Below are 121,896 nucleotides of genomic sequence, written 5' to 3'. Positions count from 1 at the left end.
TGTCTGTTACATTTCTTTTCTTTCAAATAGGAAGGCCAGCTCAAGATAGTTACTGAAAGATCTTTAAAATACATATAGTGAAGGAGCCTTTGTTTGCAAGTACACCTTTTCCCCATCTTTACAGCCTTCTGACATTTGAGATGTCATGCCGTATCATTTTACTGCCATCTGCTGGATAATCCTTGTGAAGCAACCTAAACAGCAGAAATGGCTGTAGGTGGAGAGTTCTAAACCAAACATGGACCAAATATTGACCCCCAGTTTTCAGGGAGGTGGTCATGCCTTTAAATATGAGAGGACCAATGGTATTTTTTAGTTGCTTTCATAACACAATAACAAAAATTTGAAATGACCCTGAGAAGACGAATTGGTGTTTTTCATAAATCTACAGAATGGGATTTTGTCGAATATATACTGTATGCTTTTGTAAGCAAATTCCCCTAGCAGAAAGTATATATAAACACACACACACACATTCTTTTCACTAATATATGTGCCTTTATGCCCACTTTATTTTAGTATATGCATTTTTGTATTGCATTGCAAAAATTTTGCATTGCAAAATTCAGAAACGTTTTGAACGGTGGCTGCATTTCAGTTCCTGTACTTACTGTTTTAGGAAGCATGAATTCTGTATGTTTGTCTTTAAATGCAAATTGATATAAATTTCTCCCTCATTTCTATTCTTATCCCATCCAGCACCCAACAATTCTGCTCTGTAAATGCTTCCTCAATCCCGCTTTTCCTCACTGCTGTATTTCTTGCAGTCTCAGACCCAGCTGGAGAGAGGGCAGCAAAAAATATTGGAAAAGAATCTGTGAATATAAGAGGGGCAAGTGCCCCTTGCTGACTTTCCCCAGAAAAGGTAATCCAATTGTCGCAATGTTCTACAAGGTGCATTTGGGGAGCCTGCATGTTGGCAGAAGAAGAAGAAGAAGAAGAAGAAGAAGAAGAAGAAGAAGAAGAAGAAGAAGAAGAAGAGGAGGAGGAGGAGGAGGAGGAGGAGGAGGAGGAGGAGGAGGAGGAGGAGGAGCAGCAGCAGGAGGAGGAGGAGGAGGAGGAGGAGGAGGAGGAGGAGTTTGGATTTGATATCCCGCTTTATCACTACCCTGAGGAGTTTCAAGGCGGCTAACATTCTCCTTTCCCTTCCTCCCCCACAACAAACACTCTGTGAGGTGAGTGGGGCTGAGAGACTTCAGAGAAGCGTGACTGGTCCAAGGTCACCCAGCAGCTGCATGTGGAGGAGTGGAGACGCGAACCCGGTTCACCAGATTTCAAGTCTACCGCTCTTAACCACTACACCACACTGGGTTGGACATGGGTTCAAAAGCACTCTGCCCACCTGTGATTCCCAGCAACTGGTGAGGCATAATGCATCTGACAGTGGAGGCAGAACACAGCCATCATGACTAGTAGCCATTGATAGCCTTGTCCCCCATGAATGTGTCAAATAAATAAATAAATGTCTGTTAGAGCTATCCAAACTAATGGCCTTTATTGCAGGAGCAAGCTCCATAATTTAACTATGTACTGAGTCAAGAAGTATACAGTCAAATTAGAATTACGAGACAAACATTAGACAGAGAATCCAGTATATGCTTCAGAGTGGAACTACCCTATACCTATGTACTTGGAAGTAAGCCCCGTTGAACTCAATGGGGCCTACTTCTGAGCAGTCATGTATAAGACGAAACTGTTAATGTGTCTGGGGACTGCAGTGTTTCGATAAAGGTGCTTTGTCATAAACACTTACATACCAGCCTTAGGAGCCATTGAGCTGACATAGCTTTAAAGGAAAAGATGGCCCAGAAAGGGAATGCAGCTGTTTCAGTAGAAAATAAACACACTTGAGTTCTAGAAAAGACTCTCATATAAAGCGTCCCCTGAGGTCAATAAAAGAAGAAGCTTAGAATCTGAGCTAAGCACCTTCCATCAAATAATATCTCAACAAAAGCATTAATTTAAGTGGTGCCTCTTGGGGAAAAGAAGGCCCGGAATCCATCAGTGTGGAGAAATAAAAAGCCAGCTTTCAGTAAATTCAGACACAATATTTCTGATCTTTGAAACCACAGCATGGAGGATCAGAAATGGACTTGTAGTTTGCCAGCTTCCAACCATGGTTTTCCACCCTGTGTGGAGTGCATGTTCAGACTACAATTTGCTGGTTCAGTTGTAATATAAATATATATCCCTATACAGGCATTGGTTAATTATATCTATGGAGGGGCTGCCTCTCCACCTTTGACCTTTTTGTACTGCTTGAGAAGATCTGAAGGGCAACTGTACATTCAGTTGAACATTTCTGCAGTCTCTCCATGATGGAGAACCCCACACAATTGTAGGAATGTCCAAGGTGGAGGGTCCTGTGCCATAGTCCCTTTGTGGATACAGTTAACAATGGCTGATTTGGATTTGCCTGAATTAGGAGAATACAAGTGTAGGAAGGGGAGGACACATGAGCACAAATTTTCTTCTTGATATTCGTTTAGAATACTGGTAACATAATGTGTGAGAGAATGACAAAGAATTCAGTGTTTATTATGGTAATATGCATACACACAAAGAGCTTTGTCATGGAAAAAGGCAATACTAAATTCAGACCTTAGGGAAGAATAGTTCACTGTTTTCTGTTTAGCTATATGCATGCACATACAAAGGTGTTCCTCCACCTCTCCCCCTTCTGATATCAGGCATGAAAGAAACAACAGAATAACAAAAGAATTGGTTGGGGAAAACAGTTGGGCTTTTTTGGATTCCCAAAAAATCCCCTGTAATCCCTTTCTGGGGCACAGAGGCAGATTCTGGGAGTGGGCGAGATTCTGAGCCTTAGGCTGTGGAATGCTCTCTCCAAAGAATTTGGTATGACTAATTTTTGGTGTGTTAATATTTTTGGTGTGTTAATATTTGGCTGCTCTTGACTGCTCTTTAGTCATTTTCTTTGAAAATTGTGTTTTTTTAATGGCTATATAGTTTCATGTTATATGGTTGTTGCAAATTGTTCTGAGCACTTTATGGAAAGGTGGGATATAAATATTGCCATAACAAAAGGAATAAAGGGGAGTTCCAGGGAATTACAATGACACTTCAAGGGAATTTAGATGACATTTTAAGGCACAGCCATAAATGCCATGCGCTGCAGAAGTAAACAGAATTCTGTCCACCTGCTCTAAAATGCAAGGAAAGTACTTCTTTCAGCAAAGTGACACCTGTACTGGAGAAACCAGGAATTATGTCTGCGAATGAAGTCAGTGATTGCTTTAGCTTTGTACCTGTAAATGCTGTTGGGTCACCCTGAATTTCTTTAAAATAAAATAAAATGGTATGTTGGCAAACTCTGCTTTTAAGCAAACTTTCATCAGACCACTTTGACCTGTTCCCTGTCTCCCTGTCAGAATTATTTGTTCTTTCATGGTGCCCAGAACAATTGCAGGGTAAAGGTTTGTTTACTCTTTTGCATCCTATTCAAATCATTTACTTTTATCGCTGTGCAAAGCTGTTCAAGGGGAATATGAGGTGAAGATATAACTACAGACCAGGAATAACAGCTGCACATTTAAAATAACCAGAAACAGAATTTTAACCATTTTGGTTGCACTGAAATCGAAAAATATGTCATCATATCTACTATACTTGCATTTTGGTCATGAAATTACTTCAATTTAGTAATAGAATGGTTGCCGACAGGGATAGGATATTGCATTGTCCACTTAATTTTGCATTATTATGCATTATTACAACAATAGAAGGGTTCTTATTCAGCTTATGTTTTGGATCTCTTGTATACAACTGCCCAGCTATTAAGAACCTGTTAAATTGTATTTTCTATTTATCGCTCCCCCAAATACAAGGTTGTTGTTGTTTAGTCGTCTTAGTCGTGTTCGACTCTCCGTGACCCCATGAACCAGAGCACGCCTTGGAAACTGTCAATTTCTTCTCCTTTTATATGTCTATAGAGTTTTCTTGGCAAAATACTTGGAGTGGTTTGCCAGTTCCTTCTCCAGGTGGATCACATTTAGTCTAAACTCTCGGCTATGACCTGTTGGTTTTGGGTGGTCCTGCATGGCATAGCTCGTAGCTTCTTGGAGATATTCAAGCCCATTCGCCATGACAATGCAGTGATCCATGAAGGGGGAAATACAAGGTATGTGGTGTCAAATGTTCATCCCAAATAGCACATAGCCTGAGGAATGGCTGATGTTGTTGTTCCAGCACTAAATCCACTTGAAGTAGAAACAGAGAAGGAGGAGGGTTTTGCCACGTGGTCTAAACAGTTTGCTCTAAGATCAGCCCAAAGTGCTTATAAAGGAGACCTGAGGAAGCACCATGGCCTGTTGCTGCAGTTCATCCATCTCCCTTTCAAGACTCTTGCACTGTGTGTCTTTTGGGAAGCTGCAGGCAAAAGAGGCATCTCTTTTGCTGAGGTGCAGTCATACTTCATGTTACGTTTGCTTCATGAAACTTTTTTTCAGGTTGTGTCCCGCAGTGATCCGGAAGTACCAGAAAGGGTTACTTCCGGGTTTCGCCGCTCACGCATGCGCAGAGTTGTAAAATGACGTCATGCGCATGCACAGACGCGCTGCTGTGGGTTGCGTTCTATTCATGTTGTGAACGGGCTTCTGGAACGGATCCTGTTCGCAACCAGAGGTACCACTGTACTGTATATATCAGCTCTGACAGGCTACTTAGATGATCCAGTAGAAGCTTTCCCAAATAGGAGAAAGGAAGGCAGTTCCCCTTATTTCCCCCCTTTCCCATGTAGCCCCTTGCACTCCTCCCCCCCCCCCCCGCAAAAAAGCCCCATTGCTCCAGAGGGATGGAGGATCCCTTGGAACCATTTGGGAGGTGAAGAGAGGGAGGGAAATTTGCACAAACCTCTCTTTCCTCCCCCTGATTACAGAAGCCTCCTCTAGAGCAAAGAGCCTTCCATGAATGAAGAAAACAACAACTGGGTGGAAGCCAAAGTATATAGCTTCTTCACCTCTTTTTATTATCTGTCAATCTATCCAGTAACCAGTCTCCTGGCCGGTCTTCAAAATGACAAGCATGACACATACACATTGTTCTCTCAATTTGGGACAGCTCATGGGATAAAGATCTTCTTAAAGAAGTGATGACATCTCACTGTGTGTACCGCTCTCTGTCAGGCTGGTTTCTTTTTATAGCAAAATTGTAGTTTGAAGATTTCATACAGTACAGCGCAATGGGAAATGTTATGAGGTTTGTAATTTCCATAGGCTCTCCTGCCTGAAGTCAAAAGAGCAGCAGAGAGCATAAGACAAAATTGTATGTGCACTTGTCCAGGAAAATAATTGACGGATGGAGTATGAGCAGCCCTCCAGGAGGCAAATGGAGTTATTGGTGATCATGTCAGTGATCATGTTGATGCTAAGGATTCACCATCCATGCATTATTTAAAATGATGTTAATTCTCCATCAAGCAATCACCTGCTTAAAAATTGCTCTGACTGTGGGTAATAACAGCAAGAGCAGTTTCAGTCTCAGACATGTGTGCTTGGGACACACTTTACATTGGGAAAATGATCAAGTGTATTGCTCATAACTACTGCATAAAGCACTGGATTGTATCCCATGCTGAAGTCATTTAATGGTACACTTGTTCCATTGGTGAACTGTTTTGAGCCAGTGTGACATTGTTGTGCAAGAGAATGCATAAGCAGGTTTCTGATAATTTTACTGCAATGAGTTTCCACCAGTGCAACTGCTGCATTGGATTCTTCTGTTGTACAACATTAAAATTCACCTTTCTGCTAATGCAAAAGACCTTGCAAAACAACTTCAAAACTACAGTGTAATAGGAACTGTTTGCTTCCTTTGGCAGAATCTTTTCAACAGAAATGGGAGGGAGACAGCAGCAGAGAACTACAGTCCATCATCCTAGAACATCTATGGGAGTGAATGCCAGGATGCTTCGTGATCCACCGGAATTACAACCTTCCCTACATCACATCAAGCTCTCAGCTGGTCAGATTTCATTCAGTAACAGGGCACAGCCGAGGGAGTCGGTAAAAGCTCTCCATTTGAATGCAATCTATATAGGAAAAATGCTTCGCCTAGGTTGTTTTATCCTCTTTCCAGCCACCTTCTGCCATCCCATTGCTCTGCTGTCTCTCATCGAATCACAGTCCTTTCAATGCAACTTCATTCAACTCATTTTTACCACACATCCAGAGTCCTTCTTGTATCCTGTCTGGAGTTTTTTTTCACTCTAACAATCAGCATGGGGTTCCTCCTAAACTGGTTTTTACCAGCTTTGTGGTCAGGTAGTTTTCTTGCATACGTGGTACTAGCCTCGCTGATAATGGGTTTTACAGAATTCCTACATCATCAGCCCATCCCTCTGTTTCTTTCCATGTGCTCACTGGTGAGGCTGACCTCCATACACAAAGATGAGCAGGGGAAAGTGGTACATTTAAGAAAAGGTAGCATGGTCAGTTTAACTATAGCATTTTTTAATCAACTGGCAGCCTTAACTGTTTTTACGATTATTGGCAAGCAGATGTTTTGGAACATTTGGTTTTGTATTTAGTGCACTTAAGCAGATGCAGAAAGGTGTTAACTAGGTATAGGAAAAGCTTGCAATGTGAATGCTAAAATGAAATCAGGATGCATCCCTGACTATCAGATGTATTCTCAATTATACCATTCTTTCCAAACCGTATCATTCCAGCAGTTACAACAGAAACAAGCACTACTTTCCCTCAGCAGTGCACTTTGCCCAGTGCTATGTGAAATTTAGCACTTAACACATCTCACTTTCTCCTCCACCTTTCCCTCTTGCCTTATTTCTTGTCATTTTTCAACAGTTTTACTTGCCTTAGATCAAGGGTTCATGCAAAACATTGGAGACTGTCATGTGGACTGGCAAAAGGGACATTGCTATGTATTAAGCAGGGCAGCATAAACCAGGTCAGCAAAAATGTACAGAATTTAGTTCACCTGAATTACCTACAGAAATTGACACAGTGCAGGTTTTGAATGTTATGGCAAGAACCTGTAACCACAGGACACTTTGTGGGAAATAGAAATACATTTTCTCAGTTTCTCAATAACATGCCAGCCTTTCTAGGTTTCAGCATGAATACCATGCTTTTCTAGCATAGAGTTTCTGTGTTACTATATAAAGGAAACAGCCCTTCAACCAAGGATAACAGGGCAGTTTACATTATTACAAATGTGAACACTTTTATACTGAGCTTCTTCAACAAGCAAGATCAGGGTTGTTTTTTGTTGTTTAGTCGTTTAGTCGTGTCCGACTCTTTGTGACCCCATGGACCAGAGCATGCCAGGCACTCCTGTCTTCCGCTGCCTTCCACAGTTTGGTCAACTCATGTTGGTAGCTTCGAGAACACTGTCCAACCATCTCGTCCTCTGTCGTCCCCTTCTCCTTGTGCCCTCCATCTTTCCCAACATCAGGGTCTTTTCCAGGGAGTCTTCTCTTCTCATGAGTTGGCCAAAGTATTGGAGCCTCAGCTTCAGGATTTGTCCTTCTAGTGAGCACTCAGGGCTGATCAGGGTAGGGTGCAATAAAAACACAATAAAACCCAACAATATGCAAGGCTGTATAAAAAACAGCAAAACCAAAGCAGCAATTGTTCAACAACAAAGCAACAAGAGACTCTGACCAAATGTCGAGCAAATTTCTCACTGAAAGCCCACATGCCTTCCACTGCAACTCTGCATTAAACTAAATGCTTAGCAGGGCACATTCCCATTTTCCTTCAAGCTACAAAACAATATGTGCTGCAGAAGGGTGAAGTTAAGTTTCAGATTTGTCTCTTCCCTGGAATAGACATGTGGCATCTGTACAACCAAAACTACCAAGTCTCTGTGCTGTATTCTCAGGCCAGACCTGCCTCTGACGTCTCATGCATAAGGCCTTCTCTACAGTCATACATATGCAGTGCAAAGATGTCATTGGCTGTGGAAGCCCAAGCATGCAATATCAGTAAGAGAGCCAGCAGGATGGCTCTAGTTTTACTTCAATTTGTCAGTGCCTTACACTGTGACATTCTTCTCTATCCACAGGCCTCATATGTGCTACCCACCCTTTCACAGACTATTTCTATGCCCCATTACAAAGGCCATAACACACAAATATCCTACATGCATCTAACAGACTGGAGGTGATATCTAACCAAGCTAAGACTTCCTAGTTTAGGTGTGGAAAACTTTTTCATCCCAAGGGCCACATTCCCTTCTGGGAAACTTTCTGAGGGCCACATTCTAGTGAAATACCCTCCAACATTCTTCAGATGAAAATAGGGACATTCTATTCTACATCAGTACCCACTTGCGCCCCCTATATACACGCACTTCCGATTGAATATGGGGAAAGGGTGGGGCTGGCTGAACTGCCCCAATGGTTGTTACCAAGAGGAGCATGTAACAATACTCTGCCAGCAAATGTCTTGGTTATATGGGGGAACCTTGGATGATAAATGGTAAAATCATGAAGCTTCCATCAGCCAGCCTTCGGCAGCAGAGGAAGCACCCACACCAGATGTTTACAGGGCTGCAATTCCACACCAGCAATGTAGTCTCTTTGGGGGCAGTTGGAGACTCTGCAATGGTGAGGCAGAGATGGCAAAACTGGCAAAAGTGGGTAAAGCAGTGAATGCAAATATTACCCTTGCACAGGTTCCTTGCAAGCTCACACACTTTTCTCTGCATCCAGACAGGCAAGAAGCATGATCAGAATTCCAGAGCACATTCCAGGCAGACCAAAGCGCTTGGGTGCAAATCAGGACTTGCAAGGCCTGTGGCCTGGGGAGAGAGCCATGCAGCAGATAGAGAATCCTGCACGGGCAACTTTGGTCCCTGTGTCTGAGGTTCTCCATCCATGTTCTAATTCAAGGAAGAGGCATTTGACATATGGTACATTAACCCTCTGTTAACTTGCTGCTTTGCTACAAGACTCCAAAATATTGCTATGATTTATTTTAGCATTATTGCATTTGTGATTTTAGTGTGTTTGGTTATCAAAGTTAAGGCTATTTTGCCTTTAGTTTGTAGTGAAGCTGTGTTAAGTGTCTACTCACTAGCAGCTCCAGGTGTCGCTTATTTTAAAGCACACTTCTTGTTTTACCGACACCGTCACTTTCACTCCTTGCATTAAGTACCCCCGTTTCCTAGCATTGTACTAACTCAGCCTGCTCTATTGAATTGCAATCACACACCCTTGTCCATTGTGTTAGGTTAGCACCTCCTTGGCTATAATAAGTCTGAAAGAGGGAAAAATCCTAGGCTCACCTCATCAAATGGAACTTTTCGGCGACTTATTAAAAGAACCCCTGTGGTATTACAAAATGCAGGTTTGCTGTCATCTGGCTAAAAGATCCTTTTAAAAACCCTTCATTTTTATGTGTGTAAAGGCAATTTCTCTGCTTAAACTCTTTGAATTCAGACTAAATGAAATCAAGTGTTTCGAAACTTTTTTTTTAAGGTGCCCCAAAGGCTCACTCGTGTACTGTTGAATGTAAAGAACTATGAAGCTCTCACATAGCTCCCCTTCAATGAGCTCATAGAAAATGATTCCTTCATTACTCACCGCCAGATTTTTGTGAAATTGAATAAAATCAGGTTTAGATGGAAAGTAAGAGCTCCATCCTTCTTGATCATGAACACAGCCCTCTAGAGAAACCTCTCTTCGTGATTACCTGTTCTGTAATGAGGTTAATACCTACTGTAGCGGGAGAGTTCCCAATTAATGTGGAAAGGACAGGGGAGGGAGCAGAGCTATAAAATTATTCCCGGTGTTAATCGGTTTCCTAACATGGGCCTGCTGTTGTTGTTTGTTGCTGTTGCCAAGCAAAATGTTAGAAAGATGCACATCTTTCCTGGCATTAAATCCTGAAACCTAGTAGCCCCTGCTTGCCCATTCTGGGACTTGCCAGGCTCCTTTAATGCTTCATTCACCGTCTCTGATTCCTGCAACTGTTGACATCCGATGAGCACTGTGTAGCATGATAGACAACTTCTTCTCTGCTCTCATTACTGAACCCTGTGCCAAATTCTCCTACCTTAATCACACAAGGAAAAATATAACATGCCTTGCTACCACTGAATTAGAGACCCATCTAACCTGACTTTGACTGTCTCCTGACCTCTCATTGCATGCTAGAATCACAATCTTGGGAAGCCCAGTTTACTTCAAAAGTGCCCTACATGTGATTAGGATGTGAATGGGGCTATTGTTTTGCACACTTCACCCAATAATGATTCCAGTGTATGTGATAGTTCCTGTGTGCCTGTTGAAATAATATCAAAACAGGAATATTTACATGGCCTGCATTAGTCCACCAGTGCAACTACAATAATCAGCTCCTTGTGCAGATCTACTGTGTGCACAGAGCTCCTGCAAATACACTTCCATGGAAAGGTCATCTCTATTCGCAAATGCATGGTGGAATATCTTGACTGAAAACTCTCACAGTGCAGCCGGTAGCTCCATTGCAAATCTGTATGTAAAAATATCAGCATACTCTAAACACATGGATTTGTGCCTTCTTAGCTAATATGAATATTAAGGTTGCCATATCTTGAAGAGCAAAAAAGAGAACAGCCAAGCCGCTACCAGCCTGAGCCAGGGAAAGAGGTGCATGGGTGCCGGTGCATGGGGCCACCATGCCCGTGCCCCTCTTTCCCTGGCACAGGCTGGCAGCAGCCACAGCATGCAGAGTAGCTCAAGCTGCCCAAGCCCTTTAAAATGTAAATATCCACCCAGATAGGCATGTTGGCCCCTCAAAAGTGAACATATCTAGGTTTTCCCAGACTTATGGCAACCCTAGTGGATATAACCTTAGCTCCTCTGTGTAATTTTGTCACATTGGGACCATTTTTTAAAATAAAAGAAATTAATTACTCTTCGAAATAATATGCAACTTGAAATTGGCAAATATTCTTTGGTTCTCTTGAACTGGCCCAAAAGTGAATTGGTTTGTGTCTTTAAAAAATCAGAAACAAATCAGTTTATTTTCCATGTTCCAGCCTCCTAGGAAGACTTACTACAAAGAAATGTGCATAGGATTACACTGAGTGTCTATAACCATCTGCATGCTTATTTCTGAGTCAGTCTGGTTGAACACAGCTGGGCTTACTTCCATGTAAAAGTGCACAGCATGCTGTTTCTTGATACTCTGCAATAATTCTGTCCTATTGCTTGTGACCTGCAGTCACTGTGTCCATGACCATTATTTGTACTGGCATATCCATGTGTGCTGCTGTCTTAATATTTTACGGTGATTCTCTTATCAGTTGAGTCACTGTGACCTGGTACCGTAAAATCCAAAGTATCATATTTACCATTTTACCCATCCATAAGCAAATCAAAATTGAACACATAACCAGCTATTACATAATTACTTTTGCTTTCCGAAAGAGGGGAGCTGCTAAGGGCACAGGGCTAAACTGGTTCTATACCCAAACTCTGACTTATTGTATCCATCACCAATAAGTGTTTCATCTGTGTTCAGAGAGCAAAACCTATTGAGCCACAATCTGCACCCTACCTAGGTTTTTAATAAAGGCTGGTGTGGATTATGTTGCTTGTGCATTAAGAACAACACGGGGGAGGGGAGCTTGTTGCAGCGCAGGAGGAGGGGGACATCATCTCTGCCCCTTGACCCTCCTCCCATGTGCTTGCTTCACCTTCTGCTTCTTAACTTCTCTCTGCCTCTATAAGATGCACTTTTTTTCCTCCTAAAAAGTAAGGGGAAATGTCTTTGCCTCTTATGGAGCAAATGTGTGGTTGATCGCTGGCTCCCTTTCTGGCCCCGCTCCCTTGCCCAGGCCTCCATTGTTGAATGTTCTGCAGAAGGAGGCTGTTTGTTTCCCCAGTGACATGTGACTGGCTGATTAGATTATCTGTCTGGAAACTGTAGAAATGGCTCCCTTTCCTTTCCTAAAGAAGCTGCAGAACTGTGAGTTGAACCCCATAAAAACGAGGGTTTTCCCCTTTGCAAAAGAAGCTGCACAACTTTGAGCTGATCCTCAAAAAAATGGGGGTTTTCCCCTTTGCAAGAATCTGCACAACTGTGAGTTGACCCCCCAAAAATGGGGCTTTCCCCCTTTCCTCCTCTAAAAACTAGGTGCGTCTTATGGTCTGGTGCGTCTTATGGAGCGAAAAATACGGTGGTTGTTGTCCCACCGCCATTTCCTGGGCTCCAAGACTCCTTCCCTTGGTGGTTCCCCAGCTGGTTCCTTCCACCATTCCTCTGCATCCAACCAGACCATGACAACTGTGCACCAGACTACTGTGTGTTCTGCAAGGCTTTGCCGCTGGTCTCTCTCCACCCCTAGGGGCAGGACACGCCAGCAGCAACTCTTTGCAGCTAAATGCTGTGTCCCTGCTGCCACCACAGCCTCCCTTAACTGAGTTGCTTCTCCACCAGCAGTGAAAGTGGTGAGATGGGCTGGGAACCCACGGAGGCAGCACCTCTTGCGCTTCCACCACCTGAGGCGAGTGCTTCACCCTGCCTGATGAGTGGACCAACTCTGATGGAAATGGTGAAAGTGACAGTCTGCGCTTGAGGTATTGGTCAAACAAACCATGCTCATAACAATGTTATTGGTCCTTAAAAGGCCAAACTAAGGTATAACACAATAAACATGCCTATATATAAAAGACAAACTACAGTTTTTAAAAACTGTGTATGTAAAAGGAAAACTACAATGTTTTTTGTGTGTCTAAATTGGACAACAAGCACAAAGGCCTGCTCCAGCCAGTAAACCAGAATAAAACTGGCCAGTTATATGCCTTGACCAAGAGAAATTGATGGGCTCACAGCCTGAAGCACACCTGGGGTTAGGAGGCACATTAAAATGCCAGTCAAAAGAATGCCTGGGCTTATGTACCCAAAGCTGGGCACTTTTGGTACTGGACCTACAATGCAAACCTGGTCAGTGGGATCCTAGGATTATAATAGACTGCCTGGATTTATAATTGATGCCCAGGGCAGGTTGCTAAAGAGCAGGCCACATAACTACTGTTCCTTCCCAGCAGGGGGCTGTGCATTGTAGCTCCTGTAACAAATGTGGGGGGGGGGGAGGCCAGAGATGGAGAAAAGGAAGCTGTGAAAGCCGCTTGCTATATACAGCTAAAATTCAAACCAATGCTCAAGAAACAGGCTGTGAATTGCTGTTTTCACATGGTGTGTTTCTGCTACTGCCATTCTAGTCTATATCAGCAGACCAGCCCTTCTCCTGGCTGCTGTGAACTCAGCCCTCCCTCCTCTGTGCTGCTAACAGCTGTCCTTGGCTGCCAGACAGAATATCTCCTTACATTATCTCTCTCCAATGCAAAAGAGGGAAAGGGGTGGGCACAGCTCGTGCCTATGTGCCCTCAGCTGCTCCACTCCTCATGTTGCCACATACTGCATGCTGTGCTTGAGGGTGCCCATTCACCTACAAGCAAGATGGAGGCTGGGACTGCTTCACCAGACTGCAAGCACACCCTATGGCCTGATACAAGATTTGGCATGAAGTGCAAATTAAAATGCATTGTGGAACACATTTTAATTTATTAATTGAATGTTTTTTTAAAAAAAAGAGAGAGAATCAGCAGTAAACATAACATCATGCTATTGTATAAATGTAACACATTCCTTCTTTATCTGTTAAAATATAGTATTGTGACTTATTTATACTTTCCCAAATCCCATGGATTGGCTCAGAATAGACTTCTGGTGATTCTGGGTTAACCTAACACGAGAGTTGGCCCATCTCTAACAGACACACAATGTGAACTAGGGAGTGCAACAAGAATAGGGATCCTTAGAATACAACTCTCATGCGTATATTTAATGTGTGGGAAGGACATCAGGGCCATTCCCACTGAACACAGAGGGTTCCCTTCACACTGGCATCCTCCTAGATAATTTCCCACTTAATTTCTGGACATTGAAGGGTGGGGCTAGTAGATACATGGAGGTTATGGACCAGGCAAGCAAGCAAAGTCCTGCAGTCCTAGCAGATGTTGGCTATAAGCTTGTAAGGGGTTCTTCTGAACACTAATGATAACAGCCATCATTTGAGCTCGGTCACATGGTGTCAGGGAACTGCCATCACAGCTAGCAGAGGAGGCGAGACTCAGCAGCAATGCTGGAGAGGGGCCAAGCAGGGAGAGAGGCGAGTTCCCGGCTGGGGAAGATAATCAGCGCTACACCAGGGATAGAGGGGGGCTGATGGGGGAAGTGGAGAGGAGGCTCCAGGACTCTTCGCAGGAGACCAGCGAGGAGAGCACAAGTCCTCCACTGCCTACGCCCACCCTGCGCAGAAGACTTCTGCGTAGGGAAAGTAGGCGGCGACTTGGCGTCAAAGAGCTTCTTTGCTGGAAGAGGTTCAAGAAACGCCCACTGACGGATACTGCCAGCGACTGAACAGCCACGGAGTGGAGGGCTGTCTAGAGGGAAACGGCTTAACCAGGCAAACTAGCCCAGAAAGGTGGTAACTTACGCACAAGCAACCCTTAAAGCCATTACACATGGGAAGAGAAAAGTCTACATATGGCTGCAGCAACTAACCAACTATTGATACTGTAATTGTAAAGAACGCAGAAGTGAGAAATTGTACTCTACAATTTAGTTCGTGCTTTCTATAGCTTTTGTATTATAGCTATAGAACGGCATTATCGTATTTGTATTATCTTATTATCATATTTGTATCTGTATATTATCTGTATAACACACTGCGCATTTAAAAAACTGAACTCTATCTACACTGCTTTCTAGTTCTTCCATGGTTAGATTACAAAGGCTCCAGTCTAAACCTGGGAATAAACTTCAAACACAGTGGGACATACTTCTAACAAGGCATAACATTGTGATGAACATAGCATGGTTGGAGATAGTAAGACTTACTACAAAGGAAGTGTGCATAGGATTACACTGGGAGTCTATAATCATCTGCATGCTTATTTTTGAGTGTGACTGGTGGAACACAGCAGGACTTACTTCCATATAGAGGTGCACAGTGTGCTGTTTTTGATACCCTGCAATGATTCTGCTGTCTTACTTGCAATCACTGGGTCCATGCCAATTATTTGTACTGGTAAATAAGCATGTGCAGCTGTCTTCATATTTTACACTGATTCTCTTATCAGTTGAGTCACTCTGACCTGGAAGAGTACTGAAAAATCCAAAGTCTCACATTTACCATCTTGCCCATCCACAAGCAAATTAAAATTGAGCACGTAACCTGCTATTACAAAATTATATTGGCTTTCAAAGAGAAAGAGGGGTGCTAAGTACACAAGTACACCTGCTGAGGAGTACACTGGGTCTGTGTGATCCACAACATTAAAGTCCGTGCAGAGCTTGTCTGAGGCCTGGGGCAAGAACCTTGATGAAATAAAGTTATAAACTCAAACAAAAAAGCAGCCAGTCCCTGGTGGGGCCCGCTGGTCAGCTTAGTCCTCTGAGGCCCAGGGCAATTGCACCTGGCTGTCCCCCTTCTGCATGGGCCTGACAACATCACACATGCTGCCATATTGGCCCTGTCAGAGAAACAGTTAGGCAGTGGGTTGTGTAAGTGCACTAACACAATATAGAATCCCTATCCTGTTCTAAGTCACCAACACCAGGTCCATTTGCCCAAAATGAGTAGACTGCAGGGAAGGGAGAGAAATGGGATCAAGAATGACGACAGCAAAAACTTCTCCTCAATACCCACTGTGACTCTGTCTGCTGGACTTCCTCCCTATTTTGGATTTTACCTAATATGGTGGGGGGGCAATTCAGGTGAACCTCCAACTGAGGAAAGGGTTTGCAAAAAAGGTGATCTGTACCACATTGAGAGAGGGGTTACCATGGTAGTGGGGTGACTTCTTACTTTTCCAATGCCTTTATTTTAAGATTTAGAATCTACCAGTTATGTTGATAGACCTGGCACTGTGAGTAATAGGGCAGACCTTTGGTCACTGCTAGTGTCCTTCCTTCCTACAATGCCTCTGTGAAGGGCACTAGCATGTCCATTCAATTCCATTTCTTTGTTCATTATACCATTTTATATCCTACCCTTTCAGTCAGGTTCCTAGGGTAAGTTACTACGAGATTTGAAATTAGGAGACAGTTTTTAATACTAAAAAAGAACACCTGCCAAAATTCCTCTATAGCAAATGGTTCCACTTCCAGGCACCTGGGGATGGAAAGATCTGTCTGTTCTTTCAATTTATCATATTTCTTCCTTTTCTTTTTTCAGCATTAATATTTTTATTAAAAGTTTTTCATGATTCAATAAGATATAGAGAACTAATGTAAATTAAAAAAAACACAGAAAAAACAGCAAGAAAAAAAATAGAATGCGGAGTCCTCTCTTAAATGTACCGTATTTTTCGTCCTATAGGGTGCACCGGCCCCTAGGACGCACCTCGTATTTTGGGGGGGAAATGAATAAAAAAAATTATTTTCCCCCCCAGCCGCGGCTGCAGCCCCAAGCCTTGCGCACACCTGCCCGGAGGGCGCCCTGTGCTTCAGGCTGCAGGCTGCCGCCCCAAGCCTTGCGCGCCTGGCAGGACCTCCCGCCGAGCGCGCGAGGCTTGTGGACACCCACCCGAAGCAGGGGGCGCCCTCCGGAGGGCGCCCTGTGCTTCGGGCTGCAGGCTGCTGCCCGCAAGCCTTGTGAGCCCGCGGGAACTCCCGCCGGGCTCACAAGGCTTGCGGATAGCTTCCTGAAGCCTGGAGAGCTAGAGGCATCAGTGCGCACCGATCCCTCTCACTCTCCAGGCTTCAGCGAAAGCCTGCATTCGCCCCATAGGACGCACACACATTTCCCCTTCATTTTTGGAGGGGGGAAAGTGCGTCCTATGGGGCGGAAAATACGGTAGTTCTTAATCCTTACCACCCACAGAAGGTAGTAAGGCCCTTCCTGCTCTTGGCTGGTATCTTTCCTTTCTCCTCCCACTCTCTCTCTAGGAGACCAATATTTCCCTGCCTTCTACCCAGGGCCCCTCCTTCAACAATCTACCACCCCCACACAATTTCCAATCTTAAATTCAGTTCCCCCACATTCCTGCAGCAATTTATGAATTTTTTTTAATGCTCTAGAAAATTCATCAACTTTTTTTGTGGATTTCTCCAAATAAACACATTTGTGTATGCAATTTTCACTAAGGTACACATTTCTGCAAACAATGGTTCCTGATATAATGCATTTTGTATGTTATTTTCTTGGATATATTCAGTGTCATGCACATTTTATCCCAAAACATGATTTTTTGTAAACATTGGTTTTGTTGGAGAATTGAATCACAAAATTCAGATAAGCGCAAATTTTAAGATGTCTGTGTTTTTGTTCTCATATTGTTTTGGAAAGTGCAAATTTGATAAATTTGTCTTTGATTGCAAACATAATCTAATTCCTCCCCCATTCATACTCTGCACTTTCTTTTCTAGTATGCTTTGTGTACTGTTTAATCCAACCTGAATGATGGCTACCTTTTAGGATAATGTCAAATCAGAGATGTTTGTTGAACTCTTGTCCTAACTTGTCCACTCCCTTTCTTTAGCACAGGTCTGTGCCGTCTTGGCAGTTTATATGTTGAGACACAATGTATTTTAATTTATTTATTGAAGGCTTTTTTAAAAAAGGAGAGAAACAAACAGGAGTAAACATATCATAAAACTATTGCATAAATGTAACGTATTCTTTCCTTATCTGTTAAAATATAGCATTGTAGCATATTCATGCTATCCTTATTTTACAATATATATTTAAAACTAAACTCTGCCTTCAGTTCCTTTTGATTTTCATATGTTTAGATTACTGAGCCTGCAGTCCTAAGTGCACTTACTTGTAGTATGTCTGATTGGACCCAGAAAAGACCTTCACCCTCCAGGTAAATATGCACAGAATCACACTCTGGGTCACGGGATGCCCCTGTTGTTGCTGAAATCCTGGGAAATGGGTTTTCATTGCCTTTAGATTAATGTTAATACCTATTATTTGTACTGGCACAAAAATGAGTGTCGCTGTGCACATTTTATCAGTGGAGTCTCGGTGACCTGGTACTTTGGGATACAAAGTGACATATTTCTTTTTATTTAAAACGTGGGTATACTGCCTGATAATATTTTTAAATATTAAGCTTAATTCTATTGGCCCTCACTCATGCCTTACTGCATTTAGGCACTGGTTGAGCATGTCTGCAGTGTCAACCAAGGACAACGTGACGCACATCTGGGTGTCATCAGCACACTGGTGACACTTCACCTGAATCCTCAGATACCCTTTCTCAGAATCTTTATATATGAATGAGCATGTGGAATAAGCTGCATCCTTGTGAGACCCCCTGCAAAGGCAGAAGTCCCCCAGTGCAACTCTTTAAAGTGACCCTGTCAGTAGGAGCAGAACCAGTCTAGCATCATGCTATGAACTCCTAACTCACAGAGCCAATCCCAAAGGATACAGTGGTCCCTGGTATCAAAAGCTGCTAAGAGGTCAAGGAGAATCAGAAGTGTCACACTTCCCCTGTCTCTCTCCTAGTAGAGACCATCTATCAGGATGGTTGAAGTTGCTTTGGTACCAAAACCAGGTACCTACAATAAGATTAAAATTGGTCTCAATAATCCATCTCATCCCACAGGGTCTGGAGGAAGATGGCCAGCATCCACCTGAGCACCTTAATAAAAAAGGGGATATTTGTGATTGGCAACGCTTGTTGCAATCACCTGGTTCAAAGGAGGCCTTTTTTCATGAGCAAGAATGATGGGTGAGAATTTAATTGATACACTATCCTTTCCAGAAAGATTTAGATCCATCTAAATTTCACCAGAAAATGATCTAGGAATGGGGACATTCCTACTTCCACAACTACTAACAACTCCTTGTTCAGCACCAGGGCTACCATATGGCCTGCTTTGTGTGTCAGAATGATATGCTGGCATAGCCCCATGGCTATCATGATGATTCCTCTTCCTTTATTGGCCCCCATACAATCCATCGCTGACTCCAGACACCTGTCCAACACCTTCACAGCATCTCCTGATTCAGATGGAATGGAGAGATGGGAGTGCATGCTCTCAACATACTGATGACACTGTACTCCAAACCTCTGAATGAGAGCTCCCAGTGGTTTCATATAGATGTTAAACTGCATAGGAGACAGAATGGACCCTTTGCGGACCACACAGCCCAAAAGCCATGTAGCTGAGCAACAATCTCCTAATACTATTTTCTGGTAGCAATCCTGCAGATAGGAGCAGAACCACTGGAATACAGTAGCTCCAACTCCACCTGCTTCAGAAGAACCCCATGGTCAAAACCACTGGAAGGTCGAGGAGAACCAACAGGGTAGGATTCCCCATCTGTCTCCTAATAAAGGGAGAAAGAATCTTAGAGGCTTCAGGGAAGGCTACGTAGCACACAATGGTTTGCCCACTCCTCATCTCTCAGTACCTGCTGCCTGAGGTGCTGCTTCACATTGCCTCATGATAGAGCCTATCCTACTCCACAAAAGCAGTGAGATTAGAATTTTCTAAACCCTGGGAACAGTGAATGAAAAACAGACAATATTTTAACCCTTCTTTAGAAACAGGATAAATAAACTCTCAGTGCTTAACTATCTGCATCCATGCAAGCATTTTGGCTTTTTTGTTTGGGAGTTATTTTCCTAATCCCTGCTTTGTTGTTTGGCATTATATGAACAGTATGAAAATGGTCTCACTGCACCATAATTTAACAATGTGAATATAAAACATGGAGACTTCAGGGCTCTTGTTGGCAATCCAGCAACAGATAATAAGACTCCTGTTACGAGAGAAGAATATGCTATGGAAGGACAACAATAGTAGAAGGGATCATTCTCATCAGGTTTATTCATGTTTCATTTATGGAGAAAGCACTTTGTAAATCCAAATCATCCACCTCTATTGCACCACAACCCTCATAAGCATACACAGGCATCATGTATTATTTTACTCTCACCTTCATGTATTGAAATTATGGGCAATTATGTTCACATATTGGGTGCATTGCAGGTGAGCTGTTTTTTAAACAGTAGCACCGTGAAGTTCTTCATTCTTTCTTTGATAAATTCATGAGCAACCATGCTTCACTTTTGTCCTCCAAGCGTTTTTTTAAAAAATAAATTGTGAATTACTTATGCATTATTAACTATAATAGTTCCTTGACTGAGCAGTTCTATACTTATTATTACATGATGGGATATATAGCCCTGCTGCAGGGTTGGAGAAGCCGCCATATCCAGTGGAGAAGCCACCATATCTGAGAACATTCCAAAATGGTGGGTAAATGACAAGATGCACAGTCCCTGAAAACTCTGCCAGTGCCCACCAATCAGGGACTGTGCTGACAGTGAAACCTCAGACAGAAGCAGCCAATGAGCTCGTTACAGTAAGGACATCTTCCCTTACACATAACATGCAAGACAATTCTAAACCTCCATCAGTCCCAGTGGTACATCCAGGAACAACTTCTCTACTGCAAGTCCCCAGGCATACGGATAGACATGGGTTCAAATCCTCTCGTGCTACTCACAAGGATGGTTTTCAAGGCACGTAACAGAGCCCCCAACTCCATGTGCAAGGCACACACAGCCCTCCAAGGACAAGGGTTCAAGTCCTACCCAGGGAGGAACTCTCCTCTGACAAGCAGCCAAAGGGTGCGGCAAGAACATGAGAAGAGAAGCATTGCATTAACAATGCCATAGGACATGGAGTTGGTAGGCGCTCACATTTTGCATATCTTGGTGTGGGGAGAATCATGTCGGGAGCAAAATAGAGGGAGTGCCTGGAGCTCCAAGCCACACTGTGAACACCACACAGAGCAGTACTCAATCACAGTAGCAGAGAGGAATGAGACACATCATCGGACATTTGTCTATCCCTGTCCCCATCCCCAATTGAAGAGATGCTTGTCACCATAAATCTAAATCACAGTCAGCTACTTTTAGATCAGGGGTCAGCAAACTTTTACAGCAGGGGGCCGGTCCACTATTCCTCAGACCTTGTGGGGGGCCGGACTATATTTTTTTGGAGGGAGAGGATGAACGAATTCCTATGCCCCACAAATAACCCAGAGATGCATTTTAAATAAAAGCACACGTTCTATTCATGTAAAAACACACTGATTCCCAGACCATCCGCGGGCTGGATTTGGAAGGTGATTGGGCTGGATCCGGCCCCGGGGCCTTAGTTTGCCTATGCATGTTTTATTTTAATTTATTTTAATCATTTTTATCAATTTTCCAATAAAAAAACAGCCAATTAATATATCCAATCATAATCCAATTAAAATAAAAAACTAAAATAAAAAAGACCAAATTATAATCCAAATTATAATTATTGATTTTTAGATGCTTCCCAAAGCTTTACCCCATGTTTTCGCATCTTCCCCTCGTGTTCTTTATACTTCCTTCCTTCATTCACCTGTCCACTCATTCACCTCCAGCAACGAGGCACTCTAGCAGCTCCATCTTTGAACAATCCGTGCAATTTTCATGCTTTCAGAGCATAGCAGTTGCGAAGCTGAATGGCACTCTTGATAATACACTGCAAATGTGCTTCCTTTTTATTTTGCATAGCTGACTGGTTCACACGCTCAGCAGAATTCAGGTGAACTTGCACGGCAATAACCGCCTTCATTATTCCTGTAGATAGGTGACACAACTCTGAGTAAATGTAATAATATCATTATAGAGGAGAGACAGCTGCTGATAGACCCTCCAATAAATAGAAGCTCAAGTTCAGACTCAAGGGCTTCAGAAACCCAGTGGGCTTCCATTCATATTCTAAATCAATCAGCAGCTGGAGAAACTTTCTTCTTTCTCTGCTTCTCAGCTCAATAAGCAGCTGTTAGGTATAAGGCATCTTCCTATGTAATGAATAATAACTCTCTGAATTATTTGAAGTTCTTAACTTCTGACATATACATAAAGCATACACACACACACACACACCAGTATTACACTTTATTTAAGTTACTGAAGTTTAAACCTGGCGTGTGTAGATACAGGAATAATATTTTTAATCATAATCATAAATTTCTTATGCCCTAGCTATCTTACTAGGTTGCCTAAGCTTCTCTGGGTATCTTCCAAGAAACATATTTGATGATATGCACTAACATCAGTCTAGCAAAACAGATAGCTTTGAACTCACCCCTCTCCTTTTTTAAGTTTAGTTGTGACTGTTTTTATTAAATCTGTACCATTTTATTTCCCATAACTATAATTTATTAGAATTTTGCTTTCTTAGTTTACATCAAACATATATTTGAGCAAAGTCCTGCCATGGTTTTGTAATATCTCTTTCTGACCCAAGCAATGTTTGTTTGCTTGGTCAATCAATAATGTACCCAAAATATGCTGGTTCATCAAAAAAGATGTCCAAGATAATCATGTGACCGAATATCCCTCACTATAAAAGTGGCAGCAACCCATTCAGCTGTACCTTCCTCATCCATGATGAAGGCCTTAATTCTAGCACTGGCATTGACCCTTGTGGGTAAGTATAGATGTACTATCTGTCAGAAATGTTGGGGGGAAAGTGTTATAGAAATTTCAAATGTAAAACAGTACAGTGGTACTTTGGTTTACAGACACTTCAGGTCACAGATTCCGCTAACCCATAAATAGTACCTCGAGTTAAGAACTTTGCTTCCGGGTGAGAACAGAAATCGCACAACGGCGGTGCTGCAGCAGCAGGAGGCCCCATTAGCTAAAGTGGTGCTTCAGGTTAAGAACAGTTTCAGGTTAAGAACGGACCTCCAGAACGAATTAAATTCTTAACCTGAGGTACCACTGTACGGTGCTTGTTTCATAGCTCTCTATTATAGCAGATAATGGGGTGTGGTTCATTCTGGCTCATTCCAACTCAGACCCATTGAAATCAGTGGGTGGTATTCAGTCTGTCTCAGAGCAGACCTATTAAAATCAATGGATATAATGTATTTTTCCGAGTATAAGACACCCCTGTGTATAAGACGCCCCCTATTTTGGGGGGCTCCAAATTAAGAAAATGGGAGGAAATTGCCCCATGTATAAGGTGACCCCCCCTTTTCTTAACATAATTTTAAAAGAAAAAAACCTAGTCTTATACACGGAAAAGTACAGTACCTTAGTCACATCCACTAATTTCAATGTGTCTGGTCTTCTCTGAGTATGACTGAGTGTGAACTTAAAATTATTTTCAGTAAATGGAAAATACCTAAAAGGTTTGAATGAATAAAACAACATTTAAAAAAAAACTCTTTTTGGCACAATTTGGAAGATGCTTAACTGTAAATAAAACCTCTAAGCAGTTTACAAAGATTTCATGCCTATATATTCCCCCCAAAAACATGAAGTACAAATATTCATGGAACAAATGCATTTAACTTTATTTTTTATCTTTCAGGTTGTCAGCAACAAAAACGTAAGTATCTAAAAAAGAAGTACGCAATCTTGAAAGCTGTTTGGCAGTTTTAGAAATATTTGACGTGATATTTTTCACATGTTGCCTATAATATTTCTTTGGATTTCCCTCCCTCCAGAAACTGAAGGTGATGTTGCCACATATGCAGTCGAATTTCAAAACACGATCAGACTCCCAGGAAAAGGTGCAGGAAGCTCTGGACTGAAATTAAAATGTAAAATTGCCATCGGCCAAATTGCACCAGACCGTAAAGTTCTACAGGTAAGGGAACTTTTTCAGTCTTGAAAGTTAACTTTCTCTGTGAGTTTTTAAAGTTGAGGGGGAAATAATTCAATTTTGTCATGCAACTTGCATAGACTTTACGTTATTATTATTTATGCAATGACCGAAATTCCTTTTCACACATTACCAGGCAATTCTCAGTCAGCTCAAGCCAAACTCAGGCTTGAAGGATTTATTCTGCTTAGTGGTCAAAAAGACAATAGGATGTAATTTCAGATGCACAATAATTTTATTGTGGCATCAATTCAATTGCTCTCAAACTGTGATGCCTTGAAAATTATTTAATCAGATGGTGGTTGTAACTAATAAACAAAGACTAACGCATTTTCTAACAAAGTGGGATGTCATTGAATATTGACAATTCTTAATTTCATGTGGCTACTTCAGTACCTGCAGAGCGCAAATGATATTCTATGCACCACTCTGCATATTTTGAGCAATCTGGTGACATTTAAATATCTTTTAAAAATAACAAATGCAGCATGAAAACCTTTGCTGCCTTTTCCTACTGAAATTTCAGGGGAGGAGTGAGAAAGGGTTTACCCATAGGTTTGCAGCAGAACCCATTGTTCCCTGTCATCCTGTCCTGGTGTCAGACGTAACCCTGTTTACATAATGTCTGTAGCAAAGGGTCTAAGACAACGCCATTTCCATTCCATAGACCTGAATGTCTGTACCATTGCTAACTTTCCCCAGATGGTAGAGATGCAAGAAGCTGCAATAGGAGTGGTGGCAAGTGAGAGAACTAAGGAACAGAAGGAAGCAGCAAGACTGCTTTGGTTAGCTGATCAGCCTGTCAGCCCAGGACAAAACTGGCCTCTTGGCAAAGGGGAAGGGTCCTATTATCATACTACATTTGTCTTCACTTGTAGTGTTCTTGAAAACTCTTAAAGGTCAAGTCAGTGAAACTAAAATGGCTCGTTAGCGTCACTTCAGCATTCTTTTAGGCTTCCGACTTCAAACAGCTAGCCTTAGATACAGTAAAAAGATTCTAACACATGTAATAATGAAGTCCTGTCATTAACATGAATATGTAGTTTACATGTGGTGAAATAGATGCTAGGTGGAAAACATTTAAGCTCTAATTTGTGTGGTTTTGAGAAGGTGTGGTTTTGAAGACTGCCGTTTAAATAACCTACAGTACATGGATTCCAAAGGGAGGTGGAAAATAACATGAAATTTACTCTTCGTTTGTGTGTGTGACAGCTTCATAGCGTTGAAGTGCTTGAGCTCAATGGCATCCAGCCACAGCAGGACTTCAAGCAGTCATCCAAGCTGACCAAGATGTTTGAGGAAGACTTACCTGGCATAGTTACATTTCGCCACAGGAAAGGCTTTGTTGATGACATCATGGCTTCAGGACACTTCTCAGAATATAAACTTGGTGTCTACAAAGGACTTCTGAACAACCTGCAATATTCCATGAAGCTAGACCAGAAAAGCTACAACTTAAGAGAGGTGAACTTTTAATTTCCATTGCATCTGTAGTACTGTGGCTTTTATTTTCACACCAGGCACTTACAATTATATGTTATTTTTATTGGTATTCTCTCTACTGCTGAGAATTTCAAAGAACTTCACGTACATTTTATCAGCAGTCCTTTCAATAGCTGTAAGATGGCCAGTTTATTTCAATATAATAGTTTGCAGGTGGGTGGGGAGCAGCTGTAAACTGAACGAATGTGTCTTACTTAAGGCTACTTGCTGAGTTTGTAGCTCATATTTGAACCAGCACATCGCTGTTGACGTTAACTACTTCATATTCCTCCAATACCACAACAAAGTTAATAGACCAATATGGATTATAAATATATAGAAATAAGCAGGAGTCAAACTTCCATCCCTAAAATGAGGCTCATGCACTTGAATTCAAAGAATGAATTGGAGTCAACAGATAAACTTCTTAGCTCTGGTTTAGATCATAATGATCAAATGATGTGGTCATTCCACACACACACACACACACACACACCATAATTTCTATTTGCAGTTGCAAATACCTAATCTCCTACAAAATAAATCTGTCCAAGTTAAAACTGCCTTGGGGATAAGCTTGCAATAAAGTGATGTCAGGACTACACTGTGTTAAATTGTAATTTGGCTCATATTGAAATCCTGACTACAGACTACAGTTAATTTCACTTCCACAGTCCCATATTTACATTAATCAAGCCAATTTTGATTCAGATGTTGATATTTGAAAACGTTTGAAATTATTTTTGGGGATGAAATTTAGAATAGGGTTGCTTTAATTTAGAAAACAAATACTTTAATACAGTAATATTTAATTTAGGAAATTGGTTTGGAAACTGCGACCAATATTCTGTCCCTGTATCACATTGTGCCTAGTTTTACAGCCATCCTATTTTTTCTCCACACTTCCCATTGCCCTAAGTAGGCATCAGACAATGGCATGTGACATCTGTTACCTGATCCTTTGTACTGTGGGGGGAAAGTTATTCCTTTTGTCTCTCCTGAATCTCCCATCATTCAGCTTTGCCTCAGATTTTCATATTATAAAAGTGGGATTAAAAATTCTCTCTTTCCATGTCAATGCATAATGGTATACACCACTTTCATTGCTGCCACGCCTCCCCCCAAAAAATTACTTGCCTTTTTCTTAACTAAAAAGCCCCAAATGTTGTAGCCTTTTTCTCAGAGTGGTTTGATCCAGGTCCTTTGTTATTTTGGTTGCCAATTTTGAATTCCTTCCATTTTGATCCTTTTGACTTAATGCAGGCAAACCAGGTGATACCAAGGTTAGCTGTACAGTTTTAGAGATTATTTTTTATTTTGTTGCATGATATCAGCATTAAGTAGCTTATTATCATTTATATTACCTGATAAGCAGTTTGAGGAGGAGTAGTCAATGAGATTTTAATGATCAAGCCTAATGACTTAAATGACTGTGATCACAGCTTGCCAAGGTGTTCTGTGTGGCCAATGCGATGTCCCTACTTATGGTTACTCACCCACAAGAAGCTTGGGAAATATTTCAAGGGCCAAATGTCACACATTTTGAACTGCATGAAGTGCCGGCATGTTCTTCCAGTGCAAGCTCTTCCCCCATCCTTTCATTTAATGTTGAGTTCCTAGTTTGTGAGACTGATCTGATTTGCAGGGTGCAAATTTGCTCATTAGCTAAAGGCCGAGCATAAGACATATGGAAGGCACTCCAGACTTGAAACACTTTGAAAAACAGTATTCAAACTTGGTAAAAACTCCGCGCATATACTGATATTGCACTTCTGATGAATACAAAATCATGTCGTGATGTTATAGATCTGAGTGAAACCTGCTAATGTAAGAAAAGAGAGTTAAGGTTCCTCAGTTCTTCAGTGGTGCTTAATTATTGCTGCTTTCATGGCACATCTGCTTCTAAGGTTTCTAACAGAGGATTGTGTGAGTTGTAGATTAGGTGTAATGGGATTTTTAGGGGCAAAGAGCCAGCCCCGGCTCTGAAATCTCTTGCTTTTGAGGTTTCATTCTGACTGATCAAATTATTTCACCACATTTTTTATTAAAATTTTCAAATTATCCTTCATATACAATAAGCCCTAATTGGAACTGAATAAAGAACTTCCCAGTGGGACAAGCCATGGCTTCACTGAAGTCCGTTGGGGTTTGCCAGTGATCTTTCAGTAGAAACCTGTGTTGGAATTTTTGACGAGAAATGTGTGTAAGGGGAAGGGGGGAAAGGATATAAGAAAAACTGAGAGGTTCATTAAAGGAGTTAGAGTTAGAGCAATTTCACAAGAAGACCAATATTCTCTCAATGAACCTGCCAATCTGATTTATTTATTCGTTTTACAGAATAGTATTTGGGGAAGGTGCAACACAACATACCTTGTTCAAAATGCTGTAAAAGCCGATGAGATCTTAATGACCAAGTCCATGGACTTAACCGACTGTGACAACGCTGCTTTCAAGATCTTTGGTGCGTCGCATGTTACTCCATGTGAAGCCTGTCAACAGGTTAGTATGGGGGTTGTGTGTATATAACTATATCATCTGTGGTCCTGTTCACATCTGCAAGAAGATCCACGATTGGTTGTTAATTTGCAGACAGTTGCATAGATGTTGACCTCTGTTATAAGTCATTCATTTGCGAGATTTGCCATTCTGTTCAAGCAGTTTTAACTTGTGCTCACAAGCTGCTAGGTGGATGGGGGTGGGGGCAATGATGTGGTAAAATTGCTGGTACCATATAGTTAGACACACATGGGTTTCCATGTAGGGCAGTCACAATGTTGCATTGCACTGCAACCAAACTATGCAGCTGCTTGCATGTGCCATTTATGCCTGAGTTGGAAAGCATGAACCACAGAGGGAGGCAGTCAAGTTGGTTGCAAAGGTCAAGAGGAGAAAGAAGTCTAGAGGACACTTGTCAGTGACCCCCCCCCCTTGTTGGGTTCTAGACCCAGATGGCCATGTTACATATAATTTACTTTGCACCATTTTTTCATCTCCACCTTTTTTCTTCAAAATGGCTGGTGGGGTGGAGAGCAGAGGGAGAAGGGGTGGGGGGAGCCCAGAAACAATATTATTTTCTGATAGGACAATCCATTTGTTCTTTTCTTTCTCCTTCTCTCTCTCTCCTCTCCACCCAATCACTTGACCAAGCAATCCAATAGAGATCTATTGGGCATCAGGTGCCTGGATAGATTCTGTGGTCTGCTAGCTGCCAAACGCAACGGTAGAGATTGCTAATGTAAAATAATATTGATTGGGTTGTATCTAGTGCTTTTTTCTAGAAAAAAAATGCTGGTACTCACCATGAAGTTGTAACTATAAGTGTCACACTTATTAACCAAAAAGAGAGAGGTGCCAGCAATACACATCCTTGAACGCACTGGTTGTATCCAAACAAGTTCTCCTCAGATTGAACCAATTGAAGTGAATGGGCATAAATTAGCTGTGTGCCCATTACGTTCCATGTGTCTGCTCTGCATGGACCCAGCATTGGGTGCAATCCTACGTGTGATGATTTCTGAACTTGCTATGATTATGTTAAAAATTCTAATATGTGACTTGCCGCTGCCTGTTTTCATACAGAAAGTCAAACCTTTCCAAGGCTCAGCTACATTCAAGTACAGATTTAGGGATGCACAAAAGGGAGACAATGAGAGAACGATTATGCAGGTCGAAGGTGTGGAAATCCGTGAGTTTGCACCATTCAATGAGCTTAGTGGAGCAACAGGCATCATGGAGGCCAGGTACCGTACCTTTGCATAACTGCTCTCTTTTTACAAATGCTTTTCAATTTATCAATTTGTTAGGCTTGCCATACGTCAAGAAAATTCCTGACATGTACTGGTTTTCGGGTTTTCGCTATTTTTGAGTTAGGTTCCTAAACAAAAAGCTCAACCATTTTGTTGGTTTCCTAATGAAAAATGAAAAAATGGCAACCCTAAATTCATCATCCCAAATTACCTAGTCAAACTCCTTAAGAGTAGTCTCAATATCTACCAGCATTTCATTTCATAAACCTATGGATTTCCCTGGAGTGTCATGGTTAGCTATAAATCTGAAACATATGCACACATATAAAAACCATAACAAATATAATTTGATTTTAAAAAAGGTATACAGTAATTTAAAGCATGGAAGCCCAGTGAATAGGAGAATCCTGGAAAATCACAGTGCAGTAGTGAAAAAATCTCTTCAGGCCAAAGTACCTGTGATAGCAGTTCATGTTTAAACATGTGCTTAGCTTGCCTGGTTTTATTTTGGAGAAAAAGGAGCCCTGATGCCCCAATCTGGAACAAGCTCCTAATCTGGATTGGGGACGCTGCACTGATTTTCTCCTGAATGTCTTCTTTTTGAGGGGTAGAGGTAGTTCTCTTGTACTTGATATGGCTGCTTCCCTTTTTTAGGACTGTGTTTCATATTAATAAATAAACAAGGGTTTCTTTAAAAGAACAGTACACTCATTGAAATGAATATGCAAAAGTTTGTAGAAGTCAGCAAATATGACTAAGATTGAGTATTACCCATTATGTGTTTAGATTCAGCAAATCTTCATAATCCAAATCCACCTTCATAATCAGATCCACCTTCAAGTAAAGAAGCATTTTAAATTTACATACTATATTTGCTATATAGTTTAGTCCTGTTTTTTCTGCTGCAAAAGGAAAATTATTATTATTATTATTATTATTATTATTATTATTGTTGTTGTTGTTATTATTATTATTATTATTATTATTATTATTATTATTATTATTGCAAAGCCAAGAGACAAAAAACAGCTTTCTGTATTTACTATTTGCTCACTAAATTTAATTGGGTCTTTCCACACTAGGCTTAAAATGGTATTCATCGATATGCATGGCCACTTGCCACATGTCCCTTCTGACTTGAAGAGATGGGGCTCACTTACCTACAGGTTTAATTATGAACTTCCTCCTCTTCCTATTCCATTGATAAAGAGCAACAACGTAGAGAGAGAGGTAAGTTTTAAAAATGGTAATGCAAATGGAACTTTGCAACCAGTGGTTTTTGCCTGACGCGTTAAACAATACCTGACAATGCTCTCTCTTTTTTTAAAAAAAAAAAAAAATCTATCCAACAGATTGAGGAAAGATTGCAGTATTTGGCAGGACACCCAAATGCAAAGTTTCCAAGAGATGGTGCAATTAAATACCTGCAGGCTATCGAACTTGTGCGTGACATGAACGATACAAAATATTTAGATTCGCTCTTTAGAAAACACGCCAATGAGCCAACACTCAGGTAAGATAACAGAGGAAGTGTGTTATGCTTTTCATGCTTGAAAAGCATAATTGAATAAGATCTAAATTAAAGCGATCAGAGCTCAGACTTGATTGCTGCTTCTTTTCTTGTAGACACCTCATCGTGCAACTAGCTGCTGCTGCTGGTACTCCAGATGCACTTAGATTCTTGAAACATAGGTTTGATCAGAGAGAAATCAGCAGGATTGAAGCGACAATGGCATTTGTTACCTTCTTTCATACCTGCACTCCATCTCCAGAAATCCTAGAAACAGCTATGGTAAAATACATCTTGCATTACAGGGTTTTTTGTTTGCTGATGTTGGCTTTCCCTGAATTGATCTTTTTGCGGGGCGGGGGGTTTCAAGAATAAGTGCATGCGACTTTAAGATTTGACAGTTCCTACAACCTAGGCATCCTGAAGACTCCAACGAGCATTGTTCCATCATTGTATCCTCCAGATGTTGCTGGGCTGCAACTCCCACCATCCCTGACCACCAGCCATGCTGGCTAGGACTAATAGGAGCTGGAGTCCATCAACATGTAGAGGGCACCATGTTGGCTCTTCTTGATCTAAGTTCTTGTTTTTCATGTCTTTGAGCAGCTCTGGCCAAGTCCCAAGAGGAGACAATTCCCACGGGGGCAACAGTTTTTAAAACCCTGAAACACACCAGTTTGGTAACCACCTCAGATATCCATCCTCTCCCCCAAGTGCCACAAGCCACTTAAACCCAAACAAAACTTGAATAATAAGTGATATCCAAAGCTACTGGTACACAAAGTAGACCCACTGAAGTCAGACAGAAGTAATTTTAGTCCACATGTAGTGGGTCTATTCTAAGTATGATTTCATTGGTTTTCCCTCAGTATCAGGTAACAGAGCTGTGTAACCACACACATCTGTCGGACAAAAAAGCCTATTAATATTTAACTTTAAATTCATAGCGGAGGAAATACAGGCTAGGTCAATATACAAAGGTGTGTGTCAGAGAGTATGAGGCAAAAAAAAATCTAACCTATATGCATACCGGTTATGTATGGTCCTTTTAAAATGGCAGTTCCTTTGGCAAGCAAGCCAAGATCCTATGGCTATGGCTATTATTGTTGCAGTGCAGATGATTGATAGCTCTGAAGGCCCATCTTATGGCTTCCTCTTAACTCAGGTCTCTGAAATGCTGTGGGCATCAAGGATGCTATTTGTACTTAAGTTAATTTTATTGGGTGTTATCGTCATACTCAGATAGAGCCACTGAAATCACTGGACAAGTTCATCATGATGAAATAAAGTGCACTTAATGGTTCTACTCTGAGTTTGACTTAGTTGGAGACAACCCATTTAGTCGAGTCTCTGAGAAATTGTTGGCCTCCTGAAGGCTAGTGTTCTTATGGGCTATGAAACTGAGCTGGAGTTTCCCAGTTCAATTTTTACCTCTGCTGTGATGAGCCATTACTTCTCCCTTGGCAAACCCATTATGTATCAGCCACATATTTATAATATAGGAGGAATAATGCTGTCTTACTTGGATAAACAGTTGTAAAAATTACTGAGATGATATACATTTGAAACTCTTGGAACACTATCAATCACTTTATACACTCCCAGCAATTGTTATGCTTTGGGCTATTTTCTCTTGTTTAGTCTGAAATGCATTCAGACCTGATTTAATTGATGCATATGTTAAAATGAGATGAATAATTTGTTTTCTGTATGTTTCAATGACCAACTTTTCTCTCAAAAGGCAATTGTGACAGATGCCCTCAAAGGCCCCAGAAGTTTCTACCGCAGCTTTACCTGCCTTGCCTACGGAACTGTTGTTAAAAAATACTGTTCTTCCTCAGAAACTTGCCCTGACAAATACATCAAGGTATTGTGCCATGTTTCAATGACATTTCATCATTTAAAGAATAACAATATAAGGTGGCCTATTATTATCAGCCTACAAGTTAAGATTGAGCACAGTCTTTAGAGGAAATTGCAACACATTGAAAACAATGAGATTTTTTGCTGCTGGTTTCAGTGAGTTCAGGATTACTGTCTTCAATTTGAAATAAAAATAAGGTGGGGGGAATTATTCTTAGCACTACACTACCATGGTATACTTGCCTCAGTAGTTCTCAGAATCTTTACATGTTATTTGTTTAATCAACCATTCAAATAATCATATAATACTGCTATAAAGTACCTGTAATTATTACTGTAAATTCTTTGAAAATGTTTAAACTGAGTATCATTCACTCCTCACTGAAAGCAATAGCAACACATATCTAGTCATTTGTTCCAGGTTATCTTAACATTAAGCATGGGCAGGTCAGTCTATTTCTGGTCCATGGCAATTCTGTGTGTGTTACTTTCTATGTCCTTTCCATCCTGCTTCCACATTATTATTTGATAAAAAAATAGCCACATAAATAATATTTAAATATTTAATGCATTTTTAAATATGCATTTCATTTTAATGTACATATTCCAACCTAAAATCGGCATTTTCTAAGTTTTTTCAGCCAAAATTTGTAAAGAAATATTTTGAGAAATGTAATATCCAAAGGATATTTATGTCCTGATCTTTGTATTAGTCAAGGAGGTGCAGCTTGTTCTGAATGGGCTTGTACTTCCTCTGAAAGAGCTTTTCTTTGGGGGGGGGTTGCTCCTGTATCCGTCTTTCTCACTGGTGCAATATTTCTGGCTGTTCCTGCTTTGGGATGGCTTTAATATGGTAGTCCAGGCATTCATAACATCCATATTGAATTACTGCAATGCACTCTGTGAGGTGCTTTATTTAGGTTGGTCCAGAACCTACAGCTAATGCTGAATGCCTCAGAAAGACTATTGAAGGGGATGCCCTATTGAAAGTGCATAAGACCTCCTATTCTGAAAGACCTGCACTGGCTATGCATATGGTACTTGGCCAGGTTTATTGAGACCTGCAACATAGGAGATGCTGATGGGCAAACCCTGTCAAACCTACTCATGTCTAACTTGAGATCACAGGCTGTTCGTAAACCTGTCCCCAGTATCAATTCAAGATTCAAATCATATCTTTTTTAAGCAACTATTTTGCAACTAATTTTGAAACCACTTTCCCCTCCTAAAACAGCCTTTGAATGATTTTGCAATTAAAGCAAAACGTACATCCGACATAGATGGACAAATGCTGGTACTGAAGGCCTTAGCAAATGTGGGACATGTCATCATTGAGAAGCCCATCATGAAGACCTTTGCAGCTCTCATTTCTTCTCCTGACTCCCTGCATCCTTGCGCTGCCATCTTAGCTCTAAGAGGCCTTGTCGAGAAGTATCCTGCACGGGTAAGAAGGCATGGCTTTTTTTGGAGATCTTGTGGGGGTTTTTTCAACAACATTATAGAGCTGTTGGGAATATCTTTTTTTTCCTAATGCTAATTGATCATGGTGATACATTATTTCTCAAAGACCAGTTGCATTAGGTATAGGTAGGGAATAAATGTCCAAGCGGTGGAGGACTCAGCCCCTGTCTGTGTAGATATGTATACCATTATGTACAGAATTGAAACTCATGGGGGGGGGTTACAGTGATAGAGCGGTGTGTGATATATTACTTTAAACAGCTGAGGTGGCAGATGATGTGCAAGTCACTCACGTTGCCAATGGGTGCTTTATCCAATCCAAATGTGTCTTTCTTCCGTACAAGCAAAAACACACCAAAAGAAAATATGGCTTTGCATTTTCTCAAGTGGCAGATTTTTCTAGAAGCAAGCCTTTAGAGGCTCTGTTCTCAAAATGCAGAGAAGGAGAAGGGCCTAAATCTTGCCTGGGCATGTTATTCTGAAAAGCAGGAATCAGGAAAGTTACATTGCAGATAATTGCTTGAAAAGCTCCATCTTGTTTTAACAGAAGTCCCTTACATAATATTGCAAGCCACTGCATTTGATTACTGTATGCTGTGGAAGTTGGGGCTGGCTGCCGTAGTTCAAAGAAGAAGAGCCAAAATGCCTGCTTAGCATATACAAGCTTTTTGAGCTATGAGCCAAAGTCATGGTGGGAAGGAGAAAAATAAGAGTGCAAAATTTATATTTTCAATCTATGTTGCACAGGTGGAAGCACTTACTGTTCCAATCGTCATGGACAACAAGATAGATCCCGTAACTCGTAAATGTGCTGCCATGGTTTATATGGAATCCCTACCAGCTCTCCCTTCATTGATGGCAATGACTAATTATGCATCAGAGACACCCATGTCAGAAGTGAAATATTTCCTGTTGACTCTTATACGTGAAGCGGCCACTTGCAGAACTCCTGACTGCCAAGAGATGTAAGCATAATTTTTTTTAAAATGATTTCTTTATGAAAGGAGCAGTGCACAGCAAACAGCAGTAGTAAATGTGAACATTGTTGGTTAATTTGCTTTATTCAGGGCTTCTGCCTGCAGAGTGGCACTTAAAGTACTGAGCATCAAGATTCAACGGCCTAGCTATCGCCACAGCATGGTTTACTTCTTTGGTCTTCACAGTGGTAAGAGACATGTGTTTTTTTCCCCAGATACTATTTATTCCTCCCAGAATAATAGTGATTGCTTAAAATATTAAAAAGATGAACCTGTTGTTTCAAGAGTAAAAGCTGTTTGTTTCAAGAACCAGAAAGAAATCAGCCATGTCCTGTCATGTGACTAGCTCAAAAAGCACAGGGAAAGACCTGGGGAGGAAAGTATGCATTGGGCAGGGCGGTGCGCAGTCTGCAAAACCAAAATGTTCTCTCATCCCTAAACTAGAACCTATAAGCATTTTGATTCATATTTTAAGGAAGGGGAGGAATGGTACATTGGCTTTTTATGCCACAAACCTATGTTATACAGTGGTACCTCGGTTTTCGAACGTCTCCATTGACGAACATTTCAGTTTTCGAACACCGTAAACCCGGAAGTAAATGCTTAGGTTTTTGAACACGCCTCAGAAGTCGAACATGAAACGCGACTTCTGTATTGATTTTTCTGTATTGAATTTTCGGTTTTGAGTTTCTGGTTTTCGAACGTTTCGGAACTCGGACAGTCTTCCGGAATGGATTACATTCGAAAACTGAAGTACCACTGTATTTTTTTTTTACTTCATCCTCCTATTAATAATGTAATACCAATGATACATTTACTGGTTGTTTGGAGGGAGAACAAGAAAACACACCTTGTGTATTCTAGGCCAAATGTCATGTTATTTTCAGGCAAGTCAAAGTTTTACATTATATGATTTAAGTGGCTCCATTCTTAAAGAACCATGAAAATCCTAGAGATTTTCTGCATATCCCTTGGGAAATATTTTTACAACAACCACCCTACAAACAAACTCAATACCGTACATAACTTAATAAAAATAGGCTTAATAGGCTCATTTAATAGTTGTGTAACTTATTAGTACACTTGAAAAGCTGATGACAAATATTTCATGAAAATTTCAGAAAATGCGAAGTTAGATTTTTGCACAGTGCCTTAGGTTACTGCTGTGCCTCGTGACTTTTACATGACCATGAAATCAGTTTAATAATAAAAATAAGTACCATGAACATGACTAGGATATACAGACCTACTACTTCACAGAGGTATGTAGGGAGCTCTTGAAGAGATAAAATAATTTCATGGTATATGAAATTTTCTTCCCTCCAAAGCATCTTTATTGTCATATACTATTTTAAAGGTTAAAGGAATAAGATTTATCTCCCTAGTCCTTGCTCAGTTTTTTTCATGCACTATAAATTTAAGTAGAATAACTTGCAAATACTTCCAAGATTCAATAGTGTGAGCACTTAAAGTGGCATAAACTGCTGGTAACTGTTGATGGCCATATTTAGATATTAGCTAAATTGATATCATAGCACGAAAAATCTATTAGAAATTACTAATATTCTATTATTAGTATCTCCAGAGCAGGAGTAGCCAATGTTTCATCCTCCAGATGCCACTGGACCACAACTCCCATCAGTCACATATAACATACTGAAAATGATAAGAAACCAAAAGACATTTGCCACCTTTGCTAACAGTTTCATAGAGGTGGCATGGTGTCCTGTTAAAGACAGATGTTAAGATACAGATTGCTGCGACAAATTACTTTTAGGAAGCTTAACATGTCTAGCAATACATGTTGAAACGCCAAATCAAATGGCACTCCTTTTTCAGTAACAGTTAATTATCAAGTAAGCTCCAGCGAGGGTGAAATGCTATATAAAATATATTCTTTCCCTTTCATTGTGTCCCGGCACTGTTTTGTGACAGCCTACGTATAGAACAAGTAGTTCAGCAACAGAGTGGCTTGCATTTCACTTTTGCGTTCAAGCTTGCATAGCTGAGGGGGATATATTGAAACTCCCTGCTTGATGTCATGCGGTCATATAGAGGAGGGAAATAAATCACACACACAAAAAGTCACACTAGACATTATGAGAGAAGGGTGGAGAACGCTAGGCATTTTGACAGCCCTATGTCTGTCATAACATCTTTCTTGTGTGTCTATTCACACTACAAAAGAGTCACTTTTCTGTGTTTCTTTAGGTGAGGCATAGGCAACATAGCTTCCTCCAGATATTGTTGGCCAATGAGGTGTGGACATTGCAGGGGGTGGGACTAGATGACCCTTGGGGTCTCTTCCAACTCTACGATCCACAATTCTAAGATTCCATGAAACATCTAGAATCTGCCAATTGACTTAAACCAGGGATGGGGATATTTCCCAGTCATGATAACAACATTAAAAAAAAAAAAACAACTGGAAATAACAGAATCGGTGACCTTCCATATGCATAGGAAGTGCTCTGTGATGGAGCTGTAACTCTCTCCTCCAACATATTCTATAAAGTCTTGCTCCCTCTCCCCCTTCCAGAAGAACTGGTCAAATGTAGAGAGAGTGCCAAGCCCAAATCACAGTACACAGACACAGTAGCCTCTTTTTGCAGCTGGTCTTGTACATGGAGTTTCTTCGCTTTTTCATAAGATGCTGTTTTCACATTAAACAATTAGGAAATTAAATTCGTATTATTATGCAGTTTGAAGAACTGACCGGCCTTATTGCTTGTTGTTTTATCTCCCTTTTCAGAACGACTTATGGCTGGTTTGAGAGCTGAGGTTGTCAGCATAGGCAAAGAAGGAAATATCCTCCCACTGTTTACCGTGTTCAAAACCAGGGCGAACATCCTTGGCGTCTCCTCTGATCTTGTAGAGGTAACAGATGCTGTCCATTATAAATTCCATTAGGCCTGTACTGATAGACCTTGAATTTATTTTCTTACAAAATTCATTTGAGTCTGGCTTGTTTCTATAGCATGAGCATTCCATACACTAAGCTTTGATAAGAAGGGGGCAGATCATCCTTACATGGTGTCTCCACCTCCATCGTCCATCAGCCCGGACGCTGAGGTCCAGCTCCAAGGGCCTTCTAGCAGTTCCCTCACTGCAAGAAGTGAGGTTGCAGGGAACCAGGCAGATGGCCTTCTCAGTAGTGACGCCTGCCCTGTGAAACGCCCTCCCATCAGATGTCAAGGCAATAAGCAACTATCTTACTTTTAAAAGACATCTGAGGGCAGCCCTCTTTAGGGAAGTTTTTAATGTTTAATGCTGTATTGTGTTTTTAATATTCAGCTGGGAGCCACCCAGAGTGGCTGGGGAAACTCAGTCAGATGGGTGGGGTATAAATAAAAAATTATTATTATTTATTATTTATTATTTATTATTATTATTATTATTATTATTATTATTATTATTATTATTATTATATTGCTGTTGTTGTTAATGGTTTAAGTTAACTCATGCTCAACCATACTTCATAAATGTATTAAATGCAAGTGACTGAAACATAGTTCTTAATTGTTTAAAATATTCTGAAAGTGCTCTGATTTATGTAAAGCATAGAAAGCCCTTTTAATTGTTTCATACACCCACTTTCAACACAGGTCGGCTTTAAGAGTATAGGAATATCTCGCCTTTTTGAAAGGGCATATGCAGAAGGAAGGCTCCATGACTTGGTAAGTGGCCGGCATAATAAACCTTGTAATGTGTTATTCCTACAAATGCTATGTCTGTTTAAGGCCCAAAATCATTTAGGCGCATGATACCTGCCATACCAGCATGCCCAGTCCATAAAATTTGATAGAGATGCTCTTCTCTGTGTCCCATTGGTACCCATATCCAAGCAAGGCATGGCTGGTTGGGATGTGCTAGATGCTTGGGATGTGCTTACCTTTTCTGAATCTATTTATTGATTCATTTATTGGATTTATACACCGCCCTTCGGAAAAGAGCTCAGGGCAGTTCACAATATAAAAATCAAAGAGTAAAGCACAAATAAAGAGTTAAAACAGAAACAACAAAGCAATAATTCACCCCCAAACACATTTTAAAGGCTGCAGAATGTTAATTGGCCAAAGGCCTGGTTGAATTTTCCCCAAATTGTGAGATTCCCTAACTCAGGCTGTGCCTCTCGTTCCTTTTCATAGCCTAGCTTATTTATTTGCTTCATTCAAGAAGACATTTGACCTGCCAGAATGAGGATTCTTTTGCAGCTGATTCCCCCTCCCCAATCATTTTGGTTTCACCTTCAATTTAATTCTGTTGCTGTTGGTTGTTTAATTGCCATTAGATTTCCCTGTTGTTTTGTTTGAGTGTTTTAAGCCACCCTAAACATTGAAAACGCATGTGTTGCAAAAAAAAGGGTACACCATCATTTCTTAAAATAATAAACAAACAAAACAATAAATATTTCAGTAAGTTTCTATTTCTTATCACACAGCCCTTCGATCAGAAAAAAGGAGGACATGACCCAACTTTTGGAGGACTATATCTCAAATTAGCACGCCAAGAAATCGCGTATTTGGAGCTCACTCCTGATGTGATCCAGGATGCATTGCAGGTGCCTCTTTTGACTTGCATGTTGTTTAGATATAAATTATATTTTTTTCTTCTTCTTCTTTTAGGCTCTTGAACGTGATTGCTTTCAGGATTCAATTGGGTGCAATTATAACTTTTCAGCGTTAGTTACTATTGCACTGACAACCTCTTTTTCCTATGAAAGGAACAGTGACATGAAGCATGTGATATTCTCGTTTTCTTTGTTTAATCAGCGCAAACTTTCTTTGCAGATATTCCATGGCAAAATGCCTCTCCCCTGGATAAAAGATTCTGTAGATGGCCTTAAAAATCATCCAAACATGCAGTGGGAAAACAATTTAGTATCTGCAGAAATTTACGGTGTTGTGCCTACATGCACTGGACTTCCACTTCAAATAAACTTGGTTCATTTTACTCACACATCAGTCAATGGAAACGGTAAGGCAATAGAAATTTATCAACTACCAAGAACAGTGATTAACTAGGGTGGTATCTACACACGTATAAAAAATGCCACGAAAATGTTTTTTTTAAAAAAAAAGTTTTGAAAAATACATTAAATTTGTCATAGCTCACTGTCGCCATCTAGAGTCACATTTGTATGTTACTCTTTACAACACACTTAAAACGTTTCATTTGCAGCTGTATAGCTGACTCCCTAGGACTCCCGGTCTTGGGTTTTACCATGAGAATGGTAGCACCTCATTAAAGTGGTACAGGAAAAATATATAAGGACAAAAAATGTAACGTGAGGTATCCCTAAGACTGTGTTCCCAAGCACATTGAGTTGGAAATGACTGGGTTTCAAATATATTTAGAATAAAAGATGCTGGGGGGGAGGGATTAAATAAGCATTCCAGGGTTACAGTTTTCCCCCATTATTAACTGTGAGACAAATAGACAAAATAGACAAAAAATGTAACGTGAGGTATCCCTAAGACTGTGTTCCCAAGCACATTGAGTTGGAAATGACTGGGTTTCAAATATATTTAGAATAAAAGATGCTGGGGGGGAGGGATTAAATAAGCATTCCAGGGTTACAGTTTTCCCCCATTATTAACTGTGAGACAAATAGCAGAGCTATGGGCAAATTTATCCCTTTATCAAAATAATATCAAAATAGAAACAAAATAATTGCATTTTTATATATCACATTTTGCATAATAATTATTTTATAGCATGCATTTGTTTTATTTGCTTGCTTTTAAACAGTTCAATTATCCATGAGTCCCGAGCCGACATCACATTTGAGTTTGCCTGACTTGCTTAACATTGATATGAAACTGAAAACCAGATTGTCTGTCAGGTAAATAGACTCATTGATATATAAAATGACGAGATGCAATTCAAGTGGTGCAAATGTGCCCTCAGTATTCGTAAACTCTTTAACGTATAGTTGCCATAACATCACTATAATGGGTTTGTTTGGTTTTTTTCATTTTTAGCATGAACAAAGATATGCTCGTGACGATGGGAATCGTTGTCCCTGAATTCCAGGCTATAATACAAGAGAATGTCAAAATGGTCACCAATATCCCTGTGAACGTTGATGTCTCTATGAACATTAAGGAAAAGACCTTCAAACTTGAACTTCCACCATGCAGAGAGGAAACTGAACTCATGTCTTTCAGGTAGGGGTAGCGAAAATTGGTAGAACACCCCTCCCCCCCTTCTCCCGCAATACATTTTATAATTAGTACTTGATCTCTGGAGTTAATTATTTTATATTATCTAGTGCAATGGACTTATTTCAAAGTTAAACACTCCAATCAAATTTATGGAGGTGTCAAGTTGAGATTCACAGAGTTGAAAGAGAGTGCTTTAAATTAAAAATCAGCTTTAAATGCTTGAAGATCACGAAATATGTTTAAAATGTTTGACATAAGCTTTTTCATAGATAATTAGATTGCACAGAATAATCCTATAATTTGAAACCGTATTGTAAGGTTTATATACTATGCAATTTTCCCCTCATCTCTAACGACATTATTACTTGTTACTTTAACATGTAAATATACTGGAGCTTTCTTTTACAGTCAATACAACAGTGTTGCAAGGTAGATCAATATTGGCATCTGTTGTCTGTTTATCTGGGTGACAAACTTCCCATTGGAATTCATAATGGCCTTTGGCATTAAAAAAAAAACCCCACAAAAAAACACAAAAATCTGAGTACTAGTAAATTTAAAGCGAATGGCATAAACTGTGTAAACAGAAAGTATTTCAAAACCTTACCAAGCAATGTATTTTTGCATTATTTGGTGAGCCAACAAATGAATAAACTTAAAATTACAGTTTTCTACATAACATCAAGAGGAAGAATGAGCATATAAAACGTGGAAAACCTAAATCTGAAGATTAAAACAGAAATATTGGAAATCCTCCAGAGAATGCATTGTCCAAAATATAGCCTACATTTCAGTGACAAGTTGTTGAAAAATATAAATAGTACTACCTGCATTCCAGTTTTTAAAATACTTATGAGCAAGACCAATAAAAATAGCTTCACTTCACATATGTAAAAATTTGCATGGCTGATCACAAATGTGATTGATTATGCATCCTTAGAGGATTAATTGTTTTTCATTTTTCTTTTTGGTGAAAGCTGGGAGAAGTTTTAATTTTTCTTTTTCTTTGGTGCTACATTGCATAGAATGGCACAAATAAAAATCGTTAGGAAGGACACTTCCATTTTGAAGGGCATTCTTTTTTCTTGTCCTCACAGTCCTTGTACTTATCCTCACATGCTGGTACATGTACCTTCTACCTATTTTTTCCCCCCTGTCAAACCTTCCTACTTGCTCCAGTATTATCCAACATTCCCCAATCCCTCCTAACAATTTTGCATGTTGGCCTATGGAATTTGTATGGATGCATAAGTCTGGCAGAATCGGTTAGAAGACTGGCCCCTTTAGCCTTGATTACTCAGTAGTTAATTAAGAAGCGGTGCAAGTATCCTAACACAAGGAATGAGTGGAAGATGTTTAGTATCACATAATTTGATCACTCTGATCTGATGGTGGGAGTGGCCATTGCTTGAAAAAAGTGGGCATTAAGATGTTCTCATGGCATTTGATCTCTGATTGCTCTGCTCAATCAAGAACGTCATATGCTGATGTTGCAGTCATTGAACAGTGACCAGATACTTACGAGTAAGGAGCCTTCTGCCCAGTCACATGATTTGTTGTGGCTCTCTGTACTCACCAGGGACCTGTTTGGAACCTTTAGGAAGTTCCTTGTAACTTTCCTCCACCCATTCTTATTAAAGTGCTAGGGCTGGATCAGGCAGCTGATTTCTGCAGAAAACAATATGTGACACCTGTGTTGCCACTCAATTTATTGGCTGTCTCTTATATTCAGTGGGGAAGAACTGATCATTCAGTTCAGTGGCAAATGTAGACTATTGGGTTAAAAAAAAATAACAGTACTGAGAGAAAGATTAGGGTGGGGGAGTGATGCCAACTATTTCTGCCTGGAGATACAAACCGTAGTTTGGTGACGGTTTAAATTATTAAATGTGAATCAAGTGAAAGCCACTTCCTTTTAATCTATTCTGCCCAGATGAGCCATCTTAAAATGCAAGTTGATTTGTAATTTCTTTCATCCCCTCAGCTTGTCTGTGAGAATATATTTTGTCCCTTTTCTTAATAAAAGAAATAAAAAATTCCTGAAGGTTCTAGCTAAGCTTGGTGTGGGGTGCAGCTGTCATGCCCTTTATCTGAAACAGAGAACTTGAACAGAAAACAAAGCCTGTGGGTGATAAGGTGTCATTTATTTATTTTGACTTGACTGAAGTGCTCCATGTGAAGCACAACTTGCATGTTCTCTACAGTACCCTCAGCACTGCAGGCACCGACAAGAGGAAGAGAGAGAAAGATAAAAGGAATGCAAATCCACCTTTCAAATAAAGTAGATTAGGTGTTCTTAGGCTTCCCTCACAGAGTGTGAAGCCCATTATTCTCAACATGGGAACACCGACCACCTCTCAGTTCACAGCCAGGCAGGTCACTTCTACCCATCTGTGTTCGCAAAACAACCCCCAGGCGACAATATCAGTTGCTTCCGTGAAATACTAACAATGGAACGTGTGTGTGTGTTGTTGTTTTTTTTAATGCATTTTGAAGCCATGTAGTTAAAAATGTAATGCCTACATCATAAATATGATTGGACTACCAGCAGCTTAGAGATAAGTTTGTTAAAATGCTGTTGAGTAGATATACTGCTAGTGTTTTACAGCACAGGATGCAATCTTCATGCCCACCTTCCTTGGAATCAAACTCACTGGATTTAGTAAGACTTGCTTCTGAGTTAATCTGTGGGATGTGGAAAAGCAGTAGTTTGCTTGGAAGCAAATTGCTCATGTCAGCTGACTGACTCAAAGGAATGGTAATGCAGTATCACCTGATCACATTCATAGCAATAGTTTTTATTTTATTTTATGTGACTAATAAGCCAGTGAGTTAGGCTAAGCTAATCCAGTGAACATCACACTGCAGACTGAAGGCTCAGCCTATCCACCATGGTAAAATATCCTAGCTATATTTCTATGCACCAGAAATAACAATGTAATGTTTTTGCTATTGAGATTTGTGGCTTTAACTGATTGATAGATTGATCATTTAAGATTTTCTCCCCTGAATGGTTTCCTTTGTTCTTTTTTTTGTCCACTGGGGGCAGGACGGAACATGCCCCACAACCCCTTTCACCATGCTTGCTCATTGCACACAAGTAACCCATGACAAGGGCTACATTTTTAACAGAGGTCCTATGATACAGGAAATACCTTTGTATCTAACTGCCCTATGGAAAACATATCATTGTACCAGAGCTTTTGACTTCCTTATATTTTGAAGTGTGTCCTTTCTGCAGCAGTGTCCCAGACAGAACAGAAACCCATCACTTTAGTAGCTAGGATATTGATTAAATCCCAGTCCTGGGATTGAAACTATGTCAGTGGCTTGTGCATTGTTTGTTTGTTTGTTTGTTATGTTTTTAACTTTAGTAGAAAATTAGGAGCAGTGAGCATGAAATACTGCCTTTAAGTTGAAGTCTGAAAATGGCCACCCAAAATAGATGACACTAACTTGATTTTGTTTTAAAATATGACTAGTCATGGCTCCCTCATCATTTTTGCCTAGTCAAAATTGTACCTAGGCATTTGGGTTGCCTAGGTACAATTTATAGAGCAATTTGCAAGGAACTCCATGTGTGATCAAGTCCATACTACAAGGCACAACGCAGATCTTTTTAAACATATTTGTGCTTCTAACACAGGATTTCTCCCTCTGTTTATCCAACAGTGCTATGACATCTGTTATCACTCGCAACCTTGAAGAGGCACCTGCAACCAAGTCTACTCCACTTTTCGTCCCTCAAACTGTGTCTAAAATAATAAGAGGCTCCTTTGAGTCAGCAGAACAACGGAATGAAAGAAGGGTAACCCATATTAGATTTTTGTGTGCGCTTTTTTTGCTTGAGAAATGTTTCTTTTACATAGAAAAGAAGTTGTGTGAGCTATTTTTAATCTGCCCCCCCATAAAACATTTACAGTTCAGTCCTATACACATATACTGAGAAGTAAGTCACATTGCGGTCAATGAGACCTCCTCCCAGGGAAGTGTAAAAACTGACCTACTGGTACAAATATAAATTTAGCAGTCATAAAAGCACTATAGCTACCATAAAGCATTTATTTGTTATTCATGAAAGACAAATTTTCATTACAATCAGAACTTTAATCATGTATTTTATTTCAGGATTCTGGGGGGATTTAAAACTGGGGTGTAATAGGTAGAGAATAGGTATCTTATTGTGTCAAAGAACATAATTGCAGTTCTCAATGTCAAGTAAATAAGTAGTGGCCTTGATTTAAATAAACTTAGCTATGAATAAATCCTACTATGCATGACAGCTCTGGGATGTAGTTTTAATGGTGTAGTGGATGTAACTTACACTCTTGAAGCAGGATGTAAATTGATGCAACTAAAGATGTTAAGTCCTGAAAGGCTGAGAACGAAACCCTAACGTAAATTAGAGCAGACGTATTGAAATCAGTGGACTTACATTACTTCGCACTGGAAATCATCCTGTATCCCCCCCCCCAAATTAAATATTAGGGCTTCCCTTAACCATTGGTCGAGAGGTCGCGTTTTATATATGCAGTGTTCCAACTGAATTACTGATCTTTACCAAAATAATGATGATGATGATGAGGCAGAAGTCTGAGATTGCAATCTCTCATGCTGGACTATGTTCATCATCCATCCAGGACCAAATTTCTGCAGAACAGTCAGAACATTACAGGCCTGCCCCTCGTCACACTGAGTGTGTTGAAGCATGCACATTTGGATGCAGGGCTTGCGTTGAATGGTCAAACATTTATGCTGGGTGCTCCATAGATGACTCTCTGTACAACTTGGCTGGCGAACATACTTTTAGAGTAACACTCAAGCAAGGTAACTCTTCTTTATTTTATGATGTTTGTTGGGGTGTGTTTGTTTTTTTTACAAAATGCAGAGGGGTTCAGGGGAAAGAACAGGAGCAATATTTCCCTGGACAATTGGCAGTCCTTCTGGATAGTGTGGGTTGTGTCATATGGGACTGGTGGTGGTGGAGAGCAGCTCACAAACGGCTGTGGTCATGCTGTAGTTCAGTGTCATCTGTCGGCAAATGGCACTGTGAACCACAGTGGATGAAAGCCTAGGAAAATATACAGAAGGAGATGTGCACACAGAGACATACCATAAAGACTTGTGCTTGGTTAGAACAGACTCATTGAAATCATAGTGACAAAGATATTATTATTATTATTATTATTATTATTATTATTATTTATTAATTAATTAATTAATTAATTTATACCCCATCCCATCTTGAACAGGTGACAAAACAATCTGAGGTTTAAAGTTTTACTACCATAGTTCTCAAGCTGGTCTTTCACTAGGCCTACCAGTGAAGCCACAGATTATGCATGGTGGTCACATAACACATTCATATGCCATACAAATCAATGGACCCAACTGGTGGCTGCATGTATCAAAAGCTCCCATTGACTATGTTTCAGAAACCATGATTTATTGCATAAACCATGCAGTAACACTAATACTAACTCTATAATTTCAGCTGAGAGAAGAGCACCCATTGAGAAGTTACGATTGACTGTTCAAGGAGGCGCTCATTCTAGTTTACCAATGGTGCGTTTGACGAGAGATGAAGAAAGACATTTAAGAAGAATTCAGGTATTTCTGATAGCAATACATATCACCATGTGGGATGGGCTACTATCCATATGTTTTATATTCTACAACTTGTTCTAGCTTTCGGACAGTGTGTACAGTATTACATTTAAGGTGTTAAACTCAAGGGTGGGGAACCTTTGACCTTCCAAATCTTGCCGGAGTCCCATCAATCTCAGCTAGCATGGCCAGTCGCCAAGGGTGTTAGGATTTTGAGTCCAACATAGGGCTGCCATACATCTGGAATTTCCTGGACATACCCAGGATTTGTTTGCCAAAAATAGCGTCCACGCAGAATTTCCATAAATCAGTTAAAATAAAAATTGCTCAAAAATAGCTCAATTTTTTAAAATTTCAGTTTTATTATGCAAAAGCAAAGCTCAACAACTTTTGTGTCTGGATTTTCTCTTATTGAAGTATGGCAATCCTAGTCCAACAGCATCCAATATCGTGAACTAAGGAAGCAATTAATTGAAGACTGATCTTGATTGTATATGTGACCTATGCATTTGTGTAAAACGTTTTCTTGTGCCCCACGGAGGTCCCTTTGGTGCTGCAACAATGTAGGAGGCAGCAGTTACAAGCTCTCTTTGCATCCACAGCAGGCGCAGTGATTTTTGCCCCCGGAACCACACTCCATTGTCTCTTGAGACAGATGGGTGCCAACAATTTTGTGCAAATGAGAATCTGCAAATTAGCTTTCCCCCTCTGGCCAGACAAGAAGTACCTTGTTTGCGAAATGTTCTTTTCAAGCTTAGAAAACTTAATATGACTGTGTTTGTTATTCTCTGGCTACTTCCCCCATTAGCCCATCAGCAGCTCCAGCGAAAGCGATAGCTCTAGTGATAGCTCTGACAGCTCAAGAAATGATTGGGATGACCGTGATGACGATGAAATGATAGATATGAAGCAGCAAGAACGTTATCAGAAGCACCCCAGGAAGACTTCTTTGAAGAGCAGCAGCAGCAGCAGCAGCAGTGACGACAGCAGCAGCAGCGACAGCAGCAGCAGAAGCAGCGACAGCAGCAGCAGAAGCAGCGATAGCAGCAGCAGTAGCAGCGATAGCAGCAGCAGCAGCGATAGCAGCAGCAGCGACAGCAGCAGCAGTAGTAGTAGCAGCAGTGACAGCAGCAGCAGCAGCGACAGCAGCGACAGCAGCAGCAGCAGTGACAGCAGTGACAGCAGTGACAGCAGCAGCAGCGACAGCAGCGACAGCAGCAGCAGCAGTGACAGCAGTGACAGCAGCAGCAGCAGCAGCGACAGCAGTGACAGCAGCAGCAGCAGCAGCAGTGACAGCAGGAGCAACAAGAAACAATCCAAGGGACGCCCAAGCAAACAGAAGCATGTTAAGGACAGCCACATTGGCAGTGGCAAGAGACTTTCAGTAAGTGCTTTCCATGAAACAACTGCCAAATTGTTCCTCCATTTACCAGAGTGCATTTGATTTACCTTTTCCCCCTTCTTCTTCTTCTTCTTCTTCTTCATCTTCTTCTTGGAATTTAGAAGGAGTTGCGAGGTCTGGAACTGGCTAATGCGAAATACATGGCACACAAGGCAAAGCAGCAGGTGAAGCACCAGGTAGTTTTGATATTCTTGATTCTTTAAAATGGACTTCCTCTCCGAGAAAGACGGCAGAAATCCATGTCACGCAAGTCAACCTTCTTTGGGGCAAACTCACCCAAATAAAAGGCAGTCCACCAGTGACTTTTTCTGCACCATTTAAATGGTGCCTAGGAATATAGCCTGCATGATTTTGCAACATCGGATGCTGCAAATAGAGTTGGCTTCGTAACTCTTTGGTTATGAAGCATCTGCGGCTACTGTCTGTAAAGAGGTTGTGAGCCATCCATGTGTCTGAAAAGCACTTGGGACTTTGGAGAAAGGAAAAAAAAAGTTCCACCTTATAGTGTGAGTGACAGGTCCTATATATCACAGTGTCATCTCCTTCTCATGCTCTCTGTTTATTTCTCTTTACATTTTATTATTATTATTATGGGGTGAAAATCAGCAAGCATCAAGCAGTTCATCATCATCCTCTGAATCCAGTAGCAGCTCTAGCAGCGACTCCAGAAACACCAGAAGCAGCAGCAGAGACAGAAAGCAGAAAGGCGGAAGGAGCAGCTTCATGCAGGAGGTAAGTTGATAAAAGTGAAAAAGAAGTCATTGCTTCACTCCTTAGCTTAGGTCCAGGTTTCAGTCAGGTAATTAATTTACAGGCAGTGGCTAGCAGAGTTGTCAGTTTTTCTCCCTACCTTTATTTATTTCCTGTTTCTTTAAACTGCGATCTGAAGGCAGCCCTGTAATGGGAAGTTTTAAGTGTTTGATATTTTAGTCTTCTTTATATACAGTCCTACCTTGGTTTTCGAACAGCCTAGTTCTCAAACATTTTGGCTCCCGAACGATCGAAACACGGAAGTGAATGTTCCAGTTTTCGGACGTTCCTATGGAAGCCAAACATCCGACGTGGCTTTCGCAGCTTCTGATTGGCTGCAGGAGTTTCCTGCAGCCAATCAGAAGCCGCTCTTTGGTTTTTGAACATTTTGGAAGTTGAACAGACTTCCAGAACGGATTACGTTCAACTTCCAATGACTGTATGCTGTAAGCCGCCCAGAGCGGCTGAGGAAACCCAGCCAGATGAGTGGGATATAAATAATTAAAGTTATTATTATTATTAAATACAAGAGGAAAGCATTTTCAAAACAGCTACAATTCTTGTTCATGTGTCTGTCCTAGTCACAGTGGAGGCTAGAATCTAATTGCGATTAAACAAATGAATGTGGTTTCACTTGCCTTATGCTTTGGGTGACATCTGTAATATTGTTGCTGTTTTTAACGCGGTGTGTGTGTAATCTTTATAAAATGTTTCAAGATTTCTCTTCTAATAGTAAGTGGTATAAGAATATTACTGAATAATTAAGAAAATGTTACTCTTCCCCTTCTAATCTCTGGTTCACCCTTTCAATAGCACTTTCAGAAGTACAAATCAAATCAGCCGGGAGAAAGCTGGGTGGCAGAGCGTAAGGAAATGGAAGCAGAGTTCAGCTCCCCCTCCCCATTCACCCTTTTTAGTGTCAAATGTGGACCCACCCTCCCATTTTATAGATGAATGGGGCAGGCAAATAATTACACCTCTAGATAGACATCTGATTTTGCTCTTAGACAGCATGAAGTACATAAGGTGTCAACCACAGACTTCCTGCTACAGTTCCCAAAGTTTCCTGTAAAGAGTTTTGATTGTTAAACCATGCTGGAAATTGTAGATCAGTGAAGGGATTAGGGGCCTCCCAGCATCTCTTAGTACCCTTAACAAACTGTGTATCTGAAGAAGTGTGCATGCACACGAAAGCTCATACCAAGAACTGACTTAGTTGGTCTTTAAGGTGCTACTGGAAGGAATTTTTTTTGTTTTTACCCTTAACAAAGTACAGTTCCCAATAGTCTTTGGGGAAAGCCAGAACTGTTCAAAGTGGTATCACAGAGCTTGAAATTTATGGTGTGAATGTGACTCTAGCTGAAGGCAACTGATCATCATAGGCATTAAAATGGTGCCCTTTCATTTTTCTGTCTTTCAGGACCAGGACCATGGCGATTCACTACGACCTTACGTTACCATTGTGGCTGAGGCAGTTAGGAGTGATAAGAAAGAACAGGGCTACAAATTTTCAATGTACATGAAACATGACCGCTACAAAGCCCAGATGAAAATAGTTGGAAGTGAGCTTGCCAGAACCAAGTGGAGAGCATGTCTTGATAGTGTTGTGCAACCTTACACACTCCAGGTAAAAAACAAAACATTTTTTAAAAATGTGCTTTCATTTATTTTTGTGGTTTGTAAGACAATTTTCAGCAATGCTTCTCTGAAGCTACACGCAAATTTTCACTAATAATAAACATTGAATAGATTCAGAACCAAGGCAGAGCAGTTCTTATTTTTTAAGATAATAAAAACCATTATCCCACACTAGCTAGGAGGCACAGATTATTACAGGCAGATCTGCTTAAAGTTGAAAGTTCACTAAACTTCAGAAATCAAAAAGCATCTCCTAGAATGTAGAGGAAGAAGTTGCCACATCCTGGTGCAATAACTTGAAAAGAGAAGTGTTCCACACAAGGACAAAACATACCTATGCCAATCTCAACATGCAAGTTTGTGAGGGGTGAGATAGTTTTTAAACATTCCTTACCAAGATCATTTAGGTTGTCCAATTGCTTGCTTATGAACTGCCAACTCATAAGAAAAATTTAACGGTGGTCTACAATACAGTTACTAAAGCACTCTTTGGATTTTGTGATAATAAAACACAGAGCAAATGGCCAGTCCCAAATTCTCTCATAACAAAAATATTTTCAGCATATAAAACAGGGGCATCCCCCCCCCCTCCGCAATGCAATGAAGATTCCGTTGTGATAGGATCCAAATGGGTCGTTGGCTTTTCATTCCCATGGTATTAAATAACTTTTTTTTATTATTTCCTACCTAAGAACGAACTGAGCTGGGGAGACAACTGCAAAGATTACAACATTCGAGTAAAGGCTTCCAGTGGGCTGGTTGCAGGACGGGACGCATTCGAAATTGAGATGAAATGGACAAAGGTTCCACGCTATCTAGAGAAATGTGCTGCTTGGTATAGCATCCACCTCATTTCTTATTAAACCTAATTGTTGCACATATTGGGGGGGGGGTTAATTTTAAAAAATCTGACTGAATCCTATTTTGATTTCATCAAGGGTTATGGATCTCATTCCTGGTATTGCATACATGAAATACTTCACAGCGGTTTATCAGAAGAATCCTTCACGTCAGGTTCTGTTCAGAATAGTCCAGTCCTCTCCATGGACAACGGCTACAATCTTGAGAGTTCCTGGGGCATGTATTTGTTATCTCTTTTATTAAATATGGGTTATTAAATAAGTGTAGTTTGTCTTCAGGGAAGCAACTGGGTAGTCAGCAAGTATAGAGAATATATATTTTCAGGTTTAATTCAACCACATACCATCAAATTTGGGTGGTACACACACAGCAGGCCCCCTACTCCCTAAAAGCAGACTTTTTTCCAAAAAAAGAAAATGATGTGAAAGTGCATTGGAAAGTGTGGAATAACAATTGCTTGATTCAATGTCTTATACTGTATTGGCCTGAATATAAGCCACACCTTTAAAATTCAAGGGGGGGGAGAGAGAAAAAAAAAGACAATACTCGAATATAAGCCACTCCCTTAAAATTCCACAGGCACTCACATCTGTTCCATTTTACCATATGTCTGTTTAGCAGCGATGTCACTAAAAGCCCTTTTTTGTAAGGTCGCAAATTTAAGTCACACTTTAACATTTCACAGTCGGAATTTGGAAAAAGAAGAAGTGAGGCTTATATTCAGGCCAATACGGTAACTTGCCCCAAACAAATCAAAATGTTGGTTGCTCAATCAACAGGCCCCTGGAAGCAATCTGTAGGTTGGATCCATATTCTGTTTGTGTCCTTTCCACAAACAGAAGGGATTCTTCCGTTTGAAGATTCAGTCAAGATCCAGGGAGAAAGGAGAGAGATATTTTCTCGGTGCAGCAGCCTATATTACTTTTCATGCTCCTCCCAATAGTCCCCAACATGTGGAGAAGATTTTGAGGGGACACACAGAACTTTAAGGGGAAGAAAGAATCGACGAAGATACCACCATCTCCACTTCCTCTAGTGAGAGTGGAACTGCTGAGCTTAAACTGGGATGTAGAAATTTAGAAATTTTTTAAAAAAAGAAAGAAAGATATGTTTTAGTTTATGTAGTTAAATGATAAATCAAAACACAAGCTTTGTCTACAGCCACATTGGTCCTTATACATTCATTCTTTGTTTTCTAGGAAACCTTTTACAGAGATGGCCTCTGTTTTCCATTTTCTTTACCTGCTTTTGAAACTCCATATTATCAATCTTCAGCAAAAAGGGCATATGATTTATTTGAATTAATGTCATGGGCACCCAAAGGAGGTGAAGGTAAATTAATACTTTACTTACATCAGGCAAGTCTTTAAATTTAAAGCATTGCCTGATCTTAGCTTCTAACAAGACCATTTTGCAAGCATATTGTTTCTAATTTTAAGCCTTCTGTTTAGCAATTATATATTGTAAATGGATTAAGTGATTTTACACGGCTCATTTGATATATTTTTTAAATAATTATTATAAATTATGATGTTCTTCTTCTGTTTTGTAACCCAACTTGCAACCTTAAATACATTGAAATTAATAAATAGATAAATAATTGACAGCACAGTCCTATGAACGTAAAGTCAGACATAAGTCCCAATAAGTGCAAGAAGACATACGTATGCCCAGAAAGTGTATATAAATTACAACCACATTATCATCGATCAAACTGCCAGAAGGAGTTTTCTTGCTTGCTTATAGCCACAAAAAGGTCACTTATCCATGATCAGGGTGGGCAGCAGTTATGGACTGGCGCAGTGCCCCAGGACCGGGGGGGGGGGGACCAGCCCTCTTCTCAAGTCTGGCTGCTGGTTTTGGCCTTGGGCAACTGCAAGGAGTAATGGGATTGCTTTAAATTAACTTTAAATTAAACTGGTCAATAGAGGCTGAAGGGACAGATGGGGCCTAGGCAACGGACCAGAGTGAGCAAGTCTTTACTCTGGTCCACCGCTGCCATCTTGGACTTGGCAGTGCAGTCAGCAGAAGATCAATCCTTAGTGTAGCTTCTGAAGAGTAGGTTGAGTCCGAACATCACTCCACCCTCAGGCAGATGCCAGGGTATCCCTGTAAAGATGGCTGAATGGAAGCTTCTGTCCTAATGGCAGCCTGACGGGGGCCAGCTTAGTTAACCTGCATCTTTTGTAAAAGTGGCAAAAGTCTGACAAAAACTGAGATGTAGTCGAACTGAGAGGCTTTTTTGATCAAACAGGCTTCCCTGGTTATTCATCCGAACTGCAAGGGATGGAATCTAAGTCTAACAAGAAAATGTACTTCCAGACATCTGCCTAAACATTGCATATTTCTGGCTATCTTATGTTCACTGCTGCATCTGACTTCTTTTTTTGGGGGGGTGTCATCTTGCCAGCTGTATGTGAGGTGGACAACGAACGGATCATGACCTTTGATAACAAGGTATTCAATGTAACTACAAGCAAACATGCCTGTGACCTTTTGGTAGTCCAAGACTGCAACAAAAATGAAAATTATGAACCACGGTTCCGTGTTTGGATATCAAAGTCCAGACCTGATAGTCCAGGAGAAGTTCACATCAATATCTCTTCAGAGTAAGTTTTAACAAATACACAGCTTTTTCAGATAATATAATCACAAGGAAAAAATAAAGGTTTAACCTTTACAGTGGTACCTCAGGTTAAGAACTTAATTCATTCTGGAGTTCCGTTCTTAACTTGAAACTGTTCTTAACCTGAGATACCACTTTAGCTAATGGGGCTTCACGCTGCTGCTGCGCTGCTTTCTGTTCTCATCCTGAAGCAAAGTTCTTACCCTGAGGTACTATTTCTGGGTCAGCGGAGTCTGTAACCTGAAGCATCTATAACCTGAAGCGTCTGTAACCCGAGGCACCACTGTATTTCTGTTTCCCCCCTTGAATGGGAACTGCATTAGAAATAATTGCAAACTGGGCCACAGGACCCAGACTGCAGAAATGTGCAGTTTTCTCAGATCTAAATGGAATCAGATCACAGTTATCCCATGCCATGCTGCTGATGCCTTGAGGGGTCTATAGCAACCAATATTGGGGGAAGAAATGCATTTGGTTTCAAATTTAATGTGAACCTACTTCCTTTCAAACCACAGCGAAGGCAGCATGAGGAGCCTCAGGGGGGAATTGGTGCAGTTTTGCAGTGCACTCGTAAATGACAACTATGGGAGAAAGATGGGCTGCTTCACACTGATTGTTAATATCAGTTTTTTCACCTTCTAACAAAAAGCATTCTCCCCCCCCCCCCAGGATCAGAAGTTATATCAGAATCCTACCTACCATGAATAAGCTTTCTTTGTTATACAATGAGAATCGAGTCCTGCTTGACAAAAAGGAGTTTGAGGATGAGAAAGGTACTGCATCTGATATTACGCTTTTTCTTAAATCACAACACAGTTCCATTCACCTGAGTCAGCTTAAATCCAAGTACTCTGACTATTGATTAAAGGTAAAGGTAAAGGTACCCCTGCCCGTACGGGCCAGTCTTGACAGACTCTGGGGTTGTGCGCCCATCTCACTTAAGAGGCCAGGGGCCAGCGCTGTCCGGAGACACTTCCGGGTCACGTGGCCAGCGTGACATCGCTGCTCTGGCAAGCCAGCACCAGCGCAGCACACGGAAACGCCGTTTACCTTCCCGCTGGTAAGCGGTCCCTATTTATCTACTTGCACCCGGAGGTGCTTTCGAACTGCTAGGTTGGCAGGCGCTGGGACCGAGCAGCGGGAGCGCACCCCGCCGCAGGGATTCGAACCGCCGACCTTTCGATCGGCAAGTCCTAGGCGCTGAGGCTTTAACCCACAGCGCCACCTGCGTCCCCCCGACTATTGATTACATATTGGTAATCAATTTTATATAAAAAAACCTTGAATAACTTGGGGCACACCCACCCCACATAGTAATGAAAAAAAGTAAACATTGAAAATAAGTTAGTAAGCCTTGATCAGTAAAGGTGTGATGGGTTAGCTGAGTATCCTACCCATAAATTTGATTAAAATTTCTGTACTCGGTAGTCAATACAAGCTGATGTCACAGAATCTCGTAGCAAAAATTGTGGTGTCTCTGGTCCCATTCTGTAGGCAAGACTCAAAAAGTAATGTAAAACGAATGAACAAAATCTGCACATTTCTATGTACACTGCTGAAACATGCTCTTGCTCTTGAAATAATTGGTAAACCATTTTCAATTATCCCATTTCTCCACAGCGCACGTTAAAATGTGTAAAAATGAGACCACTATTGCTGTTGAGGCACCACTGATAGGCCTAGTGAATGTGACCTATGATGGCGAAATTCTGATGGTAAGTCTGACAACCTGATGCTTTTTGTGCTAGGATTTCTTGCTCCATTCCTTTAATGCACTGCATTGTAAGGATACAAACATAAGCTTCTACAGTAAATATCCATTATCCATGCAGATTACAGTCGCTTCCAACATGAGAGGTAAAACCTGCGGACTCTGCGGAAACAATGACGGTGAAATGAGTAATGAAGCCCAGATGCCCAATCAAGAACAGGCATCAACCACTACAGAACTTTTGCGTTCCTGGTCTTTGACGGATAGGTGTGATAGAGGTGATAGAGGTCAGTTAAATTTGGAAACTACATTCTCCATACAACTTCCCTAGGGAAAAAATGGCACAGCACCACATCACATCCCTGCCAGAGGAGGCACTTGTAGCCGTGGGTGGAATTGCCAGGCACTAGTCATGGTGGCAGCAACACCTTCTAGCCACTTAAACTGGTTTTTATCTGGAATTGGGGCAGTCTTTTAAGCTTTAAAGGCAGCCTTCAGAGCAGCCTGTAAAGTTGTAAGTAGCCTTCAACAAATATTAGGGGATGAAATTTTTGGTGAGAATGGAACAGAATAGACCTTGGTTTGTCCACATGCAGAAGTGCCAAGGCTACCTGTCCATGCCTAATTCTCGACTACACAAAGTTGGGAGAGGACAATGACAATTGTGTTGTCATTGATCTGCTTTGCATCTCTCAGCTTGAAAGTTCAAGTCTCTCTACTTTCTACCATTACTAAGGCTGCAAATGTGTCTCTGTGAGCAGAATGAATGTCTGAAGCAGAGAGTCTTTTAAGACAGAGGTGGATTGCCATATACCCCCTTCAACTGGGATCACATCTGTGCCTTTCATAAGGCAAAGCTGACTGCCACTGCAATGGAAGGAGGAAGGGAGAAGCGAGGCTTGGTACCAGGGTTTGCCTCCCTTCTCGTTCTTGAAGAGGCTGGTTAGTTCAAACATATGTGTGCCTGTAGAAAAAGTAACTTGAGAAAAGAGACATTGCACATACTTTTGTAAAACAAGAAATCATCAATAAAAAATATGTAAAAACAAAAAACAAAAAATGTACGCGTGACATTCAAATCCACAACACCATTGGGTCATCTGCCCATTAGTATTTCACACTTCAGAGCTGGATGTAGTTGCTTGATTGACTCAACTGATCTTTAGCATGTTGCCTTAATAGGATAACCCAAATATCCCTGCAGAAGTTTTCTTTACCAAAAAGAAATTTGATTTGATTATTATTATAATTTGATTTATTTTATTATTATTATTATTATTTGATTTTAAAAAATTCTTTGCCTCTTTCTTTGCTTCTTTCAGTTTGGATTTGTAACTGTGTGTAAAAAACTGAAAGAATTACCAATTTTATGCTGTCTGTAGATGTAGAGACAAAAATTAGAATTGTATACAGCATTGTAAATATTCCATACCCATTCCAACAAATTATTTGACTGGGGGGTTTTGTTGTTGTTCTTAATTCAAGGTGGGAATGTCCACACTGCTAAAAAATATATCGCTTGGACTCTGTTGATTGATGGTGATTTTCCTTTTTTGACAGAAATGGAAGCAACGTCTGACTCAGAGGCTTGGGCAGCTTAGCTCTGAGAAGACTCCAGACTGGGTGAACATTACCCTGACAACGTACTTCAGATCAACCTTTCAATATCTCAAATTAACTGAGTTATCTCGAGAACCCCCTTGGGGATGCCAGTGCTACATCAAATGATAAATATATTAATTAATGTTAATTGGAACTAAACTAAAATCAAATGCATTCTGCATTGTATGAAGTTCTAAATAAAAAATACATTGTGCATTAAATAAATATGTGTGATCATTTTGTTCCTTTTCCACAAAGCAGTTGGGCTGAAAATATTTTAGAGAGAGAAAGAATCATTTATTGTTGGTTACTGTTCAGCTGTCACTAAAATAACCTCAACATCTTTCATAATAAAAACATGCTAACATAGTCTACTAGTTAACAGCTGACAAATTAACATGCCATACAAGCACAACACAGAATTTGGATTTCAGAAGGTTTATTTCTTTATTATTAATGACATTTATATACCACTTAATTATTCACATTGCTAGGTGGTGTACAGAAAAACAATCCACAAAAAATGGGACAACAAAGCCTTCAAAATTTATCCTAAAACCAAATATTACCTTCAAATGCCTGCTGGAACAAGGAAGTCCTAGCCATGCGCCCAAAGTTCAGCAAGTGGGAGGGAGTTTCACCAGCTTGGATCCAATACTCTGACTCCATGCCTTCTAGTACTTATGAGTTGTATGTCTGAGCCATGGGGGAACACCAATAGACTCCTCAGAGATTGCAGTGATCAGACAGGTCCTTAAGATATTCTAGGCCCAAGTTGTTAAGGGCCCTGTAAATTAGCAGAAGAACCTTGAACATAGCTTGGTAACATATGGGCAGCCAGTGAAAGCTTCTAAGGACTGGAGTTGTGTGCTGGTAGTAGTCTGTTCCACTCAACAGCCTAGCAATAGCATATTGCACCAGCTGAAGCTTCCAGACCAGACACAAGAGTAGCCCCACACATTGCAGTCATCAAGCGTCAAGGTTACCAATACCGGAATCACCACAACTAGCCTATTCCTGTCAGAGTTGGCCAGAGTTGGTAAAATGCATTCCTAGCTGCTGAGGCTACCTGAACGTCAACTGATAAAGATGGATCCAAGAGCAACCCCACCTGTTCTTTCAGTAGTTTAATATATTTGGCCAGGGCAGGGAGATGGCCAGCTTCGCAGACACTGGAACTACACCCCCATGGTGCCTCTGTCTTCTTGGGATTCAAGCTCAGTTTATCAGCCCTCATCCATTCCACAACTGCATCCAGACAAGATGCAGCCCTCATCCATTCCACAACTGCATTTCAGACTATGCTTAGCCTCACCTGACTCAGAGGTTATGGAGAAATGGAGCTGGTTATCATCAGCATACTGAACACCATTCGCCCTCCAACTCCTCTACATGACTCCCAATTGCTTTATGTAGACGTCAAAGAACATTCACAATGGGATTGTTCCCTGAGGCACACCATAGCACAAGGAACGGAGCCAAGAGACAATCCCCTAATGTTATTCTCTAGACACGGCCCTGCATGTAGGAATGGCAGCACTGTAAAACTATATCCCCAGTACCCAGCCTACAAGGTCAGTCCAGGAGGATACCATGGTCATTGCCACCAACAGACTAAGAAGGTGGTACCCTGTCCCACTCTTGTTACAGGTTATCCAGCTTGGTGTCCAAGGCTGATGCAGTCCCAAAACTGCCTGAACCAAGAGTGAAACAAATCCAGATAGTCCATGTCCTCCAAGGACTCCTGTGTCTATTCTGTCAGGGTTCAGCTCTGCTTAGTCTTAGAACCTGAGGTCTCCTTGGATAAGGAAATATCCACCCAAGATGTTTCAGTGATGCTTTCAGTGTCCAGCTAGTGGCACATGAGACTACTTGGGAGGAGGGTGAAGTGCATGGAAGCACCCATGAAGATCAGGATCTGACTGAGAATCAGAAAGAGGTGGAACCTCAAGTTCCCAAGCTCCAGTCTTCCTGAACTGGGCAAATGGACTGTCAGGACTGAGACAGCTCCAAGTGAAAGGTTGCAGCCTGCTGAAGAACAGAGAGAGGCAGATCACACGCAGGCTGAGCAGGGTTCACATCAGACAGGGATAACTTCACCGCCCCGTGGAATGCAGGTTGCCAAGGGAACAATCTTGAATGAGCAGGATCTCAGGCAGGACTCTCATGGGGAGTAAAAAGACATGGGAGAGAAGATTGACAGTCTTTCTTCTCAGGAAGAAGTTGGAGGGTATCCAATGAGCCCACGCAGTCATCGCTGGGGGAGGATGTATGACAGGAAAAAGAATCAGAAACGTAGGGGGTCATAGGTTCCGTTTATGTTGGTGGAAGAGGAAGGACTCCTTAGAAGGGTCATCATGATGGATGAGACTGGTGGCATGTTAGAGCCATCCAGAGAACTCTGTTTTTTGCAATAAATCTTCCTTTTTAATTAACCATGCTTGCTGTGTTATCAAGTCAGAAACTGGGACTCCTGACATGGACATAGCGTGCTCTTTTCCACATGAACAAACACAGCTCCATTACTGGGTAGTTCATAGTTTAGCATTATATGTACAAGCCTTTGGCAAATATGTTTCCCTCACCAGCACCAGCAGGAAATAAATAAATAAATAAATCCCCACCCATCTGGCTGGGTTTCCCAAGCCACTCTGGGCAGCTCCCAACTTTTAAAAGACAACTGAAGGCGGCCCTGTTTAGGGAAGTTTTTAATGTCTGACGCTGTATTGTTTTTAATATTCGGTTGGAAGCTGCCCAGAGTAGCCGGGAAAACCCAGCCAGATGTGCGGTGTATAAATAATAAATTATTATTATTATTATTATTATTATTATTATTATTATTATTATTATTACATCAGACATTAAAAACTTCCCTAAACAGCTGCCTTCAGATGTCTTCTAAAAGTCAGATAGTTGTTTATTTCCTTGGCATCTGAGGGAAGGGCATCCCACAGGGTGGGCGCCACTACTGATCAAAAGCAGTCCCTTCTGTTCTTAGCTAACCACAGCTTGTTGTGTCCAAACCTGGATAAACTGTAGTTAGTTTTAGCTTTTACAAATAGACTGACCTCAAAATGCAATGTAAGACTCTGTTTTGCTCATTCCTGCATTGCAGGGATTTTGGCCAGATGACCTTTGGAGTCCCTTTCAATTCTACAGTTCTATGATTCATATAAACCATAACCAAAACTAACCACAGTTCCGAGTTCAGATGACATGTCAAACTTTGGTTAGCTGGATCTCCTAATGGCCATAATGGAGGAGGAGAGAGGGTAAGCTAGGCTGCACACATAACATTAAATCATGGTTCAGCATTATGCCTGAACCAGACACTGTGTCACTAACTGGTCTTTTTCATTTATAAGACATTCATTCTTATTTATTACCTGCCAATAGCACATTTTATCAATTCCAGCCAGAACATTTTGCCTTGTTTGCTTCTGTTGAGAGCATTAAACTTAGAAATGTGCCGTGGGCACTTTACAGAAATCTCTGCTATATATAATTTAAAATATTTGTATGTTATATTTCTATGCCAGCCCAACATTACATTAAGTGGGTGATGAAAGCTTAACGCCATTAGATTTCCTTTTAACTCCCACTTGCATTTACAGAAATCATATTTTCCATACCATAAAGTCACAGTAAGCAGTTCTTTCCTTTTTTTCATAATTTTGGTAAACAAGGAAAATCTGTGCTTGCAGCTTTTAGAGGAACTCTGCTCTAATGTATTCATTAAAGGAAAGCTTTTGTCTACCTACAGTACTAATTTAAATTACCATTTCCATGAAAAGTTAGCCCAGCAGGCAGAGGAATCGTAAAGATGGACAAAGGTGGGCTGGAAACCCCAGGGAAGGTCTTTGTGGATGGGGACAAATAATTGCAAGGAAATAGATGCATCCTGAACAAAGAGTGTGAATTTGGGGGCAAGGATTGGGGACTGGGTTTTTTTATCCTAAAACGCAAAATCATAAAACAAACATTAATCTGAGGGGAAAATGTGAGGCTAATTTCTCCAGCTTAAAAAAGACTGAAGAACTGCTCTGCTGCCCTGTTTTGTGAGATGCACTTGTAGAACTGATATATTCAAACTTTTTCTTTCTTTCTTTTAAAAAAAACTTCTATCAAATAGTGGATAATAAATACACAACAGGGCAAACAGGACAATCCTTTCTATTTAGGGGACCAAGTTGTTTATGTATTTGCAAGATGCCATACCAAAAAATCAGTCTTTCTCCCAGGTTTACAACAATGCCTTGACCATTATCTCACTCTTCCTCTTCTTCTTCTTCTTCTTCTTCTTCTTCTTCTTCTTCTTCTTCTTCTTCTTCTTCATTCTACATGTAAACTTTTGTGCATTTAAAATTGACTCCAGAATTTATTTTCTTTAAATCAGAAGTTCAAATAATGTTGTGTGTGCATGCATAAGCATGAGCATTGGTGTATGTTAAGCGTGATCATACACTCGTACATATATGACCCAGCAGAGTCAGGTGTTGTGATGGGAAATTACAAATATTTATGGCCCTATCAGACATCATAGATATTTACCTTCCATCTCCTTGCTTTTCCCATTAATTCTCATTGCATATTTTCTATCCCTCAAACTGTGGGGGGATACAGTCTTAGAATGGATTACAATGTGGTGAGAATATAGAGCGAGCAGGAATGATATTGAGCTTCTTGTTCCTTCTCTCTCATTTGACATATATGATGAGAAGTCTGAAGTAAAATACCATTTTAATCACTGTAGCTTCAGGCATGCTCTGTATGTAGTTCTCAGGCCATATGCGGTTACTGTAATATGCAAACAAAAAACATCTAACTATAGCAAATGCTTTAAAAATAAACCGCTTTTTTCCAACTTAATAGGAAACTGTTAACTATATTGTTCAACTAGCCTACTGGAGTATATTCAGAGCAAGCCTTTGAAAGTGGCTTTGAATCTTCTCGTCTCCCCAAAATCTCTCCCACCACCCTCCTGAAGTGGAATTTTCGTTCTGTTTTACATCTGCTCTAAAATTGCCTCGAGCAGAATCCTACCAGATTGGAAGGAAGACAAGACTCAATTTATATGTCCCGTAGTCATTTAAATAGGAAGTGTGACATGCACCCCACCCTTGACATCACAATACAAATGCCGCTGAAATGCAGCAGTGAAAACAGCATCCTTGTCTCGTCTCCTTCTTGTGGCTTTGACTGCCATGAGTTTGACTCTTTGCTTCCCCTCCTGCCACCTCGAATGGGAAACGCTATCCAGTGAGATGGTTCATTCAAAGGCCGGGTTGGTACGCTAGGAATGAATGCAACCTGGAGATCTCAGCAGCCGCCAACCGGCTCCGAAAGAGAGGTGAAGCGAGCATGCTGGGAAGAAAGGGAAGTGATGCAGCAGCTGTTGGGTTTTACCTTGGGTAGCACAGAGAGTGGCAGCCATTCATTCATAGTCAAGCAAAGTTCTGTTCCAAAAGCAGCTTCAAAAACTCTGGGAGTGAAGGATGGGGGGTGCTTTTGTGAAAGGTGGAGGGACCGGCTTTTATTTCTTCTATTCCATTCAGGACAGAGGTTAGGCAAGTTTCATATTATTTCCATTTTTAAAGAGCCTCTTTCATTTTTGTGTGTGCGCGCATTGGCTATTCTGCGGACGACAATTCGCGTTCATTAGTGCCCCCATACTGAGATGGCTGAGCATCTATCAAAAGACAGAAGAGAGACCCATCGTTGCTCCTGGCTGTGAAATCCAAACATAATGAAATCTAGTAATGTGCCTTGAACTGGGTGAAGAAAAGAATAAACTCAGATGAAAATCCATCTTCCCCAAAAACTTTAAAAAAACCATATTAATGTTAGAAGTGTCAATACACAGGTCTCCTTTCCCCAAATATACCACACACAGGCATCGGTTTCCATTGAGGCACATAGCAGGTGTTCAGACTTAAAAGTCACTGGAAATTATTCTTGATCTGTTTGAAAAAGTTATGCCTAAACTGGGTGGGGGGGGGACTTCAAATGTATATTCCACAGTCTTCAGTACATACAGTACGTACATATAAAATGCTGATTTTGTGGTGTTACTGTGAGGTACATATTGTGCATATTGTATTGTTGGTTTTATTTTGATTTCATAGCAAGGGGAAGGGAAGCTGAATAACAAATGTAGACCCCACCACACAATTTCTTTCCCTTTCACAAGCTATTTTGGATGTGATGGTTAGCAGGATCAGTACTGCAGCACTCCAGCTGGGCCATATTGATAATAGTTGTTTCTGTGAAAATACATCAATGGGACTCTTGCCCTAGGCTAGAAAGTCTACTCACATTAGTCTTAGGAGCAGGCGTAGACTGGATGAAGGATGATCTTGTATAGAAATGCTTTGTGGGGGACCCCACAAACCACTTCGCCACTGCCCCAAGCTCCCATGGTTGCTTCCTCCCTTCCCACTTTCCAGAAGACGATATAGGAGAGATATAAGCACAGGAGAAGAAAATGCCCCCTTTCCCTTTCTGATATATGAAAGAAAAGGGGGGAGATATTCTTTCCCCCCTCACCTTGATCACCACCTTAGCAACATAGCAAGAAAGGGAAGATTCTTTCTTTCCCATAGCAGAAAGGGAAAGGGGACAATTCCTTCCTCTTCACTCTCCATCGCCACAAAATATTCTGGGAAGAAGCTGGAGAAAGAACAAAAAACTTTTCCCCCCGATGCCTGAAACAAAAAAAGGACACCTGTTCTCTTTTCTTCTGCCCCACGACTGCCTGACATGAAAGTAACGGGTGGCGGGGAAAGAGTCTCTTTTTCTTCCATGTTTCAAAGAAAGGGGGGGACTTGTACTTACCCCTCCCCACAGTTAATAATTGGGAGTGTGGAGGAAAGGCATGGGAATGTTTGCCACAGAAAGTGGCAAAGAAATCAGGATTATAGCAGTGCCACCATACAAAAAAAGCAGCAAAGGAAAGGTAGCATCAATGGCTGGAATTGCCATCTTTGCTATTCCAGTTGGTTCGTTCATACAATGCAGTGAACTAAACCATGGCTAAGCAAGACTGCATGAATGTGCAGCCTCCTAGAACGGCGATCACAGCCAATCCGTTTCTCCCTGGTACAATTTACTGCCATGTTATGCTGAGCGGAGCCAAAACTCTGAACTGGGACTCTCTCGAGTTTGCTCTACTTTGTTTTGCTAACCAGGCCAATGTTTACCCAGACAAAGAAGTTATTTACTCAGGTATTTTCTTCTCTCTCTTTACCTTCAGTATTCTGTGGCTCCTGCAAGTTCACTGTGTGGTTTGGATATTATTATTTTTTATTGCTTTTACTTTTAATTTACAAACTTACATACACCTGCAAATCTAGGAACTCACCTGAGCATGTAGAACTTTAGTGTTGGATCGCCCTGTTGTGCTTCCAAATTTGCCATAAGAAGGAAAGAGGGAATAATGGATGAAACACAGCACTTTCCTTCACGAGTACAAAAATAAACACATTTGTAGGCATACCTGTAGATTCTTTATATAACCCCCCCCCCCTTGTGGGTTTTTATTATTAAATCCTGAACTAGAATTTCAGCCTAATAAAATAGTGTATGAGTATATGCACAGCTCATGCACAGTTCTGTTGGAGAGTTTGCATCCCATTTCTAAAAGACGGAAGAAAAAAATATCATTTAAAACCAAGGATGTGCCTGTTAACTCCTGTTAAGGGGCTGTCTAAAGCAGAAGAGCTGCTTTAGCCCAGAGGGCATTTGGTACCATATTGGCCTGAATATAAGCCTCACTTTTTAGTGTGCATGCACACGAAAGCTCATACCAAGAACTAACTTAGTTGGTCTTTAAGGTGCTACTGGAAGGATTTTTTTGTTTTGTTTTTTTTCCAAATTCCGATTGTGAAAAGTTAAAGTGCGGCTTAAATTTACAACCTTACAAAACTTGGCTTTTACGATATCGCTGCTGAAACAGACACACGGTAAAACGGAACGGGTGTGAGTGCCTGCGGCATTTTAAGGGAGCAGCTTATATTTGGGTAGTGTCTTTTTTCTTTTCTTCCCCTTGAATTTTAAAGGTGTGGCTTATATTCAGGTGCAGTTTATAATTGGGCTAATACAGTAGATCTAGAATGCAAATGTGAAAACTAAGAAATTGACTAGGATGTCTCAGAATCTCTGACTTACAGAGCAAGCAAGCATTTTTCCATTCTTTTTCCAAACACCCTTCCATAAAATAGAAGACTGGGGCCACGGCAGAAGTTAGGCACTACAAATCAAAAGTATTTCTCCGCAGTTTTAAAAAATGCTAAATTATGACCCCTTTCTGCCATCTAGTGGTTCTGTTAGGTTATTATAGAGTGGCTCACTGTTCTGTTTTGCTGGTTGATTTCCAGGTTTGAAAGCATTTGAGGGAATGTAACACATATTCCCACCCATCTCTTTTCAATTCAGAAGCATGGCATTATAAATGCTGAAGATTTGCAAGCACCAATTTCCCATTATGTCTGTAAGTAAGCAGGCACTCTCTAGGCCCATCTTGTTTTGGTTATAGAATAACTAGAAATATATATCACCACCATTCCTAGCAGGGTTAAGGGCACAATTTTATTGAAACCTATCCGAAGCATTTGTGATTCCCACATTAAAAGCAAGCAGGTTTAGAATTTTCTATACATTTCAAAAAGCGTTTTTTGTTCAAGGATCTCATTTCCCAAAGAGGTAAGAAGTTCCAGGCAGGATTTCTGGTAAACTCCCTTGTGAAGAAATAGTACTAGGGGCTATTATGACTATCTCTTTCAAGGACAAATCAGAACCTGAGGAGCTGTTGGTGGGGGGTAGCATTTGTTGTTCAGAATCATGTTTCTATCCATTACTGCAATCATTACTCATTTTATCCACAGCAAATGTAGGGTTTATGGAGCAGAACCTGTAAGAAAAATTACATTGTCTGAACCCCCCTTTTTACTGTGCACAAGTCTATCTATAGCTGTTAAGACTTGTGGCTATATAAAGCACCCACGTTTAGAGACAGTGTAACTGCTCCTGAACAACAATTCCTGGGGAGTAGCAGTGGGGAGAAGCTTTTGCTTTCATGTCCTGTTTGTACATTAAAACAGGACTAAAGCCCTAACAAGTGGACACTCATGGTAGAGAGACATTTGTGGACAAAGAAGATCCCTGGATGGTTAAGTCTATGGGGTTGTGGCACTCATCTTGTTTTCAGGCCAAGGGAGCCGGCGTTTGTCCAGAGACAGCTTTCTGAGTCATGTGGCCAGCATGACTAAACCACTTCTAATGGAATGGGAACTCCATGACAGAAACCAGACTGCACAGAAACCCCCTTTACCTTTCTTTCACAGCAGTACCTATTTATCTACTTGCACTGGTGTGCTTTCGCAATGCTAGGTTAGCAGGAGCTGGGGCAGAGCAATGGGAGCTCACTTTGTTGCGCAGATTCGAACTGCCAATATTCCTATGAGCAAGCCCAAGAGGTTCAGTGGTTTAGACCACAGCGCCACCCAGATACCAAGTTACAAAGTCACAGGTGGAATTGTATTCTCGCTAGGATTAAAGAATAAAAACACTTCCTGCAGTAAGGCACAAGGCACAGGCTAAACTCTCAGGAGCTGAAGACTACACATAGCAAAGGGCTGTAGGAAATCCCCTCTTTTCCACAAGGCCGTCTCATTATTTCAGCATCAAGCCACTAAATTCAATATGATTCAGAAGAGCACCTTATCTTTCTTAAATTGTCTGTATTGTTCTCCACTAGAGGGCAAACTTGATCAGCATTTAAAAACAAGACCCTGATGCAAGACAAATACTAATAACAGACTTCGCCTCTAATTGTAATGAACATTTTATAACAGAAAAAAAATCACACACAAAAAATAACATTTGCAGAAATATTTTTTGTTCAGATTTCAAGTCTACGTTTTCCTCCTAAGTAAGTTAGGATCAAATTATCTTACATTTGACTAACACCAGGTTATTTCGGCAGGGTAAATCATTGTTCAGGAAATACCCCCCCTCACCCCCGTTACAGAGGAAATGCATGCCTTCTGATGCATTGACAACAATTCCTACAGTGGCCCCCTCAGCCAATCTGAGAACTTGAGATGGCTGATATGGGGAAAGATATCTAAGTCCCAAGTCACGCAGGTCTTCATAACTTTACATGTTTACTATGGTGGCATCTCTGGAACATGTACCTCAAACATGTTCCTTTAAGTAGCAGATGTAAATGCACATGAAGGCAGCAATTCAGTCCTATATATTAAGGCTCAGCGTAACAATCCTTTGCGGAACGATCAACCGAAGGTTCGTCATCAAAGTCGTCAAAGTAGTCTTCAGCTAAACGAAGCATCTGCCTCACTGCCATGAGTATCAGGATATCAACATCATTCCTCAGTTCCAGCTCTGAGGAATAATTTTTAACAGGAACTATATGAGACAGAGGGATGCCAAGTTTTGCTTCTATTAGCCGCATCTGTAAAGGAATTAAAATGTGATTTGTTACCAAGGGAACACTATTTTTATGCCCTTTGGTTCCACCAGCTGACACAAGGCCACTGCTGGCCATATTAATTAATTGCATTTTTATGCCCCGTATTTGTACACTGACCCCAAACAAAAAAAAATTCACAGCCACTTACAAGAAATAAGGTCCAGTCCATTTCCAGGTCCAACTTAAAAGTGTTGGTTTAATGCCCTGTGACCTTTAATAACCTAGACCAGGGTGAGCCTCACTGTGACCCTTAGGATTTTCCTCAGGCCACACGCTCTCCAAATTACAAACCTCAACAGCCCTGCTTTGCACATCTAGAGCGCAAAGATGTTATGACAGTTTTTCATAATACAATGCAATAAAAAGCAAACTAATCTAAACAGAAAGAGAAAGAAAAATGCAAAGGTAGCTCTTAAACCTTGTCTCACACAGAAAGGGATGGACCTTCCCAGCCTCTCAGCCTGGGACCTCTTCCCTTTCCTGCCTCTCACACAGGGAAGGAATCTACACACATATTTAAAAACGCTGTGAAAATGCTTTTCTTAAAAATGTTTTGAAAAATATACCGCACTGTCGCCAGCTAGTGTCACTTTGGTATATTGCATTTCACAAACCTTTTAAAATGTTTTATTTGCATCTGTGTAGCTGAGTCCAGGGACATTTGTCAGCCAGCCATTACCTTCAAGTGTATATTCTCATTAGCCCAGAGTAGAGGATATAAAAAAAACCCAAGAAGTATGAGCAGAAGCAAAACAAAACAAGGAAAGAAAAAGTAACAGAAAGATTAAAATATTAAAGAAAAGCCTGACTAGCTTTAAAGATAGCTTTTAATTTAACAGTTTACCTGCTTCTGAACAGCCATGCTTTTGTATACGTATGATGTATCTTCTTCAACAATAGGACAAATCTCATCCACTTTAGTTAGAATAACAAGCTGTGGGACACCTGTAAGAAGATTAGGTTATAAAAAAGGAGTACAATAAATATTTGTTTTTTTCCTTCTGAATTGGGAATAGCCACCACAATTATTATTGTGATTTTTTTTAGCAATGAGCAAAGAACTATTTGAAGCCATTTTTAAAAATATGAAATAAGATAGCAACTACATTGCGGTTGATCAAAACATAAATGTAAAATAAATTAAAAAGACTGACCAAAACTGTTCGCTTTTCGACGGATGTCTTTCAGTTTCTCTTCCAGCTTCTCAGGGAGGATCTCAACCTTGGACCCATCAATAATGAATGCAACACAATGAATCCGGTCTTTTGGAGAGGGGCATTTGATATAGTTTGGCATATTGGGGCTCATAACACAGGATGGATTAAACTGAAAAGGAAAAGGGTAATAGAAGAAAAAATATAGGAAAGCTGCAACGGAATCAAATTCCTAAAGGGTTGTGTGAGAGACATAGAGATGCATGAACTTACATACAAAAGATGACAGCCCCCACGTAGTGCTCATGGAGCAGCCATCTTTGATATGTAAAGTGACCATTTGTGCATACAGGTACACCGAAAATGACATGTAGTCAGTTGCTGCCCCATTTTGAAAAGCATTTTTAACCAGTGTGGTGAGGGTGTAGTACCTGAATTAGTACTCTGGTATTCTCAATCTAGTACTGAGAATACCATTACAACAAGCAGTTTCCCAAATTCTCCTCCAAGGGCTTTTCCACATTTCCTCTTCTTCCACTGATTCCCCAATCAATTGCATCCAATCAATTGCAGGTGGAAACTAAAAACCCAACCTTGTTCAGGCTGCTCAGCACAATAAGCTGATCTGTGAGCTATTTCCCAAATGGTTTCAATATTTTTTTTACTCTGAAGAAGATGAGTTTTGATGGCATGGGCTGAAACTACCATGGCTCCATGATGAGCCAAATCACATGATCAGCTTTCCCCAAGGACCAGTCTTCTAGCAACTGTGTTTCCAAGCCATATCATGGATTTGTAGATGTAAATCAGTCCTTAGCCTGGCAAACCACATGGGAAAATAAAACTGCGCTTGCTGGGGTTATAATGGTTGACCACAGGAAGTGTGATGTTTGCATTATAGAAGTAAATTAGAAATGAAAAGCAGAGGTTCCTAAATGATAATCTCTCCATCTAAAATGAACAATAGAGGATGCATCTTACCGAGTACCGATCAGGAATATGGCCCTCCAATATGCTGCGCACGTCCTCAATGACCAGACCAGTGTTGGGTTGAGCTTCAAGTCCCATGGTATCACAGAAGATGACTGGGAGTGGGGTTCTACCACTTCCGCTTTTAAGATGATAAGTCCTATACTATTTTTTTAAAAAAATGCAAATAACACCATATTGAAATCTATTCCTATCTGCTTTCCTTTCTATTTTACATATGTAAATGACAAATTTCACCTACTAGTATATATACTAATCAACTGTAATTTTTGTAGCTCTGTATAAAACCACAGAAGTTCCATTACACAAGAAACAGGTTAGAAAGGCAAGTTAAGTATGGGTTTCTGGCCACGTCACAAGTCAATGGTTATTTGGTTCCACTTTAATTTGGACAATTGGCATTAATCAAGAGGCGCTTCTGTGCCGACATATGCTTATGGGCTACAATCAGTCAGCTGCCAAAAGGACTGGGCTTGGCTCTTTGAAGGTATCTGAATGTTTTCTTTGCAGCTTGAAAACCCTTACAACAGCCGGGAAAGGAAGGGGGAGGACAAGGTGTTTTGTGCTTTCTATGGTTTTCAAATGGACTCCTGGCAAGGGCTAATGGGAGTTGTAGTCTAGGAACCCTAGTTGAAGTATATATTGAATCTCATGTATCATTTTGTTGCCATTAGTTATTGGCCAACATGTTTGGAAATACAGTGGTACCTCGGGTTATGAACTTAATACGTTCCTGAGGCTCATTCTTAACCCAAAACCATTCTTAACCTGAGGTGTGCTTTCACTAATGGGGCTTCCTGCTGCCGCCGCACAATTTCCATTCTCATCATGAGGTAAAGTTTGTAACCCAAGGTACTACTTCCGGGTTAGCAGAAAGTGTTTGTAACCCAAGGTACCACGTTATCCTTTTTGGAGCTCTAGACTGCCAGCTTAGGATATCACCTCTGAATAATGTATCATGTACAAATTTTACCATCTCAGCAGTTACCTCTAATGACAAATGGTTTGTTTCAAAACGCAGCCACAATTGAAAGAATGAAGTTATTTCCACTCAATAACCCTTATCTACAGGTCTGCAGATTTAAAAGGCTTGTGAGGCATGAATTCTCGTTTCAAAATGGACATTCGTTATAGCTAGGATAAACAATGTATTTTGAAACAATACATGCATTTGAAACATTGATTGAAAAATACTGAATGCATTTTAACTTTTGCTTTAGCAGTGCAGAGCTACCTGCTTTGTCAGACTTGTGGAATCTGATCCTGCTGCAGCTTGACTTGACACGTAGCCTCGGAAAGTTGAATTCACAGAGTTGAAGAAACTGGACTTCCCTGCTCCAACTGGCCCAACGAGCAGAACCCGACACTGGGGCACAGCACTCAAGCAAGGCTTGAAAGTTCTTATTTCTTTCATCAGCGCTTCCCTTTTCCTGCCAAGGTAGCAAAATACATCTGTCTATTAACCATATTAGCTTAATCATATCTACATATATCCTGGATTGTAACAGTGTTAAAGTTGATAAGCAAAGCAACACTCTATTATGTTGAAGAGGGTTTTAATTGTGAATCAAATGAAGATAATGTGTACAAACCTTCTGAAATTTAGCACAGAGTACCTGCATGTTTAGTGACCTAAACTGGCCACATTTCAGACACAGCTGTTGAGAAATTGCTTAAATACTACCTCCAAAAAAAATTCTCTTTGGAGACTAATTTCTGCTGTTTACCACCACGACCTCCCAGGCCGTTAGGTCCAAGTTACACCCACCATCCCATCATCTGACGTTATCTGAGGCCAAGGTCACGACAGGTAAAGCTGTAGCCTCAAATAGCACGGTGCATGCTTCCGTTTATTCCCCAGTGCTCCCTGATAGCCCACAGATGAATTTAGGTTAGCACGGTAGACTCCAATGCACCGCCAATGCATTTCATATTGGGTTGTGGTTTTGCAATATCAATAAATTCTATTTTGATGTTAAAATGGAGTCATTTTGAAATCAATCATTAATTTTATTTCTAGCACAGACTTTTGAAAGGGGCCTGCCGGACCCCAGCAGCATAGTGATACCGTTAAAATAAACGATGTGCAAGGGTTAATGATGCTGTTCTAGATCCGCAATGAATGGAACGGGATTTCCTTCTACACTGACTATAAGGCTGCCGTATAACTCTTCTTTTGGACTGAAGGGGGGCGTGTTCCAAAAACACAACTGGAGGTCATCCTGAGATGCTAAGGCAAAGGTAAAGGACCCCTGGACGGTTAAGTCCAGCTGAATTCGACTATGGGGAGCAGCACTCATCTCTGCTTTCAGGCCAAGGGAGCCAGCATCTGTCCACAGAGGTTTTTTCTAGGTCACATGGCCAGTTTCTGATGCACAGGATACCATGATGAGTGTCAGAGTGAACAGAAACGCCATTTATCTTCCAACTGCAACGGTATCTATTTATCTGCTCATGCTGTTATGCTTTCAAACTGCTAGGAGCTGGGACAAAGCAACAGAAGATCACCCCATTGCACAGATTCGAACTGCTGACCTTACGATCAGCAAGCTCAAGAGGCTCAGTGGTTTAGATGGTGTGCCTGAGAGGATGGCTAGCCAAGGGAGGAAAAGATAAGAAAATAACACCTGTTAGAAGCAGGGGTTGGGAAACTCAGGCACAGAGGCCAAATGTGGTCCTCCAGGCCTCCATCTTACCCCTCACAACTCTCCACAAGCCACACCCCTCACTTGGCCCTCACTGGTTAAGTGCTTTAGCCCAGCTGTAATGTGCTCTTGAACTGGGGTAACTTTGAAACCACTTGGAAATTATATGGATTAAATTGTATATAAATTCCTTAAATAAATAAATGAAACAATGCCCCTGGCTTGCCCAAATGTTGTCTGGGGTAGGGGGAAATGGAGTGGGAGTGTTTCTTGATTCAGTAACCTACTCAGCCGTCCATGTCATCTCCCGCCATGGATTTTCCAAAATGCTACTCAGCCCTAAGGAGAAAATAAAATTTGATATCAGCAAGAGGGCAAATCAACAGGTTTCAAAAAATGAAATAACTTTTAAATGATTGTTTCAGCTCACCTTCAACTCGATATACTTCACATTCCAAAAGGACTTGGTCATTTCCATGTAGGTCTTCTGCATTGAGTGTGTAACTGTGAGTGTCAGCATCTGTGGTAACACTATTCTTGCTTTGTGAGAGGAATGCAAGTGTGTTAGTTCCAAAGGTAGGACCATATCCACCATTGTCAAGGACAGCCTCAACAGCATTCTTGACTGGGAATTTTAGTATGCTGGGCTCCTGCTCTTTCCCTTTCAATCTAAACAGGAAAGCATTGTTATCAAACAGGTATCTCCCAGTTGAAGCATAACTCTGTTCAGTAAAGCCTCCAAAGATATAGCCACTTGCATTGTATCCCACAACTACAGTTGGGCCCTGATTGTCGCATTTGTTATGAAATGCCTTGACATTGTAGGTATGCAAACTTGCTTTATAGAGAAGGCTTAGATGTTGGCATCCCAAAATATGCAGCAGCGCCTTTCTCTCAGTTTTGGTCAATCGAGATTGGGCCATCTTTAATCTGAAAGAAATGAGATATAGTAGGAATATAAATATTTCTGGAATTAGGAACAGCCAAACCTAGGTAGCAGAAGGTCCCAAGTTCAATTTATAGCATCTCAAGACAGGTTTAGGCGATATCCCTGTCTGAAATTCAGAAACCCACTTCCAGCCAATGTAGGCCAGGACTGTGACGATGTGCTACAAGGTAGGCGAGAAACGAAGTGGCTGGTGCCAATTTGCCAGTTGGATAAAAATTCCTACCAGGCCCCTTGGGCAACCAAGGTGACCAACCACAGGTCCATAGCAAGTTCAAGCACGAAGCGATGAATTAAAGGGAAGGGTGGGTGTGTGATCCGTTGAAACATGGCAGCGCAATGAGGGGCAGGAGCTGCCGCGGCTGCATTTGAGCGGCTAAACTCCGCCCCCAAGACTCCCCTTGATTGGTAGGCTGCCTGGGAGTGCAGCGCGGCAGCAGTGATGGCAAGCAGGGGCCGTAATGCCCAATGCAAAGCGCAGGAACGGCTCCTGATCACAACTCCTCCCCTCTGGGAGAAGGAGAGGCTCTTTCAAACACATATGTCACATTTCTCTTTCAAACCTCCACAGGGTAAATGTTAAGAAGACTTCAATCCTACAGCCCCACCCAAAACATGCTAGAAGCTGGAGAACAAGCTTTGACAATAAGAGCCTCATTTGATTCAACCTGCACAGATTTGTGCTGCTGGTCTGTGAACTGCAGCTGCAATACTTACTTAGGGGGCTAGGCCCCATTGAACATGCCTGAGTAAGCATGGGGAGGAGGCTTGTTCTGTGCTGCCTTCAGCTTGCTGTGTTAAATAAGCATTTGGTTTTTGTGGTGATCTGCAAATATAAAGCAGCTTTCCCCCATCTAACGGTCGAAAAACAAAAAGAACCACTAGATGGCAAAGAATAATATTTTTCTTTTCACATGGGACAATGCCAGCCGAGGCTTTCTGACTCCACCCAAGAGATTAAGTTGTAGATAAAGTTAGCAAATTTTGGTGCCCTCCCGAAAGCTTCCCTTTCACTGAAGGATCATATTCAGAAAATCTCTCGCAAACATACATGCAAAGCAATGAGCTGCTGAATCACAAAAAGCAGTATGGAGCAGTCAAGTCCCCATTCTATTTTAATAGCTGCATGTGGCAGGAAAATATCATCATGACATGATCTTACCAGCTTTGGCGTATTTTTTTTTTCCTGTGTCCAGAGCTCTGTTTTACTTCAGATTGGAAGCCCGGGAGCGTCTGCAAACAAGCCTCCTCCCTCCAAGAAGCAGCTCATGTCTGCAAGGGAGAAACGAAAGTGAAAGTGCAGGGGTGCTCAGGAAGCAGAACCACGTGTTCTCAGGTTTCCTGGAGTCCGTGACTATGTAGGGGGGAAATGCTCTTAGGGAGGAAGGTAGAACTAGAATAGAAATTTCTTGCAAGATACCTGACAGTAAGACAGAATCCTACATAAAGCTGAAATGACTGTGAGCATATAGGGAGGGGTGCAGGGGGTCTCAGCTTGTGCAAGAGCAAATGGCTCACATCCCTGAATCCAGGCTGCGGAGATCCTGCAAATGGGTGGAGATGAATGGCTGCTCTTGGCTGATAGAGGGCCTGGCTAATGGAGGGAAGAGTCTGCTTTCCTTTACCTTGTGCAAGAGAGCATGTCCTCCCTCAAGGAGGGCACGTGTTGTGGTGAGACCTGGAGACTGGCCCTCTGGTTGTGGGTAGGCACATTGGTCAGCCATAACACCCAACTGGTAGGTCCCTCATTGCTGGGTTTAATCTAGCCAATAGGGTACTGTCTAAATGGATCGAGGGACCTATAAATACCTATGCATGTGACCCAGAGCTTCCTCTTTCGGCTTGTGCATCAGAGCACCCGCCCACCTCTCCCTATATTTAGGGCATTTTGCGATTGACCTTGCTATGCCATCACGTGTCGTCTGTTGTTGGGACACAGGTATGGCAGGAATTTCCCCCACTTGACTGATTGGCTGTTGCCACTTGGGTTTCGCCTGCCACGTAGGCGAACTTATAAGGTTGTGGTTAGGCACTGGTTCAGGTGATAGGGATGGGGGAACAGTCTTGCCATCCCTGTGTAAAGGATATTCTGTTAAAGTAATCCAGGGACTCAACTTGGTTTGGTCAACCCCTGAGAGGGAGTTGTGCCCGTGCCTGAGTCCAGGAGGGCATCTGGGGAGTGGACATAGTCCGTTCCCGGGCTTTCCGCCTACCTCAGGTTTTCACCCTTAATAGAGCTCCTGCTCAGCACTACCTGCAAGGGTGCAGGGAGTTATTCGAACCAGAGCCTGTGCAACCACTCACTTTCTGTAATCAATAAAGTTGTGGCCTAAATTCTGCCAAAAACCCAAACTAAAATTTGAGTCAAATATGTTTTTATTTAGGGGGGAGGTCTGAACACGCAACAAATGGATGTATACCATATATCCTCAAACCTTACTTACTGCTGAACATGGCCTAGAGGTTGCAATGCTTGAAGTACCAGTACCGGAAAATGAGGCTCGTGTGTGTGAATGCGAGTGGGAAGAGTGACATTTGTCTCTGAACCCTAATAATGTCTCTTGCTTGCCTGGATTTAGGATGGGGGTGGAATGTAGAAACTAGTCTTCTGTGCAATAGTAACAAGCTCCCTGCAGGCGTTTGATTTCTGGCCTGACTGCAACCAGTCTGGCACCTCTCAGGTGGGCTCCATTGCCATTTTAAGAGAACAAGGGAGTTGTTCATGGTGAGTTCCAGCACCTCTTTTTCTATAAAAATAGCACTGCTCATTAATGTAATCAAAAAACAAAAAAGCAAAAGGTAGAGGACCCCTGGATGGTTAAGTCTATGGGGGTGCAACTATGGAGGTGTGGCGCTCATCTTGCTTTCAGAGACAGAGCACACGGAAACCTCGTTTACCTTCCTTTTGCAGCGGTACCTATTTATCTACTTGCACTGGTGTGCTTTCGCAATGCTAGGTTGGCAGGAGGTGGGGCAGAGGAATGGGAGCTCACTTCGTTGCGCAGATTCGAACTGCCAATATTCCGATCGGCAAGCCCAAGAGGTTCAGTGGTTTAGACCACAGCACCACCCACATCCCGAGTCACAAAGTCACAGCTGGAATTGTATTCTTGCTAGGATTAAAGAATAAAAACACTTCCTGCAGTAAGGCACAGGGCACAGGCTAAACTCTCAGGAGCTGAAGACTATACATAGCAAAGGGCTGTAGGAAATCCCTTCTCTTCCACAAGGCCATCTCATTATTTCAGCATCAAGCCACTAAATTCAATATGATTCAGAAGAGTGCCTTATCTTTCTTAAATTGTCTGTATTGTTCTCCACTAGAGGGCAAACCTGGTCAACATTTAAAAACAAAACCCTGAATTCAGACAAATACTAATAACAGACTTCACATCTAATTGAAATGAACATTTTATAACAGAAGAAATCACACATATAAAAATAATGTTTTCAGAAATATTTTTGATCAGATTTCAGGTCTGTTTTCCTCCTAAAGTATGATCAAATTACAGTGGTACCTTGGTTCTCAAACCACTTGGCTCCCAAACAAATTGGCTCCCGGAAGCCGCAGACCTGGAAGTGTTCTGGTTTGCAAATGTTTTTCAGAAGCTGAATGTCTGACAGTTTCTGCTTGAGTGCAGGAAGCTCCTGCAGCCAATCTGAAGCCATGCCTTGGTTTTTCTGCAGTTTTGGGAGTCGAACAAACTCCCAGAACGCATCAAGTTTGAGAACCAAGGTACCACTGTATGTTACATTTGACTAACACCAGGTATTTCAGAACACCAGGTATTTCAGCAGGGTAAATTACTGTTCAGGAAATACCGCATCACCCATTATAGAGGAAATGCATTCCTTCTGATGCATTGGCAACAACTCCTACTGTGGCCCCCTGGGGCAATCTGAGAACTTGAGCTGGCTGATATGGGGAAATATATCTAGGTCCCAAGTTGCACAGGTCTTTATAATTTCACAAGTTTGCTCTGTGTGACTTGGTTTTGCTACTGTGAACATGCCAACAGATGCTAATGGTAAACATCCAAAAAGATGAAATACCATTTCCTCGTTGATCAGCTTAAAAAGATAGAGGAGCTCCCAACAAGCAACCATGATAGAAAACACTACAAACGCTATTAGGGGGGGGAAAGCATTAAATAATTGCTTTGACCATGGGTTATGCCAGCCAGATTCCTGTGCCCAGCCAAGACTACGGTGGCATCTCTGGAACATGTACCCCAAACGAGTTCCTTTAAGTAGAAGATGTGAATGCACTGTTGATATTTTCACCCCCTCCCATTGCAAGAATCTCCTGATCTGATGTTTTGAGAAAGGAGGGGGAGGAAACTGCTCTTCTACTCTTCCACTCCTGACTGCCTGGGTGTGGAGAGAGTCTTATCTATGTAGTGACTAGATGGCTGAGTGGGAGATGTAACACTCACACAAGCCAGTTTGTTAGTTTGTAGTAGCTATTAGAAATAAAAGAAGTTATGCTTCACAGCTAGCTTCCACGTTATTTATACTTTGCTGAGTCTGGGGCTCACAATGCACAGTTGTGAGTCCAGTGCACTGAGACCTGCTTTCCAGGATTGGAAGGTCTGTGAAAGTGCTCCAGTCGCCTAGCTCAGTCGGGGCAGAACCAGTTATTGAGCCCAGTCGCTGACATCGGTTGAAAGGCGTACTGACATGCATGTTGTGTATTGAGTCAAAGGATTTTATATCTGTATTATTATTGTCTGTATTTGCATTAGGGTAAAGTAACTACCTTTTGGTTCCAGAGGGTACAGCTACTATTGGTTCATTTAAGCTGCTGTATTTGGATCCTCTGTCTTATTGGTTGCCTCCAAAAGGCAGGACTGTGATTGCCTGATATTGTTCCCTCCAAAATGTATCCTTTCCAGCTTGTTCCCTGTCCCTATAAATGTAGCTCTCCCCTCCTCAAGTCTCAGTCTTGTTGCTTTAATAAAGAAGTGTTACTAGAGAACTGTCTCCAGCATATTATGTCAAGAGAGCTGAAATCACAAACCCCACGTCACAACAACTGGCGACGAGGATGGGATCCGGAATGCTGAGGAGCGGTTAAACGCAGCCCTGCCTCAGAGTCTGGATTGTAGCTAAGAACAAGACTCACTGGCCAGCTGAGAAGACGACCCTGCCCACAGGACAATGGAGAGTCCAAGGATATTGGAGCCCTTCCAGCCATCAGAGCCCCACACGTGGGAAGACTACGTCGAACGCTTCAAGGTCTTTGCAGTGGCTCAAGGGATCACCGATGCCAGCAAAAGAAGGGCCACATTCCTGAGCTACTGTGGGCCTGAGACCTTCAAGCTGGCCAAGGCATTGCTTGCCCCAGCGAAGCTAAGTGAGACATCTCTCAAAGATATTCTTGCCTGCCTAACAAGCCATTTAGCGCCTCCTGAGACCAAGATGGCCCGGCGGATGGAGTTTCATAAGAGGCAGCAGCATGCTGGGGAGTCTGTATCTGCATTTCTAGCTGAACTGCGGAAACTCGCTCAGCACTGCGACTTCCAAGATCTGGAAGAGACTCTCCTGGATCGGTTTGTCGGTGGTCTGAGCAGCAAGAAAGCCAGAAGACGCATCGTGGCTAAAGAAGAGGTTACCCTTGCTTCAGCCTTGAAGGAGGCCACCGCCACAGAGAATTATGAAAGAGAGGAGCTTGATGCCAGTCACAGGGTCCCTAAGCCACAGATAGAAGTTGCGCATGCCATGGACGAGCTAGAGGCTACTCCGAGCCAGAGCCCATTCCGTGGGGTCGAGTCAGTGTGTCAGGCCTGCACAGTGCACAAAGATCACCGAGGCAGGTGCCCTGGTTGTGGCAGAAACCATGAGCGGAAGAGTTGTCGTTTCCGGGATGCTATGTGCCGGACGTGTGGAAAGACAGGTCACATCGCCAGGGTCTGTAGATCGGCGGCGTTGGGAGCAACAGGAGCACCTAGACTGGAGCATCGCAGATCGGCCACAGCAAACCATGTTCTAAAGGACTGCCACTACGTAACAGAGATCAACGGGAGGGTCGTGCAGTTTCCAGCGCAAGGCAAGGCACACGTCAAGGTGAAGATTGAGGATCAGCTGTGCGACATGGAGGTGGACTCCGGATCTGGATTCACTATCGTGTCGGACCAGACCGCGAGGACATTCTTCCCCAGGGGTAAGTTGCCCCCTCTGGAGCCCTTCCCGGCAACTTTGCAGTCATACTCAGCGGGCCGCATCCATGTCATGGGAATGTGTGCCGTGAGAGTACAGTTCCGGGACAAACAGGCGGTACTCAAACTGGTGATTGCGAAGGGCAGTCGCCCCAGTCTCCTGGGCACTGACTGGTTTCCCATCCTGGGACTGAGTATATCAGGGCTTAATTCAATCCAAACCTGCCCTGAGATGAGCGAGGCATTATGCAAAGAATTTGCTGGTCTCTTTAATGGAAAACTGGGTTGTTATAAAGGGCCCCCAGTTGACTTCGAATTGGACCCTGGGGTGACCCCAATCCGACTCAAACCAAGGCGAGTGCCATTTGCACTGCAACCCAAGATCGAAGCAGAGCTGGATAAATTGGTCAAGCAGGGAGTTCTCTCACCCATGGACTCCGCTAAGTGGGAGACTCCAATCGTCACGCCCCTTAAAGCAAATGGGGAAGTCAGGATCTGTGCTGATTACAAATGTACTATCAATAAGGCACTCAGGGGAAACTCATACCCCATTCCAGTCGTATCACATCTGTTGGCTAAACTGGCTGGGGGCAAGGTGTTCGCCAAACTTGACCTGGCACAAGCTTACCAACAGCTGCCAGTAACCCCACAATCAGCGGAAGCACAGACTATTGTCACACATAAAGGGGCATTCAGAGTTAACAGATTACAATTTGGAGTTTGTGTGGTCCCAGGGATTTTTCAAGGGCTCATGGAACGCCTGTTAAGAGGTCTGCCGGGGGTCTTGCCATTTTTTGATGACGTTTTGATTGCTGGAAAAGACCCACAGGAACTGGTTGCGCGTGTCCGTGCAGTGTTGCTCAAGTTCAAGGAAGTGGGGTTGCAACTAAAAGAGGAAAAATGCAGTTTTGGGGTGCCAACTGTGGAATTCTGGGGGTTTAAAATTGATGCATCAGGCATCCACCCCACAGATGCTAAGGTTAAGGCCATCATCGAGGCACCAGGACCACAGAACAAGACGGAGTTGCAGTCATTCCTGGGACTTATTAACTTTTATCATTCGTTCTTACCCCAGAAAGCTTCGGTAGCTGAACCATTACATAGACTGTTGCAGAAAAAGAATGTGTGGCAATGGGGGCAGGAGCAGCAGAAGGCTTTTGACTCCTTGCGAGGAATGCTGAGTAGCAAGAGCGTCCTTGCTCATTATGATGAATCGAAGCCGCTGGTCCTGGCATGTGATGCCTCTCAATACGGCCTGGGGGCGGTGCTGAGTCATAGGGAACCGGATGGGTCGGAAAAGCCCATCTCTTTCTATTCCCGTACGTTGTCGCCCACGGAGTGTAACTATGCTCATATTGACAAAGAGGCGCTTGCAATTGTGGCAGGAATCAAAAAGTTCCATGATTATGTGTACGGTCGTCATTTCTCCATTGAAACGGACCACAAACCACTGTTGGGGTTGTTCAACCCGAACAAACAAACGCCACAAATTCTCTCCCCCAGAATGTTGCGTTGGTCTATATTCCTGAACGGGTTCCAGTACACCTTGACCCATGTGCCGGGGAAACGGTTGTGCCACGCTGATGCGCTGAGTCGATTGCCCCTTCCTGGCGGGAGCAATGAGGATCCTGCTCCAGCGGAGCACATAATGATGCTGGAAACACTTCCGGGGGCTCCTGTAACGGCTACTGATATTGCTGAGAAAACGAGGAAAGATGCTGTTCTCTCCCGTGTGCTCACTTGGGTGGGGAGGGGGTGGCCAGGTGGTCCGCATGAAGACAAATTCAGGCCTTATGCAACAAGGCAGCACGAGTTATCCATGCATAAGGGTTGTCTCCTGTGGGGAGATAGGGTGATCATCCCAGCACCACTGAGAAACAGGGTTCTTGAGACGCTTCACATGGGACACCCGGGAATGGTCAGGATGAAGTCGCTAGCCCGATGTTATGTGTGGTGGCCTGGAATGGACCAGAACATAGAACAATGGGTACGAACATGCAAGGCATGCCAAGAGGTGCGGCCAGAAGTGGCCAGAGCACCAGTTCACTGGTGGGAGCAGTCCAGAGCTCCCTGGAGCCGGCTGCACTTAGATTTTGCTGGGCCATTCCAGGGGAAGGTTTTTTTGGTTATCGTCGATGCATATTCCAAATGGTTAGAAGTGGCGATGGTCCCTAGCATGGCATCAGCTGCCATAATCAAGGTGTTGAGGCAGCTGTTTGCAACCCACGGGTTACCTGAGACCATTATATCAGATAATGGGGCAGCTTTTGTATCCCAAGAATTCAGGGCATTCTTGGCTGATAACTTCATAAGAAGGGTCACATCCGCGCCCTTTCACCCATCCTCCAATGGGCAGGCGGAGTGCATGGTAAGAACAGCCAAAGAATCCATTGCGCGCTTAATGGAGGGTAACTGGTCAGCTCGCATCGCGCGAATGTTATTTTTGCAGCATGCGACGCCGTGTACTGCGACGGGCAAGTCGCCAGCTGAGCTGCTCTTGGGTAGAAGATTGGTAACGGTGCTGGATTATGTCCACCCGGATAAAATGCCAAACCGTAATTCAAGAGCAAACCCCCAGGCTGAGACCGACACAACAAGGTATTTCGCCCGTGAAGATCTGGTCTGGGTGAGGAACTATTCACGAGGTTCGCGGTGGGTGGCTTGTGTGGTCACCCGGGCTAGTGGACCTGTGTCCTATTATGTGACCTTGGAAAATGGGCAAGTTTGGAAGAGACATATAGATCAGCTGAGGTGCCGGGCACTCAGCAGGGAGGAGTCTGATAATTCATCCCTGGCTAACGGTGCAGAGCTGCAAGACCAGAGTGAAAATGGCCCAGAGGTGCAATCACGAGGGGCTTCAGCAAATGAACCAGGGTCTGCTAGTCCTCAGGATGACGAGGTACAGGTAGGGGACCCTGAGATGTCTGGGACTCCATCTGTTCCTGACGAAACCCCTATAGCAGCCCCCCTACCACAGGTGACACCCAATCCAGAACCAGCAACACCTGTTGTCAGGAGATCAAGTAGAAGTTGTAGGACCCCACAGTACCTGAGAGATTACGTCTGCTGTGCTCACTGGGGGGGAGGGGTGTTGTGTATTGAGTCAAAGAATTTTATATCTGTATTATTGTCTGTATTTGCATTAGGGTAAAGTAACTGCCTTTTGGTTCCAGGGGGTACAGCTACTATTGGTTAATTTAAGCTGCTGTATTTGGATCCTCTGTCTTATTGGTTGCCTCCAAAAGGCAGGACTGTGATTGCCTGATATTGTTCCCTCCAAAATGTATCCTTTCTAGCTTGTTCCCTGTCCCTATAAATGTAGCTCTCCCCTCCTCAAGTCTCAGTTTTGTTGCTTTAATAAAGAAGTGTTACTAGAGAACTGTCTCCAGCATATTATGTCAAGAGAGCTGAAATCATAAACCCCACGTCACAACAATGCACATGAAGGCAGCAATTCAGTCCTAAACATCCCTACAGTTCTGAGACACAAAGGTTATTGAGCTTGAACTGCTGCATTGCTGAGATTATTAAAGGTAAAGGGACCCCTGACCATTAGGTCCAGTCGTGGCCGACTCTGGGGTTGCGGCGCTCATCTCGCTTTATTGGCCGAGGGAGCCGGCGTACAGCTTCCGGGTCATGTGGCCAGCATGACTAAGCCGCTTCTGGTGAACCAGAGCAGTGCACGGAAACACCGTTTACCTCCCCGCTGGAGCGGTACCTATTTATCTACTTGCACTTTGACGTGCTTTTGAACTGCTAGGCTGGCAGGAGCAGGGACCGAACAATGGGAGCTCACCCTGTCGCGGGGATTCGAACTGCCAACCTTCTGATTGGAAAGTCCTAGGCTCTGTGGTTTAACCCACAGCGCCACCCGCGTCCCGCTGAGATTATTAGCCAAGCAATTATTAGCATATATGAGCAACAGTTTCAGAAAAATCTATCCACAGCAGCACTATGTGCTCTTACGGGGATAGTTCTTTTTCTGAGATTTACAGCAACAGGTTAACTGTCTACCCTTTCTTTTCCTTCTTCCTTTCCCCCTTTTTCAAGATCCTCCAAGTTGAGTAAGGACTTCAGGGACCAAGGGTGGCATATTTTGCAGCTGGTAACTTCAGAATTCATTCATACACTGAGTTTCACATGCATTTATTTATTTGTTTTAAGAAAGCAGTAACATTAAAAAGATACAAAACACCTGAAATATTTCTCATCAACATGGAAGTCCATTTTATACCTAGTTATTTATTGATCTGGCATATCACGTGAGAATCATCAACCCCTGTATATAAGCCCCCCCTCCCTAGTATCACGTCTATAACTTGAGGTTGCACCACTTTCTCAACTTTTCCAAGGCCTCTGGTTAATGGCTTAGTTACCCTCTTGCACTTGCTCATAGCATAACTGGTTTTCCTGGCAGCTGGTATTTTTTATTTCTCTTTCCCTTTAGATCACATCTCTAGTGCACACACCAATCTGGTTTCTAGCCTGGAGTCGCAGTGTAATGGACCTCGTGCAAGCTACCTATATAGTATTATTGTCTTAATGATTGTCTTATAATAGAAACAGAATTTTAGGTTTGGAAAGGATGTTGGAGGCCAAAAGAACATAAAAGCCTTGCAGCTCTACAGTTAACCTGTCCATTAGCCACAAACATACAGCAGGAGGAGCAGCAAGATACTGAGATTAGAATGTAAGAATGTTTCAAATCTGGAATGGCATCTCCCTAAATGGAGAATAAACTTGGTCACTTTTATTAAAAATATAAAGCATAAACTGGAATTCTAATGGGCTCCAGTAAATATATCAAGGCTCAGCATAACAATCCTTAATGGAACGATTGACCGGAGGATCGTCATCACAGTCGTCAAGGTAGTCTTCAGCTAAACGAAGCATCTGCCTCACTGCCATGAGTATCAGGATATCAACATCATTCCTCAGTTCCAGCTCCAAGGAATAATTTTTAACAGGAACTATATGAGACAGAGGGATGCCAAGTTTTGCTTCCATTAGCCGCATCTGTAAAGGAAATAAAATGTGATTTGTTACCAAGGGAACACTATTTTTATGCCCCTTTGGTCCCATCAGCTGACACAAGGCTACTGCTGGCTGTATTAATTATATTTTTATGCCCCATATCCGTACACTGAACCCAAACCAAAAAATTTCAGGGCCACTTACAAGAAACAAGGTCCAGTCCATTTCCAGGTCCAACTGAAAAGTGTTGGATCAATGCCCTATGACCTTTAATAGCCTAGACCAGGGTAAGCCTCACTGTGACCCTCAGGATTTTCCTCAGGCCACACACTCTCCAAATTACAAACACACTCTAAATTACAAACACACTCTAAATTACAAACCTCTAGATGTGCTTTGCACATATAGAGCGCAAAGATGTTATGACAGTTTTTCATAATACAATGCAATAAAAAGCGAACTAATCTAAACAGAAAGAGAAAGAAAAATGCAAAGGTAGCTCTTAAACCTTTTCTCACACAGAAAGGGATGGACCTTCCCAGCCTCTCAGTCTGGGACCTCTTCCCTTTCCTGCCTCTCACACAGGGAAGGAATCTACACACATATTTAGAAACGCTGTGAAAATGCTTTTTTAAAAAAATGTTTTGAAAAATACAGCTCACTGTCGCCAGCTAGTGTCACTTTGGTATATTGCATTTCACAAACCTTTTAAAATGTTTTATTTGCATCTGTGTAGCTGAGTCCAGGGACATTTATCAGCCAGCCATTACCTTCAAGTGTATATTCTCATTAGCCCAGAGTAGAGGATATAAAAAAACCCAAGAAGTATGAGCAGAAGCAAAACAAAACAAGGAAAGAAAAAGTAACAGAAAGCTTAAAATATTAAAGAAAAGCCTGACAAGATAGCTTTTAATTTAAGTTTACCTGCTTCTGAACAGCCATGCTTTTGTATACGTATGATGTATCTTCCTCAACAGTAGGACAAATCTGATCCACTTTAGTCAGAATAACAAGCTGTGGCACACCTGTAAGAAGATTAGGTTATAAAAAAGGAGTACAATATATGTTTGTTTTTTCCTTTTGAATTGGGAATAGCCACCACAATTATTATTGTTGTTGTTGTTTTTAGCAATGAGCAAAAAACTATTTGAAGCCATTTTTAAAAATATGAAATAAGATACAGTGGTGCCTCGCAAGACGAAATTAATTCGTTCCGCAAGTTTTTTCTTCTTGCAAGTTTTTCGTCTTGCCAAGCACGGTTTCCCATAGGAATGCATTGAAAATCAATCAATGCGTTCCTATGGATACCGTCCGGGGACAGAGGGGAAGCGCCGCACGCCTTCCCCTCTGTCCCCGGACCTGTTTTAAAGCAAGGGAAAGGGCAGCGGGGAGAATCGCTTCTCCCCGTTGCCACCCCTTGGTTCAAAAGGGGTCTGGGGACAGAGGGGAAGGCGCGCGCCTTCCCCTCTGTCCCCAGAGATTGCGGGGCTGGCAACGGGGAGAAGTGATCTTCTCCCTGCCGCCCCTTTGCTTCAAAAGAGGTCCGGGGACAGCGGGGAAGACGCGCTGCGCTTCCCCGCTATCCCCGGAGCTTGCGGGGCAAGCTTCGTTTTGCGAAGCAAGCCCATAGGGAAATGCGTCTTGCAAAGCGGCTAAGAAAACGAAAAACTGCTTCGTCTAGCGAGTTTTTCGTCTTCTGAGGCGTTCGTCTTGCGGGGTACCACTGTATTAACTACATTGAGGCTGATCAAAACATAAATGTAAAATAAATTAAAAAGACTGACCAAAACTGTTCGCTTTTCGACGGATTTCTTTCAGTTTTTCTTCCAGCTTCTCAGGGAGGATCTCAACCTTGGACCCATCAATAATGAATGCAACACAATGAATCCGGTCTTTTGGAGAGGGGCACTTGATATAGTTTGGCATTTTGGGGCTCATAACACAGGATGGATTAAACTGAAAAGGAAAAGGGTAATAGAAGAAAAATATAAGATAGCTGCAACAGAATAAAATTCCTATAGGGTTGTGTGAGAGACATAGCAATCGATGAACCTACATACAAAAAGATGACAGCCCCCACGTAGTGCTCATGGAGCAGCCATCTTTGATATATAAAGTGACCATTTGTGCATACAGGTACACCAAAAATGACATGTAGTCAGTTGCCGCCCCATTTTGAAAAGCATTTTTACCCAGTGTGGTGAGGGTGTAGTACCAGTGTTGGAGATAAGCAGTGTCCAGTGCACAGCGGAATGATGAAAAGTACATGCCAACATGCTCTATATTACTTTATTTACACTTCAAAGCTGGTAATTTACAGAAAAACATCTTCCCTCTGCCGGAGCAGAGAAAGGCATCCTCTCTCCTCTAAAGCACGGAGAGAATCACACTGAACTGCAAAGAACAGTGAAAAACAGGAAACCAGTGTACGTCACATCCAGTCTCCTTTCCCGTGAGAAAACCCAACAGCACTTGACTGTGGAATGTAAACATTGTCTTGTGACAAGCACTTCGCTGCTCAGTGAAGGAAGCAGAAACCAACATCCTCCCCCTTTCTGTGAACATCACTGGGCAGCGTGTTCGTACAATATTAGTACAAACCCAACTTCTGCACATAGGTACAGTGTTGATCCCTTGATACAATCTTGGACAATACATCAGCAGGAATTTCATTACCTGGCATATAGGACACCGTTATGAGTCCCTTTTGAATACGTTCCCTAGCATGTTGTAACTTTAATTGCAAGTGCTTCGTGCTTTGCTTACAACCTTCAGAATTCAGGAAAGCCAAACATGCTTTGTTGTCCTGGTAAACCTGGATTGGACATTTGACAGGAATTTTTATGTCTTTGCACAATTGTAACAACCATTCACAATCCTTAAGTGAATAAGACAGTGCATTCAGTTCAGCTTCACAAGTACTTAAGCTAACTGTTGTTTGCTTCTTGCATGACCAATCAAATAGACCCTGATTGTACTTATAGCAAACTCCAGACGTACTTTTCCTGTCTGTAGTGTCACTTCCAAAACTTGCATCTGCAAATATCTCAAGACCACCAGACTTCTGATTGTTAAATCTCAGTCTGTAATGCATAGTGCCTTTCAAATACCGCGCTATGCGTTTCAGAGCTTTCCAATCCTTAACAGTAGGATTGTTGACTTGTCTGCTTAGCAAATTACAGCTAACAGCAATGTCAGGTCTTGAACATCTGGCAATGAAGTTTAGCTTGCCTAGCACACTTCTGTACAGTGTAGTATCAGAAAATGCTTCTCCAGTGTCATCTACCTGATAACCTGTTGTCATCGGTGTGTCTACAGGGTTAGCATCCATCAGGTTTAGTTTGCTTAACACATCAGCAATTTTACGTGACTGGTGTACTAGAATGTTACCATCTTGATCTCTCTCTATTTCCAGAGATAGGTAGTTGTTTACCTTACCAAGATCTTTCATGTCAAAGTGCTCTTTCAATTGAGCTAGGGCATTATTGTACATTGTGATATCCTTCCAAAAGAATAAAAGATCATCAACATAAAACAAACAATACAGTTTCTTTTGCCCCTCCTCTTTGACAAATACACATGGATCAGCTTTCCCTTGCTTAAAACCTAGAGAAAACAATACTTCAGTGAGTTTTGTGTGCCAACACCGTGCACTTTGTTTGAGACCATAAAGGGACTTCTTCAGAGCACAAACAAATCCCTGTTTTACCTGTACGCCATCAGGTGGAAGCATATAAAGTGATTCATCTAGAGATCCGTACAGAAAAGCTGTATTCACATCATGGTGACTAATGTGTAGATTCTCTTCTGCAGCTAGCTTGAGCATAAGCCTAATGCTCTCATACCTCACGGTGGGTGAGTAGGTCTCGTGATAGTCTTCACCTGGTACCTGTGCAAAACCTCTGGCTACCAATCTGGCTTTGTGTCTGACTATCTTGCCATTTTGATCAGTCTTCGCTTTGAAGACCCATTTGCTTCCAAGCAGTTTCATTCCTGGAACTACTGGAACAAGGTCCCATGTTTTGTTCCTTTCCAAAGGAATCAAGCTCAGCCTTCATGGCATTTAACCATGGCTCAGCTTCCTTTGAATCCAAATCCTGGATTTCTTGGAAACTTGAAGGTTCAAACACCTTCTTGGAGCTTTTAACAGCTGTTACTGCTATCTTAGCAAACTCATCAGCAAATCTCTTTGGAGGTCTGCCTTTTGTTGCTCTCTGTGACCTGCGAATTAGCCTTAAGTCTTCAACACTCTCCTCTTCCTTCTTAGGAGAAAAGTGACCTATTGTGAACAATGGTTCCTCCAATTCTTGATCAGAGCTTTCAGAGGGTCGCATAGAGGCTTTCGCACTCTTGAAATCCTCTGAATCACCCGATTCAGTTTCAGACTCAGACTCAGAACCTTCATCAGTGGGTGTGGGTTGTTGCGGTTGCTTTTGACTATCCTCAGTTTCATCACTGTCATCAGGATAACATTGGAAAATTCCCACATTCTCCCCCCACTTGGCATTGTACTCAACACTTCTTGTGAGCTTAATTGTCTTAGAGTCAGTCATCATTATTCTGTAAGACCCTTTCTGATAACCTAGAAAGATACCATGCAATCCACGCTTGTCTAACTTGGAGTTTTGTGGTGAGTGAACCCACATGTCAGAACCAAAAATTTTCATGTGTTTGATGTATGGCTTCTTGCCAAACATCTTCTCATAGGGGGTACAACCAATCGCTGAAGATAACCTGCGATTATAACTGTAAGTGAAACATGAGAGAGCTTCGGCCCAATAACTCTCTGGAAGATTGGCATCATGCAGCAAGGTTTTTAACCCTTGAAGCAATGTCTGATTTGCTCGTTCCGCAAGTCCATTCTGCCATGGCGAGCGAGGACTAGACAAATCGTGTTGAATTCCTTTCTCAGTCAGAAAAGCTTCAAACTGCTGAGAAGTGAATTCTCCCCCGCGATCACTGAAAAGAGTCTTTACCTTCTTACCATGCACATTTCCCAACCAAGCACAGAATTCCTTGAACCTTGGAAAAGCCTCTGATTTCTGCTTGAGATTGTACACATAAATATACCTGGAAAATGCATCAATGAGAACCATGAAGTACCTGTTTCCACCCAAAGAGGGCGCTAGTGGTCCAACCAAATCAGCATGAACAACCTGGTATGGTTCTGTAGCTTGCCTACTAGACACCTTACCTTTCGCAGCCATTTTTACCTTGTTTGCTGCGCATGCCTTGCACTTCATGTGGTACCTGCAGGGTTTAATAGTCATACCTTCAACCAAGGCAGGCATTTTAGATACTGCCTCAAAATGCAAATGACCAAATTTTCGATGAAAATCGTGAATACATTCTGCATGCAAACTTTTGTTAGAACCTGCAATGCAACAAGTGTCATCCTGCACAACATCATCAAAATACAAAACATACAAACGATCAACATATTCAGCATGCAATACATAATCATTTTTCTTTGTGATGATGCACCTTTTGTTCTTAAAGGAAACGTCAATTTTCCGCTCATTCAGCTGTCCAACGCTGAGCAGATTATGCTTGGCATCTGGCACATAAAGCACATCCTGTATCGATAAGTCCAAACTGTGAAGAACAACAGTTCCGTAGCCTTTACTGGGAATTGTGTGGTCATCCGCCTGGTGAATCGCACCTTCCTGCGGTGTAAAAGACACGAACAGTCGCTTATCATTGCACATGTGATGCGTTGCAGCCGAATCAACAACGAAGAAAGATCTAGATGTCTTCTGGACCTCTGCAACCTTTGGAGTGAAGCGTGAGACCATTGCCTTGTGCTGCGTTGTCCTGGACACCGGACCTTTGCCTTTGCCTCGGCCTTTTCCACGCGATGAGCTTTCGCTGCGCTGCTCTGTCTTGGCCCTGGGATATCTGCATTCCCTCTTCATATGGCCTAGACGTCCACACGTGTAGCATTTCACTGCCTTCAAAGCTTTGGCGCCATCTGGTGGTTCCACTGCACTATGGGATGACGTCTGTGAAGTCTCCCCCTTGTTGATGCAGCTAGCACCCCGGCGATCCGCTTCATTCAATATCACGGCAGTAACATAGTCCACTGTTAGCTGAGCAGTTGGCTGTACAGCAATCTGAGTCGCAACAGACTCCCAACCTGAACCCAAAGATTGTAGTATCATAAAGGAATACACTTCCTCTGGAAAGTTGAGTCCTCTCTGTTGCAGCTCATGTCTCAGATTCTGCATCTCCATCAGATGTATACGCACATCTCCACCTTCAGCAAGAGCCATATTATGCAGCTTGTTAAAGTAAAACATTGTGGACCCAGCTTCTGTCCTCAAGTGAGCCTCTCTCAAAGCGTCCCAAATTTCTCTGGCTGAGGTCTTATCACGCAACAGACAGAGCTCTTCTGGGGATACTATCAACGTAAGAGTTCCCCTTGCCTTGGAATCCATAGCTTTCCATTCATCTGTAACTCGAGCTGGGGGGGTCTCTGTAATAACTTTAAACAGACCCTCTTTCTGCAGAATAGCCTCTGCATAGAGAACCCAGTCCGCATAGTTCTTCCTATTGAGCTTAGGAATCCCACAAGCATCCTGAAGGGCCATCATGACTTTGGCATTAGCCTTTAGCGTCATCTTTGCTGCTTTAAATCAGGCTGCTTTATACATGCTGCGTCTGTGTACAGCTGCTTCAATCCAAAAGCAAATTCAAAACAGCCTCTGCCTGTGAACCTGTGCCTTTCTGCTTAACTGCTTTGCTTATCTGCAGCTGCTTCAAACCGCATTCCAAAGGCAAGTTCAAAAGTGAAAGTTCTCTCTGCTGTCTTAAATTCATGCTGCGACACTGCTGCAGCTGCTTTACTTTCGATTTCCCCCAGCATAGGAAAAATTTATCCTTCTAGCCTTTTGCCTGTGCCACGGCAAAACCGGCTATAAAAGTTCAAAGTCCAGCCATAAAGCCATTAATTAGAAGCTGGCAGGCTGCCCGGAGCTGTAGCACATACCTCATCAAATCATCTTGACGCGCAGAGATATCGTCCGATCCGGCCCTCTGCATTCCGATTCTTTGCCGGCACCCCAATTCTTTGCTCCTTTGTTCCTTTGCCAGGAGCCCGACTTCTGGAGTCCATTCTCAAAACACTGCGTTGTTCTGGGCCCGGAACCAAATGTTGGAGATAAGCAGTGTCCAGTGCACAGCGGAATGATGAAAAGTACGTGCCAACATGCTCTATATTACTTTATTTACACTTCAAAGCTGGTAATTTACAGAAAAACATCTTCCCTCTGCCGGAGCAGAGAAAGGCATCCTCTCTCCTCTAAAGCACGGAGAGAATCACACTGAACTGCAAAGAACAGTGAAAAACAGGAAACCAGTGTACGTCACATCCAGTCTCCTTTCCCGTGAGAAAACCCAACAGCACTTGACTGTGGAATGTAAACATTGTCTTGTGACAAGCACTTCGCTGCTCAGTGAAGGAAGCAGAAACCAACAACCAGAATTAGTACTCTAGTATTCTCAATCTAGTACTGAGGATACCATTACAACAAGCAATTTCCCAAATTCTCCTCCAAGGGCTTTTCCACATTTCCTCTTCTTCCACTGATTCCCTGTACCGCTCTCCCCCATAGGGGAGGGAGACTGCTCTTTGGTGGCCAAAGAGAGCAAATGGCCATTTGGATTTTCCCAAAGAGATAGATCTAACTTGCACATCCAATCAATTGCAGGTGGAAACTAAAAACCCAACCTTGTTCAGGCTGCTCAGCACAATAAGCTGATCTGTGAGCTATTTCCCAAATGGTTTCAATATTTTTTTCACTCTGAAGAAGCTGAGTTTTGATGGCATGGGCTGAAACTACCATGGCTCCATGATGAGCCAAATCACATGATCAGCTTTCCCCAAGGACCAGTCTTCTAGCAACTGTGTTTCCAAGCCATGTCATTGATTCGTGGATGCAAATCAATCCTTAGCCTGGCAAACCACTTGGGAAAATAAATCTGTGCTTGCTGGGGTTATAATGGTGGCCCACAGGAAGTGTGATGTTTGCATTATAGAAGTAAATTAGAAATGAAAAGCAGAGGTTCCTAAATGATAATCTCTCAATCTAAAATGAACAACAGAGGATGGATTTTACCAAGTACCGATCAGGAATATGGCCCTCCAATATGCTGCGCACATCCTCAATGTCGAGACCAGCGTTGGGTTGAGCTTCAAGTCCCATGGTATCACAGAAGATGACTGGGAGTGGGGTTCTACTGCTTCCGCTTTTAAGATGGTAAGTCCTATACTATTTTTAAAAAAATGCAAATAACACCATATTGAAATCTATTCCTATCTGCTTTCCTTTCTATTTTACATATGTAAATGACAAATGTCACCTACTAGTATAGATACTATCTACTGTATTTCACCTACTAAGGTAAAGGTACCCGTGCCCATATGGGCCAGTCTTGACAGACTCTAGGGTTGTGCGCTCATCTCACTATATAGGCCGAGAGCCAGCGCTGTCCGCAGACACTTCTGGGTCACGTGGCCAGCGTGACAAGCTGCATCTGGCGAACCAGCGCAGCACACACAGAAACGCCGTTTACCTTCCCGCTAGTAAGCGGTCCCTATTTATCTACTTGCATCCGGGGGTGCTTTCGAACTGCTAGGTTGGCAGGCGCTGGGACCGAACAACGGGAGCGCACCCCGCTGCGGGGATTCAAACCGTCGACCATTCGATCGGCAAGTCCTAGGCGCTGAGGTTTTACCCACAGCGGCACCCGCGTCCCATTTCACCTACTAGTATATATAATATCTACTGTAATTTTTGTGGCTCTGTATAAAACCACAAAAGTTCCATTACACAAGAAACAGGTTAGAAAGGCAAGTTAAGTATGGTCACGTCACGAGTCAATGGTGGTAGCTCCTCATTGCCCTCCGTGGGCAGAGAGGAGGTTCAGGCAGAGGAAAGCCAGGATTTATGTGGCAAAAATCCTGGCAATGTTCCCCAGTGGGATCTAGGGAGCTCACCGCATCCTGCTGTGCCAAGCAAGCCCGTATCTGGATGTGTGTCCCTGCCATAAACGAGCCTCCGTCTCCGGCTTTATTTGGTTGTTCTGTAATGTGGACAATTGGCATTAATCAAGAGTCGCTTCTGTGCCGACATATGCTTATGGGCTACAATCAGTCAGCTGCCAAAAGGACTGGGCTTGGCTCTTTGAAGGTATCTGAATGTTTTCTTTGCAGCTTGAAAATCCTTACAACAGCCAGGAAAGGAAGGGGGAGGACAAGGTGTTTTGTGCTTTTTATGGTTTTCAAATGGTCTCCTGGCAAGGGCTGATGGGAATTGTAGTCTAGGAACCCTAGTTGAAGTATATATTGAATCTCGTGTATCATTTTGTTGCCATTAGTTATTGGCCAACATGTTTGGAAATACAGTGGTACCTCGGGTTACGAACTTAATACAGTGGTGCCCCGCAAGAAGAATGCCTCGCAAAATGAAAAACGCGCAAGACGAAAGGGTTTTTCGGTTTTTGCGTCGGTTCGCTAGATGAATTTCCCTATGGGCTTGCTTCGCAAGTCGAAACGCCTTGCGAGTTCTTGCGAGTTTTTTTCCTTTTTCTTAAAGCCGCTAAGCCTCTAATAGCCGTGCTTCGCAAGACGAAAAAACCGCAAGACAAAGAGACTCGCGGAACGGATTAATTTTGTCTTGCGAGGCACCACTGTATGTTCTGGAGGCCCGTCCTTAACCTTTGCTTTATCAGTGCAGAGCTACCTGCTTTGTCAGACTTGTGGAATCTGATCCTGCTGCAGCTTGACTTGACACGTAGCCTCGGAAAGTTGAATTCACAGAGTTGAAGAAACTGGACTTCCCTGCTCCAACTGGCCCAACAAGCAGAACCCGACACTGGGGCACAGCACTCAAGCAAGGTTTGTAAGTTCTTATTTCTTTCATCAGTGCTTCCCTTTTCCTGCCAAGGTAGCAAAATACATCTGTCTATTAACCATATTAGCTTAATCATATCTACATATATTCTGGATTGTAACAGTGTTAAAGTTGATAAGCAAAGCAACACTCTATTATGTTGACGCCTTAGGGTTTTAATTGTGAATCAAATGAAGATAATGTGTACAAACCTTCTGAAATTTAGCATAGAGTACCTACATGTTTAGTGACCTAAATTGGCCACAGCTGTTGAGAAATTGCTTAAATAGCACCTCCAAAAGCATTTCTCTTTGGAGACTAATTTCTGCTGTTTACCACCATTTTTAGCCTACTGCCCCATACAATATCTTCCTTCCCTGCCTGATTCTCCTAAAATAAGAAAATGCAGAGATCTTTCTACATCCCTTCATGAAGTGATCAGCTTTTAAACTAATCTCCACTGGTGGGGAGCTGCAGCTTGTGGGCCTCACTGGGCCTGGCAGCCTTCTCCATTTGACCTGCCAGGCCATTAGGTCCAAGTTACACCCAACTTCCCATCATCTGACATTATCTGAGGCCAGGGTCATGACAGGTAAAGCTGTAGCCTCAAATAACATGGTGCATGCTTCTGTTTATTCCCCAGTGCTCCCTGATAGTCCACAGATGAATTTAGGTTAGCACGGTAGACTCCAATGCACCGCCAATGCATTTCATATTGGGTGTGGTTTTGCAATATCAATAAATTCTATTTTGATGTTAAAATGAATTCAATTTGAAATCAATCATTAATTTTATTTCTAGTCAGACCCCAGCACCATAATGATAAATAAAGGATGTTCAAGGGTTAAGGATGCTGTTCTATATCCGCAATGAATGGAACGGGATTTCCTTCTACACTGACTATAAGGCTGCCGTATAACTCTTCTTTTGGACTGAGGGGGGGCGTGTTCCAAAACCACAACTGGAGGTCATCCTGAAATGGTAAGGTAAAGGTAAAGGATCCCTGGATGGTTCAGTCCAGCTGAATTTGACTATGGGAGCAGTTTTAACGCCAAGAGAGCCAGCATCTGTCCACATACAGGTTTTTTTCCAGGTCACGTGGCCAGTTTCTGGTGCACAGGACACCATGACGAGTGCCAGAGTGCACAGAAATGCCATTTACCTTCCCACTGCAACGATATCTATTCATCTGCTTGCGCTGTTATGCTTTCAAACTGCTAGGTTGGCAGGAGCTGGGACAAAGCAACAGGAGATCACCCCATCGCACAGATTCCAACTGGTGACCTTATGATCAGCAAGCCCAAGAGGCTCAGTGGTTTAGACCGTGTACCTGAGAGGATGACTAGCCAAAGGAAGAAAAGATAAGAAAGTGACACCTGTTAGAAGCAGGGGTTGGGAATCTCAGGGGCCAAGGCCAAATGTAGTCCTCCAGGCCTCAATCTTACCCCTCAGAACTCTCCACAAGCCACACCCCTCACTTGGCCCTCACTTTAGCCCAGCTATAATGTGGCCTTGAACTGGGGTAACTTTGAAACCACTTGGAAATTATATGGATTCAATTGTATATAAATGCCTTAAATAAATACACTGTTACCTCAGGTTACAGACACTTCAGGTTACAGACTCTGATAACCCAGAAATAGTATCTTGGGTTAAGAACTTTACCTCAGGATGAAAACAGAAATTACGTGGCGGCGGCAGCAGGAGGTCCCATTAGCTAAAGTGGTACCTCAGGTTAAGAACAGTTTCAGGTTAAGAACGGACCTCCAGAACGAATTAAGTTCTTAACCCGAGGTACCACTGTAAATGAAACAATGCCACTGGCTTGCCTAAATGGTGTTTGGGTGGGGGAAAATGGGGTGGGAGTGTTTATTGAGTTAGTAACCTACTCAGCTGTCCATGTCATCTCCCGCCATGGTTTTTCCAAAATGCTACTCAGCCCTAAGGAGAAAATTAAATTTGATATTAGCAAGAGGGCAAATCAACAGGTTTCAAAAAATGAAATAACTTTTAAATGATTGTTTCAGCTCACCTTCAACTCGATATACTTCACATTCCAAAAGGACTTGGTCATTTCCATGTAGTTCTTCTGCACTGAGTGTGTAACTGTTAGTGTTAGCATCTGTGGTAACACTATTCTTGCTTTCAGACAGGAATACAAGTGTGTTAGCTCCAAATGTAGGACCATATGCACTATTGTCAAGGACAGCCTCAGCAGCATTCTTGACTGGGAATTTTAGTATGCTGGGCTCCTGCTCTTTCCCTTTCAATCTAAACAGGAAAGCATTGTTATCAAATAGGTATTTTCCAGCTGAAGAATAACTCTGTTCAGTAAAGCCTCCAAAGATATAGCCACTTGCATTGTATCCCACAACTACAGTGGGGCCCTGATTGTCGCATTTGTTATGAAATGCATTGACATTGTAGGTATGCAAACTTGCTTTATAGAGAAGGCTTAGATGTTGGCATCCCAAAATATCCAGCAGCGCCTTTCTCTCAGTTTTGGTCAATCGAGATGAGGCCATCTTTAATCTGAAAGAAATGAGATATAGTAGGAATATAAATATTTCTGGAATTGGGAACAGCCAAAGCTAGGTGGCAGAAGGTCATAGTTCAATTTCCAGCATCTCAAGACATGTTTAGGCGATATCCCTGTCTGAAATTCAGAAACCCACTTCCAGCCAATGTAGGCCAGGACTGGGGAACCTCTTGTCCAGACATGTTCCTCTAAGCCTCCCATGTTGCACATTAGACCATTTTCATAAAGCAATCCCTACCTGCCCCATATGAATCAGATGTGGAACAGAAAAGGCAGCACTTCAGAGGAACAATTGGGAGCATAAAGTTTTGATGGAGCAAGTCATGCTTCCACATAAATGGATGGGCAGCAGCAGCATGCAGGAATCAAGGCTTTCAAACACATATGCCACATTTCTCTTTCAAACCTCCACAGGGTAAATGTTAAGAAGACTTCAGTCCTACAGCCCCACCCAAGACATGCTAGGAGCTGGAGAACAAGCTTTGACAATAAGAGCCTCATTTGATTCAACCTGCACAGATTTGTGCTGCTGGTCTGTGAACCCATTGAACATGCCTGAGTGAGCATGGGGAGGAGGCTTGCTCTGCGCATGCCTTCAGCTTGCTGTATTAAATAAGCATCAGGTTTCGTGGTGATCTGCAAATATAAAGCAGCTTTCCCCCATCTAACGGTTGAAAAAACAGGAAGCACCACTAGATGGCGAAGAATAGTATTTTTCTTTTCACATGGGACAATGCCAGCTGAGGCTTTCTGACTCCACCCAAGAGATTAACACGGCGCTTGTAGATAAAGTTAGCAAATTTTGGTGCCCTCCCGAAAGCTTCCCTTTCACTGAAGGATCAGATTCAGAAATCTCTCACAAACATACAGGCAAAGCAATGAGCTGCTGAATCACAAAAAGCAGTATGGAGCAGGCAAGTCCCCATTCTATTTAGCTGCATGTGGCAGGAAAATATCATCATGACATGATCTTACCAGCTTTGGCGTATTTTTTTTTCCTGGGTCCAGAGCTCTGTTTTACCTCAGATTTGAAGCCCGGGAGCGTCTGAAAACAAGCCGCCTCCCTCCAAGAAGCAGCTCGCGTCGGCAATTGGAAACGAAAGTGGAAGTCCAGAGGTGCTCAGAATCAGTAACACGTGTTCTCGGGTTTCCTGGAGTCCGTGACTAAGGGGAAATCCTCTTGGGGAGGAAGCTAGAACTAGAATAGAAGTTTCTTGCAAGATACCTGACAGTAAGACAGAATGCTACACAAAGCTGAAATGACTGTGAGCATATAGGGAGGGGTGCAGGGGGTCTCAGCTTGTCCCTGAATAGCTCGTGTCCCTGAATCCAGGCTGCGGAGATCCTGCAAGGAGAAAGAGCAACTGGGTGTTCGGGCAGCAAAGCAAATGGGTGGGGATGAATGGCTGCTCTTGACTGATAGAGGCTCTGGCTAATGCAGGGAAGAGTCTGCTTTCCCTTAGTCTGGGGGGAAGAAGAGTGTTGGAGCAAAGCAGTCCTACAGTTACCACATTCACATGAGAGGCAGAGAGAGGGAAAGGATCGCATCAGTTGTGTTGTAGCCAAAACTCCCCCTTTCTTACATGTGTGGGGCACTCCACCCTGGCAGCCCAGTCAGTAGTGGGCCTGTGTGTAGGGACAGGCAAAACTGTCAATTTCAGTTCCATGCAAATTCAGGTTAGAGTTGTTTTTAAATAATTTAATAGATGGAATTTGTCTGCATTTTTGAAGTTGAAAAAACTATCGATAAAATTAGAGTATGGTCTGTTATGCTTCCATCTCCACCCTGGAACAGTCAGAACTAAATCCAGTTTTAAATTCACCAATTTGTAACTATGAATTAGAGCACTTCTTTTACAGCAGAAGTGGGGGGGGGGGGGTTTCATCTTATTAGAGCGTCCCCATGTTAATCTGTAAAACGTTGGGTGGTCTGTTCCTTATTATTTTGGCCCTGCCGTCGCTCTGGCCCGCTGCTGATGTCAGCCCCTGAGATAATGCAGCCTTTAACAGAAAAAAGGTTGCCCACACCAGCTTCCACAGCTGCATGACAGACAGAAAACCAACAGGTGGAGCCCTCCACATTTCTGCAGCTTTACAGTTGGTGGTGACAGTCCAACCATACCAGGGTTAATGTTTTCCATTGGTCATTATAGGGATTCATGCATTTGAAATCAGCACAAGAATAGTATAGACTAATTCTCTTTTCCTATAGCACTTGGGGAATAAGCGTAGTCAAATACTAGAACCAGACATCTGTGATGATGTGCAACCCTTTTAAAATGAACCACCACCTGATAAATAGCTGATACATAGATAAAACAGGAAGTCCAAGTACAAAGCAACTATTGTGTGAAATTCAACAGTATGTGTGTATTTTAGCTATAGTTCTGTATATATAGTTAAGTTTACAATAAAAGTTTAGAATATTTGAAGGCCAATGTATGCTACACCAATTTTGATGTTTTCTTGCTCTCTTACATTTTTTTCCTTGGGTACAGAACATCATGCATTTCTCAAATCTTCAGCTTTCATTTACTTGTTCAGATGTCTTTCTTTGGAGCTAAGCACAGAGCCATCTCTGCTTCCTCTCCTTATGAAGTTCTCAAGCTTATTCATTATTTTTAAGATATATATACTATAGGTGAGTCAAGGTAAAAGTCATACAAAGCTTCTCCCCACAAAATATAATAAGCAGAAACAGCATGTTCTTGTTCCGTGAACATATATCATCAGAACATTCAGGAATCATAGTCTCTAGTCCATGGATCAGTTAATCATACATCTTTTTCTGGGAGTTATTACTCCTATTACAAAGGAGGCATGCCGAAAGAACAAAAGAGCTATTCTTTGCAGGCTTGTGCAAAACAGTTGCACCATTGTTCAGGTGTACTTCAAGCATTGCGAGTTTGCTAGTTATTTTCTCAGCTCTGTGGCAGTAATCAAAACTGAACTTGTATTACCCATTGGAAAGAAATGGTAGGTGCACCAATTTATTCCTCTGTACCTTTTCTCCCTCCTCACATAATCTCTGCTCGATAGTTGTTCTTATGGCAACTGAGTGTGCTCCAGATCACGTATTTCATCATGCGTATAACGGGGTATCTATGCCACTCGGAAGTAACTAGGAAGAGATTTCTTTCAACTTATCAAGAGGCTTTACAACAAAGGGTTTCCTGAATTGTGGTGCCACCGCTAGGAAAGGGGACTGGCTCACATGAAAGAGAATGAGAGGACACAGCGTCTCCATCCACAGCTGATCCAAGTTCTGGTGTTGTTGGCCAATGCCCAGCAGGGTTGCTGGTGGTGGCGGCGGGGAGAGAAGGTGAGGGTCAAGAGCAAAAACCAACATGAGATCACACTGCACAATCTCACAAGACCCACCTTTTCAAGTCCACTTTGGCGCAGGCATAGTATTGTTGCAACAGCCCTTGCTTGCAATCATTCAAAGCCATAATAACAGATTCAGTTGTGCTTTGCCCTCTGCAGTGCAAGAGGAAGATACCTGGAATGAGTTTCCTGCATCTTCTGAACAGGTTCCTGGTTATCTGCTTGCTGGGCTGCTGGTGCTTTTGAGGTCCTGAGCAAGTGTCCAATTTCATTTTTTCATTTTGCTATCTCTAAAACGGGAATAAGCTGTGGCTCTTCCTTAAGAGAAAATTTGCTTCAGAATCTGTTCTGTGCTTTGGATAACAGGTTGCTTCAGTGCTGGCACCTCACTTTGGTTTATTTTCCAAAATTATGGAGGTCTCCACATTGACTATAACTGGGAAATCAACAAATGACTATGATTTTTAAAAATGATGATGATGGCAAACTCAGATGAAATCTGCAGGCAGCCCCTCCTGAGGCGGGTGAGCTACTTTCAAGTCCTGAATTCAGCTGCCAAGTAACAGCTACAACATGCAGAAGTTGTGCCTTAGAACACAGACCAGCACAAGCTCACTCCAGGTGTGACGACAGAGCTCATGGAGTTGGGGTTGGCAGCAAAAAGAAGTCTGCAGTGATTTCGGAGATGGAATGGAGGAACTATGCAGTCGAACCTACAAACAAAGGGACTAAGCTTGTGAACCTACCCATTTTCAATGGCATCCTTAACTCTGATATTGGACCTTGCTTCTCCAGTCACTATACACAATATTTTTATTTGACTGTATGCAACCTTTAATAACATTTTTTTTAAAAAAAGTATTGCATTCATTAGGTATGTGTGGGTGAAAATCCCAACACACACACACACCACCACAACCCCCAAAACGAGTTTTAACCAGGTCTTCTGCAGTGAAATTGGTAATGATTTCCAATATGAGATGTAAAAGCGGCAATTAAAAATGTATTCCATTATACATGGATTTGCAGTGCCTTAATCCATTGATCTAATTTTCCTGATCATGGCATAGGTGTTGAAGTGGACATACTGTGAATGAAAAACTAGAATAAAAAACAGTCACACTATTCAAGTCTATGGGTGTGTAAAAGGTAAAGGTAAAGGGACTCCTGGCCATTAGGTCCAGTCATGGCCGACTCTGGGGTTGCGGTGCTCATTTTGCTTTATTGGCCAAGGGGGTCGGCGTACAGCTTCCGGGTCATGTGGCCAGCATAACTAAAAATAATCAGAGTTTCAGATGAATAATCTAAGTTGGTGGAAAGGCAGAATGCAACTATTAAACCTTTGTATTTTTGATACAATTATGTTCAGTTTATATCCTGTGAGTTTATGACCAGCCCTATCTTTAGGCAAAGTGGCATCAGATGTGGAAGGACAGCAGTGGAAGTTCCACTGACCCAGTTGATCCTCCTGAGCTCCCTAGGCACCACCTTCTGTTGGAGGACAGACCTGCGTGTGCCATGCAGCCTTTCATGCACCCCCATAAGTATCCTGCTACTCTCATGTGTATTAGGTAAAGGTAAAGGGACCCCTGACCATTAGGTCCAGTCACGGATGACTCTGGGGTTGCGGCACTCATCTTGCTTTACTGGCCGAGGGAGCCAGCGTACAGCTTCCGGGTTATGTGGCCAGTGTAACTAAGCTGCTTCTGGTGAACCAGAGGAGTGCACGGAAACGCTGTTTACCTTCCCGCCGGAGCGGTACCTATTTATCTACTTGCACTTTGACGTGCTTTCGAACTGCTAGGTGGGCAGGAGCAGGGACCGAGCAACTGGAGCTCACCCCGTCACCGGGATTCAAACCGCCGACCTTCTGATCCGCAAGTCCTAGGCTCTGTGGTTGAACCCACAGCACCACCCACGTCCCACCTATGGGTGTTTACTTAGAAGTAAATGCACTAGCTTACTCCCTAGGAAAAATGCATAGCATTGTAACCTGCCCAGGTTGATAAAATATAAGCCACTCAACACCTCTCACTGAACTCATGGATCCATACAGAAATACCCAATCCTTAATCTGTAAATCAGCTGTGTCTGGCTTTGGTAATACTTCCATTTGCCACGAGGTGGCCCTCTTAGTATAGTTTTGTACTTCAACACATACTTCCAACATGAATTCCAAGGCAGATTGTATCCTACGGTATACAGTGAAATCGATCTGCATTTCTATCCCCAACACATTTCATCTCCCATCTTCTTGCCACCCTTCCCTCTGTATTTTCTTCCTTCACCAGGTTCTGGAACATGCTCATGTCAGATGCCTTGTGTAGACAATACCAATTATATAACTAAGCAAAATTTCATTTCACAGGTGTATAAACAACATCTGTGCTCGTGTTTTCTAGAGATGTCATTATTCACCTGCATTTATTTTTATTTATTTATTTTAAGCATTGGACTCTAGCTTGTTGAAATTCCAAAAGATGTTGAATTACTTTCAGAAATGCTGAAATATTCCAAAAAAATGAAATGCTGAGAAAAACATGGTTGATACATTTATGGTTGCCTTAAGATATAATTCGCGTTATAAGAGGATACGACAACAACCAAGTTTGACTTTGCTGAATTGGACAGCTTAAACCAGTCCACCTGAACCTCAAACAAGTTTATTAGATTTTCAGCTAATAAATGAAATGTTTCTTCATACAGTTGACCTGCTTGCAATCTGTCATCAGAATAGGAATGCTGAGTTCAAAAAGCATGCTTTCCTTTGAGATTTGAGCAATACAGTTGTACCTCGGGTTAAGTACTTAATTCGTTCCGGAGGTCCGTTCTTAACCTGGAACTGTTCTCAACCTGAGGTACCACTTTAGCTAATGGGGCCTCCTGCTGCTGCCGCGCTGCCAGAGCACGATTTCTGTTCTCATCCTGAAGCAAAGTTCTTAACCGGAGGTACTATTTATGGGTTAGCGGAGTCTGTAACCTGAAGCGTATGTAAACCGAGGTACCACTGTATTCGGAATATCATTGTATAAAGTGAAATCATCAGGTTGCAGGCAAGTATGCCATTTTATCTCATAATATTGTAATAAAGAAGAATAAAGCTGGACTGCTGGGAGGACAAAAAGCAATAACATTTGGGATTACAGGCCTTTGAGCTGCACAAAACTGTTCATCTGATGGTGATGCTCTTAAGCAAGGATTTTAGTTCTGTATTCTAATAAAAGGTAAAAGGTGACCAGGTTGGCAAAATTCCCAAATCCATACCTAGGGCAAAAAAAATTTTTGAACCATCCGAAATGTCACAGAATACAAAAGCTTTCAAGTTCTCAAGCACTGACAGATCATTTTGCAATATTTTGCTAGGCCTACTAAAGGTATTGTCCTAAAATGGATTTTGGATTATTTCCCCTTTCTAATATTTTGTTTGTGATATAGAGAGGGAAGGAACACATAGGTTGGCTGCAATACTGTGCCGAGAAATGTACTTCTATTTAAATGGCAATAATCAGTTCTAAATGTGTGCCTATGCGAATATGTTAGCATATGCAAAATTTATGCAAATTGCTATCCTCTTTTGCCCTTTTTTTGATGATGCATTTCATCATTGTTGACTTTGCTTAATTGGACAGCTTAAACCAGTCCACCTGAACCTCAAACAAGCTTTGGAGGCAGAAAGTGTGAGATGATGAAGAAGGGAAAAGGGGACACACACCAACTTGCAGCTTCTCACTGCTTTCCCTTCTCAGTAGTGGTGCCCGCCCTGTGGAACGCCCTCCCATCAGATGTCAAAGAGATAAACAACTACCTGACATTCAGAAGACATCTTAAGGCAGCCCTGTTCAGGTAAGTTTTTAATATGTAACGCTGTACTGTTTTTAACACTTGATTGGGAGCCGCCCAGAGTGGCTGGGGAAACTCAGCCAGATGGGCGGGGTATAAATAATAAATTATTATTATTATTATTATATAGACTTCCCAAACCATTAGATGAAAATCTCTAATAAGTCATCATGTCCAGTACATTTCTTCTTTTGCTCCTTCTTTGACATTTATTTTATTGTTAATATGATGGGATGTGTATATTGCGTAGCATAACTGGCTTCTTACTTTCACTCTTTCTTTCTTTCTTTGTCTTGTTTGCACTGCTGTGGGAAGATGTCCAAAATGGCAGCTGCACATTTCCCTGTGAGCATTATTTTTATCCTGTTGATCCTTTATTGCTGGTTATTTAGTGCAAAAGGCTCACCTGGCCTCTAAGAGAGCAAAATGTGTTTGCTGAGTTCGCCAACATATGTCCTTTTCTAAATGGAACACTTCTGATGAGCAGCCATTAGGGGCACAATTAAAATGGCTCCCACTTCTGTACTTCTGTATTCTATTGCTTTCAAGTGTGGAATTGTGTCCTCACAGGGATCAATGAGAGCAAGCACTGGAAAACACTACAGATTATGTCCTGTGAATCATCATTCTCCCTCTCATATTCTCCCTCTCAGGCCCCCACCAAACCTGTTTAGCTCATTTCATCAAGCAGACACAGAAAACAGTCATTTCTAATCACACAGCCTGATTGTTTTCGTGAAGTTCATTGTCAGCTGTTTATACCAGCTTTCAGTTCAGTTTTAAAGAGTGGATGATGGATGAAATTATTTCCCTTCATCCTTTAGCCTTTTTCTTGCGGGATGAAAAATAAAATTACCATTTGTAATTGTGAAATATGGAAGATGTCCACCCATTTCAGGTGAACAAAAGACTCATGAGACATCTTAGCTAAATATGGATGGGGACATCACTTTTCTTTCTCTCTGTGTATGTCCTCTCTCTCTCTTTCTTGGTGCCACAATTTCTCACTCTAGCTATCCCCCTTCTCTCATTTTGCAACATCGTTTTCTTCTTTTTTACTCTTGCTTTGTCTTTGAGAAGGCACAACTATTCTAAAATCTCTAGGGTGTTTTAAAAATGGCAGCAACCTGACTTTCTTTCCTTATCCCATCAGTCTTCCAATGGGCTATGTTTATTTTCTTGCAGACAACACCACATTATTGCCAAGTCTCTCTCTGTTTGTACTCCATTTGCACTGTCTAATGGTTGCTGTAATACACTGCTGGGCGAAGGGCTTGAGTGAAGCAGGAAAGATGAAGGTTGAGGCCAGACTACAGACAGGATCAGAGGTTTTCCATCCCTGATATACAGCAGTGGTATAAGACTAACAATCAATGCTGCTCTACTCACCTGCTAAGTGCTTTTTTATTCAGTAGTTGATCGTTAAGAAACAAAGCTGCAATGTGTTTAGAATAATAGGAACATTTTTAAAAAAACAACATGTAAATTGATTCTATTGTGCATAGACATATGGCAATGACTTGGGGAATATTTGCCAATATTTGAGTAGCTTAGACGAAAAGCAACTTCCATCACTTCTATCTCCCTGCCAAAATATATATTTCCAATCCAAGCCTTTAGGCATTGGGTTATTTCAAAGCAGTTTCCCCATATGATTTTGATCTTTCTTTAAAATGGAAACAAAAGGTGACTTTACTGTAACATGCATGGTCAAATCACAAGAAATTAGAACAAGTTCTAATACTTAGAATGAACGCACAGGGCTCCTATCTACTTCGCTCCTCCCTGTTCATTTCATGGCTGCATTGAGTAAAGCCATCCTTTGGCACAGCATGTTATCTGAACACAGGTTCATGGTTTAGCTCTCCTGAGAAACGTTGAACCATAAACCATAGGACAAGCCATGGTTACAACTCATGGAGAGAGAGAGGAAACCTGGATTCAGATGACATGCTAAACCAAACTATGGTGCAGCCACAAAGCAACCAGGGATAAGCAAAGCAACTGAGATTTCCTCCCATATGCTTGTTTAAGCTATGGTTTGGCTTAGTGTGACATCAACAGTGCCGGATTTACGTATAAGATAAACAAGCTATAGCTTAGGGCCACACTCTCTTGGGCCCCCCCCCCAAAAAAAAATAAAGGGGGGAAAACTGGATGTACATTTCCAAAATTTAAGATAAAAACAAATAAAAGTGTTTTGTGTTGTGTAGGCTCCTATGATGTAAGTAATGGGCCTCGCCTGCTAGCCTGCTCCCGAAAATATCACTGGTTTGCTCATTTCTATATGCCTATATTCTGCATGTGCAAATGGCTTTAGATACCTATTAGGTCCATAAATTACCATATAGCATATATTCAACACAAAAAACAGCATCAATTTGTTGTTGATGAAGGACAGCTGGACATATAAAGGGCCCCTATTACCTTCAGGAACTTAGGGCCTCATCAAACCTAAATCCGGCCCTGGACATCAAACACGCATGGAAATAAAACAGACCATGCACCATATTTTCATATTACCCAATGTCAACGTAAGTTCAATGCTTATAAATTGCACTAGTTCACAAGATGATGATGATGATGATGATGATGATGATGATGATGAAAGTACCCAGTTGTATTTCATGAGCTGCTGATCAGATGAGGCACATCAAGCCCATCCTCTGAAGGACCACCCAAATGATGTTTCATGTGGCATGGCTTCTGACATCTCTTCAGCAGCCCAGGATGGAGTCACACTATAAACTGCCCTCAAAAGTCATGTGAAAGGGATCTCAGTGTTCTTGTAAACATCTTTCAGAAAAGAATACATTACCACCTACTTCTTGTACTTATACATTGTTGAAATATGGACCGGTTAATCCGTCCGTAATCTCTGCTTTCCTCAGTGACACCAGAAGTAAACAGAATTGGCTTTGTGCTTATAGGTCTCCCTGTGGTTTCTTCATTTTTATGTGTCATGTTGTCCCTGTCATTTCACAGCAGACTGCCTATGTTGATTGAAATCATCCCTACCAAGGAATTGGAGCAGACATCCCTTATTTCTGTTTTGTCCTTAAAATATAATCAGCAATGGATTACACTCTGTGATGCTCTTGAAATGTGCCTGTTATTACTGGGCCTCAGAAACTTTTGCAGAGCAATATTGTTCATCCCGAAGCTAGCATCAACTTGGCAATATTTTAAGCCTTTCTAACGGCTCAGATCCAAATATGTGTCTCACTCCCTTTCATGTTGCTACATGACAGGAGGCCCTATCTTGTTTTATTTAAGCATGATCCTGTTGACAGAAAATTAAAGGATAGATAGATGAAACCACTCAACCATTGGAACATTTCACCATGTTGAGACATTATCAGGAAATCTTTGTCACAATTGAAATCCATTCATTCAAAGCTCAGGAAACATGCGTGCTTGAGGAGAAAACATTTAAACAATTGAAGTTTTCAACAACAACAAAACTGTCTTTCTGTAGCATTCATATCTGCTATGCTGGCATGTTAGCAATTATTTCTTATGTCCAGAGAAACATATCATCTTAAAGGCACTATATCCAATTTTGGGGGCTTGTTTAATGTCACTTCACACGGGTGGTGTAGTGACAATAAAGGGTTATTTATTATTATTATTATTATTATTATTATTATTATTATTATTATTATTATTACTTCTGGTGACCCCCTACTCTCCTTCTTATGATTCTTCACCTTGAAACTAGAGTATAGGATCAACTACTCATCATCTGATAGGGGGGAGGGGGTTCAGTCCTGCCCAGTTCGGCTGTATGCTCCAGTTCACCACAGAGAATTGGTGCATGGAACTGGCCCATGCAGAAAGCAGGATTGACCTCCATACAACCCTTGGAGGTCAATCTTTCCTTGTTTGGGTGCTTGTGCACTTCTGTGCAAGGGATTTTAACAGGTGAACTGGATATCATATAAAACATCATCTGATGTTTTAATGACATCATGTGATTGACGGGTGGCTTGCCCCACTGACCTGTCAAATTTGGCTTGCGGATCTGGCCCACTGAGTCAAAAATGTTCCCCACCCCTAAAATAGATGGCTTCAAATTGCAGACTCTCATTTGTCAGTCTTCAACTAGAGGACTATCCTCTGTAAAGTAGACCACATGGCCACCCAAACTGAGCACCAGAGAAAAGGACCCAGAGCCAGGCATCAGCAATGTTTCCTGACAATATGCTGAGACCCTGCCACTTACTGAAGATGTCAGTGACTGGTATTTGCCGTGCTGTAACTTCTCTGTTGAAGGGAGAAGTGGGGACTTTTCCAAATGCTGAACAAGACAGATCAAAATGGGATATTAGTTTTGGCTGAGATTTGCAGGCAGCTCCTGAAACGAATCTGGTATGTTCTGCAGTGACAACACTTGCAACCAAACATCTCCTTTGTGATTTTATCCAACTTTCCTAGTACTCGAAGGAAGTCTGTCCCCGAAAAGACCCTGTTTAATGAAGCGACTAACCAAGTTCTGAAAGCAACAATCTTTTAAAGCAAACGCTCAGAAAAATTGGCTGACAATTCTTTGACAACTTTCATTTATGTCTAGGGTGAGAGGTTCTGTACAGAAGTGGCTGTCATAAATATAAATGAGACATTCTGTTTGAATTAAAATTGCAGTTCTGTGGTGTTATTTTTTTATGAAAGCAATTAAATTCTGTTTTAATAAGCAAAACTTAATGGGGGGGATTTTGAGGTTTGATTTTGTTTTTACTTTGTTACTTGCAGACAAACAGTTCCAGAATGTATAAGCGTGTGGCATTCCAGTTGCTTAATTGATTTAGATTTATCAATGCTTCTTATCTGAAGGCTCCAGATGACTAGCTATATTTCCTAATGAGGAACTGACGTGGAAAGAGATGGACTTATTCAGACATAAATAAACCCCTGGGCAAGCCAGGATTTGAATTCCACCTATCCACATGCAAGTCAAACGCTTCACATGCTGAATTATGTGTTGAAGGGTCTGCCAAACGGTTTCCAGAGCAATTGGGTTGGGGATGCAATGCTACTGAAACATAAATGATCTGTATATTGTGTGTGAGAAACAGTGCCCACCAGAACAGAGTACCCTCACCTCTTATTTTTCTTCTTTTTGCTGTTCATGGCAGCCATTTTGTTCTGGGGCTCACAGCACTTTGCTTTCCGTTGGACCACATCAGCGAAGCCAGGGAGGAGGCTTGTCTAAGAAGCCCAGGATCTCCATACACACTGCTCAAGCTTGCGCCCCAGAGTGGTCACTTCAGTGCTGCTCACTGCACCCCCAGAGGTGCACTCCATTGTCTCTTGAGACAGACAGATGCCAACAACAACAGTACCATCACCTCATTTCTTACCAAAAAAGAGTGCTGTTTATAACATCCTACAAACAGGGAGCCACTGCAGAAAAGGTCCATTCTCATGTTGCCACACTCTGGACCTCACATGGAGGAGGCACACAAAGAAGGGCCTCAGGTGATGAACACAGAGTCCGGGTTGGTTTAGATGGGAGAGGTGATCCTTGAGGTATTGTGGTCCAAGATCCATCCCACTGGTGGCTTATCTGTGTTCAGGTAAGCACAGGCTCTGGCTTTCTTGTGTTGACATTGGCCCTTGTGCAACATTGGCCCTTGTGAATGGCAAGACATATATTGAAGCCTCTAGAGTGGCTGGCCCTGGGATGAATGCTACCTTCTGCTCTGCCTTTGTCTGATCAATATAATCTGGCCCAAGTCCTGCCCGCTATATTTCAGGCCTTAGTTCCCTCCTTGAGCTGATTATCTCTGGTGCTATTCTTCAAATACCACCCTTTTAAACAGAGTGTTAATTTTCGTTTTCCCTCAATTTTCCAGAGTAATGGAAATTATTTTGTTAAAACTGTGATGAAGAAATTGAGACTGACTGAAGGAAAACAACTGGCAGTAAATTAAAAAAAACTGTTTTATGGAAAGTTTGATTGCACACAATCTTGGACCAAATATTTGATTTTTGTGAAGAAATCCTTTTTTTTCTGGAATAAGTCAAAGAGAAAGGACAGTGTTCCAAGGATAGATTACACAAGAGGATCTAATTTGTTCTCCTCTTTTAAATCCCATGTGATTTACAATCTCTGTCTACCTAAAGGCAGTGCTTTTTTCTGGGGGGGGGGGATGCAAAGGTACGCATACCCCTAAACATTTCGTGAATCTGAGTTTGGCCTCATTGAGAGGCAGTATTTCAATATGTGTAGGAAAATGAGAGTTCCCCTAAACATTTTTTAGGGGGGGGGGGAATACTGCCTAGAGGGATCTGCACAAGTGCTACTATGTTTTATAGGTTTCTTATTCTTCACTAAGCTGACACTTTTGTCATTAACTTCAAAGCTACAGCAGCGACAGTTCTGGTAATAAGCCAAGCCGCTAACATCTTATCATTGTCTCCTTTCACTTCCCTGAATGGCTCCCATCTGCGGATATTTTTCCTGGTGTGCTGAAAGGCAATGATCTGTAGTTACTCACCAAATGGAGTGATTTGTGCACCCGCTTCATGCATTCAAGTTATCAAGTACCCCACATTTCATACAAATGTGTGAACTCAACCTCACTGTGATAATTACAACTGGAAAAGAAAACCTGCAGGTGGAACAGCTGGGACAAAAGCCAGTCCAACATAAAAAGCAGCAGAGTCATAAACAACTGAATAGGGGGGTTATGTAACAATACCAAGACTATGGAAAAGTAAGTAGCTCTAATTAAGAAGATGACTATACCAGTGAATCCCTTCTTCCCACCAGGGAGAGGAAGCTGGTCACACATTTGGATGGCGATGTTCCTTTCTGGTCGCCACTGCAAATTGTCACACAGCAAATCTCAGGTTGATTCTGCTGTGTGAAGGTGGAAATCTGAAAGATCTTCAGCAAATGGGTGGGTAACATGATTAAAGCTAAATGCTTATAAGAATTAGCCTTCCTGAGGAAGAATCAGCATGGCTTCTGCAAAGGGAAGACCCATCTTCTCAAACTTTAAGATTTCTTTGAGAGTTTCAGCAAACACATGCCATACATGCCCACTCGACCGCTTCAATCAGGGGCAAGTTTTCATAATCAATTTAGCAAAGCTCATACAATATTCTAATCAAAGTTCTTGCACTATATTTGGGATTTCCTGTCTTTTACCAAACTATATACAATGTGATGTTTTTAAATGTTGCATAAGCAACCTTTTTGTGCTTTTAATAAACAATAGCTAAGAACTATTCTTTTTTTAATGATCCTTTATCAGTTTGCTTAAAGGAAGCAAAAGGAAGAACCGGCAGCCAAAATCTGCTACAACCACCTGCCAGTTCAGGGGGAATGGAAAATGTTCTATCCATCATTAGCCAATTTTTGCCACATGAGTCAATAGTATACATGTGGAGCTAAAATCACAGATTTGTGTCAATTGGGGAAGGTCTTATGTAAGATAGCTCCTAGCTATATAACATGAATACAGGATGTAGTAGAAAATACAGAGATGTTATCACCATGGAGATTTCTGCCTGCCTCTTCATGAAATGGCCAGGCTCATCCCACTTTCTGTTATTAAATTGCACTTTCTTTTCTTACAGACTTTGATCTTATTCTCCAGTTTACATTCGAGGGCAGCCCACATGTCCTTGGCCCATGGACACCTTTGATGCAATCCTCTCCATGCATCTGCCTTTAGTGAGAGCACGGCAAGAGTTCTTGTGATAACATGCCTTGCCTCTCAAGTACCATTATATCACTATATTATCTTGTCATCTAAGGAAACATAAGAGCTCTCCATTGCAGGATGTGGTCTGCCATTTTGATTTCTGATTTTCTGTGCTTTTTCCCAGTTGTGCATTAAAACAATCCAGCCAAAGAAAAGAATATACAATATACAATAAAGTGGGAGGCTGACAACACCACACTTTCTCCTGTGTGATCTGTGCAAGGGTAGGGATCTCCACATCTGCCATGTGAACCAACCAGACAGGCTTTGTGCAGATCCTATTTGAATTATAGATAAGAACAAAAGAAAAACCTTCCAGACCCTCCAAGTGTTCCTATTTTTCAGGGACAATCCCAGATATACAGAAGCCATCCCAATTTGATCCTGGAATGTCCCGCTTTTCCCTAGGACATCCTTATTTTCATCAGATAAATTTTGGAGGGTATGGAATAGGATGTTCCTATTTTTGTTGGAGAAATGTTGGAGGTATGACCTTCTAGATAGGGCCAATGCCTTTTTTAACCCAGCATCCTATGTCACAGGGGCCGAAGAGATGCCTATCTAAAGCCCATCAACAGGACCTGAGCACAACAGCCCTCTTACCACTTCTGAAAGCAAACAACTGGTAATAAGAGACATACCATATTTTTTCATGTATAACACACCCTCGTGTATAAGACAACCCCAATCACACACCTCGCCGAAGCCACCAATCGTCTTCCCACTTGCCACCAGCAGCTGCCAATCGCACGCCAAATTGCTGCAGTCACCAATCACCCACCCATTTGCCACAGCAGCAGCCAATTGCCAGCAGGCCTTGCCGCAGCCACCTTTCACCCGCCCAATTGCCGCAGCAGCAGCCAATCACCAGCAAGCCTTGCGGCAGCCACCAATCACCCGCCCAATTGCCACAGCAGCAGCCAATCGCCAACAGGCCTTGCGGCAGCCACCATTCACCTACCCAATCACCACTGACAATTTTCTGCTCACGACAGCCACCGATCGCCCGTCCCTCCTCTGCACTATCCATGTATAAGACGACCCCCAATTTTTAACATTTTTTTATAATAAATAAAACATCATCTTATACACAGAAAAATGTGGTACCTTCTCCAACAGTGAAGGCAGAACCTAGAAATTGTGGCCAATTGATAGACTTATCCTGCACTAGTTTGCCACTAATGCCTATAAGCAGGTAGCAAATATTCCATGTGAGGTGTGAATTGGAGGTAATCATCCTAATAGCTTGAGCTTAGCTCTTCTGTTTATATTGGGAAGACAGATTTTGAGAGCCTGTCATCTGTTTTTTTTTTTTTTTATGCTTTGGATGTTTCCTAGCATGATATTGGGGAGTGAGATGCAGGGAGAACAAGGTGTTGCTTCACCCTGTTACTGTAAAATGGGTTGCATGTTTTGTACTTACCCATGTGCACACAGTAAATATTTTGTTGTTGTTATTTTTTCTAGTTACCGGTATGTTCAGCCTTTCTTCTAGTGAACTAAAGGCAGCATACAAGTGGTTTCCGTCCAGACACTGAACAGAGCTCTAACCTTTGTTTCAGGGGGATTCTAACCTCACATGCCTGCAGACCATAATCAAAAAGTGGCCTCATTCCAGGGGGAGAGGGCTATGCATTTGCCAGCTACTCTAAAAGGCACCTTGGCTAGGGGAAAGTTGGAAACATATGCATTGTGGTCTGCTTTTGCCTTGTCAGAAACAACTTGCCCTTCATTCCTAGTTAATTGCAGCTGCTAGCGGCGAATGCACTGTATATTATTACAGTAGCACGAAAAGAAAAGCATAAATAACCTGAGACAATGGCCAAGCAATATCTTGCAGTCATATAGCTGCGTAATGGAACTGTTGCGTTCATTTTCACTGGTTGTGGCCCATGACTCAGCGCAACAGAGATGCGTAGAGCCTGTAATTCTCCTGTGTACAAAGGATACAAGTACAGCAGCAAAGGTGTCTGGATTGTAGAAGAGGTGACTGTTTAGTAATTTGGGTATAAGTGGTTGGTTGCCTGAAGTAATAAATGGTTGCAGGACTGGATGGTGAGACTGTGTGAGTGATTGTGTAAATAATGTGTTTTTATGCTGGTTGAGAGTTTGTTTTATGCTCCCTACTAATTTTCTCTTATCTTAGCTTTATGGATAGGATGCTGATGGATATGAATAATGTATATTTATATTTTTCTTAATGTATATCATTTGATATCATGCTTACTATATAGCCATCTATTTTGACTATTTTCTGTTTTTGTTTTTATTGCAAAGCATTTCAAGATCTTTGACTAATAAGCAGTTTATAAATAGACTAAATAAAAAATGTGTTTTTTTCCTTTAAGAACATTAAAGACTTGTCAATTTATTAGGCCTGTATCAGATGGGATTGCTAAGTGTGCAACACAGTGAGTTACTATTCTTCATTTTCATCTTTCCTATGCTGAGAAAATGTCACCTATGCCTGTATATTAACAGCAAGCCTCCTATTTTACTTCAGAATTTTTTTAAAAGGAAATACAGATTTGTTTTTTGTTTTTTTGGCATACAGATTCTCCATTTGTTTTATATATATATATATATATATATATATATATATATATATATATATATATTATTAAAATTTCAAAGATTTTTAACAAAAACATACAAAGACAAAAAACATAAGCAAAAAAAAAACTAAAAAGAGAAAGAGAAAAAACACGTATAATTTCAACCCTTATTTTCTTATAACTTACTTTCCCGACTTCCTCGTACCTCCCCTTTCTGTATCCCAATTTTTAACTGAATATCTCAGCAAATCCTTCCCTTACTTTTAACTTAGTTACAATGTTATCTATTTTCTTTATCTTAACCGTTACCACTAATAACCGCTTATTTTCTAATCCAACGTCATTTTAACATTAATTAATTTTACAATATTTCTTTAAATAGTCTTTAAATTTTTTCCAATCTTCTTCCGCTGTTTCTATCCCCTGGTCTCGGATTTTGCTCGTCATCTCTGCCAAACCCATATAGTCTATCACCTTCATCTGCCATTCTTCCAAGGTGGGTAGATCTTGTGTCTTCCAATACTTTGCGATGAGTATTCTTGCTGCTGTTGTAGCATACATAAAAAATGTTCTGTCCTTTTTTAACACCAATTAGCCGACTATGCCCAGGAGAAAGGCTTCTTAGGGAAAGTGTACCTGAGTACCTTTTTCAGTTCATTATAAATCATTTCCCAGAAAGCCTTAATCCTTGGGCACGTCCACCAAAGGTGAAAGAATGTTCCTTCAGTTTCTTTACATTTCCAACATTTATTATCAGGCAAGTGGTAAATTTTTGCAAGCTTGACTGGGGTCACGTACCATCTACAGATTCTCCATTTGTCCATGATCAGTAAAACAATTTATTTGTGCAGGAACACACAAAGTGTACTCAACTGGAGGGTAATTTAGATTCTTTCAAAATGACTGCTTCATTTAATAGATCTAATGTTTTCCTCAATGGGGGGGGGGGGGTGTTGGCCTATGACTGAAGAAGTGGTGAAATCCTATTCTATAAAGCAAGGGATTATGTATTGCTTTTGTGGGTTATTTAAAAATGAAAACATAGAACTATATCAAAATCAATCTACCCATCCGTACTGGATGCAAGAACTCTCAATTTTCAGTAGAATAACATCTCCGACAAATTATTTCCAGAAGACGCAGCTAAGACACCTTCTTTCTGATGGATATGCCTTCTGGGCACAAAAAAAAATCATGGGTAATTTATAAAGGTTGGAACTTGCATAACCATGTCTGCATTCCTTTTTAAATCATGGACTTCACAGAAGCAGCCATGGGAACCAAGTCTGTCTTCTTGTATAATTGTATGTTTAGTTCTTTCAGAGGTCAGAACTCTGAACTCCAGATACTTGAACCCGAAGTACTTATAACTTTTCAGTACAAAGTTTTCATTTCTATTACCAAATCCAGTTTTCCCCTCATAGGTCATTAGAATTGCTATTTAAAATCCATAATATTTTGACTCAAAGACAGGAACTGTGTGTCTCTGTGTGTTGCCAGTTCTTGAATGGTAATGATACCTCTGCAAAATTACCTGTATCAAACAAGCTCTGTTTCAGACAACCATAATCGTCTCCTTTTAACATGGGGAAAATGATACAAAAAGGGGGTGATGACCCAGCACCAAAATAAACCAATTTCAGGCTAAAATCTTTCAGGATGAAATATTACACACTTGGGAATTCAATGGGACTTCTGAATTGGCATGTGTAGAACTGCATTATATAGGATTGCTTGCTCCAAAGTAAGTGTGGATAGGATTGTATCTTTTGTGCCTTTCATTTGCATTGAATTGAATGTGTACCTAATATTCCTGCATATTCACAGTGAATGATGAAGTCAATCAATCTTACAGAATCACACATGGCTGGCCCAAGGCATTTTGCTACCTGAGGCAAAAGATAATGTGGCACCTTCCCATTCCACATTCACGAGCCAGCTGGAATGGCAATTGAATTGTAGTCCTCTAATACACATGAGAAGGGACGCGGGTGGCACTGTGGGTTAAATCACAGAGCCTAGGGCTTGCTGATCAGAAGGTTGTGGTTCGAATCCCGGTGACGGGGTGAGCTCCCACTGCTCGGTCCCTGCTCCTGCCAACCTAGCAGTTTGAAAGCACAAAGTACAAGTATATAAATAGGTACCCCTCTGGTGGGAAGGTAAATAGCGTTTCCATGTGCTGCTCTGGTTCGCCAGAAGCGGCTGGCCACATAGTTATGCTGTACGCCGGCTCCCTCGGCCAGTAAAGCAAGATGAGTGCCGCAACCCCAGAGTCATCCGTGACTGGACTTAATGGTCAGGGGTCACTTTACCTTTACCTAATACACATGAGAGTAGCAGGATACTTATGGGGGTGCATGAAAGGCTGCATGGCACACGCAGGTCTGTCCTCCAACAGAAGGTGATGCCTAGGGAGCTCAGGAGGATCAACTGGGTCAGTGGAACTTCCACTGCTGTCCTTCCACATCTGATGCCACTTTGCCTAATGATAGGGCTGGCCATAAACTCACAGGATATGAACTGAACATAATTGTATCAAAAATACAAAGGTTTAATAGTTGCTTTCTGCCTTTCCATGAGATTACTCATCTGAAACTCTGATTATTTTTGTGCAACTCATCCAAATAGAATAAGCACAGATAAAGGTTAGAGAGGCTGCGGACAACTTTTAAAGGTGAAGTTATAAAGTGCATTCAGATGTCCAGTTCTTGAGTTCATGGCAGTGGTAAAGCAAAACAGGAAGAACGTATTCAGACAGAGAGGTGTGAAGTTGAAGAAAAACACTGAGAACTGAATAAAGGAAGCAAGAAAGGACTGATATTCCAAAAGGGGAAAGTGTGGTAAACAGAGGTTAAAATGCCTGAAAAGTACTGGCATTCACAAGGCTACTGGAGAAATGGAAACATTAGCATCTCATAATTTATTTGATCTTTTTACATCCCAGGAAAACATCTGGTACAATAAGTAGGTCTCAACCAAGTGGAAGAAACTAAATAAATAGTTATATTATACTAAACAAATAGTTATCTTGCACTAATTTAATTTCCAGCAGGTATTTTGGTGCAGAAAAATCAGACTGCAAAATCCCTTATTGTGGTAGAAATCTAACCGTTTCTTTTTTCAAATGAAATTTTGGCATGCATGCTGGACCAATTGTTATTGCAAAGCTCTTAGGTGTCTGAAACCTCTGCTTCCAAGCAACGTGTTGGGGTGGTTCCTCCCAATTTTTGTCAGTTTTCTTGGCTGAGTATCAGCTAGGCAGAGGGGAGAAATTCAATTCAGTTTGCAGTTAAAATTGAACCTATCTAATTCACCCGTTCCAAAAAAATACGCAAACCATAATACAGCCATCCTTCAAAATCTGCACTTGTCTGAATCTTGCAATAAAGTTATTCAGCCACAAAATGTGTCCAAAAATGCTTATCATGGGATAAAGCATGTATATATTTGTGAAAAGAACATTTTTTAAAAGCCTTATATCTGGCTGCGTATAGGTGCAGAAGTGTGCACTTAGACAAAAGTGCATACAAAAATGTTGGTATTTAGGAGAAATTTGCACTGAAATGCTGATGAATTTTCAGGTGTGCTATAATAATCATAATGATAATAATAATGATGGTAATAATAATAATAATAATAATAATAATAATAATAATAATAATAGCCACAGCAGTCTGGAAATGTGGAGAGCAGACCTTAAGCCTGGAAATACTGAGAAATGGAGAGAAACTAAAACTAACAGATTCACAATTCCCTAGTAACAAAATAATTTTTCACGGTCACCTACTACATTTCTTGTTGAGCTGAGGTCATTGTAAGAGAACTGTCAGGGCATGCTCTCTGCTCCATCTTCTAACCAATAACTGGATACTGTGAACACCCTATCAAAACTGTTCAATACTGAAATTCCTGCTGGAATACAAGAAACCCAAAAATAAAAGATATATATATATATATATATATATATATATATATATATATATATGCAGGTTTTGGTGTCCTCGGGTGTCTTCCCGTGTAAAAGTTGGGGTGTCTAGGCGACGTTTCGACGAGGTCTCACTCGTCATCTTCAGGCTGGTGCTTTCGGCTTCTTGTTACTGGAACAGAGCGGGATCTCAATGTTTGAGTTCCTATAAATACTGTAGAGGGGGTGTGGTGTCTAGCCTCCAATGTTCTGGGCAGAGAGGAAGTTCCCAGGCTAGTGTGCCTTTTCTTCTTTTGTTCCTTAATTACTTGAGAGATACCTTGAGTGATTTCTTGAGTGATATCCTGAGTACCACTTAGGTGGGTCATTAGGTGTGGATTAGTTGCTAAAGTCTTTGTGTCTTGACCTCTTGAACTTTGTGAAGAGTTTTCCTGAGAAGATGGCTGTATTGCACTTAGTTGTGCTTTGGCTTGGCTTCGTGTATAGGGGCGAGCTGTGGTTTTGTGGCTTGTGTCAGCCAGATCTGTGTAGGGATTGCAGGGGGGTGCAGCATCCGGAGGTGCCACCATGGATTGGCTACTGGATGGTATATATATATATATATATGCTTTCGTAGATTTTCACGGGTACAGGAATGCAGGTTTTGGTGTCCTCGGGTGTCTTCCCGTGTAAAAGTTGGGGTGTCTAGGCGACGTTTCGACGAGGTCTCACTCGTCATCTTCAGGCTGGTGCTTTCGGCTTCTTGTTACTGGAACAGAGCGGGATCTCAATGTTTGAGTTCCTATAAATACTGTAGAGGGGGTGTGGTGTCTAGCCTCCAATGTTCTGGGCAGAGAGGAAGTTCCCAGGCTAGTGTGCCTTTTCTTCTTTTGTAATTACTTCTCTCAAGTAATTAAGGAACAAAAGAAGAAAAGGCACACTAGCCTGGGAACTTCCTCTCTGCCCAGAACATTGGAGGCTAGACACCACACCCCCTCTACAGTATTTATAGGAACTCAAACATTGAGATCCCGCTCTGTTCCAGTAACAAGAAGCCGAAAGCACCAGCCTGAAGATGACGAGTGAGACCTCGTCGAAACGTCGCCTAGACACCCCAACTTTTACACGGGAAGACACCCGAGGACACCAAAACCATATATATATATATATATATATAGCTTTTAATATTTTAAATTCCATGCTCATTGCTTTGAAATAAAAACTATTCACACCGATGGAAGCCATATAGTGTGTTTTGATTCACATTAGTCATATGCTTAAAATAAAATGACCATTAGCATTAGGCTGCAATAAGTGCATTGACCAGGGACATTGAACACAGTTCTTTTGTCAGCAAGCATACTTAGGACCACATTGAAGATCTGTTGAAAGTAGGTAATATTTGCAAGTGGTAAGCTGGAAAGATAAAGTATTTTTTCTCTCTTTAATTCTGGCTCTACACGCTTTAATAATCTCTGCAAAACACAAAGATATCTTGCAAGAAAACTGGCTCTCATCACTGCTTTTCAGGAATGAACCACAAGACTGGAGATACTCTCCTGCTCTTAGGAATTCCTCCCACAATGCCATATAAAAATGTTTAATATGATATCTAGTTGAAACCAACAAGGCCAAGGAAAATATCCAGTTTAAGCCAAAGCTTACATCTTCTAATACATTTCCTATTTCAAAAAGCTGTTGTCCAGCTTAACTTTCTGGAAAACTGGGAACTTATTATTTAAAGAGAGTTGAAATCTGGATACTAGCTATATCCATTATGGACACTGGATAACAATGATCTATGTATCCGGAGAATTACAGAAAAATCTGTGTAAACTCTTCTAGCCACTGAAATTTATCGTTCTTGTTTCAGACCCAACTTATCCTATTCTCTGTTATGAAGTCTGATCCCAGTGCAAATTACAGCCCAGCCAATTCTATCTGTCTCAGCTGTTCTCATGCTTTTAAAATGTATTTGTTTTAGAATAGGAAGGTGTGGATTTTGGTTGTTATGCATGTTTAGGCCTGGCACTGCAAAGACTCACTGATGTTTTGATTCTTGTCTTTTAACTGATGGCCTGGTTACCAGGAACCTATAATTGACCTCCTGTTACTTAACTCTAAACAAAACAATATTAGTGTCGAAACTTCAAGCTTTTTAACAGAATAAATGTCACTGCCTTTTCCAGATGGTGTTCTTGAATTGTCCTTGTGCATGCTTCAGAAGAATCATAAAAGGAAAACATTTGGCACGGAAATAAAACTTGGGGATTCTTACCACGGAGAACCCACATTCATCTCCCACTTGAGCAACTCAGGCTCCAATCCTCTTGCTTTACAATCTTTTCCCAGTGTAACTACCTGGGAACTGCTTTTGATGTGACAGAACTCTGTGATTTAGCAGTTCTCCATTTCCATTGTGCAGATGTTGAGCTGATCGTTATTATTTGCCCAAGGCTTCCCAAAGAATCTATGGGCATACTGGGTCCCAATACAACCCTATTTACTGAATCCAGTACCTGTTCCAAGCTGTCAGGTGCCCTAAAGGAAGATCAGAAGTGATGTTAGGCTCCTGCTAAGACCCACACCAATTCACTGCTGATCCCTGGGTTTTCTTGGCCCTGCTCCTCTTCAGTGTGGTGTAGTGGTTAAGAGCGGCAGTCACATAATCTGGGGAACCGGGTTCGTGTCTCCGCTCCTCCACATGCAGCTGCTGGGTGACCTTGGGCCAGTCACACTTCTGTGAAGTCTCTCAGCCCCACTCACCTCACAGAGTGTTTGTTGTGGGGGAGGAAGGGAAAGGAGGTTGTTAGCCGCTTTGAGACTCCTGAAGGGGAGTGAAAGGCGGGATATCAAATCCAAACTCTTCTTCCTTCTTCTCTTAACTGTTGCTGTTGCTCACTTGTCCTCTGCAACAATGCAAGTAGTGACAAGAGTGAGGAGATGGTGCATTGTCCTTCACCTGCCTTGCCTCCTGTCTATGAGCAGGTGTGAAAATTGGGGCCACAGGGAGAGGACTAGCGCATGGAGAGAAAGAGGATAGGTCATTCAGAGAGTGGGGATCATTGAGAGCATCTTGTCCAAGGGGCTGCAAAAAACCCAGAGTAGGCCCTGGGCAAGACAGCACAGATGGTAGAGCATGAGACTCTCAATCTTGGGGTCATGGGTTTGAGCCCCATGTTGGGTAAAAGATTCCTGCATTGCAGGACATTGGACCCTTGTGGTCCTTTCCAACTCTACACTTCTATGATTCTAAGATGCTCTTAGTAGGCCCTGCTCTTGAGTGTGCCCAGCTCTTCCTTGGTACTGTTGCCAGACACTTCATATTCTCTTATCTTTTAGCAATCATTTTCTGACAAGGAACTTCTGACTGCTCCAGCTATTGTGCTGTGTTCTTGTTCTTCCTAGGGAACTAAAATGGAACATTACTGCTGCGCTGAACATCCAAAGTAATTTTCGTGCCATCTGTTTTGTAATAGTCTATAGTGCCATAATTTCTGACCATTATTTTGTGAGCTTAATTGAACTCTCTCAATCAGATGTTAATTTAAACTGATATTAAATCCTGAACTATTAGTGGATACCCCAGGACTGGATTAATAAGAACACACAAGACAAAGCAATATGTCCTTGCTCATTGTGACTGAGTGTGCCAACTAATATGATGTTCTAACTTTCAAGGCATGGAAGAAAAGATCAGA

The 121,896-nt window shown here is 41.8% G+C and overlaps 2 protein-coding genes and 1 long non-coding RNA gene across 5 annotated transcripts; 2 read left to right on the top strand and 1 right to left on the bottom strand.

Moving 5' to 3' along the window:
• The first annotated feature begins 22,326 nt into the window (after nucleotides 1-22,326).
• On the top strand, nucleotides 22,327-23,619 carry LOC310846710. The gene is made up of 3 exons (XR_014565498.1): nucleotides 22,327-22,478; nucleotides 23,370-23,387; nucleotides 23,506-23,619. It is a non-coding gene; the product is annotated as an uncharacterized lncRNA (long non-coding RNA).
• A 665-nt stretch (nucleotides 23,620-24,284) lies between these two features.
• On the top strand, nucleotides 24,285-57,291 carry LOC310847732 (vitellogenin-1-like; the record flags this gene model as incomplete). The annotated part of the gene is made up of 30 exons (XM_083745790.1): nucleotides 24,285-24,401; nucleotides 24,876-25,127; nucleotides 27,483-27,644; nucleotides 28,725-28,885; nucleotides 29,974-30,121; nucleotides 30,244-30,404; nucleotides 30,518-30,683; nucleotides 32,143-32,268; nucleotides 33,499-33,708; nucleotides 34,473-34,690; nucleotides 34,793-34,890; nucleotides 37,455-37,579; nucleotides 38,308-38,379; nucleotides 39,144-39,263; nucleotides 39,493-39,679; nucleotides 40,454-40,547; nucleotides 40,687-40,872; nucleotides 44,542-44,677; nucleotides 45,510-45,696; nucleotides 46,364-46,479; nucleotides 47,285-47,860; nucleotides 47,980-48,054; nucleotides 48,485-48,610; nucleotides 50,049-50,255; nucleotides 52,327-52,459; nucleotides 53,538-53,736; nucleotides 54,423-54,526; nucleotides 55,374-55,468; nucleotides 55,586-55,751; nucleotides 57,025-57,291. The coding sequence occupies 30 exons, from the start codon at nucleotides 24,285-24,287 to the stop codon at nucleotides 57,063-57,065; spliced, it is 4,764 nt and encodes a 1,587-aa protein (XP_083601916.1). The 3' UTR covers nucleotides 57,066-57,291.
• A 9,600-nt stretch (nucleotides 57,292-66,891) lies between these two features.
• On the bottom strand, nucleotides 66,892-98,165 carry IFI44L (interferon induced protein 44 like). Of its 3 annotated transcripts, none has more exons than XM_083743480.1 (8): nucleotides 97,830-98,165; nucleotides 72,775-73,274; nucleotides 72,632-72,683; nucleotides 70,934-71,129; nucleotides 69,691-69,843; nucleotides 68,710-68,881; nucleotides 68,400-68,500; nucleotides 66,892-67,537 (listed from the first exon to the last, which is right to left on the bottom strand). In XM_083743480.1, exons 2-8 carry the CDS (start codon nucleotides 73,265-73,267, stop codon nucleotides 67,325-67,327), a joined length of 1,380 nt encoding a protein of 459 aa, XP_083599606.1. In that variant the 5' UTR covers nucleotides 73,268-73,274; nucleotides 97,830-98,165; the 3' UTR covers nucleotides 66,892-67,324. The 3 variants fall into 3 exon arrangements, with proteins under 3 accessions (XP_083599606.1, XP_083599607.1, XP_083599605.1); XM_083743481.1 differs by lacking the exon at nucleotides 97,830-98,165 and adding an exon at nucleotides 74,453-74,589; XM_083743479.1 differs by lacking the exons at nucleotides 66,892-67,537; nucleotides 68,400-68,500; nucleotides 68,710-68,881; ... (2 more) ...; nucleotides 72,632-72,683; nucleotides 72,775-73,274 and adding exons at nucleotides 83,579-84,464; nucleotides 85,347-85,447; nucleotides 86,207-86,378; ... (2 more) ...; nucleotides 96,205-96,256; nucleotides 96,348-96,847 and having other exon boundaries at nucleotides 97,830-98,110.
• Between the last annotated feature and the right edge of the window lie 23,731 nt (nucleotides 98,166-121,896).

This window comes from Podarcis gaigeae (genome assembly GCF_964106915.1).
Source record: "Podarcis gaigeae genome assembly, chromosome: 6".
Taxonomy (NCBI): domain Eukaryota; kingdom Metazoa; phylum Chordata; class Lepidosauria; order Squamata; family Lacertidae; genus Podarcis; species Podarcis gaigeae.
The sequence above is the reverse complement of the archived record's forward strand: the minus strand, read 5'-3'. Positions and strand labels throughout refer to the sequence as shown.

Bases quoted from the DNA above. Each gene is read 5' to 3' on its own strand.
- IFI44L (XM_083743480.1), bottom strand. From the start codon at position 73,267: ATGGCCCAATCTCGATTGACCAAAACTGAGAGAAAGGCGCTGCTGCAT. The intron at 68,501-68,709 runs GTCAGTCTTTTT...ATCTTCTTACAG, and splicing joins TCGAAAAGCGAACAGTTTTG to GTGTCCCACAGCTTGTTATT. The intron at 67,538-68,399 runs GTAAACTGTTAA...ATTCCTTTACAG, and splicing joins GCATGGCTGTTCAGAAGCAG to ATGCGGCTAATAGAAGCAAA.